Genomic DNA, 123,918 nt, shown 5'->3' on the forward strand with positions numbered 1-123,918 from the left:
TAAAAATGTTGATAGTTAATAATATTTGGCATAGCTCTCAAAAACTAATTAGCATGTACTAGAAAAAGACCTAACCAGCTGTCACTGTTAAAGCCAAGCAAATTATGAACATGCAAAGTAATGCAAAATAATGTATTCACTATTCACCGCCGATGTTAAGAAGAATAGATGCAACTGTATGCTAGTCCTCCATCTCTTTGAGAGAATAGGCACTCAGATTTTCTGATTTTACCTTCTACAACAGAGTCAGTTTAAAACAGACCTTGCATGAAAATAGTGGTTTTGTTTTGGTAGCAGATTTATATCTGTGTCTGATATGAAGGAAACAAGCTTTTTGTTTACTCAGAATTTTTTAATAAGTTCTGTTTCAGGTCCAGGAGCCTGGAGGCTTTGTAGAGCTTTGGTTGGGATAATCCACTCTGCCAAGGTCCACATCTTACCTTGTAACCAGAACTTATTATTAGCCCCAGCTGTCCACAGACCTTTATATAATGTATGTGAGATGAGTGGTGCTCAGGGCCCTCTCTTTGGTGAAAAGGCTGACAGAACACTAAAAAAGGGACTTGCGCTGCTTGTTTGTTTTGGAGATCCTATTAGGGAGTACCCTGTTAGTCCAGAATTGACCTAGGTTTAGTTAGTTGCTCAGACAAGCAGATGTATTGTTTTTTTCTATGTTCTGTGTAGCGTTCATCCCCGGAGGGGCCCCTGAGAATATATTCAGATCTCCCTACAGAGGCTGCCTGCCACAGACACCACTTTATGCACACCAACAATACAGGCTCAGTCTAGGGGATGGCTTTTTGTGAGTTTATTGCCAAAACCTTGAGAAGGAGGGGATTTACGGGTTCAGGATACCCCAGAACAAGATCAGAAGTCAACAGGAAGACAAACTTATAGCTACAGATACACTTGAACGTCACACAGTAGGCCTTACTCACAATGTCCCAGGAGTTGACTGCCACTGAGCTTCCACCACTGAGCTTCCACATGAGGGAGACAAAAGATCCTTTTCCAGACCAGAACTCCAGGACAGTGCCCTCGAGCACAAATCTGTTTAGCAAACTACTCCAGGCCCTCAGACCAGCACTAGCTGAGGTTCAACTGCAATTCCTGTCTCACAACAGCTGCTTCCCAGGGCAGCAGCCCCAGGAGAAGTAGAACCCTCCTTGCAAAGGAAGGAGAACACTCTAGAAAGGCCTCTCAAATATTTGTCACCTCCCCAGCAACCTGCTGGACACCCTCCTCCCGGGATTGGCTGAAGTATAATAAATGTTGATACCTGGATGAAGTATAATAAATTTTAATAACTGTATGATTGACCCTCCTTCTCTACCTTCAGGAAGCTTCTTCCAGAAACAGGCAGAGGCAATCAATCACCCTACTTAGAAAATTTTGACCAGTCCAAAAGAACAGATCCTTGCTCCACTGTCCACAGTGAAGCCAGAAACTAAATTTAGCCTAACACAGGCAGGGCACTGCATTTGGATTATTTGTATAAATGGATGCAGCTGCTCGGCCATGGAAACCCATTCCATGAAGCTCTCTGCACACTGTTGAGCTAATCTGAAGGCCACACGAAGTTTGGAGGTCTTTAGCTATTGACCCTGCAGAGAGTTGTCGACTTCTGCACACTGTGCGCTTCAGCATGTTTGTAGAAGCAGTCTGCATGCCTAGGTGCTTGATTTTATACACCTGTGGCTATGGAGGTGATTGGAACACCTGAATCCAATTATTTGGATAGGTGTCCTAATTTGCTAAAATAGTGTGTATGTGTGTGTGTATGTATGTATATATATATATATATATATATATACAGTGTGTATTGTAATTAGGAAGAAAGAGGAAAAGTGGGTGTATTTTCCAATTGTATTGGTTTCCTGCAACTTCTTTGCAAACTATGGAATTTATACTGGAGTTTTTTTTATACTAGTAATAGCGACAATTAGCAACTTGTGGGACTGCGATAGTGCAGCGGGCAATCAGACACTAACTGATGCTGGGGGGGGATATGCCTAACTGCCAATAAAATTACCAGTGACATTATTACAGTGATCAGTGTTAATAATATGCACTGTCACTGTACTAATGACACTGGGCAGGAAGAGGTTACCATCTAGGGTGATCGAGGAGTTAAATACACACAGTACAGAGTACACACTACATACAAGTGTGTGTATTGTGTGCTGCTTTTATGGGGGATCTAGTTGTTTTCATTCCCTGCTTAGCAGGGAATGGACAACCAACGAGATCCCCTGTCACTGAACACAGCTCTGTGTTGTTTCCATTCACAGAGCTGTGTTCAGCTAAAAATTCACTCACCAGACCAAAATGACCCCTTTAGTGAAAAAGAAGGTCACATACACTTTTGCTTTAAGATCCTCCACAGCTTTCACAAGGGTAAAATATCTGTGTCTGGTTAGAACTCCTCCACTCCACCATAGAAACCAAGAGAAAACTAATATTGTGTATTAAATTTATTTAAAAATCACAGTAACGATCAAATGTGAAACTGCTCACATTTAAAAGTGCCTATTGAGGCACCAAAATATCCCGCTTGTATTATTAAGAAGGAACGCCACAGCTCCGTACTAGCCTTGGAGCTGGCATGCGTTCCAATTAACGGATATTGAGGACCAGAAGTCATGTGACCGGAAGTTGCCCCCTACGTGCTATTCGTCAAACTGATGTCATCAGAAGGCGTTACTTCTTAAAAATACAAGCGGGGTATTTTTTTGTAGGAAATATCTACTTTTGTGAAAAAATTATATAAATTTAATTTGGGTACAGTGTTGCATGACTGCGCAATTGTCAGTTAAAGTGGAGCAATGCCAAATAACAAAAAATATGGACAATTTAAAAAAAAAACACATTTTTCTTTGTTTCTGCTTTAAAATTTAGCAAATAAATAATCTTCATAAATTTAGGCCAAAATATATTCTGCTACATTTCTGTGGTAACCCAAATCAATATATACTATTTAGTCTGTGTAAAAGTTATAGAATCTACAAACTATGGAATATATATTTGAAAATCGATCAATCCTGATATACTGACAGCTTATCTCATTACTTGAGGCCCCTAACATGCCAGGACAGTACAAACACCACCCAGATGACCGCCTTTTGGAAAGTAGACAGTCTGATGTATTTAGTAAGATACATGGTGAATTTGTTTGTCATTTTTTAGTCACAATTTTTTTGAAAATTAAGAAATTTAAAAACATTTTTTTAAAACCTAAAATATATAATATTATTATGGTGCCTAGTGTCATTGTGAATAATAATAATAATTTTGTGCCCACACTGTGCCAACAATGTGAATTTGCAGCTGCCCCTAAAAAGAGAAATTACACTTGAACATTTACAATTGTGAATAGGTAGGCGCTGTGCAACCATATAACATATGATCAAAACAAAACATCTCTCTAAATTAGAAAATGTGGATCCCCTTGTGTGAATACCTCATTACTGTTGTTAACATCAACCCATTAAGATTTATTCCCACCAGTGTATGATTAGTCCCTTTATTCTGTCAGGGATATGGTACACTATTGCCGTGTTAGATCTTATAGGGACAAATAATATATGATTCCAGTGTGTTGAAATAATAATATATTTATAATATCTGAATGCTGAGGGCTAATATTATTATTATTATTATAATACAGTATTTATATAGCGCTAGGATTGTTATAAACATAAAAATAGGAAGAGTGGAGGAGATCGGCAGTTAGCAGAGGGTGGGTAGGCTTCCCTGAAGAGGTGGGTTTTTAGGGTGCGCCTAAAGGAGAAGAGAGTGGGTGATAGTCTGATGGATTGGGGTAGGGAGTTCCAGAGGATGGGTGATGCCCTGGAGAAGTCCTGGAGGTGGGCATGGGAGGAGGAGATCAGGGAACTAGAGAGAAAGAGGTCTTGTGATAAGCTGAGAGTGCGTTTTGGGTGGTATTTGGATATTAGGTCGGTGATGTAGTTTGGGGCAGAATTATGGACAGCTTTGTACGTCAGTATTAGCAGTTTGAATTTGATCCGTTGGGCAATCGGAAGCCAGTGGAGGGATTGGCAGAGGGGGGTGGCGGAAATGGAGCGGTTGGTAAGGTGGATGAGTCTGGCCGCCGTATTCAGGATCGACTGAAGTGGGGATAGCCTGTGGTGAGGCAGGCCAGTGAGGAGGGAGTTGCAGTAATCAAGTCGTGATATGATGAGGGAGTGGATGAGCTGCTTAGTAGTTTCAGGGGTGAGGAACGTGTGGATTTTGGCGATGTAGCGGAGGTGGAGTCTGCATGAGTTTGTTAGCGATTGAACTTGGGGCTGGAAGGATAGATTGGAGTCTACTATGACACCAAGTACTCTGGCTTGCGGGGTGGGCTTGATGGTGGCATGGTTGGACATGATGGAGAAGTCAGTGGGGGGGGGGGGCGTGGGCTGGGGGGAAGACTAGGAGCTCGGTTTTGGAGAGGTTCAGTTTAAGGAAGTGGAGCGACATCCAATCTGATATGTCGTTCAGTAGGCTGGTGATTCGAGCGGAGACTGAAGGGCGAGGGGTCGAGAGATAGATATGCGTGTTGTCGGCATAGAGGTGGTAGTTGAAGCCGTGAGAGTGTAGCAGTTGGCCAAGGGAGGAGGTGTAGATGGAGAAGAGAAGGAGCCCAAGGACAGAGCCTTGAGGGACCCCAACAGAGAGGGGAAGTGGGGGGGAGGTGGTAGTGCTATAGGTAACGCTGAAGGAGCGTTGTGATAGGTAGGATGAGAGCCAGGATAAAGCGTAGTCTCTGAGGCCAAGGGAGTGTAGTTTCTTGAGGAGGAGGGGGTGGTCGACTGTGTCGAACGCTGCGGAGAGGTCGAGGGGTAGGAGCACTGAATAGTGGCCATTGGCTTTGGTGGTTAGCAGGTCGTTTGTGAGTTTGAGTAAGGCAGTTTCGGTGGAGTGTAGGGGACGGAAACCGGACTGTAGGGGGTTGAGGAGGTTGTTGTCGTTGAGGTGGGAGCATAGGCGAGTATAGATGACCAGGAGGAACAGCCTAGGAAAGCCAGAGGCAGATCTTTCTGTACATATCATAACAAATGCGCTATTGACCACTTTAACCGGGGGTCAAATAAGTTTGGTGAGTAAGCAATTCACTTATTTCATCTGCACTGGGTGAAAGCACACAGATCTTTGATCCGCAGCAGCGTATCTGAAAGGACTGTCACTTTAATATTGTGATTCACTTCATGTTCACTATTGACAAAGGTTTAATATTGTTTAGATAATATTGGGAGTATGTACCATCACACTTAATAATACTTGATATAATATTTAGAGAGATGTTTTGTTTTGGTCATGCTATATGGTTGCACAACGCTTACCTATTCACGAATGTAAATTTTTTTTTTTTTACCAAACCAAACAAGATTAGTTTGATCTGATGCTTTTACAAGCCAGTAGGGACATGCTTACAAATCCTAGTCGCTCCCCGTTTCTGGCATCACACAGTAGAAGGAACAACTTTGGATGAGAGAGCCTGGTATAGGTGGAAGTGGGAGGTGGAAATATCCCCTCCTTCAGCCATCTGTAAAAGTAATCCAATAGCTGTATAGCCTCTTGGATTACTTTTACATAAAAGAGAATCTATCTTGCTGGGTTCATGACTGTAGCTGCAGTCATTAACCTGGTCTACCCACTTATACCCACCCCAACTTTTATAAACAGCCTAAGGGATGGGTAGTGGTTAAAAGCTGTTACAGGTTACCAGTTTAGAGTTACAGAAGAGGTCTGGGGCTAGAATTATTGTTCTTGCTCTGACGTTTGCGGCGATACCTCACATGTTATGTGTACAGGACCTACATGCACGTTTGCATTTGCGTCTGAGCATGGGGGACTGGGCGCTTTAACCACTTGCCCTCCAGAGGGCCAGGCCAGGCCATTTTTTGCGATATGGTGCTGTGTTACTTTAACTGACAATTGATTGGCCATTCAATGCTGCACCCAAATGAAATGTATGTCCTTTTTTTCCCAAAAATAGAGCTTTCTTTCTGTGGTATTTGATCACCTCTGCATTTTTTATTTTCTGCACTATAAACAAAAAAAGTCCGCCAGTTTTGAAAAAAAAAAACAATATTTTTTACTTTCTGCTATAAAACTTATCCAATAAAAAAATGTAACAATTCAAATTATGTCTTAAATTTAGGCCAAAATGTATTCTGCGACATGTCTTTGCTAAAAAAAAAATCCCAATACATATAAATAATAGGTTTACGTGAAAGTTATAGCATCTGCAAATGGTGGTATATATACTGGAATTTTTTTTTTTAATACTAGAAATGGCAGTGATCAGCGACTTATAGCAGGACTGCTGCGGGCATTCTGACACTGGGGAGGGACTGACTAACTGCCACTGACATCCCCAGTAACACCAATACAGTGATCAGTGCTAATAAAAAGCACTGACACTGTACTAATGGCACTGGGCAGCAAGGGGTTAACATCTGGGGTTATCAAAGGGTTAACTGTGTGCTGTGTTGTGTTTTACAATATGTACTGTGTGTGTTTTACTTGGGAAACATGCTGCTGTGTATTTCTCTGCTGTGCAGAGATATACACAGCAGCATGTTACTGCTGACAAGAGAGAGACCTATGTTGTTTACACACAGGTCTCTCCCCTATCAATGTCCCTGCCAGAGATTCTCCGCCAGTACTCGGTACCCTGTCAATGAGTTATGCAGTCCATAGACGGGGAGAAAACCGGACGTTTTTTTTTTTTTAAAAACGAAAAATCGGTCGTTCAATCAGCCGACATTACCACTATTGGTAAAAAAAAGGTTGGCTGATTTTCGTCCTGTCTACAGCCGGCAATTATATAGAATATATGCAGAAGAAGAAATAGAATATGAAGAAGAAATAGAAAACGAATAAAATGAACTAGAAAAGGTACAATTTCTAGGGAAATTGTGTGAAGTGTTCTTGCCTCCACCAGTAGTCTACAACTCACACTCTAGCTATTGTCACTCTGCTGCCTGCTCACACACCTGGGTTCCTATGGCAACTCACTCTACAGCAAGGGCAGAGAAGAGCGGTTAAAAACAAACTGCTCCAACTTGCTCACTTCACTGGTGGTTGCCATCTTCAAACGGTTGTAGTTTAAAAATTGTAAATCCTACACCAAAGAGCTTTATATTGTGAGAATCACAAGACCCAGACCTACATTTTGATGTATAGTATGTCTCTGAAATATTAAAAATTAAGGCACAGTCGCAGTTTATAAATTGCCCTTCAAATCTGAGGTGGCTAGAGTGGAGTTTCAATGAATGTCAATGGGCGGCGTACGTTGCAAACAAATGGTCATATTGTGAAAACTATCAGGACTATGGCTTAGCCGTGGACATTTTTAGTGGCAGCAGGGATAGCTGAATGTTTGTGTAGGTGGGCTTGAAAATGAGGGAGTGATGGCAGTTTAGAAATCATGTCCTGATTTTTCAGCTCCCACTCTAGCTTTTGTCAGCTCCCACTCTAGTTTTGAACATTCCGCCTTTCATTCCTATGGGACCACTTTTACCACAAAAACGGCGATATTTCATGAACCATTCGGCGAAACGTTCCACAAAGTAATAGCACACCAATCGGGGACAATCCGCATGTTTCGGTATATTACTGTCTATGTTGTGTAAAAACTGTGGGAGGAGTTAGGGTGCTAAATTTGGCTATAATAATACGAATATATATGTGAGATAACAGTAAGTGGTCTTGCCATGCAAGAACACTTAAAAAGAATATGAAAAAGAAAAAGAATATGAAGAAGAAATAGAATACGAATAAAAAGAAGAAATAGAATATGCAGAAGAAGAAAAAGTTGCAACATTGTATCTATTTGTATCCATTTCGGATACAGATGTTTCTATTCGGATACAAATAGATACAATGTTGCTATGCTTTTAAATGTCAACTATAATATCGGACTGCAATTCTTTTTTTTTTTTCTTCATTTTCTATTTCTTCTTTTCTTCTTCATATTCTATTTCTTATTTTCTTCTTCTTCATATTCTATTACTATTCTATTCTATATAATGCGCTCATGCACATTTTTAAATATCGGAAAAAGATCGTGAAATTTGTCCATCATTGTCGCGAAAATCGGCAGAACGACAAATTTGGCCGATTATTTTCCAGCAGGACCGATAATATAAAAGGTCAAAAATCACCGATTACTGCACTAACGATCCAAAAATCGAGCAAATTTTTTTTTTTCGGCCAATTTTCATCTCTTCTATGGCCTGCATTAGGTTCATGACAGCAAACTTTGCAGTGCAGGAGAAATTATCTTTATTATTCCTGCAAAACAAAGTGTAGAAAAAAAAAATCACTGTATTACTACCACTAGTGACATCAGATAACGTCAGGGTCAGTAAGCGCCCCACCCAGCCAGGGTCAGTTAGCGTTAGATTGCCCACACACTATCACACTCACGCTATAGGTCGCTGATCACCCCGATTACTAGTACCGTATAGTGTTTGTACGGATCAATATAATGATCATGAACAGAACTATACTAGTGCCTGCTTAGTATAGTGTCCCCAAAAACGCCGTGTTAGCAGGATAAGCCCCGTTCACTGCCAGCACTAGCGTTTAGCCCTTCTGCTATTTTTCATGGAATATTTTTACCAACTGATTGTGGGCCAAAGCAATTTATACGCACAACAATACATCGCCACCCACCTAAATTCTTCTTTTGCCAGACAATTCGCATGGAATCCTATCATGGTTTCTGAACTTTTTTGGGCCTAGCCCTCAACATGGGCATTACAAAAAAAGAATGAATTGCGGTCGTATCAGTCCACAGACCCGATTCATCATATGCCCATGTTCTCTGCTGTTACATATATGCCCAACATGGACCAGCAATGTACTGGTACGTCGCTGGACTTTGAGTGGTTATACCGGGATGATGCCTGCAGCTGCAGGCATCATCCTGGTATCGTTTTTTTCAGCGAGCGGTCGGATTTCATGTAAAATCAATCCAAGTGGCCAATTAGCTGCTGAATTGTTTTTACAAGCAGTGGGAAGAGACATCCCCCCCTCCCCCTGCTGCCTTCCACAATTTTCTTGAGCTCCCCTGTTCCTCAGGGGAATCCAAGAATGCAGCCGGCAGATCCACTGACTGACCATAGAGCTGAGCAGAGACCAGAATGCCTTCAATCACCTCTATAGTCTAAGAAATCGGAAGCTATAAGCATTCCATCACTTCAGTTTCACAGAATATAAACAGCACCATTTGTAAATTGGGAGAGCATCTGATCACACCAATCTTGGTGAGATCAGATGATGTAAGGGCAGAGAAGATATCTAGAGTCTAGTAGACCCCATACTTCTCATAAAAGAATACATGTCAATGCCTATTGCAGTCAGAGTATTTACATTCCCTGTGATAACAATAAAAGTGATTTAAAAACAAAAAAAAAAAACACCCTTGCCCCCCTGCGTGCACACACCTGCGTGCGCAAGCGTTGACCCCGTGCCGGTATGTAAACAACGACTGCACCATGCATGTGAGGTATCGCTGCGAACGTCAGATTGAGGGCAGTAATTCTAGCACCTAGAACTCCTTTGGAAATATAAATTGGTGACCTGTAAAGGCTTTTAAAGCGTCGCCTATCGGTAGTAAAAATGTATGTACTTTGTTGCCAATGCATGCGCAATTTTAAAGCATATCATGTTTGGTATCTATTTACTCGACGTAACATCATCTTTTATAATCTATCAAACAATTGGGCAATATATTGTGTTTTTGTGCATTAAAATTCTAAAAAGTGTATTGTTCCCAAAAGATTTGCATTTGGAAAATCACTGCGCAAATACTGTGACGTAAAAAATGTCAACACTCACCATTTTATTCTCTAGGGCCTCTGCTTTAAAAAATATATAATATTTGGGGGTTAAAAGTAATTTTCTAGCAAAAAAAACTGTTTTTTCATGTGAACAAAAAGTGTCAGAGAAGGCTTGGTCTTCAAGAGTGGGTGATGTGTGGCATAAGCTTCTAATGTTGGCCCAGAAATGCCAGGATATTATAAGCAACCCCCCCCCCCCACCTTCAAATGACCCCTTTTTGGAAAGTAGACATTCCAAGGTTTTTACTAAGGGGCATGGTGAGTATTTTGCAGATCTCATTTGTTCCCATGTTTTTGGAAAACGAAGAATGAAATCAAAAATTTATTTTTTATTTTCTTTTTCAAAACCCTGTGACAAAAATGATATCTGTAAAATACTCACCATGCCTCTTATTAAATTCCTTAGGGTGTCTACTTTTCAAAAAGGGGTAATTTGGGGGGGGTGTTTGTACTATCCTGGCATTTTAGGGCCTCTGAAACTGTGATAAGTAGTGGGGAAGTGATATGAGGAAATATTCCCTTTGAAAGCCTTGAAGTGGTCATTGGATTTTGGGGGCTTGTATGTAGCAAGGCTGCCAAAACGTCTCTCACATGTGGTATCCCCATACTCAGGAAAAGTAGAAGAATGTATTTTTGGGTGTTATTCCACATATACCCATGGCAGCATGCATGACCAATATATCATCAAAGTGACAACTTTGTGTAAAAAAAAAAAAAAAAAAAATTTGTGGCAAAAAATGAAATGTTCCATGGACTCAACATGCCTCTCTGCAAAATCCTTGAGGTGTCTACTTTCCAAAAAGGGATCATTGGGGGGGGGGGGGGGGGTTGTACTGTCCTTGTATTTTAACACCTCAAGAAATGTGATAGGCAGTCAGAAAGTAAAAGCTTTGTAAATTCCATTATACAGTATCTCCCAGAAGTGAGTACACCCCTCACATTTTTGTAACTATATTATAATTTCTTTTCATGTGACAATACTGAAGAAATTACACTTTGCTACAATGTGATGTAGTGAGTGTACAGCTTGTAAAACAATGAGATTTGCTGTCCCCTCGAAATAACTCAACACTCAGCCATTACTGTCTAAACCGCTGACAACAAAAGTGAATACACCCCTAAGTGAAAATGTCCAAATTGGGCCCAATTAGCCATTTTCCCTACCTGGTGTCATGTGACATGTTAGTGTTACAAGGTTTCAGGTGTGAATGGAGAGCAGGTGTGTTAAATTTGGTGTTATCGCTCTCACTCTCTCATACTGGTCACTGGAGGTTCAACATGGCACCTCATGGCAAAGAACTCTGAGGATCTGAAAAAAAGAATTGTTGCTCTACATAAAGATGGCCTAGGCTATAAGAAGATTGCCAAGACCCTGAAACTGAGCTGCAGCACGGTAACCAAGACCATATAGAGGTTTAACGGGACAGGTTCTACTCAGAACAGGCCTCTCCATGATTGACCAAAGAAGTTGAGTGCACGTGCTCAGCGTCATATCCAGAGGTTGTCTTTGGGAAATAGACGTATGAATGCTGCCAGTATTGCTTCAGAGGTTGAAGGGGTGAGGGGTCAGCCTGTCAGTGCTCAGACCATATGCCGCACACTCCATCAAATTGATCTGCATGGCTGTCATCCCAGAAAGAAGCCTCTTCTAAAGATGATGCACAAGAAACCCGCAGTTTGCTGAAGACAAGCAGACTAAGGACATGGATTACTGGAACCATGTTCTGTGGTCTGATGACACCAAGATCAACTGATTTGGTTCAGATGGTGTCAAGCGTATGTGGCGGCAACCAGGTGAGGAGTACAAAGACAAGTGTGTCTTGCCTACAGTCAAGCATGTTGATGGGAGTGTCGTGGTCTGGGGCTGCATGAGTGCTTTCGGCACTGGGGAGCTACAGTTCATTGAGGGAACCATGAATGCCAACATGTACTGTGATGTACTGAAGCAGACCATGATCCCCCCCTTCGGAGACTGGGCCGCAGGGCAGTATTCCAACATGATAACGACCCCAAACACACCTCCAGGATGACCACTGCCTTGCTAAAGAAGCTGAGGGTAAAGGTGATGGACTGACCAAGCATGTCTCCAGACCTAAACCCTATTGAGCATCTGTGGGGCATCCTCAAACGGAATGTGGAGGAGCGCAAGGTCTCTAACATCCACCAGCTCCATGATGTTGTCATGGAGGAGTGGAAGAGGACTCCAGTGGCAACCTGTGAAGCTCTGGTGACCTCCATGCCCAAGAGGGTTAAGGCAGTGCTGGAAAATAATGGCGGCCACAAAAATATTGACACTTTGGACCCAGTTTGGACATTGTCACTTAGGGGTGTACTCACTTTTGTTGCCAGCGGTTTAGACATTAATGGCTGTGTGTTGAGTTATTTTGAGGGGACAGAAAATGTACGTTATACAAGCTGTACACTGACTACGTCACATTGTAGCAAAGTGTCATTTCTTCAGTGTTGTCACATGAAAAGATAGAATATTTACAGAAATGTGAGGGGGGAACTCCCTTCTGTGAGATACTATATATACCATAGTTAGTAGACGCTATAACTATCACACAAACCTATTAATATACACATATTGAGATTTTTTGTTGCCAAAGACATGTAGAATACATTTTGGCCTAAATTAATGACTAACTTTCAGTTTATTGGATATTTTTTATAACCAAATGTGAAAAATATTTTTTTTTCAAACTTTTTGGTCTTTTTTTTGTTTATAGCGCAAAAAGTAAAAACCACAGAGGTGATCAAATACCACCAAAAGAAAGCTCTATTTGTGTGAAAAAAGGACATAACTGTTGTTTGGGTGCAGCATTGCGCAACCGCGTAATTACCAGCTGAAATAACGCAGTGCCGAAGAGCAATAAATGGCCAGGTCAGGAAGGGAGGTGGATCCCCAGGAGGGTGAGTGGTTAAACACCCAACCGAGGTTCCAATCCCACCTCTCCACCAACTACATGTACAAGCTTTAATATATAGTACCTCCTGCGCTATTATACTGTTTACTGCTAAGCAGCCAGCACTTAAGTGCCACAACCCAGGCACCAGACACAGTCAAAATTAGAAAACAATCAACAGTGCAGCGCTACAGATTCATATACAAATGAACATAAAAATACTCTATATGCTGTGCCAATATATCTCATCCCTTGTATAAAGATAATACTGTGGTCACTCCCAGTGACATCTATAATGCTAAATACTTGAGTGTCCTAATAGGTGAAACACAAAAAAACACTCTTCATGCAGGTGCTCCAAACTGAATGTGAATCCACAGTGACAGGGGTGCCCCCTCACCTTCCTGCCCAGGCCCCTCAGGACCAATGAGCTACAAATGCCTCTTTGTGTTCCTCCAAACACGTGGAATCCTCAACAGTAGTGGTGGGACTCTCCTCCTCTGGTGGGTTTTGTATCCAGTTAATGCCTCCTGGTACTAGGACAGGTGCCTCTCCATAAGCATCCCCAGTAAAGCAAAAAGATCCAACAAAGGTGTCCATTTATGAACTAGCAGTAATAGATCGCTGCTCAGTTCTCCGGCATTCTCGGAGAACACAGTTCTCCTGTGAATGCCTTTTATGAAGCAGTTCTCCGAACGAAGGGAGAACAATCTCCAAACGAAGGGAGAACGGTCTACAAACTCTGGAAAACGGCTGATTTTACTATAATCTCGTGAGATTACAGTAAACGTTCAGTTTACTAAACAGAGATAAATTACCGCTGCTTAGTTTGCGGTCCCTCCGATTCTCCAGCTCTGGGCTGGAGAATCTGGAGGGAGAACACAGATCTCCAGTGAAGGGCTGACATGATCTCCTGAGTTTCATAAACTGTGAATGACCAGAGAATAGCTGAGATCCGTTGAATCGCAGCTATTCTCTGTGTCATAAACGGACACCATAGTGTAAAACCGTTTAATTTATTAAAAGCCACACTACAGTTGTCTAATCACACTTTTGCAGCTATTCATCAGCGTTTCTCACCACACCATAGGTGTACTACATGTGTGGATCCTAATAGGGTGCACCAAGATGACACCCACGCTGGATATGATGTCACTGCGTAGTCCGTTTAGGCCCCTCCCACTGGCATATCTATGCATTACCTGGTATATCCTGAGGAAGTCACGTGTACCAATCGTGACATAACGTGTAGATACGTCAGTGGGAGGGGCCTAAACGGACCACGCAGTGACGTCATATCCAGCGTGGATGCCATTTTGGTGCACCCTATTAGGATCCACACATGCAGTACACCTATGGTGTGGTGAAAAACGCTGATGAATAGTTGGAAAAGTGTGAGTAGAAAACTGTAGTGTGGCTTTTAATAAATTAAACGGTTTTACACTTTGTTGGATCTTTTTGCTTTACTGGGGTTGCTTATGGAGAGGCACCTGTCCTAGTACCAGGAGGCATTAACTGGATACAAAACCCACCAGAGGAGGAGAGTCCCACCACTACTGTTGAGGATTCCACGTGTTTGGAGGAACACAAAGAGGCATTTGTAGCTCATTGGTCCTGAGGGGCCTGGGCAGGAAGATGAGGGGGCACCCTTCACTGTGGATTCACATTCAGTTTGGAGCACCTGCATGAAGAGTTTTTTTTTGTGTTTCACCTATTAGGACACTCAAGTATTTAGCATTATACATGTACAAGCTTTGTCTTTGGCTCCATGTGTGGTGAATGGAGCCTGTAAGTATCCAGTCTGGTACACGAAGCCTGCCTCAGGAACACACTACTCGGCCAGCCATCACTACACTGCGCGTTCCAGAATATTCCCAGCAGTGAAACCCCATTTACGCCGTTCCCTGCGGGCGTCATGACGTCACTGGCTGGCAGACGGCGCTCCGAGCGTGTAGAACGTCCCAGCAGTTGTAGCAGCTCACGCTGCGCCTCCCTTTGCCAATCACAAGGTGGCGACCGTCAGCTCTGTCCGGCCTTACGCACTGCCGGTGTTTGGCGTCACGCATTCTCCGCCCTCTTCAGTGTGGCGAGTGTGTGGAGCGGAGGACGTCTGTTCCCGGTGCTGGAGAGGAGAACGGAGCGGGCCGGACAGGTGTGTGGTCTGTGTGAGAAGAGGGGACAGTATCGGGGGACGGTAGAGGTGGGGGAGGGGGGTGTCCGGGAGGAGTGGACAGCGGGGGGGTGCAGGCTGCGGCCTAGTGATAAGCGCCTCCTCGGCCTGGCAGGATGGCGCTCTGTCCTCTGTGAGCCCGGAGTGCTGGGGGTGTTTTAGGATTAGCCTAGGCCCGGAGTGAGGAGGAATCCCACACCTGGTCCGAGGAGAGGACACAAAGGTGAGGAGAGAAGCCAGCCGGAGTACACCCCACCACACCGCCGCCCTCCTCCTCACCGACACATTGCCGTCACTTCTATATACAGATGGAGCAAATCTATTTGTTAGGATCTCTCTGAAAGCATAGCCCACCTTTACACACATGGAAGGATAGGTTCACCTTTGTACGTTCACACCAGGCGTCACACACGCTGCAGGTTCCTGTGCTCTTCACACGCGGGTTAGGTGCGATTGGAGCCCATTAACCACTTAGGCTCCATGCACACTGGTGGCTTGTTTGTAAGCCCCTAGAAGCTATTATCAGCATATTTATTTCTGCTCCAAGAATCTAACTAGTGTTCCCCTATGTGTCTGTGCACACTGCTTGAGGTCACGATAAACCTTTCAGCGTCTAGAAGCAGAAAACAAATGTTTTGGTGCATTTTTCTAGCAGAACAAAATGCTCCTAACAGATCTTTTTTTTTTTTTTTTTGTCTACATGTACTATAAAAAAATGCTAATAAAACGCTACGCTTCTGAAGGCTACTAAAAAAAATGCTGTTACCAGCAGTTTTTTATCCAAGGTTTTTCCCAGCAATTTTTAATTTTTTTAGCTTAACCGTTTCCCGTCCGCCCTATAGCAGAAATATTGCTACAGGGCGCCACGAGTGCGCAAAATCGTGTGTATATATAGAATTTATTTAGTGTGATTTTTGCACTTCCGTGTAGGGTGCGTGCTCCCTACGTGCAATGCCATTTGTGGTTGTGGCTGTCAGTCACCTGGTCCCGCCCACTAATTACTTGCTGGCACCCTGTGATTTCTGAAGATCTCTGACAGGGAGGAGGACTGTTTTGTTTACTAACAGTTCTCCTCCCTGTCAGCTCGGGCACACTGCTCTGAATGGTTGTGCACAGCCATTCACATCAGTGTGATTACAGTGAAGCACCAACACATCACCACAGAGTAAAACATCCCCAGCACACAGTTAACCCTTTCATCGCCCCTCATGTTAACCTCTTCATGCCCATTGTCATTAGTACAGTCAGTGATTTTTTTTTTTTCTTTTCTAGCACTGATCACTGTATTGGTGTCACTGGGGATGTCAGTGACACCAAGTCACTTCCCCCCCAGTGTCAGAATATCCACAGCAGTCCCACTATAAATCGCTGATCACCATCATTACTAGTAAAAAAAACAAAATACCACTATATATACTGCCAGTTTGTAAACGCTATAACTTCCACGTAAACCACGTCATTTACACATATTGGGATTTTGCTTTCAGCAAAGACATGTCGCAGAATACATTTTGGTGTAAATTTATGATTAAATTGATTTTTTTTTTATTTTTTACTGGACATATTTAATAGCAAAAAGTCAGAAATATTGTTTTTTTTTTCTCAAAATTGTTGGTTTTTTTTTTTATAGCGCAAAAAATAAAAAACGCACAGGCAATCATATACCTCCGAAAGAAAGCTCAATTCGTGGGGAAAAAGGACGTAAATTTCATTTGGGTGCAGAATTGCATGACCGCTCAATTGTAAGTTAAAGTAACGCAGCACTGTAATGCAGAAAATGGCCTGGTGAGGAAGGGTAAATCCTCAGGAGGGCAGCTGGTTAAAAAGACCGCTAGTGTTCACGGAGCTTCAAGTACCCAGCTTTTTCTGGCAGTTTTTGTTTACATGTAGCAATCACATATTTTTACTTGGAACCTCCAAAAATTCTATTTATATATGTAAAACATTTTTGCACAAGCCAAAAGAATAAAATGGTAGACGTTTCAATTACAACAGTATTTATGATTTTAAGAACTCTATTTTTTTTTTTTTTTTGGAAAAAATACTTTAATGAATTTTCATGCAAAAAACATAATATATACTTTTTTTTGGAAAATATAAATAATACTCTGAGTAAATAGATACCAAACATGTCATGCTTTAAAATCATGCACACCCGTGGAACAGCGACAAATGGCATACGCTTTACTATCTGTAGCTGATGCTTTAAAATCCTTCACAGTTTACCGGTCTAGATTTTCAGAGGAATATTATTATTATAATACAGGATTTATATAGCCCCAGCAGTTTGCGCAGCACTTTACAGCATGAGGGCAGACAGTACAGTTACAATACCATTCAAAACAGGAGGAATCAGAGGGCCCTGCTCATTAGAGCTTACAATCTAAAAGGGGAGGGTCCAGTGATACAAAGGGTAATAACTGTGGGGGATGGGCTGATGGAGAAAATACATGTACAGTTGTTAGGTGGTGGTTGGATAGGCTTCTCTGAAGAGAGTTTTCCAGGATCACTTAAAAGTGGACAGAGTAGGAGATAGTTGGTCAGATTGGGGTAGGGAGATCCAGAGGCTCGGGAGACGAGCATAGGAGGAGGCAACAAGGGAACTAGAGAGCAGAAGGTCTTAGGAGGAACAAAGAGAGCAATTTGGCTGTGTTTTATTTATTAATTTTTTTGAGCTGTAGGTTTAGTGCTAGAATTACTGCCCATGATCTGATGTTTGCAGTGGTACCTCACGTGTGGGACAATTGCGGTTTGTATGCATGTGGGCTTGGCATGAAAGCTTGGGGGCTGCTGGGGCACTTTAAGGTTTTTTTTGTTTTTTTTTCTCAGTCAAAAAAAAAAAGTTTATCACTTTTATTGCTGTCACAAATAATGTAAACATCCCTTGGGACCGCAAGAGGCAGTGACAGGTACTCTTTATGGAGGGATCTGGGGTCAGTAAGACCCCACATCCCTCCTCTGCCCTCAACAGCATTCAATCACACCAAGGCCAGTGTGACTGAATGCTTTTAGTTTTTAAAAATGGCACTCTGTATTTCCAAGTGTCAGGTCATCGCTTCCAGTTTACTATTTATGGAGCCGAACAAAGCCGATCTGGTCTTCATTTGGCTTTGTGACCTGTCACTGGCATGCCTAGTGTGGTCAGCTTTTAATAGGAAAGCAGAAGGACTGGCAGGAACACCAGGGAATTCATGCAAAGTAAGCAACACACAGAGAACAGGATACTTTCCATACATATTCTTTAACCACTTGTGGACCAGCGATGTACTCGCACGTTGCTGGATTTCAAGCAGTTATACCAGGATTATGCGTGCAGCTGCAGGCGTCATCCTGGTACTGATTTTTAGAGCCGCGGTCCACTTATAGCTCTATAGCTTTATATTCTAGCAGTGTTGTCACCCTAGAAGGGAAGTTGCAGGCAAGGCTTATACTGGCAGGATTGCCGGATCCAAGAATAAAAAGTATAACTAAAGGCAAAACTTTTATTTGTTTTTTTAGTTTTGGATAGTGGAGAGGGATTAGAACACCTGTCAGGTTTGTACTGCTGTCTGTGCCCCCCATTAAGTAGATTCCCTCTCTATTTGTTCTGTTTACCATTATCAGTGAAAGTAAAAGAAAACGCCACATTTGGGTTGTCCACAGAAAAGTAATAAAGGGGAAATCTTCCAATGGGGACACTAGTTCTGGTAACATGAGGGTCCCCAAGCAATTCCCTTAATTTGGAATCTCACTTCCTGTTTGGCTATGGGACAGGAAGTGCAGGGAAATCTCTGCAATTAGACACGGACGGCAAAAAAAAAAAATAAACCTCCCTTGCTTTATCCAAAATGGGAAAAAAATGATTTACTTATAGTTCTTGAAGCCTGTCACAAAAATGTGCTTTCTAGGATATTTTATTAGTATTCACATTTCTTTCCTTGATTTTTTTAAAAAAAAATTTTCCTCCTTAATATGTTCTGAGGCAAAGTTCTGAAGACCTTGCTTGTAGAGTGTGTTGGCTATGATAAAAGGTGGAATTGCTCTGAAACGGGTATATGTGGGATTTGGATTCCAACACCCTCAGCCACATGTTTTCTCTCCTCCGAGGACTCAGTCAGTGGTAGCAGTAGTAGCAGCCTGCTTGTAGATGCAGGTTGTGTCAGTATCACAGGTACTTGTTTTGCTCTGCAATCCTCTGGTAGTGATCTCTGTGCATGACTGCCCATGCATGCTGTTTCTGTAAGTTCCCTCCCTTGTTTTGAGTAAAGTGGATCTTTAAGTAGCTTTACAAATCTGCATGAATTCATTTGTGGCAGCCTTTTTCAACCTGGGGTGCCTTGAGGTTTCTCCAGGGGTGCCTTGGCAAAATGTATAAAAATTGGCAAAAACTTGTATACAAGCCAGCAGGGGGAACAAGCCTTTTAATTACACAAAGCCACAGGTTTTCATTGTACACCATTTCAACCATCAAGGTCAGTGGTTCTCAACCTGTGGGTCGCGACCCCTTTGGGGGCGAACAACCCTTTCACAGGGGTCACCGAAGACCATCGGAAAACACATATTTCCAATGTGTAGAGAGCAGCTACTGTGTAGAGAGCAGCTACTGTGTAGAGAGCAGCTACTGTGTAGAGAGCAGCTACTGTGTAGAGAGCAGCTACTGTGTAGAGAGCAGCTACTGTGTAGAGAGCAGCTACTGTGTAGAGAGCAGCAGTATTGGAGGTAAAACGACACTTCATGAATTATAATTACTGGGTAAATAATTTTATGGTTGGGGGTCACCACAACATGAGGAACTGTATTAAAGGGTCGCGGCATTAGGAAGGTTGAGAACCTCTGATCTAGGTGCTGCTGACCTGACCAATGACATCAGTTGATAAGGATGCCAGGTGCCTGCACAGCATTCCTGTTTGACCCTCCTCTGTACCTCTCCAGCAATGCTGGGGTCACATTAGCTCAGTGATGGAGACAAACTGAGGGAGAAGAGAAACATTGGAATACTAGTCAGTACTAGTGTGCAAAAACGTTTGCTTTGGAAGAGTAAATCGCCTCTAATGTTGTGTGTCTTACTTGTGTGGATGTTGCTGCGTTATATAAAACAGTTAAAATAGTTCTTTGCATTTTAGAATGGGGTGCCTCAGGACTGTCCATAGTTTTAGAGGGTGCCTTGAAATCGTAAGAATTTTAGAGGGTGCCTTGAAATCGTCCAGAATTTTTAGAAGGTGCCTTGAAATCGTCCATAATTTTAGAGGGTGCCTTGAAATCGTCCATAAATTTTTAGAGGGTGCCTTGAAATCGTCCATAAATTTTTAGAGGGTGCCTTGAAATTGTCCATAAATTTTTAGAGGGTGCCTTGAAATCGGCCGTCATTTTTAGAGGGTCGGCCGTAATTTATAGAGGGTGCCTTAACTTGAAAAACAGGTTAAGAAACACTGATGTACAGTAAAAGTATTATAAATAATTTAAAAAAAAAAGCCATACCATCTGTCAGTAATAAAGCCTTGAGCTGCAGGCAGATGACTTTGTTAAAGGTGAGATGCAACATTTTAACAAATCACAAGGTCAGAGGCAGATCATTGTGAACTCGGCAAAGGACTGCATAGACACCAGGATTTGACATGGTTGTCATCTCCATCTCATCACCCTAGTCCAGGAAATAGATGCTGACCTTGGATTATGCCTGAACAAAGTGGGTGCCGTCTTTCTGGGGTTAATAGCATTATCAGGAGTACTAAGACCTCTGTGAGAAGTAATAAATACCTGTAAATAGTTTTGGTATGGTAATATTGTAAATGGAGAACAGCCAAGTACTGGAACAGAGAGATCTCACAGCTGTTCTCCTTCAGATTTTAGAATCCAGCACATTGCTTAGCCCAGCAAACTTCACATATAATTTAAGGCTCATCTCTGGCCTAATGATAAACCTTCCTCCCACCCTGCACTATTTTTTATTTTTTTTTTCCCTGCGTTGTGATGCAAGATTTACTTGCCCAAATCTGCTGTCCAGGTCACTCAACGGTTCCATTTCTGGGTGCAGGGACTTGTATCCCCAACATGCTGATGTCACCACTGCAGACTCCTCTCTTGGATCCTAAGAGGACCTAGCTAAACCGCCAGTAGTAAATGTCAACCGCACACACACAGTGACCTGGAGAAATGCCTCATGTAAACAAAGGGGAGAAGATGTGGTTGGGGCTAGAGCATCACGTGACAATGGCTTTAGGTGAGTAAAAAAAAAAGGGGCAATTTAGGATTTTTTTTTCCTTTTTGTAATTCTATTGACCAGATAAAGGGGAGAGCCCAGGGATCCGCTTTAAAACTTAACTCCAGGCACAAAAACTTTGAATTAAATTTAATCCTCAATAGCTACAACATATAAATCCACTTTGTGAGCTCCAAATGCCTTTGAGAACCCAGATATTACCTTGTAAAAGTAGCGGTGTCCTGATGCTGGGCTGTACATAGCCTGTACATAGAGCAGAGTTGTGGGAGAGACCCAGCAGGCTTCTCCCACTTCAAATTAGCTGCCGAAGACTACAGGAGGGGGCGTAGACAAGAACACTCTCTCTGCACAAGGAGAGATGATTTTTTTGGTGACAGGTTCTCTTTATTGAGACATCCAAGGTCTAAAAGACCCTGGATGTTTCTCCTCTGCTCCCCTGAATGTAATGCAGTGCACATCGCACTTCATTACATTCTTTCCCGGCTTCAATTGCTGGGAGTCTCTTAACGTCTCAACATTATAACGTCACTTCTGGGTCAGGACAAGAAGGGGAGCGGACGTGTCCGCTCTCCTCCCTCCCCTCTAGCCATCAGCGGCAAGTTAGTCCTGGGCCCATGCCTGCAGATGGTCAAGCGAAACCCGGGAGACAATGGGTGGAGGGAGCTTCACATGGTGGGGGGGGGATTGGAGGGGCCGGCACTGTGTTGAAGCCGCCGACTGCTTCCACCTGACAGGTGAGCCCTGTTGCTTGCCCGCAGCAGGGCTGAAGGTTGGAAAAAAAAAAAACTACCTGCCCGACACCCGGAACTACATGTCCCGGGCGTTGGGCGATAGGAATTCAACATCCCTGCTCCTTAGCCGTGGCATATATCCCATGAGGCATCAGCTTCCACACTGTGGCTGGAGGAGGACAGGACCTATGATGCTTCATAAGGGGCTGGTTGCAAGAACCTGGAAGAGACAGCTGGCCCCTGATGACAAAAGACGGTGATGCTGGACCCAGCATTTTCCCTCAGAGTGCTGGATTCCAGGAAGACCATGCTGGATTCACCGGGCATGTGAGTTTGTTTACTGTGATTAACCCCCACAACGAAGGCAAGTGGGAATCTAAAGAGAAACCGCATAGGGAGTGCCATTCCTCATTAATGTTACTTGCATATCTGCATGACAGTCCTGCTGGTATCAGGAACAGTTGCAACTTTAAACAGCTATTTGCCGTTTTATGTTTTTCAGTGATACTTGTAATAAGCAACTCTCTGTTTTACTTGCTACAAAGGTTGAAAGTAGAGACTTTTCACTTGCACAATGGGACAATTGAGAAACTGCCTGTGACTCCAAAGCAAAGTGAACTGGAAGAATGGAATGTGTCACACACAAGAACAGGGTGTTTATTGTAAAGTTTATATCTGAAATCTTTCCACAGATAGAACAGAAAAACACGGCACTGTCCTGCACAATCATTCTAGGTTGGAACTTTAATATGAAGTTAGAATATATGAATTCATGTATAAGTTAGTATATACTTTTATTCAGCTCTATTAAATCAATTATTGCTTCAAATGTTAGACCGTTAGTATGAAAATTCTGAAAAGATATCAAAGTAGACCTCAGTAACTTTACAAATCTGCATGAATACATTGTAGCCGTTTCACCATTATATGGCAATAATATACTTAAAGGATAAGTTCACCTTTCGTAACAGGTTACACCCATACCCGCTTTTACAGCTAGCGGGGGATCTTCTTCTCCCCCCCCCCCGCTAGCTGTCAAATTATATTGCCTGCCTGGCCACATTACTCATTCATAGTCCTCTGTGAATGAGAGGCTACAAGTCCCAACAGCCTTAGCGGCTGTCTGCTTTTGGTTCTCAATGAACTACAGCGCTGTGGAGCGCCTTGGTAGTTCATTAATTCTTCCTGTCAGTATATCTGCTTGCTTGTACATCCCCTGTAGGGCAAGCAGATATACTGATAAATCTGCAGGAGACATCCATGGCACCAGTGATCTGGTTGCTGGTGCAATGCCTTCCAGGCTGCTTCAGACGAAAACACTAAATGCACTTTTTTACCTGCCAAAAAATGTCCATTTCTTATTTCTTACTAAAAGGTGAGCTTTAAAATTATGCTAAAGGCTTTTTTTTTTTTAATTAACATGTTGTACTTGCTCTGTGAAAGAACAGCCCCCTATCTCCCCCCCAAGACACACAGTATGAGTTTCAGCCCTGCCCCCGCTCCTTCCTCACTGGCACTGATTGACAGCATCCAGAGCCAATGAGGAGGCAGAGAGCTGGGACAGCAGCCAAAGCAGAGAACAAAATGCACTTACATTTGCACTTCTGTTATCCTGCTATCGACTGATGTGGCAGAGCAGCTCCAGGTTCTGAAAGGGTCCCGGCAATATTGTCAGGATCCAACCAGCTGCCTGCTTAACAGTTTACTCTGCATCTGAGAACCGAAGCAAGCTGTGTCCTCCCCTCTCCCCTGCACAATGCTCCAATGAACACCTGAGGGACAGACCAGAGAGTGGTGACTCAGTCACCTCTCTCTGCTCTGAGGACTGAGCAATCGGTCATGTGGTGGCTCATTTCTAAGGCTTAGAGATGATGTGGGACTGCAGCATAGAGGTGAGTATCTAGGTTTACTTTTTTACAAACCCCAAACTGCTTTAACTTCTTCCCGCCTGGCCTTTTGTAGGATAAAGGCCAAACGAGATCCCTATTATTCTGGTAGGATGTCATTTGATGTCCTCCCAGAATTGAGGCGCGATCTGTTACCGACTGTGCCCACCAGATCACAGACAGATCACTAAACTTGCCCACTGCCATTGTCATTTGATTGCTGACCAATCACAGCAGATCACATGACAGTTGTAAACAATGAATTGCAGAAAAAAATCCTGATCACTTGCCCAGAAGAGTATAGTGTTTTCTATGGTAACATTGTATTGCTCTGGTCACAGGAATAGAAATAAAAATCCTAGGAATTAATAGATTTTTTTTATTGATACATACTGTTGCCAGTCAGTGTCCCTGATCACTGCCGCACCAGTTATGATGCTGTACTGCAGTGGTTACAATATTAGAAAAAAAAAATTGTGAAACTTCATTTCTTTTCCACAAAATTATGACCACTTCAAAAAACTCGCCATTGCTGTTAATAAATACTTCAGAGTGTCTGCTTTCCGAAAAGTGGTCATTTGGGGCGTTTGTACTGTACTGACATTTTTGGGCCTCAAGAAATGAGATAGGCAGTCAGTACATCAGGATTTATAGATATATTCCACAGTCTTGGGGACTCTATAGCTTTCTAACTAAATCGTAAACACTGATTTAGGTAATTTTCACCAAGGAAATGTAGCAGAATACATGTTGGCCTAAATTTGTGTAGAAAGATTATTTATTTGCAAAATTTTATAACCAAAACGAGGAAAAACACATTTGTGTTTTCAAAATTTGTGGTCTGTTTTTTTTTAATTTATAGCGCAAAAAAATAATATACCACCAAAAGAAATCTCTATTTGTGTTAAATTTCATATGGATACAGTATTGCATGACTGCGCAAATTGTCATTAAAAGTGCGACAGCACTAAAAGGTGAAAATTGGTTTGGGCAGGAAAGGGATAAAAGTGCCCGGTAGACAAGTGGTTGAAATCAATAAAAAAAAAAATAAAAATGGTGTCTTTAAGGCTCCATTCAAGGTGGAGATGTCACCTCAATGTTGAGATTTTACCTATCTGAGGAAAGGCTTCTTCTGCCTGTAGCGGTCTCCTCCCCTCCAGTGATCAAGTTGCAATATTGTGACCTCATTTAAGACCAAACTTTTTGTGTTTTAGAAAGCGATGAGAGGTAAGAACTCCTGTCAGGTTCATTGCTGTATGCGCCCCAGCTAGTATTGCTCTCCTTATTTGTCCTAGTGACCAATGTCACTGAAATTGAAGGAACATCTATAACCAAAGCAGTAACAGAGGGAACGTCCTCCCAGTAGAGGCATTTGTTCAGGTGACAATTTGAGATTTCTCCAAGTTTAAAGAGGTTTTCTTTTGCTTTATGTTGTGTCCACAGGACAGGATTTGAAGAGAAATTTCCCCAAGACACATATTGGGGGGTTTACTGATAGGGTTTTATATGCTGTACTCTATCCAAAAAGTGAACATTTATTGGCTTTACATATATTTTAAAGTAGAATTAAAGACATAACCATCCCTTCTGCAAATAAACACAATTTTAATTCCTGTCAGGTTTTTGCCATTTTTGTCCCATTTAGGAGATTTTCCTTCACTTCTTGTCATAGCCAAAACAAGATGTGAGGAATCCATGGTTGTCACCAGAACTAGTGTTTTCATTGGACTATTTCCCCTCTACTACTGTGGCGATCACACCAAAATTTAGGATTTTCTTTCACTTTTGGAGATATGAGTAACAAATAGGGTGAATCTCCCTAATGGGAGGCAAAAATAAAAACCTGACAGGTGCACTAATCCCTCTCTATTCTAACCAAAAGTTAAATAAATTGCCTTTAGTTAAACTTAAAATCTAATGGTGTGAGGCTGCAAGTGGGACTGGTCTATGTCAGACATTGTGATCACTGCCAACCACTGCACATACGTCAGAATATACATGAGCTAGTGCCTGGACAAACATGGCAGTGACCTTCTGAAAAGAAAAGTAGGAGGCAATGCTGGTGGGAGTACGAAGTTCTCTGAGAGACAAAAGCTGTTTGTGACCGTTGCGCACACACAGATTATTTAGCATGCATACACATGAAAATAAATGTATCAGATTTTATGTCTGCTTCTACTAAACTCTCGAGCTAAAATCTCAAAATTCTAACCACTTCCCGACCAGTTAACGTACGTATACGCCACCAGTTTGGAAGGTTATGCCAGGATGATACCTTTAGCTGCAATCATCAACCTGGTATTTTGGGTTTTTTTTTCCTCCAGGCGATGCTTTATTTGGTAAAACTGATCTTTGTGCCTAATTTAGCACTGGATCACTTTTACAAGCAGCGGGAACGGTCAGTACGGTACCCCTGCCACTCTCTGCTCCCTCTCTGGGCTCTCCCGTACCACTGGGAACGTCCCTTATCCCCTCTATGGTATATGAAAACTGAAGCAGCAAGTATTTTATCACTTCTGGATTCCGTCTTGTTTACTGGGCAGAGGAATCTGTGGACTGAATCAAGTTTGATCCGAAGCTTTCAAGGGCAGAGATATGGGATCTAATAGACCCCAGATGTCTCATTAAGACCTGTCCCTGCCTATTGCTATCACAATTTACATTCCTTGTGGTAACAAGAAAAGTGATTTACCCCCCCCCCCGACCTGGCCATTTTTTCTTTGGTGCTGAATTACTTTAACTGCCCATTGCACTGTCATGCATTGCTGCACCCCAATGATATTTATATCCTTTTTTTCCCCTCAAAATGGAGCTTTCTTTCGGTGGTGTTTGATTGCCTCTACATTTTTTTTATTTTTTGCACTTAGTAAAAAATGTTCTCAAAATTGTTTTTTTTTTTTTTTTTATTTGCTATTAAACATGTCCAGTAAATAAATGTTAAAAATCAAATATAAATTTAGGCCAAAATGTATTTTGATACATGTCTGCTAAAAAAAAAAAAAAAATCCTAATATGTGTAAATTAATTGGTTTACGTGAAAGTTACAGGGTTTACAAATGGCAGTATATATACTGGAATTTTTTATTTTTTTTTTTAAACTAGTAATGGTGGTGATCAGCAACTTATTGCGGGACTGCTGCAGCCATTCTGACACTGGGGGGGAACTGACTTGGTGTCAGTGACATCCCCAGTGACTCCAATTCAGTGATCAGTGCTAATAAAAAGCACTGGCACTGGGCAGGAAGGGATTAACATCTGGGACGATAAAAGCGTTAGCTGTGTGCTGTGTGTGTGCTTTACACTGTAAGCACACTGCTTTATATGGCTCTGCTATGTAGAGCCATACAAAGCAGTGTGCAGGAGCTGAAGGGAGAGATCTGTATACACGGTGATCTCCAGGTTCTGGCGGAGAATCACCGTCCAGGCCCCGGTGATTGACAGCCGAGGCCACCAATGGGAGCACAGGTAGGGCGTGCGTGCCCCCTACCCGGAAATGCAAAATCACATGTATACATGATTTTGCGCACCCCTGCCACCCTGTAGCAGTATTTTTGCTATAGGGCAACGGGAAAGCAGTTAAAGCACTCTTGACCCCCTCCTTTCCCTCCCCCTCCCTTATGTTTTTGTGCATTAAAATTCATTAAATGTATTGTTTCCAAAAAAAAAATTGTTTGAAAAACGATTGGTCAAATATTGTGTGACAAAAAATTGAAATGCTGACCGGTTTCTCTAGAGCCAACACCCACTGTGTGACTGATGACAATCAACACAGGGCTCTGTACAGAGGGAACATCTCTGTTTATCTCTACAAAGCAGGGATAAAAAAAAGGCTCTGTCCACAAAAGCAGCACATGTTTATATTGTAAAGCGCTGAGCAAACTGTTGGCGCTGTATAAATCCTGTATAATAATAATACATGTTACACAGTGTTGGGCACACATTTAACCCCTTGATTGCTCTAAATGTCAACCCCTTCCCAGCCAGTGGCATTGGTACAGTGGCATTGTATAGTGTTGTCACTGATCACTGTATTAGGCTGGCCATACATTATACAATTTTTTTTTTTTACAATATCCTTTAGATTTACCAAAACCGTATAATATGAGGTCAAGCCTAAACACCTTCAATTTGTATGCAATCAGGCAGTCCCTTGCACTACATAGTTGAAGATAAATCTAAAGGAAATTGAATTATAAAATTGTGCAATGTGTGGCCAGCCTAAGTCCTCATGCACACTGGATTTTTTTACAGAGGCTGTTTTTTGATATTTATTTCTAAAGCTAGTAAACTCCCCAGCATGTTATGCACACATAGACTGTAATCCTCGTTTTTGTGGCTGGAAAAAGACCCCCAGAATTAGTGGGTTTCTAGAGTTTTTTTTAGCTTTAAAAACGCTCTAAAGCTGAAAAACGCGATAAATCGTGGCAAGCTGGCGTTGGATTTTTTTTTTGGTTAAAAAAAAAACCTGTAAACGCTTACGTGGCAAAATTCCGCTAAATGCTAACGCTAAAAAATGTTTTTAATGTGACTTTACACAGCTAACGTTACCAGCGTTATTAAAACACCCCATGTGCAGGCAGCCTTCGTGTCACTGGTGATGTCAGTCCCATTATAAGTCACTGATCACTGCCATTAATAGAATTAAAATATATACACACTGCTCAGAAAAATAAAGCACTTTTTAATCAGAGTATAGCATTAAACTCCTGGGATATTGGTCTGGTCACTTAAGTAGCAGAGGGGATTGTAAATCCGCTTCAGCTGCTTCTACTACTGGTAGAATAAGGTGATACCTGGACCCTACAGAGGTTGCACAGGGAGTCCAACTCCTCCAGGATGGCACATCAATACGTACCATTGCCAGAAGGTTAGCTATGTCTCCCAGCACAGTCTCAAGAGCATGGAGGAGATTCCAGGAGACTGGTAGTTACTCTACGAGAGCTGGGCAGGGTCATAGAAGGCCCTTAACCCATCAGCAGGTGCAGTGGGTCCTGGGTTCCTCCTGGTGCACGACAGTGCCCGGCCTCATGTGGTGAGAGTATGCAGGCAGTTCCTGCAGGATGAAGGAATTGATACCATTGAATGGCCTCCACTCTCGTCTGACCTAAATCCAATAGAACACCTCTGGGATGTCATGTTTTGTTCCATCGGATGCCACCAGGTTGCGCCTCAGACTGTCCAGGAGTTCAGTGATGCTCTGGTCCAGATCTGGGAGAAAATCTCCCAGGACACCATCCATCGTCTCATTAGGAGCATGCCCCGATGTTGCCAGACATTCATACAAGCACGTGGGGGCCATACAAACTACTGAGTACCGTTTTGAGTTGCTGCAATGAAATTTCAGCAAAATGGACCCGCCTGCTGCATCATTTTTTCACTTTGATTTTTGGGGTATTTTTCATTTCCATCAAACGATGGGACATCCTAGATCTGATGTGTTTTCAAAGTGTTCCTTTTAAGTGTGTGTTTTTTTTATACACCACAGTATAGATTGCGGGGGGAAAAAAACAAAAAAAAACCGATGGTGATACAATAGCACAAGAAACCTATTTCTGATTTTGTTTGGGTACAGTGTAGCATAACCATGCAATTACTAGTTAAAGTAGCGCGGTGCTAAATAGGGAATAATTGCGTGGTCATGAAGGGGGTAAAACCTTCTAGAGCTTAAGTGAAAAAGAATATAATAGATAATTTTCAAGAACCTGCTGCAGAGAAATAATGTGCAGCCATAGCTGAAGCAAGTGCATGTAGACAGGAAGTGGGTAAAAAAGGATGGAGAAGATCAGCAGTGCTGAGATGCAAAATGGTTTGAAAAAATGGGAAAACTGTATTTAGTTTAGCAAAGATACTGCCATAAGGAATGGCAAGGGTCACTTTAAAGCTGAGTTTAAAGTGTGGCTTATCAAATTTGCTTTGAATCTAGGAGCCATCTTATAAAGGAGTCCGGAGGGGTCCAGTGTCGGGAGGGGGACAGGTGGGGGGCAGTATCACACACACATTGGGAAGCAACAGTCCCAGCTCTCACCTGTCCAGCAGCGACATGAGTGGTGTGGATGGGGCGATCAGTGCGGGAGGCCGTCTCCTACACTCCTTGGGCTCTCCGGGGGCCTGGCTCTTGTGGAGCTGTGCAGGGGGTTCGGGGGGTTCTTTGCCCAGGAGAGGTGTGCATGGGGAGGGATGATGGGGATTCTAGGGGTCCCAGGACATTGGGTTGGACTCCGCTCTTTAAGATGGTGGAGAGGGGATGGCTTAGGACATGGGATGGGAGAGCGCAGGGCAGTGTGAGCTGGCGGTATCCCAGGCTCAGGGACTCAGGTTCTCATCGATGTGGTGACCTGTCGAGCCATGGTGGTTTTAAATGGTATGTTCACCTTTACAAAAAAAAATGCAGGCAAGGGGTGTTTATAGCTCCTACTAAAATTGAATAATGCCCTTGCAATAGGTGTAGGCAATTTACATACCTCCTGAAACCTGACTGGTATAATCCCAGGACATTGCTAAGTGATTCAACCCCCCCTCACATGCTCTTTCTCTCCTCTGATTCTCTAGCTCTGAGTTCAACGTTTGAGAGATCCCTCCTGGGATGGTTGAGGTGAACAGTAACGACTAGACCTCACTTAGCAACATCCTAGCAACGTCCTGGAAGTATTCCAGTCAGGCTTCGTAAGACACATAAATGGTGTACACCTAATGAAAGATCATTATTCAACTTTAGTCAGAGCTGTTCAGTTTGTTTTGATCTACAGACACCTCTTATCTGTACAGGCAGTTTTTTTTTTTTTTTTTTTTTTCACAATCTGCTTTATATTTCGACTTCCTTGGTTACTTATTTCCTTCCTCATCAATATGTAGCTACAATATGCAACATTTTTAAATAATTTTCTGTTAACATTATTGTATCTAAAGTAAGTGTAATAATATCACTGGATCCCTCTCTCTAGTATGCGAACATTCATTTAGGTTACTTTCACACTGCTCTGTTGCAAAAACGCAGTAAAAATGCATACGTGGTTTTGAACCTGTAAAAAAAATGTAACTAAGATAAAATGGCACCGCAGGGGTGTGGGGGTTTTTTTTATGCGTTTTTTCATTCATTTCAATGATTTGTTTTTTGTTTTTTTGTTTATACCACACTGTTCCTAAATTGCAGCTTATAGGACTTGCAATGAAATGGACCTGCAACTGACCAGTGTCAAGCGTTCTCTAGGATTTAATGGTCATGCGTTTTTTTTTTTGTTTTTTTTTGTTCTTTTGCATGTTTTTTACATGCAGAAATGGAAGAAAAACTGACTAGTGTGAAAGCAGCCTTACCCATCTGTATTGAGACAATAGGACAGAACTACTGGAAATGTCCACTGTAGCCTTGTCCATAACAAATATTATTTGTGTACTATACAGAAATGTTGTTGTGGGTAGCACTGTTCGCTTTTTATTTAACATAGATAGGGTGAGGTCCTGTAGTCTTATGAACAATATAACTGATAAGAATGCATCACAGGAGGAACAGCACAGGAAGTTAACAATTTCTGGCAGGATCTACTAGTGTCGGTTTATCAAACTGATATAACAAAACCCTTTTTCAGAGGTATATTCAAAAAGACCAAAATGAGGAAGTAAGAAGTTTGTTAGGGTTTACATACCCTTTAATTCAACATTTCATAATTACCCGACTAAAAGAAATTACATATTTTATGATGCAATCTTTACCAAAGTAAGTTATCATTGAAAGTAAAAGAATCTCAAATTTTGGGTCGTCCCCAGAAACGTAATAGGGAGGATAAATATTTGAATGGGGACGCTAGTTCTGGTGACCTGGTGGGTCCCTAAGGGATTCCCTTAATTTGCAGGGATTTCTTCCCACTTTCTTTTTGGCTATGGGACAAGAAGGGAAATATCTGCAATGGGGAGCAGATGGCAAAAAAAAAAAAAGATCTGATGGGGGTGATAACCCTCCCTTACTCTATCCAAACTGATAGTTTTGCCTATAGTTCTACTTTAAAGACTGCTGTGAATCTGTTCAATCCATGTTGATCCATGTTGACACCTTGGGGTTTATTTACTAAAGCTGGAGAGTCCAAAATCAGACTCCCTTCTGCATAGAAACCAATCAGCTTCCAGGTTTCATTGCCAAAGCTTCATTGAACAAGCTGAGGTTAGAAGCTGATTGGTTTCTATGCAGAAGGGAGTCTGATTTTGGACTCTCCAGCTTTAATTAATAAATCCCCTTATGTCAACTAACGTTGCAGTACAATGTGGGTGAACCTGCCGGTCATGCGAACTTCAAATTTGCTTGCTGAACAGTTCAAGTAGTTAACCTGTTGTTTTTTTGTTTTTTTTTCCCCCCAGTAAAGCTTTTGTTGGCCTTTCATAAGCACTGGATAGCTTCACGGAGAAGTCAGTAGACCCAGACATATTAGCAGCTGAAAGTATGTTCTGATGTAGACTTTCTCTGTTAAAAAAAAGAAAAAAAAAAAACTTTGAACCCTTGTCCTGCAATTTCCTATAGGTGCTGAAATGAGATGGGCCCTATTAGTAAGGGATACATGCAGACCTACAGTACTCTGCATTCAGATCTGTAATATTTATGAATCGAAATACAACCATATTATGTCCTTTGGGTCAATGCATGCTGGTCCATATTGTTCAGCTGTGTAAAAAAAATAAAAACTGGAAAAATCTGCATCTGAGGGCAAGCATTTGTAGTGTATTTTACACTGCACACATGTAAATGTTTGTGCTTACCTTTACAGGTGTACAGCACAAATGTGCCACTGATTACACACTGTTAATGTTTACATGATGGACACTTTCATCCTAACAACTATCCCTCTGATTAAACATTGTTGATAGGCATATGTTGGCCCCAAGCAGTGACGGGGCCAATAAAGTGCATTTGCACTGTACGATGTGGGGTTCTAAATGTTGGCACATGCGTACAGTGTATGATGACCAAGATCCTGCCACCAAATCCTACTTAATATACTACACGTGTGAATGGAGCCTTAAAGCAGAGCTAAACGGTTTTTTTTTTTCTTTTTTTTTGTTATACTGTATATTTGTGTGTTAAGCAGACGATAAAGCTGGGCATACACATCCATAAGGAAGTACACAATAGGTACATCATTCCACACTGTACTTTCAGCTGAGGCAGAGTATACTGTACAAAGATGTTGTTAATATCGGTAAGTTTTATATAGGGGCAGCACAGTGGCTAAATGGTTAGCACTTCCGCCTGGCAGTACTAGGGTTGTTGGTTCGAATCCCAGCCACGGCACCTCCTGCCTGGAGTTTGCATGTTCTCCCTGGGCCTGCGTGGGTTTCCTCCGGGTACTCCAGTTTCCTCCGACACGCCAAAGACATGCTGGTAGGTTAATTGGATCCTGTCTAAATTGACCCTTGTATATGAGGTTTTTTTTTTTTCGTGAGTTAGGGACCTTAGACTGTACACCCCTTGAAGTTTAGGGACTGATGTGAATGTACAATATATATATGTAAAGCGCTGCGTAAATTGACAGTGCTATATAAGTACCTGAAATAAATAATAAATATAGGATAAGCACTATTAAAAGGGATAAATGCAGCAGTCAGAAAAGAGCGAGAGGTGATTGAGGAGTAGAGGAGGTGGAATCGAAGAGGAAAAAATACAACTGCACAACAAATGTGCTATTGTTAATCGTATAAGGAACGCAAGTCCCCTTTCATATGACGGTTTTGATCAGGCAGTCCTGATCAGAAAATCCATTCATCTTTATGGATCGGCGGGTGTAAAAACTTGTGACCGTTTACTCTTGTCTACCTCTGATCCGGTCCGCTAAAAGCAAATAGAAGGGGATCCCTTCTCCTTGTAGGCAAATTGGAGGGCAGTCAGATGCAGACACAGCTGCTCCTTTTACACCCAGGCCACCCATAGAGCACAGTGTGCGAGAATAATGTAGCCCATATTTTATAACATTTTTCATATTGGTCTTTGTACGTGTAGAGTCAGCGCTCTGCCTTCATGATCCTGTCCGCCTCCCGGCAGATAATAGTGTGTGCCACTTTCCCAAAACACGGTATAAGACATTTTGCTGCATTCAGAAGGTGGGGTAAGACTGTGTTCGCTTTACTAAGTTAGAGAAGGCAGCTCTTTATTGCAGAGGAGACATGCTATGTCTCTTCTGCAGTAATACTTCCTTACCTGCTCATTTTTCTATTGAATGTACCGGTATGCTGGGCTTTGCAGCTCAGTGTGCATTCCCAGTACAATCTGGCTGTTCCAGAATATTTGCTGTGCGCTTGTATGAGATGTCATCACCTACTGTCCAGTCAAGACGGTGAAAACACAGCACCTGATGAGACGGCGGCCGGCGAGGATGTGACCACTGCATCGCTGGAATGTGGAGGTGGTTTTATTTTCACTTTTATTGTTTCTAAGCGTGTACAAGGGGAAAAACTGAATCGGTATGGAACTTTAGCTTCTAATAGTTCTGAATTCACTGAATGCTTTGCTATTGCGTTTATACTGAAGGTAACCTTTGCTTATGCAACCTTCTTCATTATCTACTCTGTTTCAGTTGCCCAGCATGTTTTATCCACTCTTGGGTTGTGAAGCTCACTTGAATGCACTGTACTGTTGAATAGGTTGATTGTAAGGAAAATGACAAATGGGCAATTCTGATGGCAACACCACATAAGGCAGAATTACCACACCTAAAGCTGATCTCTGGGTTTTAGGGAAGTTTAAATAGTTTGGCCTAACCTTGTTCACACAAACTATTTACTTCACTAATAGTAGCGGCTATGTGTACTGTATAAACTACACTGCTCAAAACAATTAAAGGAACACTTTTGAAAACACATCAGATCTCAATGGGGAAATTATGCTGGATATCTATACTAGTATGGACGGGGTAATGTGTTAGGAACGTAAGGATGCCCCATTGTTTGATGGAAATTTAATTATCAACCTACAGAGGACTGAAATCAAAGACACCCCGAAAATCAAAGTGAAAAAATGATGCAGTAGGCTAGTTAATTTTGCTGAAATTTCATTGCAGCAACTCAAAATGGTACTTGGTAATTTGTATGGCCCCCACGTGCTTGTATGCATGCCTGACAACATCGTCGAATGCTCCTAATGAGACGACGGATGGTGTCCTGGGGTATTTCCTCCCAGAGCTGGACCAGGGCATCACTGAGCTCCCGGACAGTCTGAGGTGCAACCTGGCGGCATCTGATGGACTGAAACATGATATCCTAGAGGTGTTTTTATTGGATTTAGGTCAGGCGAGTGTGGGGGCCATTCAATCGTATCAATTCCTTCATCCTCCAGGAACTGTTTGCATACTCTCGCCACATGAGGCTTTGCATTGTCGTGCATCAGGAGGAACCCAGGACCCACTGCACCAGTGTAGGGTCTGACAATGGGTCCAAGGATTTCATCCTGATACCTAATGGGAGTCAGTGTGGCATTGTGTATCCTGTAGAGGTCTGTGCGTCCCTCCATGGATATACCTCCCCAGACCATCACTGACCCACCACCAAAACGGTCATGCTGAACGATGTTACAGGCAGCATAACATTCTCCATGGCTTATCCAGACCCTTTCACGTCTGTCACATGAACCTGCTCTGATCTGTGAAACGCACAGCGCACCAGTGGCGAACCTGCCAATTCTGACTTTGCGGAGGGACAACCAGTCACATCCAAGCTACACCCCTCCCATAGTTGCTTGAAAGTTGCATCAAAGTTGCACTCTAAAGTTGCATGACTTTGGAGTTTTACAAGTGTGATTGGGGACTTAGACTCACAGAATTAGAATTCTTAGAATTCACAGTGTGAATTGTCAACATTTTCTTTGTGGGTGTTCTTGTCGGCCCCATCCCTTCCTACATCCATCCTTCAGCTGAAAAAAAAATTGAAGGAGCAAGGTTGACAATTGTTGGCCAAAGCAGCAGCTGCGTCCAATTGAATGCAACCTGTTTGGCTATTCTGATAGCAGCTGGTGGCAGCTGTCAAGATGCAGAAGTCCAGCAGGGGCATTTGACCATGCACACTGTATGGTGTGGGATGAGGAAAAAGTGCTTGTCTAGCAATAAGATTGCTTGTCTGACATCAACCTAAGGATGCAGATTTTTTTCTATGACTATTTTGTGCAGAATGGCCTTTGAAGGCTAGGTTCAGGGGATACTTGCCTTTTTATGTTGAACTTTCCCTACTTTATTACAACTGGTTGAAATATTCTCTTGTATATCTTTCACAGAAATTTGAATAGTTTCCCCATCATGGATGGCATTAACCATTTAATGTATATCCTCCTGTGTGTTTTGTTTCATCATCAGAATTGGTGGTAGTTTTATTTTAAAGAAGTTGGTTTTGGTTTCTGGTAGCCTGAGATAAGCTCAGCTCACTGCATGTTTTATTTGTATGTCTCCAGTGTTCATTATTCATGTCATGTCATGTGAACTCTTTACAAACAAAGGTATCCTTTTTATCCTGCAGTGGTAAATGGCCGCTGCTCAGTTCTCCGGCATTCTCAGAGGAGACAGTTCTTCTCTGAATGCCTTTTTATGAAGCAGTGTAGATTGCTTCCAATGGGGGAGAGAAGCGATCTACAGACGCTTTGAACCCTAGGAAACGGCTGCTGTTACTGTAATCTCGCCAAATTACAGTAAGATCAGCCAAAAACCGTTTACTAAGCAGCGGTAAATGACTGCTCTTTCGTTTGCGATTCCCTCGATTCTCTACCTCTGGGTTGGAGAATCTGGAGGGAGAACACAGATCGCCAGTGAAGGGCTGAGATCGCTCCTTCATACACTGGCAGTCTGTGTGCTGAGATGATCAGTGGAGAACATGTTCTCCGCTGATCATCTGTTTCCTAAACCACTAATGATCGGAGATCAGCAACGATCCTCAGGATAGCCGCTGATCTCAGTTTTATAAAAAGGACCCCTAAATCTTAAGCCATCTAAACCCACCCATTGTTCAAGCAGACGAGTATACTGTTAGACTTCTTTGTTGTGTTGTCTAGAGCAGCTGTGGCTACAAATTACAAGTAACAAACAATTATGGCTTGTTCACACAATATCCAGTGGGCCCTGTTAAAATTGTAATTTTGTGACAAAAAAGTAAATGGTGCGATGCATTGTAACAATGTGTTGTACTGTCTGTATACATCACACAACAATGTGCACACAGTTCAGCGTGTAGACTGGTGTAAATGAAAGCAGGATTTGGTGTAGTCAGGGTAGTAAAGAATGGTTACTGATGCTATGGCTTTCTGTATATTGCACATAAAGTAATTAACATTTTTTTTTTTTTTTTTGCAGGTAAATGTGCATTTGTTTTTTTGTGTCTGGAGCCTCTAAGGGCCTATTCACACCAGAAACTGCACACAACTGCGCATTTTGACTGCATGTTTACATGCCTTTGAATTGCATTTGATGTGCGTTTCACTCGCATTGCGTTTTGCTCTGCAATTATCATGCGGTTGCAGTTCATTTTTCTATGCATTTTTGGCTTGGCTTTCTAATATTTCCTTTTGAGGTCCCTACTTCATAATTTGTAGAGAGAAGCATGTCCCATCATTGGTACAGGCAGAAGAGGGGTCCATGTGATTATTGGGGGTCCATATAATCACTGCACTGTGTTCTGGAAGATGTTAACTGATATGGCTATCCTGATAATCACATGCAGTAATCAATTTGCCAACGTTCTCTTTTCTGTCTATATCCATTTTTTTATAATCTGGGTAAATTCTTGCTGTGATTTTTCTCCCAGATCTGCCTGTTTCTTCTGTTGTCCTTGTAATGCTTATGTCTCGAGTCATAGAGCACAGGGTACTCCAGGACCATTGGGATGAAGTCCTCTGCATTTATGGGTGACCTGTATGCCATTATGGCTGTACAATGGCACACACAACATGCACAGGTCCAGGAAGTGGAATGGGGAGGGACAGGTCATAGAGGGAGAGACAGCTTATAACCGTAATTTTTTTTTTCCTTTTTAAAAAGGGGAACAGTGTGGTGCAGTGCATTTGAAGCGTGTTAGGAGCTCATTTGCAGTGCAGAAAAAAGCTGCATGCTCTACTTTTTTTATTTTATTTATTTTTTAACTGCACTGCAATGATGTGAATTATGCCTATAGGATTACATTGATTATGATTGTCTGTGCAGTTGGGAGTGCAGTCTAAAATGCAGCCAACTGCATCCTACTGCGTTGGGTGTGAAAGGGCCCTAAAGCATTGCATCAGCAATCAGCAGATCGCTGGTGCCATGCAGGTGTCCTGCAGAACTGTCAGTATTTCTGCTCACCCATACGGAATGTACAAGCAAGCAGATATACTGACAGGAAGAATCACTGTACTACCATTATGGTAATTGATAACTACAAGCCAACAGCCGCAAAGGGCAGAGCCCCGCACGGCCATGGTGTTTTTAAATGTGACAGCTGGCAGGGAGAAGATCCCCACTAGCTGTCACAGCAGGGATCAGGGGAGTGCCTGTGTATGGGTGTAACATGTTACGAAAGGTGAACTTATCATTTAAACATAATCTTTAGCCACAGTGCTGAGAAATGGGTTATAATGGATGTTTTTTAGGTATTTATATTTTTCTTACCTCCTTTCTTTCCAGGAACTCTTTCAATTTGCAGCATAAACCAATCTATTTCTATGCTCTTCCTTCCCCTTTGCCTGCTGTGGCTATGTAGTACTTGGCAGACAGTCTCACTACCATCTCCCCTATTTTGCTGAGTTACCAGTATTGGAGAGGACTGAATACACATAAAAATAGAATATCATATCTGCCTTGGGTCCTATTCACACTTTCACCATTTCCTCAAGTAAAACACAAATTCAGGATTTGAATGTATTTTTCACTTTCCTGTTCCTTTTAATTGTCTGCATTTAAAACCAAGCTTTTTTTTTTTTCTTTGATTTTGAATGTAAATAAAGGGAGACAGTTGAAGACATTTGTAGCTGCCCATAGCATTGGTTGCCCCAATCCCTTGTATGGTCAGTTTTTTTCTGAACTTCATCATATAAAAGCAAAGAACAATATAAATTGACTTGCAATTAAAACATTCTCAATATCAAATTTAAATTTCATCTCTCCAATCCTCGCCAAATCTTCTCCACCTTCAACTCTCTACTCTCTTCACCCCCACCTCCACCCAGCACCTCACTTACTGCCCTTGAGATTGGCAATCACTTCAAAAACAAGATTGACACAATTCGCAAGGACATCGCTGCAACTCACACGCCCTCTCAACCCGTCCCCTCTCACACAGCTACCCCCTCATCCCCCCTCTCCCTTGACATAACCCGCAGGGACTTCGTCGCTGCTCAAACTCCCTCCAACCCCATTCCCCCTCACTCAACTACCCCCTCATCACCCCTCTCCCATGGCCCCACCACTGCTCTGACCTCCGCTTCCACCCCACCCTACATTCCTCATACTGAAGCCCCCCCCAACACTCCGCACCTTTGACCTTACTACCATCGAGGAAGTCTCCACGATCCTCTCTGATGCCTGCCTCACCACCTGCCCCCTCGACCCTATCCCCTCTCAACTCCTACGACCTCCCTCCCCCTCCATCCTACGCTCCCTCACCCACATCTTTAATCTCTCCCTCTCCTCCGGCACTTTCCCCTCCCCTCTGAAACATGCACACATCACCCCCATACTTAAAAAGCCCTCCCTGGACCCCAATGACCCGAACAACCTCAGACCCATCTCCCTGCTCCCATTTAAATCTAAACTCCTCGAGCGCCTAGTCTACACCCGCCTAAGCTCTCACCTCAACGACAACAACCTCCTCGATCCCCTACAGTCCGGCTTCCGTCCCCTACACTCCTCCGAAACTGCCTTACTCAAACTCTCCAACGACCTGCTAACTGCCAAAGCTAATGGCCACTATTCAGTGCTCCTACTCCTTGACCTCTCTGCTGCCTTCGACACAGTCGACCACCCCCTCCTCCTCAAAAAACTACACTCCCTCGTCCTCAGAGATTCTGCTCTCTCCTGGCTCTCATCCTACCTGTCAACGCTCTTTCAGCGTTACCTATAATGCTACCACCTCCCCCTCACTCCCCCTCTCTGTTGGGGTCCCTCAAGGCTCTGTCCTCGGGCCCCTTCTCTTCTCCATCTATACCTCCTCCCTTGGCCAACTCATACACTCTCACGGCTTCAACTACCACCTCTATGCCGACGACACACAAATCTATCTCTCAACCCCCCACCTCACCCCCTCGGTCTCTGCCCGAATCACACACCTACTGAGCGACATATCAGATATCGCTCCACTTCCTTAAACTGAACCTCTCCAAAACCGAGTTTCTTGTTTTCCCCCCAGCCCGCACACCACCCCCCACTGACTTCTCCGTCATGTCCAAGAACGCCACCATCAAACCCACCCCGCAGGCCAGAGTACTTGGTATCATTCTGGACTCCAACCTATCCTTCCAGCCCCAAGTCCAATCTTTAACAAACTCATTATTACTTATTTGTTTTGGAGTCTTTGTATGTATGGATTGCATGGGTTGTTACTGATGTGGTGAGCATTTCATGTCAATAGCAGCTTTAGAAATATATTTACTGAGAAAAATGGTGACGTGTTCAATACTTATTTTACCCCGTATTTACAAAGGCTGTACTGAAAGTCATGCAAGAGTGGGCATTTTTTTTTTTTAAATCTTACACAAGTTGCTCTAATTTCACATGCTGATACAGTACTGTAACTCTTCCGCTATAGTAAGTCTTGTTCTATATATATATATATATATATATATATATATATATATATATCCTAGATAATACAGTATGTCTCCTAGATAGGCACTAGGTCAGGTAAATTTAGGTATTAGCTCTCCTGTAATCAATGGAGCTGCCTGTGGTTGCTTTGGTCTGCTCTCAGTTTCACAGGATGTGACATTGGCTGCTCCACCCCCCCCCCTTCCCGTTTTCTGGGTGGCTCTGAAAAGTAGTGGGCTGGGAGAGTCAAATCAACAATATAAATATTTATGTGGTCCCAGCCATTCCATGGGGATGGCGTTACCTATAATGCTACCACCTCCCCCTCACTCCCCCTCTCTGTTGGGGTCCCTCAAGGCTCCGTCCTCGGGCCCCTTCTCTTCTCCATCTACACCTCCTCCCTTGGCCAACTCATACACTCTCATGGCTTCAACTACCACCTATATGCCGACGACACACAAATCTATCTCTCAACCCCCCACCTCACCCCCTCGGTCTCTGCCCGAATCACACACCTACTGAGCGACATATCAGACTGGATGTCGCTCCACTTCCTTAAACTGAACCTCTGCAAAACCGAGTTTCTTGTCTTCCCCCCAGCCCGGACGCCACCCCCCATTGACTTCTCCATCACATCCAACAACGCCACCATCAAACCCGCCCCGCAGGCCAGAGTACTAGGTGTCATTCTGGATTCCAACCTATCCTTCCAGCCCTAAGTCCAATCTTTAACAAACTCGTGCAGACTCCACCTCCGCAACATCGCCAAAATCCGCACGTTCCTAACCCCAGAAACCACTAAACAGCTCATCCACTCCCTCATCATATCACGACTCGACTACTGCAACTCCCTCCTCACTGGCCTGCCTCGCCGCTGGCTATCCCCGCTTCAGTCGATCCTGAATACGGCTGCCAGACTCATTCACCTTTCCAACCTCTCCATTTCCGCCACCCCCCTCTGCCAATCCCGCCACTGGCTTCCGATTGCGCAACGGATCAAAATCCTAACACTGACGTACAAAGCTGTCCACCATACTGCCCCGAACTACATCACTGACCTAATATCCAAGTACCGCCCAGCACGCACACTCTGCTCCTCACAAGACCTCCTTCTCTCTAGTCCCCTGGTCTCCTCCTCCCATGCCCGCCTCCAGGACTTCTCCAGGGTGTCACCCATCCTCTGGAACTCCCTGCCCCAACCCATCAGATTATCACCTACTCTCCTCTCCTTTAGGCGCACCCTGAAAACCCATCTCTTCAGGGAAGCCTACCCCACCCCCTGCTAACCTGCCGATCTCCTCCACTCCTCCTACCACTCCATCCCCCACAGCTATCTCCTCCTGTACCACCATCCCCTCCCTCCTAGATTGTAAGCTCGAAAGAGCAGGGCCCTCGATCCCCTCATGTTTTGCATTGTATTGTTCTGTCCCCCTCTGTAATGTACAGCGCTGAGCGAACTGTTGGCGCTTTATAAATACTGTATTATAATAATAATCAAGTCTAGTTGGAAAAGTACAATCTATTTTGTGACTTTTTTTTTTTTTTTTTTAGTTTTGGATTGACTGGAGAGGGATAAGAACACCTGTCTGTCTTTATTGCTGTCTGTGCCGTTAAGGAGATTCACCCATCCGCTCTATTTGTCCTGTTTACTGTTACTGAAAGCAAATGAAAATGCCGAATTTGGATTGTCCCCAGAAAAGCAATTTAGGGGAAATCTGTCAATGGGGACACTGGTTCTAGTAACCTTGGGGGTCCCTGAGGATTTCTCTAAATTTGCAAGGATTTCCTCATTTCTTGTTTGGCTATGGGACAAGAAGTAAAGGGAAATCTCCGAAATGGGACATAGATGGCGAAAAAAAAAAATCTGACTGTGCTATAACCCTCCCTTATTCTATCCAAAATGAATGAGTTTTACCTATAGTTGTACTTTAATTAAAAAAAAAATAAAAAATGTGTGTGTGTATATGTGTATATATATGTATGTGTGTGTGTATATGTGTGTGTGTATGTATATGTGTGTGTGTATGTATGTATGTATATATATATATATATATATATATATATAATGCATTGTAGCACATGTGCTCAACGCACACCAGCAAACGTGAGGTATACACAACTTAATGTCACTGGTGTGATTGGGCATGCATGTGGGTCTTAATAGTTGGCATCTTTCCCAAGGTCATACAAACAAACTTCTGGTGTTCAGTCCAATATTATGGTGGGTCTCTTATTTGTGGGGCAGCACAATAAGTTAGTAGTTGGCACTTGTGTCCTTTTCCTATCTCGGCCAAGGCACTATCTGCATGGAGTTTACATGTTCTCTCAAGGCTTTCAAATGTATCTGATACAGAGCCCATAGAATCACCAGGAGAAAGATATGACTAGACAGATATCACACACATAATTTGCGAGGCCTTTTCCTTTAACATAGTCCTTGCGCTGTGCTTTTAGTACATCTTGATTTTACATATTATTGCTCTGTTGTGTTAGGGTTTGTGTTCAATTTAAATAGTGTTTTTGAGAATTTTTTTTTTTTTTTTTAATACGTCACTCAATATCTTCACATAGACTTTCCAAGCGCAAAGGGAAACCAATTTACTACAAAGCCTCAAGGCAGCGGTGCTGGGATATGAACTCATGACCTCATGCATGTAAGCCCAGTGCCTTAGCACCTGCACTACCGTTGGAACTTCACCCTGTCTGGAACTTTTAGGAACTAGACAGGGTGCCCACTATCCCCGTTATTGTTTGTGTTATCTCTGGAACCACTTCTGACAGCAGTAAGAAAGAACATAGATATTACAGGAATTAAGATAGGAGAGGTGGAACACAAGGCAGCTGCATATGCAGACGCCATGCTGTTTTATATAGCGAGCCCTAGAGTGGCGCCACCTAACTTAATGGCACTGTTGAAACCGTATGGAGAGTCATCTAATTTAAAAATAAACCCTACAAAATCTGAGATTTTGAATGTTAATGTGTCGAAGGTAGAAAGTAAGAACTTACATGAAGAGTTTCCATTTGCATGGAGGGAAAGAGATTTAAATTATTTGGGAATAAAACTAACCCCTGCAATAAAGGACCTATACCAGGTTAATTTTATCCCAGTAACAAATGAAATTAAAGTGGATCTTAGAAGACTCCCAGGAGGGTGGGCCTCATGGATTGAGCGGATAAATCTGGTGGAGATGGTAATAGTCCCAAAAAATCCTGTGTAAGTTTCAGATGCTCCCTATAAATTTACCTGGATCCTTTTTTAGGATAATAAAAAAATTGATATTGAGGTTTATATGGGCTAACAAGAAACCAAGAATTAAATATGAAACCTTATGTTATAAAGAGAAGGGAGGACTAAATTTGCAAAATATGAGGAAGTGCTATTTGTTGGTGTTATCACGGGTGGTGGACACATAATTCATAAGAAAAAAGTTGGGTTAAAATGGAAAGCATATTAAGTAAAACACAGTTGGAGAGGATCATTTGGATCCAACGAGAGTTTTGGGCACTCCACAATAGTAGCACATTGACACAGGAAGTATTGAGAGTTTGGCATGGTTTACACAAGTCTATGGGATGGAATTATAATTCATTACTGTTGCCGTTTTGTGGATACAGAATTTTTTTCCCCGGGGAGGGGAAATGTCTCGGGGAAAATGGTTTAAGGCTAGAAATGCACGTTTTGGGAGATATAGTAGACAAAGGGAAGTTATGCACTTTTCAAGAATAAAGAATAAAAGGGATTTGTTTTCTGTTTTAGATGAATTGAGATATTGCCAATTGGGACATTTTGTCTCAACGCTCCCTCAGCCGCTGAGGACAGCAGGGAACATGCTCCCGTTTGAAAAACTGTTGAGCTCTAAGACTGCTGTGAACATAAAATATTTAGGATTTATCCTGGCTGTACTGGTGGGAGCTGGATCCCTGTCCTTGGAGAGATGGGAAAGAGAAATGGGTACAAAAATGAATGATCAACAGAACAGGAAAATGTTTAAGTTCATGCATGGGGTGATGAACACGAATATACTTGAGATGAATTATAAATGTGTGTCTAGATGGTATTGTACACAGTGTGGCACATAAACAGCGAGAAGAAGTATCACCTATATGCTGGAGAGGATGTGGGGTAATAGGGAGAATGGCTCACATATGGTGGGAGTGTCCAAAAATTCAGGTATTTTGGCAAGAGATAATTCGTCATATACAGGATATTTGTGGGACGTCCAACCAGAAGGATCTGTGGGTGTGTCTTTTCTATAAAACAGAGATGTTGGTAAAACAATATAAAAACAGCTTATTATACCATCTGATTAGCGCATCAAAGGACTTAATCCCTACGTTTTGGCAGGCCCAGGACCCTCCAACAATGAGGGACTGGATAGACAGAATTGAATGTTAATGGCATGAAGGAACTTTGTTATATGGATAAAGATGAAATGGAAACATTTAGAAGATGTGGGGTAGATGGTATGAGTTTAAAAGTACCCCGGCTTCAGAGTCAGAGAATTTAAGTGGTTAAATAGATCTATATATATGACTTGACCAATAGGAGGGGAAAGGGATGATTAGACAAAATTGGACAGGGATTTTTGTATGGGGGGGGGGGGGGGGGGTTGGGAAGGAATGGGGATATTGTGTATTTGTATTATGTAATAAGAATAAATGACTGTTTTGTAGTGTATTTTTAAAAAAAATTTAATAAAAGATATAATATAAAAAAAAGTAAATACAGTGTTTTTGATTGCACGGTTAGTAAGGGCAGCAAGCTGTTTATGTCCTGCTAGGTTGTCATTTGCCTTCACACTGAGCATTTGGTTTCTTGATTGAAACCAAGAGCTGTGTGACCTTTTTGTGCTCTGATAAGGGAAAGCTGCATCTACAGATTTCTCCAGCTCCTCATCAGCCTCTACAGACAGTAATAAGACAGCAGATTAAAATAAGCAGCTTGCAGCCTAAAGCATCACGTTTCTCTTCAGTAAAAGTCTGTGCCTTTCTTTACAGCTTTTACACGGGAACGATAACTACTTGCACCTCTGTGTGAGTTATGACCAGGAACTGAAGTTGTTTGATTTGCCAGCTAAGAGAAGAACCCATGATTCCTATATGCCCTGTAGTTTCATTCACCTATGGTAAGTATCATTCACTCATTGACTTGTAATCTATATGTATGTGTTCTGAGAAAGCCTATATCCTCTTACTCTGCTCTTCCTGGAACGCTGACCAGTACTGTACTGCTTAATCTACTAATACCTTTTGGCTGGTCACCTAGAGGTTATGTTGTGTAGTTTGCTTGAACGTAACCTACCTACCTGCTATTATTTCTCTCTCTGGAAATATCATTTTTATTGTGAAATTTTAAGCCTTTAGAATTGAAAGATAAGTGATAGAAAGTAGCATTTCTATGTTTTGCTTGTGGTGACATTGCTGATCTGACAGGATGGTGTATTATATTTTTGGGGACCTTTAAAGGGCAGCTGCAGTTACAAGAAAAAAACGATCAGCATGAATTAAAAGTGAACTCCTCTAAAATAAAAATTAAAAAAAAAAGTTTGTCACTGCACAAGTCACATCTACCTGTAATGAACATGTCAGACTGGCTGCTGTACAACCCAACCCTTCAGTGACCCGGTATACTTTACAAAGCAGCGATCTTCTGGTGCTGAAGGGGTGAGAGGCTGTGACAGTGAAGGATCCTGTCATTTACCCTCATTTTCCTCTTCCCCTCATTTATTGACCGCCTTGTGTTCTTTTCTCATGCTACAAAGTATTCTGTAAAATGAAGGAGATGAACAATAGAACCTCCTTTTGTTCATAGAATGGCTTTTATGTCGTAAAAAAGGACACAAGCTTGTGAATGGACAAGGGGAAAGGAGAGGGAGGGCAAAGACAGGATCCTTCAATGTCACAGCTCTTCACCCTTACAGTACTGGAAGATCAATGCTCCAGGATCACTGACGGGCGAATTTGTACAGTAAACAGCAACCAGCTGAACATGGGTTACTCCTTATTAGATGTGAATTATTTGACTGGTGCTGTATCCCCCAGCAAATTATCAGAGTTTAGCTTTAAAGCGACTGTGTTGCTGAATAAAAAAGCACCCATAAAAAAAGTGATTTTATATTTCCCACATACTAACTCCTTTGTGGAATGGTAATTCTATTTCTCAAAGCCCCCCCAAAAAATGCATGTCTGACAATTTTAGCTTTTAGATGCCTGCATTCCGCCATTCCTTTGGCCCCTTGGACCTACTGTGTTCTGTGGAAAAGTAGGGGCCAGCTGGAGGAACTGAAGAATGCACAGAGGGATGCAGGCATCAAACATAGAAAGTGATCCGAAGATATTAAGGCTGCTTTGCTGTGCAGGAGAACAAAGATTACTTGAATGGTCTCCCTGGACAGGCAAGTAATATTTTTTTTTGTTTTCTGGTATTTATGGTACCTTTAAAGTATATTTCCACTTTTTCAGTCAAATTGAGATAAGACTGTATATGTGTTACATATTCTTATTCACGTAGCATTTTAACATTAAAAAAATAAAATAAAATTTGATATTTTTAAAATGTTTTCCTGAACGCTCCAGGACTAAAAACAAATCCTGCTTTGCTTTTCATTTCTCTGTAATATATTTGTAAGGGGCTGGGGAGCTAATGATTGCTATAGTTTACCCTGTCTACTGTGCTGGCAGGTCTCATTATCGATTGTAATCTAGATTTGAACACTGTCCTATCAAAGGGTGGAAGATGTAGACGCTGGGCTTCTGCATTGTAGCTTCATGAGGGAAGGCTCAGCATGTCCCTTTTTGTCACTGGGTACAGAATCCCTGTATAATTAGAGTAGCTTGAGTAGCTGCCCATAGACCTGCCCTAAACAAACATCCAAAAGGCAAGAATTGGTTTAATTTGTTTTATGTATGCTGTGTGAATGGGAACGTATCACAAACAAAGTGGGTTTTCTCAGATTTACTGCAGAAGTGGAAATACTCTTTAATCCAGCCTTCTTGGTATGTTGAGGACTTACTAGTTTGTGCCAAATACAGAGGTGTAATGCATGCCATCCCCTCGTTATAAAACACAGAAGTCCGGAAACTGACCTTTTTAAATGGAAAGTACTGTATATAAACAACTTATTAATACATTTTCAGGAATGGACTTGAGGGTTTACAGTGCTTCACATATTGATCCTGGCCTTGTTTTAAAGCTTCATTCGCATGTACAGCGCATCCAGAGAGTATTCACAGCGTTTAACTTTTGCCACATTTTATTATGTTACAGCCTTATTCCACAATGGATTACATTCATTTTTTCCCTCCAACGTTCTACAAACAATACTCCATAATGACAACATGAAATAAGTTCATTTTTTTTTTTAAATCTTTGCAATTTTATTAAAAATAAAAAAAAAAGCACATGTACATAAGTATTCCCAGCCTTTGCTCAATACTTAGTTGAAGCACCTTTAGCACCAATTACAGCCTGAAGTTGTTTCGAGTACGATGCTACAAGCTTGGCACACCTATTTTTGGGCAATTTCTTCCATTCTTCTTTGCAGTACCTCTCAAGCGTCATCAGGATGGATGGGGAGCGTCGGGGCACAGCCATTTTCAGATCTCTGCAGAGATGTTCAATCGGGTTCAAGTCTGGGCTCTGGCTGGGCCACTCCTGGACGTTCACAGAGTTGGCCCGTAGCCACTCCTTTTGTTATGTGGGATGTGTGCTTAGGGTCGTTATCCTGTGGTCGACAGTATGGGCATCAGTGCATTGACACTTTGGGCACCACTACTAGGGACACACCATTTCTTTCCCACATAATGACCTATTAGCTGGGCTGTCACTTGGAGGTGGGTGTGGCTTTGATTTCCCACACCATTTGCTCATTTGGTCTCTTACAACATTTGTTCCCCTTTATATGGGCTACCAACGTGTAGATTTTTCAGCTCTGAGGAAGGGAGTTTAACTCCTGAAATGCGTTAGCATACTCTTTTGTAGGACCTCTTTCCTGGGACTGGTACCTTTTTTCGCTCTTTACCAGTTTACATGGCCCTTGGTTTGTGAGTATAGGTTTGTCTATTTTTAAAATAAATCCATTTTTATCATGGTAATGCATGAAGAGGTTGTTCTCTTTGTGTTCTTTTATCACGGTCATTGTCCTATTGAAAGATGAACCATCGCCCCAGTATAAGGTCCTGAGCGCTCTGGAACAAGTTTTCATCATGAATATCCCTGTACATTGCTGCATTCATCTTTCCTTCGATCCTGACTAGTCTCCCAATTCCTGCCGCTGAAAAACATCCCTGCTGCGTGATGCTGCCACCACCATGCTTCACTGTAGGGGATGGTATTGGCCAGGTGGTGAGCGGTGCCTGGTTTCTTCCAGACATGATGCTTGGCTTTCAGGCCAAAGAGGTTCAATCTTTGTTTCATCAGACCAGAGAGTTTTTTGTTTCTCAGTCTGAGTCCCTCAGGTGCCTTTTGGCAAACTCCAGGTGGGCTTCCATTTGCCTTTTACTGAGGAGTGGCTTCCGTCTGGCCACTCTACCATACAGGCCTGATTGGTGGAGTGCTGCAGAGATGGTTGTTCTTCTGGAAGGTTCTCCTCTCCAGAGAAATGCTGGAGCTCTTTCAGAGTGACCATCAGGTGCTTGGTTACCTCCTTGGCTAAAGCCCTTCTCCCTCGATCGCTCATTCTGGCCGGGTGGTCTGCTCTAGAAAGATTCCTGATGGTTCCAAACATCTTCTATTTATGGATGATGGAGGCTGCTGTGCTCGTTGGGACCTTCAATGCTACAGGAATTTTTCTCTACCCTTCCCCAGATCTGTGCTTTGATGCAATCCTGTCTGAGGTCTACAGACAATTCCTTGGATTTCATGGCTTGGTTTGTGCTCTGACATGCACTGTTTACTGTGGGACCTTATATAGACAGGTTTATGCCTTTCCTAACCATGTCCAATCAACTGAATTACCCACAGGTGGACTCCAATCAAGTTGTGGAAACCATCTCAAGGATGATCAGTGGGAACAGGATGCCCCAGAGCTCAATTTTGAGTGTCATGGCAAAGGCTGTGTATAATAGTTGTTTTTTGTTTTTGTTTTTTTTAATAAACTGCAAAGATTTCAAAACTAGCTTCTTTCATGTTGTCATTATGAGATATTGTTTGTAGAATGTTGAGGAAAAAAATGAATTTTAATCCATTTTGGAATGAGGCTGTAACATAAAGTGGCAAAAGTTAAGTGCTGTGAATACTTTCTGGATGCACTGTACCTCCTGCGTTTTGTTTCATTTAAAGTATAACCAAACGCAAAACCTTTTTTGTACAGTACAGGGCTAGTATTCATAAATCAAGGGTTAATTGCGGCTACCTGTCATTTATTGTGAATAAAAGCCTAATGTCCTTGTGTTTCTCTTTGACTTTTGGATAGGGTGGTGATTAGAACACCTGTCAGGTTTTTATTGTGGTCTGTGTCCCTGTTAGGGAGATTCACCATCTCTTTGTCCTGGTGACTTATCACCAAAAGTGAAAAAAATCTTAAATTTTGTGCAGTCACTAGAACAGGAGCGCAGAGGAGATCTAATAAGAACCCTTGTTCTGGATTTCACTTAGTTTGGAGATATCTCCTCTCTTCCTGTTGTGGATATTAGAAAGTAAGTGAAGGAATATCTCCCCAGTGGGACACAGATGGCAGAAAAATCTGACAGGGGTTATAACCCTCCATTTATACAAAAGGGGCAAAAAAAGATTTCCCTTGGTTCTACTTTAAACACAGGAGATATTGAACTGGGAAGTATAGGGTGTGTGTTTGTTTAGAGTTTTTATGGAACATGTACATGTGTTTTATTTATTGTACTTTTTACATGTGCTCAGTTTCAGATCTGCCCTTGCATTTATGTACATTTAGAGATGTTCTTTAAACACATAATTGCATATGTGATTGCTTGTCTGAATGAGGCCCAAGGCTACTTTGCCCTTTAAGGCCATGTTCACAGTTGTACATTTTAGGTGTGGTGTATTTAAAAAGTCCTGCTTGTATCTTTTGATGCGCTTTCATGAAAACGCACGTCATAGAAAGTTCAAAGGTAACACCTAAAATGCACTGCACAGATGTGAGCCAGCCCTGAAGGAAAAAGCTCTCTGCTCTTTCACATAAACACCGCTTCATAGTGCTGTATTATGTGGCATTTCAGTTACATGCGATGTAAAAATCTCTGCAGCGCAAAATGACTTTGGTTACAAGGATATGTTCACCTTTAGAACATGTTTCACGTTACGCTTGTATTTGGGTTATGACATGCTCCAGCTCCTCTGCCCCCTCTCCTGTGACTGCAGGCAGGGTTCCTGTGCTGCAATCGGTGCAGCAGTTCTAAGGTCCTCCCCACATAGCTGTGTCACTCATTCACAGGGATCTGTGAATGATGAAACTACACATCCCATTGGTCAGTGCGACTGATGGTTTTAAGTTCTCGACGGACTACAAGTGCACTGACTATTGATACTTCTCCTGCTTTCTAACTGAAAGCCCATACATAAGTATGGACAGAAAGCTGGAGGACATGTCTGAAGGAGCCTGACATTACAGGCTCCTCTATGGAAAATAGATTTTAAAAACTGGCATTTTTTCCCCAAAGATGAACTGGCCTTTAATCCTTCTCGTCTGGAAGGGGTTAATCTGTCTAGTACTGATCTGTCAAATTAAATATCTGCCTCTGTCAGAAAGCTGTGTGGAGTTGGGAACTTGACACTGCTGGCAGTTATTCAGCCTCAGCTGAGACGTGTTGATTAAACTAATTGGTGAATTGCTGCATGTCCAAGGATCATCTCTTGGCGACAGATTTTCTTTTTCATGATGCTGAATATGTTAGTGAACATTGTATGTCAGGACACATCTTAACTTTTTCATACAGTACAGGGCTTACATTAATAAATCATGGGTTATATGCAGGCTACCTATGGTATTATTAATACAACCCCCATGTCCTTGTGTGTTCCTTTTTTATTATTGGATTGGGTGCTGATTAGCACACCTGTCAGGGTTTTGTTTTTTTGCTGTCTGTGTCCCTATCATTCTGTATTTTTCCTGTGCTTGTTTTAACTATATACCAAAGATGGTGCTGCTCACAGAGGCTATTAAACTCCAGTGACAATGTAACAGTCGGGTTGATTTACCAAAACTGAAGAGTGCAAAATCTGGTGCAGCTGTGCATGGTAGCCAATCAGCTTCTGACTTCAGCTTGTTCAATTAGGCTTTGACGAGACAAAAAAAAAAAACCTGGAAGCTGATTGGTTTCTATGCAGAGATGCACCAGATTTTGCACTGTACAGTTTTAGTAAATCCCCTCAGTGTATGTGAGAGTTATGACTAAGCTAGCCCTACACAGGTTGAATTTCAGCTGATTCCTCTTCAATCGGTTAACGCTTGAGTGGTACCACCCCAGGTCAGGTGGAAGAATTATCGACCAAAGAGTGAGTGCATTGAGTTCATCTGCCAGCATCTCTTCATTCTAGCAGGCATTGGAGCTGCGGCTCTCTAAATAGTCTCCATGCTGACTAGCTTGGATTGGGGGGGGGGGGGGGGAGGGGGGGGAGAGTTGATTTTTCTCTTTCAGATGATGGGCTTAATAAGAGAGATCTTAACCGTGTATGGCTAGCCTTAATCTCCGATCATATTGGTGCGAATTGAAATTTCACCTAATAAATGTGAATGTCAGTATCTTGACATGTTCGATTTGCTGCAGCTTGATTTCAAAAGTGCTTGTGTTACTTTTTCTGCAGTTTTGTTGTGATTTTCGCATATATAACATAATGGAAATTGCACTGCAAATTGCAAGAAGTCTTTGAAAATCTTCAAGTAGTAAAAAAAAGTCTTCAGAAATCACACCTGACATCTTGCTAAATTTGGTACACAAATTTTTAAATCGCAATGGTGTGACTGGAAGGATTAGTTCACTTTTCCCACCAATGCAGATGCTGCCCGATTTTTTTTTTTTTTTTTTTCTTTCCCCATTACTACTACTTCTGATCGCTGTGCAATTTTTCCAGACTCCAACAAAACAAAAAGTAAACGCCCTTTTTCACCAGCAAAAAATGGGACATATACATCTTCTGCTTCTTCTCCTCCTTTTTCTCCCCTCTTTTTTCTCCTCCTCCTCTTTCTCCTCCTCTTTCTCCTCCTCCTCCTTCTCCTCCTCCTTCTCTCCTCCTCCTCCTTCTCCTCCTCCTCCCCTCCTTCCTCCTTCTCTCCTCCTTCCTCCTTCCTCCTTCCTCCTCCTTCCTCCTTCCTCCTCTTCTCTCCTTCTTTCTCTTCCTCCTCCTTCTTCTTCCTCCTTCTTCCTCCTCCTCCTTCTTCCTCCTTCCTCCTCCTCCTTCTTCCTCCTTCCTCCTCCTTCTTCCTCCTTCCTCCTCCTTCTTCCCTCCCTCCTCCTCCTTCTTCCTCCCTCCTCCTCCTTCTTCCTCCTTCCTCCTCCTTCTTCCTCCTTCCTCCTCCTTCTTCCTCCTTCCTCCTCCTTCTTCCTCCTTCCTCCTCCTTCTCCTCCTCCTCCTCCTCCTCCTCCTTCCTCCTCCTCCTCCTTCTTCCTCCTCCTCCTCCTCCTTCTTCTTCCTCCTCCTCCTCCTTCTTCTTCCTCCTCCTCCTCCTCCTTCTTCTTCCTCCTCCTCCTCCTCCTCCTCCTTCTTCTTCCTCCTCCTCCTCCTTCTTCTTCCTCCTCCTCCTCCTTCTTCTTCCTCCTCCTCCTCCTTCTTCTTCCTTCTTCCTCCTCCTTCTTCCTCCTCCTCCTCCTCCTCCTTCTTCTTCTTCTTCTTCCTCCTCCTCCTCCTTCTTCTTCTTCCTCCTCCTCCTTCTCCTCCCTCCCTCCTCCTTCCTCTTCTTCTTCTACCTCTTCTCCGACTTCTCCTTTTTTTTTTTTTTTTTTTTTTTTTCTTTTTTGTGAACTTATCCTGATCCTTTAAGCCAGCAATAGAGTGATCGAATCCCAGCCAGTCCCTGCTGAACTAGCAGAGATTCAACACATCTATGGGGAGGCTGATTGATCTGAAGTCGATCCATAGATCAACTTCAGTACAACCAGCCTAATTCTTTTTTGTGTGATCACTGACAGGGACTATAGTCACTAGCAGGTTCCTTGTATTCTGGCGGCAGGGAAGGCTCTCCACCGGTAGAAAACAATAGTGCTGGCAGGAGGGATTCCCCCATCAACACAATCAAGTAATTTTTTCTTTCCTTCCACTCATGGAGGAAGGAAATCGAATTGCATAATAAATGGGTTACTTTAGTTGCCAAGTATTTATATACTTCTGTTTTATGTTGCAACCATTCAAGTTTTCCTATTTGGCCATTCAGGCAATTCAGCTGTTTTTAAAATTACACTAAACAGATTTAAAACAATTCAGGTATCTATAGATCTCAACCTCCACCAAAATTTTCAGATTCCCTTTTTTATTTTTTTTTATTTTTTTTCTTGTTGCTGTGACCTGACTTCCTGTTAGAATGTAGATATGTTCGTTCTCCATGGTCCCACTGTATGTAGGAATGTAGTATACAATTTGTAGTGCTCATAGAGAATTGTACATGACCTCACAGGCACAAATAGAATGTAGGGGGAAAATATGAGCTTCTGGAGTAAAGAGGATGTTACTAGGATGCAGAACAGTGCAGTTTTTTTTTTTTTCTTTTTTGAGATGAAGCTGACCATTGTAGGCACCCCGTCAGTAAATGGCTTGGCTCAACACACCCACACAAATACACACCAAAAAAAATTATATTATATATATTGTATAGGTATATAATTATTTTATTTTTTATTTTTTTCACACAACCACTATACTGTCAAAAGTATTGGGACACCTTCCAAATAATTGACAGTCAGGTGTTCCATTCCCCTCCATGGCCAAAGGTGTATAAAATCAAGCCCCTAGGCATGCAGACTGCTTCTACAAACATTTGTGAAAGAATGTGTCTCTCTCAGGAGCTCAGTGACTCCAAGTGTGGTCCCGTGATAGGTTGCCACCTGTACAATAAGTCCATCTGTGAAATTTCCTTACTACTAAATATTCCACGGCCAACTGTTAGTGGTATTATAATAAAGTGGAAACAACTGGAGCAACAGCAACTAGGCCACGCATAATGATAGAGCGGGGTCAGTGCTTGCCGGAGCGCACAGTGTGCAGGAGTCACCGACTTCAATAGCTAAAGATCTCCAAACTGCATGTGGCCTTCAGATTAGCACAGCAACAGTGCGTAGAGAACTTCATGGTGGCCCAATACTTTGAGAGAGAGAGAGAATTTTTTTTTTTTTGGGTTGTTAGTCACTTATCCCTGTGATTCCTGTACAAATGGGAAGACAAAGACAGGATAACATTGTCACATGTTCTGAACCTTTCTCACTCCCTCACTGAAGATGTACTTGTGTCCCCAGTTAGACTTCCCATCACTTCCTGTCCTCACAGGAAATAAGGGAAACCCTCCAAAACATGGCAAAGGCTCTATCCCTCTCTTGTTCTCCAAAACAAGTTTTAGCCTAGTGTGGAGTTTACTGGGAAGGCCAGGGTTCTGCACATAACATCAGCTGCCAAATTTGGATGTGCTCTATTTTTTGATGTGACCAGATCTGTGTGAGATTCTTTCAGTTTCTTGGGGTATTCTATGGTGTCTTCGGTGTTTTTTTTTTTTTTTTTTTTTTTTTTCCCTTGTGCTTTTACACATTGTTGCTTTTATTATAAAATATGAATGTCATGTTAAAGCTGTTGCAGCTTACAATTATTTTATTTGTGGTGGCTGCATCACTTTTCTTTACTTTTTTCCCCTCCGGTTTCATCTGATGATCTGGCCAGTAACCTCTCCTGTATTAGTGAGACACCACTCTGTATGGAGCACAGGGGACACATCAGACAGCATCATTATCAGTGGGGAGGGTGTTAAGTGTACTCACGGATTTAAAAACTGTAATTAACTGAAACCAAACTTTACCACACACTTTATAATCAGTTACTGCAAATGTTTTTTTGCCTTTTGGGATAATGGTTTTACACGGATAAATAAAATTTGATAATTTTAACCACCCTGTCAATGTTCAGTTTGTCTCATCCATGTAAGCTGATTCATTCTGATCATATCATCCTGGTGAAATAGAAGAAAGCCTAAAGAAAACTTTAGCGGTAGTTAACCGAGACCTTTAAAAAAATGAAACATGCAAGACAATGCAGCATAATGTGCTAGTATGCATCACATAGGAAGACACTAACATGGCTTCCATCTTCACCTGGTTGTTGTTCTGTTTTGTTCTGGAAATGAGACAGGAAGTTCTCATTCCACTACCTGAACAAAGTGCTGAATACATAGTTGATGCAATGCACCAGTTAGTGTAGTAAGTAGTTTGTTTGGGCCAGCTTGGCCAAGAGATATTAAACACGGAATTAGGCGTTAAAGGCTTTGATTGTATAGTCAAGGCATGATTAAATAGTTTAGTATCTTTTCCATTTCTAAGACAAACTGGGCTTCTAAAAAATATTTCTTGAAACATTGTAAAAACTTAAAAATGAAAAGTTCTCCATGAACAGTCAGTCCTCCCTAATTTTTTCTTTTGATCTAATTTCTTGTTTTTCTTTCAGTGCCCAGCCGGCTTGGTGAAGAGGCCAAAATGGCTACTGGCAACTACTTTGGCTTTACTCATGGTGCTGCCGCTCAGTACAGGTAATAAATGTTTGCATGGTATGTGTTGTAGCCTCTGTATGCGAAAATTGTAGTCCTAGTTGCAACCAAGATTACTAGCACAGCATGAAACAAGGGGAACAAGTTTGCTAAAATAAGCATTGCCATAGAGTGTGGTCCTGAGCAATGTGATTGTGACCTTCGCTTCTCAGCCCATACATTACTTTGCAGGACAGGATATGGCCAGACTGTGCTTACATGCAGACAGTGTGAAGCAGAAAGGGGGGGGGGGTGGCGGCATTTGCACAGTTTGCCTGCCTAGTTAGTCAGAAGAGTTATGTTCATAGTTGAGGGAGCCCCTCTCTAAGGTCATGTAGGATGAAGGCTATATGGCAAAGCTTTGCCAAATATGCACTTCTTTAGACTCAAAACTTTAAAACAGGACAGTAGAGGCAAATAAAGATGAGAAGAGGCTTGGCACTAGCAGTTGGCTAGGCTTCATGTAAGGTTTAGCATAAGCAGAATTTCCATGTACAACTTGGGTTTAGGAACAAAGGGGTGGTACAGGGATTGGTGTGAAGACTAAAAGGCTTATTCACACTATTCTGCATGCTAAAATATGTTCGCAGTAGCATACATTATTTAGTGATGGTCCAATGCATTATAGTAGTTGTTTTAGTTCATGTCAAAAATATAAAAATTTAATCACTCTTGGAACAGCATACCATGGACATTGGAGCCTTAGTACAACATTAAAAAAACTACTCTGTATCTGAGCACCACAAACTAAAAGCGATGTTTAACCACTTGCCCTTCTGAGGAAAAGAAAAAAAGAAAAATCTCAATACGTGTAAATTGGTTTACGTGAAAGTTATAGCGTTTACAAATGGCGGTATATATACTGGAATTTATTTATTTTTTACTAGTAATGGCGGCGATCAGCGACTTATAGCGGGACTGATGTGGGCGTTCTGACACTGGGGGGAACTGACCTGGTCACTGACATCCAGTGACACCAACAGTGATCAGTGCAAAAAAAAAAAAAGCACTGACGCTGTACTAATGGCACTGGGCAGGAAGGGGTTAACATGAGGGGCGATCAAAGGGTTAACTGTGCTGGGTTTGTTTTCCTGGGGGGCGGTGTGTGTTGGTGCTTCACTGTGAGCACACTGCTCTGGGTGGCTATGCTGTGCACAGCCATCCAGAACAGTGTGCTCGAGCCGACGGAGGAGGACTGTTGGTAAACAAAGCAGCCCTCCTCCCCGTCAGAGATCCTCGGTAATCACCGGCCGGGACAGGCGGGTAGGGTGCTCGCGCTCTGCTCGTGCCCCCTACCCGGAAACACAAAATCATGTGTATATATAAGTGATTTTGTGCACCTCTTCTGTCCCTGTAGCAGTATATCTGCTATAGGGCGGTCAGGATGTGGTTAAAGGACAAGTTCACCTTTTTTAGTAAAAAAAAAAATAATAAATGCACATAAAAAAAAGTGCATTTATTTTTGTCTTCTGGAGCCTGTAAAGCATTGCACCAGCGAAAAGCAGATCGCTGGTGCCATGCAGATATACTGACAGGAAGAATAAATGATCTACCACAGCAGTCTGATTATAACATGTTACACCGTGAATATGTGTAACATTTTACAAAAGGTGTACTTATCCTTTTCATTCTTTTTAATCAACGCAAACTCCCCTATCTATCCATGTCTCCATGCTTTATTTTAGAGAAATGACTTTGAAAAACACTCCTCTAGCATTTCTGGCCATGGCATCTTGAGTAAGGGCAGATAGTTCCTGTAGCATTTAGGAATCCATCTGCCCTTAGGCCAGGCATGCAGGCAGGAGGGTGTGTTTGGCTGAGAAAATTCCTCCCATTCTCAAGACTCCTGGAATGACATCAATTGCCTAGGTCAGAAATCAGGAAGTAACTGCATAAATGTATACAAAAATCTTTATAACAAGTAATTATGATGCACTTTCTTATCCATTCACTAATGCTAGCAGCATAAGGAATAACAATAGTAAATGTTGCTTGAGAGAGTGATGTTCTGCTTTTAAATATTTCATGATCCTACCACAAAAATGTAAAAAAAAAAAAAAAAAAAAAGGCTGTAAACTGGTTAATACCGCTTTAAAAAAATAATGTAACGTTTTATAGCTGAAATGTAAGAACCTTTCCATGTAATAGCTACTTTGAATGGAAATGGTGAGTGTTTTGTAGGCAATAGGACATAAGAGAATTTACTTTCCATGGGTTTCCAAGAACTCTTGAGACAAGAGGAAACCTGATGTGCTCTCGATTTCCCTATTCGATTACCACCATGTCCATCATGTTACTTGTCCCGGCCTTATTACTGAAAGGAGCAGTGTGTATATGTGTGGATGTTGGGGGGGGGTTGTTGGTTTTTTTTTTTTTTTTTTTTTTTTTTCCTTCCTTCCTTCTTGTTATGGTTTTTTTTTTCTCTAGACTGTGCATTGGCTTTACAACATATAAATCATTCCACTGCCACCTTGTCAATCAAACTTGCGTACAATTCTGTCTACATCTAATGTGAAGGTTAATATTAGCAGATCAAATCTAAAGCAACCTTTCTATGGTTCCTAATGAGACTAGGCTCGTTTAGTGTGAAACCTAATCCATTTACAACCTTGTCACAGTTTGCATACTTTGGAGGTCTGCCAGTAAGCAAATAAATGGATTACCACAACCAGGCACCCAGAATTATTGTCTGCCCTGTGTAAAGTAAGCAATGCACAAATTTGGACAATTGAAACGGAGCAAAAAAAAAAAAAAAAAGTCAGAGATCTGCATGATCAGTAGAATTGAGGGTAGGGGCAGCTGAATTAATACACAATAATCGACTGCTATGAGTGCATTACATTGGTTGAGTAGTTACCATATACACCGGGGTACTAAATTAAAGTTCATGGAAGTGCAGTCAGTAAAATAATATTCCAGCATAGGTCCGGGTCGCGTGTTTGAGCCATGACTCCGATCCTTCACATGTCAACCCGCTGCCCCTCTTAGGTTCACATCACTGTGTCTGGAGAACTTGCGTGAAATTGAACTTGTTCCCAACCTGCAGAGAAATGCACTGCGCTATATCAGTTGTGTGGGGGTGCCATTAATTCTTAAAAGCTTCCCCACACATTGCCACCTATGGCACATTTTCACACGGCTTGGTGCAGCGCAGTAAGAAAAAGGGGGGGAAAAAAAGGTTGGGGACTTCTTCCCGGCCTTTCTTCCTGCGACATGTTGTGCACATACAGATCTGAGTCTCATATCACAGTCCCTCCTTTACATCAGAGTTCCCTCCCCTCCACATCAAAATCCCTCTTCACATTACTGTCCTTGGTGGCCCCCCTCCCCCCTCACATTAATGGGGGTCGAAGACCGTAATGTCTCAAGCAGCCCATCCTACATTACACAGGAGAGCGGGAGGCACAGCAAGCCTGGACAGAGGGCAGGAGCGGCTGGTGATTGGTTGCTAGGACCGACCTGGCAACCAGTCAGCTTCCTGATAACTTGGGGATAAAACCCTCCCTCCCGAACGGTCCTTACTTCCACTGTGGGCTACTAGGATAACAGCAGTGACGGCTGCAGGGCACAACAGGCTCCTAATTGATGGGACCGTGTCAGTTGGCACGTGACCCGGGGTCCGCCATTTAGTGATGCCCCGATATACACATCTTAAATCGGAACTTCACTCTTGCAATCAGCAATGACCATTTTGAATCTTTATGCTGCTAGCATATGTAAATAGATATGAAAGTATTTTATATTTACTTGTTTTAAACTGTTTTTTATATTTAGTTACTTCCTAGTTTCCAAGCCTAAGCAAATGATGTCATACATCCCAGGAGTCTTCAGGAGGGGAGAAGGGTTTTTTCAGCTAAGCACACCCTCCTGTTTGCATGCCTGAGCTACGGGTAGACGGATTCCAGGAAGTAAATGCTACATGAATTATCTGCCCTTACCTAAGATGGCCACGGCCAGAAAAGCTAACTGGTGTTTTTCAAAGTGATTTTTCAGCAAAATAAATAATGTAGACTTGGATGGATGGGTGAGATTGCTTTGAATATTAAAAATAAATATCGCTTTTGGGTTGTGGTGGTCAGACACCGTGTAGTTCCACTTTAAGGTAAACCTGTCAGAAGAAAAGTATGGTGACTGCTGACATGCTGAAAATTCTTTTATGCAGATCCGAGGTCTACAGTACTTTGAGTCATTGTACAAGAGCAAGTGCACAGATTAGGAGCTTAGACGTTCTTATTTATGTACTTGCTCAGATCTCACTCAAAGTACTAAAGCAATCGGGTCAACCAGACTGCCAGGCAGCTTGTACTTCAAGGAGGAGAAACCAGCGATAACATCCGTTACTATGACTTGTTTTTAGTGTCTTGAGTTCTCCTACATATTAGACTGTTCATCATAATTGATGACAAGCATACAGACCCCATAAATAATGAGCTGTGTACCCCCATAGTTGATGTTTTAAAACACTGAAATAATTTTCCCATCATGCAGAAAAGTTTAGCCAACAAGGGCAAAGAAATTAAAGTATTTAAAGAATGCTGCTTAACATGTACCAAATGCAGTTACTATGTGATGCATAAGCCGCAGAAAGTACACCAAAACTTTCTTTTCCTTCCATGACTGAGCTAAATCCTCTTTGGTTAGTCTCTTGCACTCCCCCCTCCCAGACACTGCAGTTTACATTGGTGGGTATGGGCAACAGAGGTAGTAATGCCAATCCAGAAAGCAAAGGGCGAGGCTAGGTGTGTCTGGGTGCAGTTTGAGAAAATGACTGAATCGGCCATGACAATGCTGATAGCCACACCCCCTACAATATCTTGGTCTACATGAGTGGCAACTCTTCTCTGAATTCAGTTGTGCAGTATTGTTGCCACCCTTTCAGGAAGCTGCCTATGGTGATACTTGCAGGTTTCAATGGGTAATTGTAGGACTTTGTGGGGGGACTAGGTGAAAAGTGCAGTAGTACATATTTTCTTTATTGGGAGGCCCCCACCTTTAGGGAAAATTAATTGTTGAAGTGTTTCTTGCAACTAGTTAAAATATTTACTTTTTTCTTTAGTTGAGAGATATACCTTGACTAGTAAGGTAGCTTGTTTGCTCACAGCACATGGTCAGCATAAGATCAATGCCTAACTTTGAATTTTTTTATTTCCACCTATTTTACTTTCAGCCAGCAACCAGCATCTGGAGTAGCCTATTCTCATCCAACCACTGTGGGTAGCTATACTGTTCATCAGGCTCCAGTGGCGGCTCACACTGTGACAGCAGCCTACGCTCCAGCAGCAGCCACAGTTGCCGTAGCTCGGCCTGCTCCCGTTGCTGTGGCAGCTGCTGCGTCCGCAGCAGCTTATGGGGGTTATCCAGCAGCTCACACCGCAACAGATTACGGCTACACTCAACGACAGCAGGAAGCCCCTCCGCCACCACCTCCAGTCACAACCCAGAATTACCAGGTAACTTCTGCAAGATTTTATTTGATTTCCTTTTTGTTTTTTATCAGAGATATAACTTGCAACCATTTTTAGTGGACAGCTTTCAGAAATACATATTCTCTGGAAAATACAATGTTTAATTGTTACTGTATTCTAATCTAGGTGTGCCCCCTTAAAACAGGAATAAACCTTCAATGTAATATGTTAAATGTGGCTTCCTGTTTAATTTGAGTTTAGTTTAATTCTTTGCAACATATGTTCTTTGTCAGAAAACTGAGGGGTTTGTTTTTTGCTCTCTGAACAGTAAAAAAACATTTAGTCTAGGTAGTCGCAAAATAAAATGATATAAAGTAATTCTACATTAAAAATGAGGACTTTGTTGCATACATTTGCAGATAGAGATAGACACACTGCAACACCAAGGTCAATCTGCAAAATGTGGCCCTCTCCTGTTCTACAGTAGCCTTAAGTCTAGGTTCACACCTATGCAGCTTGCATTTTGAGCCATTTCTGTTTTTCGTTTTTGCTTTTTTTTTTGTTTTTTCGGGGGTTTTTTATTTTCTTGTTGCTAGGCAGATACTATAGGTCTGTAAGCTCGAAAGAGCAGGGCCCTCGATCCCCTCATGTTTTGTATTGTATTGTTATTGTTCTGTCACATGTTCTGTCCCCCTTTGTAATGTACAGCGCTGAGCGAACTATTGGCGCTTTATAAATACTGTATAATAATAATATAGAACCAAAAACGCAACTTTTTGTGTTTTTAAAGTCCCTGATCCTTTCCAGAAAACGCACAGATGTGAACATGTCCCATAAGAAATCATGTTAAATGGACTGTAGTTCGTTTCCGCAAAAAGCGGCAGAAACCGTTTAGGTGTGAATCTAGGGTTGGGGAGACTAAGAGGATTGTCTTTTTTTTTTTTTTTTGTATTTTGCAAATGTTGTATCCAATTTAGTGTTTGTATTTGTTAGGCTTGTGCTTCTATTAGTGCTGTAGTTCTTAGAGTTGGTAACTTTGCTAATACTTTTACCAGGACTCGTACTCCTATGTCAGGTCCACAGCTCCTGCTGTAACATATGACAACAAGACTTACTACCAGCAGCCAACTGCAACTGCAGCAGCTGTAGCGGCAGCTGCGCAGCCTCAGCCGTCTGTGGCTGAATCCTACTATCAGACAGGTAGGTGTCTTATAATTATTGATGTTTCAGCATTAAATTATGGTAATCCTGTCATTTTTTTTGATGCGATACATTTGTTCCACTTCATGAAAATATCCGTAAAGCAGATCTAGCATAACTAGTCGATTACTGAACAGGCTGTTGCAGCACAGTGCTGACATCAAACAGTGCCTTCACATCCCTATACCTTTCTCTCTAGGATGGAAATCTAGCCCAACACCTCCTTTCATATCTTCCTTTTGGCCTTTAGGACCAGTAGGGGTAGGCCAGCCTATGAAGTTATGAGGCACTGAAACAAGCACGTGACAATGATTTCAGGGATCTTTAGGGGGTCACCTAAGGGCACATGCGGGCACTGCTTGTTGCCTTCATTGTACTCCAGCAGCCTGTTTTAGTACATTGACAGTCCTTTTTTATAGCCTTAATTTATTCAAAAATATATACTATAGCTTCACCCCTGACAATGGATTGTCTTGATTGGCTTTGTTTGTAATTGGTGGACTAATTTTCATTGTTTAATATCCAAATTTTATTAGAAAAATAAATGCTGTGCTGTCATTAAACCCCTTGGTGATTCCTAAGGTCACAGAAGGTCTCGTTCATATACAGACAGCTGTCACACAGTAAGCTGCAGTGGTTTAGTGTGTGGCAGCTGTCCATTTAGCTACAATGAGCCAGCAGTAGGGGGTGGTGTGTGCAATTCAGCTCCTTCTTCCTTTTTTTTTTTTTAAATTTGCAGTGCACATCATGTCTGCATTTTATCGCAGATCATTGCAGCGCAGCTCCAGGCTGAGTTGCAATGTAACTAGGACGCATAGAAAACAATTGTTTTCCATTTGTCCTAGCAGTGGCTGGCATTCTTTCAGTGTGGAAAAACACTGGCCACCGCACTGTCTGCAGGGGGGTGGGGGGTTGGGAAGATTGAGGGGAGTTGTAAATACACTAAATGATGATCGCACACTAAGCCCCGGTTCACAATGGTGCGGATTTAAAATCGCGCACATTGCACTGCCGTTTGCATCTTGCAACTTCATATAACAGAAGTATATGCAAGTCGCAATGAAATTGTCAAAAAGTAGTGCTGGAATCTTTGTCATCACTGCGACATGAACGGTAACATTGCCGGCAGTGGGGTATGACTTGTCATGCAATTTGGAACTGTCAAATCGCATGAGAAGTCATACCAGTGTGGGTGAACCGAGGCTTAAGGCTGCACACTGAAAGTCTGTATTTTTTAAATGGTGTTTTAGATTTGTTGATTTGACAAAGCAGTGAATGATCAGTCTGATCACTTTTCAGAATTTTTTTTGTTTTTTAGATTTTTTTTTTTTTTTGCCTTGTGCTGTGTTTTTAAGAAAAGGGGTTTTGGGGTTTGAATCACCTTTGCGTAGTTGGATATACCATTCATCAATAAGCAATGCAGCTTTTCCACATTTTGAGCTTCTGGGCCCCACCTAGCTTTTAAACTTGACAATTTCTAGGTGACAAATCACTATATAGGTGATTTAATCTATTGCTTTCCTATGGAAGGTGTGCCATGCTCAGTCACCATCTTCCAATTCAGCACCTTACACTTTTTTATTAAATATGTCTCTTGAACCTCATGTATAAAGCACCACAGTAAATGAAAAGAAAAACAAATCATGAAATCTAATTTCAGAGAACTTGTGGGATACTGCCAGGTTGTATACCATCACCTACATTTATGAATAGGCGTAACATCCTGGCTCATTGTTGAGCAATACAGCAGTATCCAGTGCAGTTTGAATATCGATATCTGCTCTCTGCTATAAATATCGCTGTTAATGTTTGACACCTTCACGCTGACGCCTCTTGGCCCTTTAAGGGGTTTCAGATGCCAGGACGTGGGGCAGGGTTTTTAGGGTCATGTGACCGCTGTGATTCGCTGTCACGGTGGTCACATGATCCTGAAAAGGTCCCAATCGCAAGGGAAGATCGGGACCTTTCCATAATACACAAACATGCTGGGAGTGCGCACTCTCAGCACATGTGTATTTTCAAATGGTACGCAAATATGCGTCCGCTCGGCGTCAAGACCCAGCCACCGAGAGGCCGCATATTTGCATACGGATGGTGTGAAGGGGTTAAACTGAACAAGAGTGCTTTTATATATTTAGTTTTTAAGCCATGACGTGTTCTCCAGAAGGAGCTGCTAATGCTAAGTATAGTAATTTAGTTATAGAATTATAAACATTACCCAAAACTAAATCACATTGTTTTCTGCAATACATCTTTTCTTCCTCCTGTGTACCAGCTCCTTTCGCCTTGTCTCTTCCAGTTGCCCCCAAGGCTGGCTACAGCCAGGGTGCTGCTCAGTACACTCAAGCTCAACAGACTCGGCAAGTGACCGCCATCAAGCCTGCCAACCCAAGTCCAGCAACAACTACCTTCTCCATATACCCGGTGTCCTCCACTGTGCAACCTGTTGCTGCCGCTGCCACTGTGGTTCCCTCGTACACACAGAGCGCCACCTACAGCACAACTGCTGTTACTTACTCTGGTAATTTCTGTGTTTTTTTTTTTTTTTTTATTCTACTTGGTTCAAATTTTTAATCAGAAAAGTATGAAGTGTTGCTAAGAATAAATGAATTTGTTCTTTACTAATTGTGAAAGCATAGTTGGCATAGAATAGAAAATTTTTGCAGATGCATGCTCTGGGATGGTCTTCCTTATTGATTCACTAACCTGTCCCTCACCTACAGTTATTCACCAGGTAATTAACCCAGGGTAACCCTGGAGCATGCACCTTTAAAATCAAGTCTGACTGTTCCCATATTAAACACAAGTTCCTTTTTAATATAGTCACATTGCAGCATGTTCTATGGAGTGCTAGCTTGAGAATGCGTTTGTGGTTTTTTGTTTTGTTTTTGTGGGGGGGGGGGGGGGTTTTGTTTATTTTTTTTTGATCAGTTGATCAAGTAATGATTACTTTTTTCATAATTGGAATAAGCCTAGCCTGCATATAGGTCCCTTTTTATGGTTTGATCTACTTGGCAGAGTAAAGGAAAATTCCAGGTAACAAATAGAACCAATTGGTGACTTTTTTTATTTGTCAACTGTGCTTTTGTAGAACAGACCTCCTGTCTGCCTATTTGACGTCTTTGTAATGTAGTGGACACACATTTCCTGATGCTCCACATACAAGGTTTGTGTGGCCTGTTTCCTGAAGCCTATGTTTGTTAACTTGTCAGATTCTGCCCTCCATGACGGGTTGGATTCAGACTACAGCTTATGAGCAACTTCAGTATTGATATACAGTTGTCTGTATGTGAGAGATTGTAAAGGGTCAGGAGATATGCTTCTCTCACATTTCAAACATGTTAAAGCAGTTTGTAGGTTAGTCAGGAGAAATACAGTGGATTAGTGCAATGCCTAGGTGAGAAAGTGCTATGTAGTATGTTACCTGTATGTGTTCTAAGAGGGTTGCTTTACATTTCGGTTGCAATTTACATGTTGACTACCTGCAGGGAAATGGTTTATCTGCTCAGGTATTTTTTTTTTTTTTTTTCTTGCCTTTGCTTCCTTTTATGAAGGATTGTACTAGGTAAATTCTGGGTGCTGTCAATCTCGTGTTCTGAAAAGGTCAAATATCAAGGCTGTGAATCTTTAGAGAAGAAAACTTCAACTTTTCCCATCATTGTCTTTTATACAGTGTAATTATACGGACTCCTGAATAAAAAATAAAAAAAAGTGGCAAGAGGCTGCACTCCTACTCGGATTCCCTTTTTGAAGTCTGGCCACATTTTATGAGACTCTAGGGCAAATTGAATATTCTTTAATATAAGTGCATGAAGTGCATTTGGATATATCCTGTCTGAACTACACTGCTAAGGACACAGATTTACTTAAACTCAGGACCTCCTTCATCCTGCTGGTGACCCTCCTAGTGATGAATCCTAGAATTCTGTTCGCTTTCCGCACTGCCTGGCCACACTGTTTGCTCATTTTTCAAAAATCTGTAATAAGTACCCCCAAATCTTTTTCCTCTGAAGTGGGTCTCTGATTTACTGTACAAATTTTAGTTTCACTTATGCTGAGTACTTTACACGGCACCCTTCTCTGTAACACCATTTTCATGCAGCAAAGGATCCTGTCTTTTTACCGTCCCTTTTTTGTCTTTTCATAGAACACCTTGCATTCTGTAAAAAGAATACAACTGTTTTGTGAATGGAGGAGAGAACGGGGCAGGTCAACAGGATCCTTTACTGTGTGAGAGGCGGAACTCTATCGCAGCACTGAAGAGTGCTGTGTGTAGTACTCAGCATGAGTAGAACTAACATTTGTACAGTTGTCAAGTCTTCATTGGAGATAACTTATTTACATTGTGGTGGTCTAAAGTATTTCCTAGAGTTCTGTTTTAAGCTTGTCTTTGTGAATGTGTCGTCATATTATCAGGATGCATGTTTACCATTATCCCTTTTCTTCTTCAGGTGCGACATACTCGGGTTATGAAGCAGCAGTGTACTCTGCTGCCTCTTCCTATTATCAACAACAGCAGCAACAGCAAAAACAGGCAGCAGCTGCCGCAGCGGTGGCTGCCACTGCCGCCTGGACTGGGACCAACTTTACTAAGAAAACTGCTTTTCAGAATAAGCAACTGAAGCCTAAACAGCCTCCCAAACCACCTCAGATCCACTACTGTGATGTCTGTAAGATTAGCTGTGCTGGACCTCAGGTACACTTCTTGATTGTCTCCGACTGATAATGCATATCATTAGTAAGTGGTGTTTCTCCTATCCTAGGTCAGTGGCTGTAGGCTTTAAAAAAAGCAGACTTGTGATAGTATCTCTTTCCTGTGAGTGCTGATGTTTGCAATGCACACTGATAATTTTCACTTAGGCTACCTTTGCAGAAAGTATGTTACTTTTGGCTGTTTATGAATGAAATGCACTTTTCTGAATGGTATGTTGTGTCCTGCAGCTCCTGTTCTAAACCGTGACATCCATTTCCAGTTTGCTCACAATGAAATGCCGTGCATTTTTCTGTTTTGTTAAGATCACTGTTATCTCAACTGTGTGTTTTGCTTCTGGGGGCCTAAGAGCTTGAGGGTCTGTATGTAGCTAATTCTGACTGTTTTTTTTTGTATTAAACCAGTTTGCTATATTCAGTATACATAGTTTTCTGTCTTTTCTATAGCTTTTTTAGATGAAAGTATAACATGATGGTTTTGTGACCGTTCTTAGTCTGTTACAGAATTTTTTGAAACTCTCCACATTACAGATGGACTTTAAGGGCCAATGTAGAGTTTGCATTGAAGCAGTACACGTCAGTGCATCTGTTTAACTGCAGTATGTTGCAATACTATTCACTGTGGATGGCATCTCAATGAACTCATGCCATTTGTTTGCAGTGTTGATTTAAAAGGGTGATGTGTCTTTTAGGTCTGTTGAGGTGTGTTGGCAGCTCATTTGTTATGAATGGGCTTTCTCAGTAAAATGAGCACTGACTTGTGATCCAGTGCAAGTTAACAGACCACTGTATATGAATAGGTGCTCAAAGTTTGTCGTTGCCTCTTTTCAGAGTTAAAATTTTATGTTCGTAATTTTTCTCTTTTTGTGTGTCACCACAGACGTACAAGGAGCATTTAGAGGGCCAAAAGCACAAGAAAAAAGAAGCAGCCTTAAAAGCCTCTCAAAACACAACCAGCAGCAGTACAGCAGTCCGTGGGACCCAGAACCAGCTCCGCTGTGAGCTCTGTGATGTGTCTTGCACAGGGGCAGATGCCTATGCTGCCCACATCAGGGGTGCTAAACACCAAAAGGTATGTTTTTTTTTTTTGATTCTTTGTATAAACCTAATAACCAGTCTATGTAGTTTAGTTTAGCAGGTCTCTGTGAGGGAAAGGCCTAAATAGTCAGTCGGGTAGGGGTACATGGATCGCAAGACTTTAAAACTGAAAAGATCACTGCACCCTACTTCAGTACTCCCCTCAAGAACCTTCAGCCCTGATCCAAGCAGTGGGCGGGATCATAGGAGGAGTTGTACAAATAGCAGAATGCCTTGAAGGGTGGATGCCAGTCTGGAGGAGTGAACGTTCTAGACAGACTGCATCTGCTCACAGACCTCCCTAGTTAAGACCCACATATGATGCTGAGACTCCATGATGGAAAGGATTGCAATCCAATGAATGAATGATGCGGGCGAGGGACTGTTGGGCTGAGGAGGAACAGACTACATGATGCTGGACCCCCTTCAGCTAGTAAATGAGATGTGTTCTGCTGGTGCTGATAATGCTCACTGAGAAAAGCTCCCAGTGTGCAGTTAACTTAGATTAAGCAATTTCAGTACAGGAGAGGAGCCGGTACAACAGTGCAAGACTGATGGGAAGGGAGTTCAGCTTTTAATACTTTTTTTTTTTTTAAATATAAAGTAATTAAAGCAGAATAAAGATTGAGTTGACTGAAGTTGTACGAAAATTCTTCAAAACGTTTCTGCATGTTTAAAAAAAAAAAAAAACAAAACTTTTTGAAGACCCCCTTGTATGTTAAAGTGGAACACCAGCTTCACTCTGTAACTGCATATGAAGTAAATGGGAAATCCAGACACACAGTATTAAAGATTTGATAGAAGTTCTAAACTTGACTCACTACCCAACAGAGAAAATGTTATGGCTTTTAACAGTTGACTGCAAACTAGATCACTAGTTCTGCATGCAGTTGCAGAAACAAGGGGAACACGTTTGCTATATGAATTGATGTAGAAAAATATGTTGCATTAGAGTCCAGTTTCTTTTGCTTTCACTTTTCTACACAACAGTCACTAGCATTCCGAAGTAGTCTGTACTGTAAAGTGAACCTGTACCCAGATCATGCACACTAAAGTATTTACTTGACTGTAACAAACAATGAAAACGCTTTAAATCAAGCCCTCATTTATCTCTATCAATAAGCATTGCGGAGAGATTGAATTTTTTGCGTCTTTTCAGACCAGATGCACTCCCCAATGCAAGAGAATGCTTCGGTGATTTTCACTGAAAAAAGATCGCTATGCAGTACTCTTTTTGGAGTATGGTGGCCACATCATACTACGCTGCAGCCATTAGAACTTTAAAGTGATCGTAAAGCCACTTTGTACATTTTTACCTACAGGTCATGTAGGTAAAATGAATATCTCCTAAACGTGCACCATTTAGGAGATAATCGGTTTTATTTACAGGTGGTGCATGTGGAATGGCATACTTGTGCTGTTCTTTCAGAGCTCTGTGCTATAACCCGATACTCCCATGCACATGCGTGGGAGTGACGTTATCGCGGCTCAGCCATTCAAGCCGCCGCGCCGCTGGAGGGCTTTGTTTTATGACAAGTTTTACATAATGTGTTAGTATGCAATGCATACTAACACTGTATGCCTTTACCTTGCAGGGTTTTTTTTTTTGTTTTTTTGTTTTGATTGCAGTTTACCAGAAGTTTAAAACTAATACAGTTTAGGTTCTGAATGTTAGTCCCCAGGTGAGGAAGCTCCCAACAGGAACCAGTTCTTAAAGATCACATGACCACACAAAAGCTGATACAGAAAAAAAAAAATTGACACAGAACTTTTACATAGTTTTGGCATTGTGGGTATGAGGAGGGGGAAGCAACAATTTAACTTAACATGGAACTGCACTTCACATGAGTACCACAAACCAAACATGCTATATAATTTTTAATATTCAAATAAACGCCTATATCCATCCATGTCTCCATGCTTTATTTTGCTGAAAAACACCACCTGACATTTCTGGCACTGGTCATCTTGAGTAAGGGTGGATGATTCCTGTAGCAGTTACTAGAATCCATCTGTCCTTAGCTCAGGCATTGGCTGAGCTGAGAACCCCTCCTGAAGACTCTTGGGATGTCTTTTGCCTAGGCATGGAAACCAGGAAGTAAAAGTACGAATGCAAAAAAAGGTTAAAACAAGTAAATATGCTTTTCCTATCTACAGTATTTACTAATGCTAGCAGCATAACGATTAGAAATAGTCCATGTTGCATGAGAGTGATGTTCCACTTTAAATTCTATTATCCTTTATATCCACTTTTAACCACTTTGCAACCGCGCTATAGCCGAATGACGGCTACAGCGCAGTTGTCCAGTTCTGGGAGGGTGTCATGACATCCTCCAAGTACGTTCCCTCCCGCGCGCCCCCAGAGGTCATTGGACACAGCTGATCACGTGGTAGAAGGCCACTGTGATGGGCCTTTTACCACGTGATCAGCTGTGTCCAATGACACAGCAGATCACCAGGTAAATACAGTTGCCGGTTATCGACTGCACTTTAATCACACTGTCACAGCGTGGGGAAAGTACTGCCGATAACCGGCAATTGTCAGTGCCACCTATCCCTGCCACCTCATCAGTGCTTATCAGCGCAGCCTCATCAATGCACATCAGTGAAGGAGAAAAATACTTGTTTGCAAAATTTTATAATAGAAACAGACTGGAGCGCTGAAATTGTGGCGCAGACTGGCAGAGTCTGTCATGATCTCCTGAGAATATATGCATACATACTTTGGGATATGTCTTAACCAACTTTGCACATCTAGACTTTGCAATATTTTCCCGCTCTTTGCAGAACTGCTCAGGTTCAGTTAAATTTGATGGTGACAGTCTTTGAACTGCAGTCTTCAAGTCATTCCGCAAATTTTTAATGGGGTTTATGTCTGGGCTCTGACTAGGCAATGCATGGACATTCACCTTTTCCTCCTCCAACCACTGTGTGGTCATATTTAGTGTGTGCTTTGGGTCATTTGTCACGATGGAAGGAAAACCTTCTTCCTATTTGACATCTTTCCGGAAGAAAGGTTGTGTGCCAGCCTTGAATCATTTACTATAATGTGGACTGTTGGGCAGTGACTCATCAGGTGGCTCATCTGCTTGAAAATCTGGGCTCGTTCTTTGCTGGCCTTCAAGGTTCCGGCATGTTTACTGTGGGAAGCCAGCTGTGGTTCCTTGCAGCTTCACAGCACTTTGGGAATGGTTCTGCAACTTTCTGGGACCTATGATGTGTTCCAGAAGGTTGTGGGCAGTGAGAAGGGTGTGTGGCGGAGAACTTTTGGTGGAATCGCCACAGTGATCCGAACGGAAGTGGGAGTAGTTACCTGTGAAAAGTAACGGGAGGGCATAAAGTAAAACTTCCCCTTTTACTATGAAGTTCCACTTTGAGTATAGAGGTGGAACAAATGCTGCACCTTTTGTGTATGAATAATGTGCAGAGGTTTGACAGTGGTGTACTGAATTTAGATCTCTTACAGTGATCCATGGGAAAACCAGGATGGCTGATCGATAGCATGTGGGCACACAAACTAGTTTTCCCTATTCAGAGAACCAGCACAGCATCTACCTACTACCCTCATCCTACACACCTTTCTCCAGAACTACAGAGCATGATCTGTTTAATTTTAACTGTTCTGGAACTGTTCCTGTCTGCACATAACCTAATTATGGGCTGGATTCTACTTTACAGTCTGTAATGAAAATGTGGTGGTGATGAACAATCCATATTATCCTACCCTGATTACTAGAGTCAATATGCAAAACTGTGACTGTGCCAAACATTGTCATTTTGTGTTATGGATGACAGGTACACCGCAGATAGAGCACAGAAAAATGTTTTGACATTACTTTTGGGCTTGATGTAAGATTTAACTTTATTTCCTTCGTCAGGTTGTGAAGTTGCACACCAAACTTGGCAAACCCATTCCGTCAACAGAACCAAATGTCGTGAACCAGTCTGTCACCTCTGCAGCTGTCTCCAAGCCAGCTGTCTCAAACAGTACATCCAGCTCTAACGGCAGCTCCTCTGTCACCACACCTGCTGCAAAACTGCCCACGTCTACATCCGGCTCATCTGTTGGCAATATGAGCGCAAGCAAAATGTCTAACATCTCATCTAACAACATCGTTAAGAAAATAACCACGCCAAAAATAACTTTTGTAGGCAAGTGCTTTTTTATTTATTTGTGGCATAATATGCACTGAATAGCTCAGAACAGCCTTTTCTCAATATTTTCAACCGCTTGAACTCCACCCTATAGCAGAAGTACTGCTGCAGGGCTGCACGAAATCACATGTATTTACATGATTTGCATCTCCGGGTAGGGGGCACACAAGCCTCCCTATCTGCGCTGCAATTGGCGGCCAGAGATGTCAGCCACCGGGTCCTGGCCGGCAATTCCTGGCTGTCACTCAGCGATGGTCAGGGACAGCGGACAGGGAGAGACCTGTGTGTAAACACAGGTCTTTCTCCTGTCAGCATGGACATGCTGTTTTGTGTATCTCTGCACAGCAGAGAGATACAAAATAGCATGTCTCCCTAGTAAAACACAGCACACAGTGAACCCTTTGATTGCCCCAGATGTTAACTCCTTCCTACCAGTGTCATTAGTACTGTCAGTGCTGATCACTGTATTGGTGTCAGTGGCAGTTAGTCAGTTCCCACCCACTGTCAGAATGCCTGCCACAGTCCCGCTAGAAGTCGCTGATCACCATTACTAGTATGCAAGAAAATTTAAAAAAATTCCAGTGTACATATAACGCCATTTGTAAACACTATAATTTACACGTAAACCAATTTAATTTATATGTATTGGGATACCTACATATATTGTACATTCACATCAGTCCCTAACCCTCAAGGATGCCGCACTTTACATATATGACATCGCTATATAAGTACCTGAAATAACTAAATTTTATATATATATATATATATATATATATATATATATATATATATATATATATATATATATATATATATATAATCTTTTTTTTTTTTTTTTCCCTTTTAGCAAAGATTTATGAAGTTTTTTTGTTTTTGTTTTTTTTGTTGTTTTTTTAAGGATGTTTTCTAGCAATAAGTCAAATTTTTTTTGTTCTTCAAAATTGTTGGTCTTTTTTGTTTATAGCGCAAAAATGCAGAGGTGATCAAATACCACCGAAAGAAAGCTCTATTTGTGGGGAGAGAAAACATAAATTTAATTTATGTACAGCATTGCATGATCGTACAATTGTCAGTTAAAATAACACAGCGCCGTGTCGAAAAAAAAATGGCTTGGTCAGGGGGGAAAAAAAATCTTTTATCTAACGCTTATGGAACATTAGCATGATCAGTTAGAAAGAAATGGCTAAAAGCGTCAAAATTTACACTAACACTAACAGTTCGTCCCCTGGTGAACTGAGCCAGAAGTGGGATCGGGTACATTTCAAAAACTGGTATCCGCTCCCCCCAAAAGGTGCCAAATATAACAGTGGAGGAGGAGAGGAGGCAGATAAGCGAAGCTTCCACTTTTGAGTGGAAGGCTGCTTTAAATGTATTTAGGTGGCGATTTTAGTAAAAAATGTCGGAGTATAAATAGCAGGTATGTGTTTTTGTGTAGTCTTTCCTTGTGATTTAAAAAATGTAATGTTGCTGCAATAGCTTTTATGGCAACAACAGTACTGGTATGAAATCAATGCTTTATCAGCCTAGAGTTTTGTTAGCATGTCTACACTAAGCTGCAGGCCTTTTAGCAGAAGTCAGTCACTACTACATGAACAAAGTCCATCTATCACTGCTTAAAAGCCTTTTTTCAGCTCATCAATTTATAGTTAGTGTCGCTTGTGGTCAATTTTTGGCTACTGTCGCTTTCAACAACTTTCAACTCTCCTTTGTAGGTGGTAATAAATTGCAGTCCACTGGGAATAAAATTGAAGACAGCAAAATGAGTGACGGTCTTAAGGTTACGCCTAGTTCCAGTGTGCAATCACCAGAAACCAAGATGGATGCAATGTCCGAAGCTGCTCAGACCCTTGCTGCTCTTCAGAGTGATGTCCAGCCTGTGGGTCATGATTATGTTGAAGAGGTATGTTTGAAAATTTGATCCAAATACAAATTGAAACTACATGCTCTAAGACGTGAATAAATGGTTGATTCATTTCTAAGCGTTCAAAACACCATATTGTACTACTTGCTTGCTTCCCACGTATACGCTATGATAAATGACAGCTGTCTCAATCCCCCATACGTTGCTTGGCAGTTTAGAATGGTGTCTTCAGAGATTCTGCCTTTTAACCCGACATACATTTTAAGTTCTTGAATTACTAACCACCAGCTGGATGTGGACATTTTTTGCTTGCAGTACTTTCTGGGTTAAGGGATCAAGGATCACTATCGCAAAAATGTTGTACTACAGTAATTAAGGCATGTCCTTCTTTTTTTTTTTTTTTTTTTTTTTTTTTCACATTTACAAACAGATCAAGCTATCCAGCAAAAGCATCAGGTTGGGACAAGTGGCTTAGAGACCTTACCTATTTAGTATAAAGTTAGAGTATCTGTTTAAAGCCCACCCTCTGACTACCATGTACCTTTCCCCACGGCTCTCCTTCATTTGCTGGTCGCACAGAATAACTGGTCATCATGATGTATATGTAAATGGACCAAATAATAATGGAACTCATCTACTGATAACTAAAATCTATTTTTTTTTTTAGATGGTAATCAGATTACTTTTAGGATAAGGGTATTTTTAACAATAGGTAGAACAGATATGTGAATAGGGGAGCTTCCAGAAAGAATGGAGATTAATGTGGAAATAGCCAGTGGTGTTACAATACCTGAGTATTGTAAGAAGCTAATACAAGTACTGAAAGTGACACTTGTTATTTCCTCTTATGAAAAAGCCCTACATAATCCAATTCTCACCTGTTCACCCAAGGCAGCACACAAATATGCTGTGTATCACCACCTATAGGAATGAGGGCCAATGAGAGTAAGAAAGGGGTAGAGAACTGTAGTTGGAAGCCTTGGCAATTCATGCTAAATTCTATGACAAAATTCTGTAGAAGTTGAAGTATAACTACAGACAAAACTGTTGTTTTTTTTTTTTGTTTGTGTTCCCTTTAACTGCTTCCCGACCGCGCTATAGCTGAAATACTGCTACAGGGTGGCACTGGTGTGCAAAATCATGTGTGTATATATGCACGTGATTTTGCATTTCCGGGTAGGGGGTGCGCGCCCACTCACGCTGCCATTTGAGGCTGTCAATCACTGGGTCCCAGCAGTCTGCTTCCTCCACTGTTGGTGGCGCTCAACTTGAGTGGTATCACAGCATGGAGAAGAATTTAAGGGAAACTCTTATTTCTCTGTGGTTTCCTGGTTCCTGGAGGCAGTGTTCTGGTTGGCTTTTCTACATCCGGGTGACCCTTGGCGGCCATTTTGTATCAGCAGTCTCTTTTTAAGTCTCTGCTCCCTAGGTTTTGGCACACATTCGCGTGTGGGTAGTGTTGGGACAGGTTCCCCGTCTGTCAAGGACAGTATTAGTGGCAGAAAGAGGCTCCAGATGAGACGGGAAAGCTTAGTGTTCCCAGTTGGGTCCTCTCCCACAGAGTTTGTTGTGAACAGCTTGCCTTGACTGCAATACAAGTTCTGCATTTTTTTACAGTGCAAGTTTTACTGATTTGCATCTGAACTGTGAGTGTTATTACCACCGCACCACGCTGCACGCACCCACACCTAATGTACAGTAACGGTCTTTGGAATGCTAAAGCTCTATTTGTACGAAAAAGACATACTTTTCATTTGGGTGCAGTGTTGCATGACAACTCAATTGTCCGTTAAAGTAACGCAGCTCCGTATCAAAAAAATTGCTTGGTCAGAGAGAGGGTAAATCCTCTGGAGGGCAAGTAATTAAACTTTTTGGGTAGAATTCCACAAAACAGTCAATTATTTGAATATCCTTTGATTAGTAGTCAACAGGCAGTTGGCATATACTCAGATTGCTTGTTAATGTTTAGAATGAATTGTCATATATTGGAATTTACAGAGGTGTGACAAAAAAATGGAAACCCTACATGATTTGCAGGTGTGAAAGTGACAAGTTTCTTGTTGAAAGCGGAAGTGATGTAACATTTTTTTTCTTCCTCTGTGTTCTGAGACACCTAGCTAACCAGATGGGAAGCCCTAATATCGTCATTTACAGCATGTGCTGATAGTAATACGGAGTCATGTCAGAGCTTACTGAGCTTCAGAGAAGGTGAGTTTTTGGCGCCGCTTAGCTGGTACCTCTGTGACTGAAGTTGCCAATTTATTTGCCATGCCGTGAGGTACAGTATCAAAGGTTATGATGGCATATACAGTTTCTGGGAAACCTAAGCATGGTCGACACGGTCAACTGACTGAAAGTGACAACAGGACATTGCTCAGGATTGTGATCCGGAAGAAAACAACTGCTGCAAAAGTGGCTGCAGAGCTCAATCTCAGTCTTCACGGTACTGAGATTGAGCTCTGCAGCCACTTTTGCAGCAGTTTTCTTATTCTGGGTCACAATGCTGCACAATGTTCTTTTTTTTGTCTTTTTTGAATCAGTTGACCATGTTGACCGTGCTCATGTTTATCAAACAACGTTTTCCCAGAAACTATATGCTGCCATAACCTTTGATACTGTACCTCACAACACTGCAATTAAATTGCCAACTTCAACCATAGAGGCACCAGATAAGCGGGCACCAAAAATTCACCCTCTCTGAAGTAAGCTCTGACTTCTTATTACTGGCAGTGACTGACAAAAAGTGAAGCTTCCCACCTGTTAGCTAGGTGTCTCATCACACAACGGAAGCAAAAGATTGTTACATCTCTTCCGCATTCAACGTGAAACCCATTCGTTGCTTTGACACCTGCAAATCATGTAGTATTTTATTTTTTTTAACCCCTGTATATTGCACAAAACTCCCTGTCAAATCTAAGTTTTTTGTTTTTTCTACCTACAACTGTTTCCTTCAGGTACGAAATGATGAAGGAAAAGTTATCAGATTCCACTGTAAGCTGTGCGAATGCAGCTTCAATGATCCAAATGCTAAAGAAATGCACCTTAAAGGGAGGAGGCATCGGCTGCAGTACAAGGTGAGTACTAGGCTAGTAATATCTTACTTTAAGTTCTTATTCCAACTACTGATTAAATTGTATGAACTACTGAATTTGAAGCATGAATAAATCCTTTCTGAATTTTCTTCCTTTTTCCTGTTCTACAAACAGAAAAAAGTAAACCCAGATTTACAGGTGGAAGTGAAGCCAAGCATTCGAGCCAGGAAGATCCAAGAGGAGAAGATGCGGAAACAGATGCAGAAAGAAGAGTACTGGCGAAGGAGAGAAGAGGAGGAGCGGTGGAGGATGGAGATGAGGTGTGTGGATTAGTTTGAAGTATTCAAGATATTGTAGTACACTGTAGTCTGTATTAAAAAGTTATGCTGTACATACATTTATTCTCTGTCCTATAGCTATGTGTTTGTGTTTTTGTTTTTTTGTTTTTTTTTGTGGGTTCACAGAGTCAGACTCTTGGGGGTTTATTTACTAAAGCTGGAGAGTCCAAAATCAGACTCCCTTCTGCATAGAAACCAATCCGCTTCTAACCTCAGCTTGTTCAATGAAGCTTTGGCAATGAAACCTGGAAGCTGATTGGTTTCTAAGCAGAAGGGAGTCTGATTTTGGACTCTCCAGCTTTATAAACTTAGGCAAAGGGTAACACCAAGGGGTTTATTTACTAAATGGCCTGATACACCAAATATCCTACAAACGTTTGTTTCAAGCCTCTCGATAGCATACTAGTGAATAATATGCACCTACAAATATGAAAGAAAAATAACATTTTTACTTTAGGTCCTCGTTCAGACAGGTGCTGGCACCTATACTGGCCGGTGGCATTTGTTGTTGCATGGATTGCAGGCAGCCTATAAATGTGGCTATCTGCACACAACTTGGGGTGAATGCAGATACAAAAACAAGAGTAGCCTGCAGGCAGTACAGGTCCCTGTGGCTGGCTGAATGGGCCTAATCTTTTTAGTTACATGTGGTGGATTACAGAATTGAGAATCTCGACATCCTTTCTGTCCTCTACAGGGTCATGTTCTTTTACCCACAGTGCAAGGATTTCTACTTTTATTGCAGGTCGTTTTCATGACTTTCATACATTGGTTTCAGCATTGACCTGTAATGAATGTATTTTTTTTTTTAATTTAAATATTTGTTAATTTTTCATGTTATTACAAAAATTCCACAAGAAGAGACACAATACATATAAATAATCCATACATTTCTACTTTGCCCCTTCTATTTTACCTCTTTTCTTTCCCTACCCTCCCAGCCCACCTTTACCCCCCTTCCCCCCTCCCTCCCCTCTGCAAGATCTCCAATCTCTCAAGGTCCAATAACTTTAAATAACTTCCTAGTTTAAAGTTTTCTATATTTCTCTTTCAATCCTGATTTTTCCCATTTTTCCCATCGCGAATAGTATAGATCCAACCTGTCTTCCTGAATATAATAAGATTTTTCCATTCTACTAATCTGGTTTACCCTATTGATCCAATCTTCCTCCGTCGGCACCTCCGTCTTCCACCAAAACTTGGGAATCAACCCTTTTGCAGCACTTAAGTAGTACCATACACCTGATTCTTTATATTTATTTACGGTTGTCTCAACATTATGTAAGAGACACATGGTTGGGTCAAGCCCTATGTCATTTCCAGTTATTATTTCTATTGATTTAACTATTGTCTTCCAGAAAACCTGAATTTTTGGACATTGCCACCATATATGAAACGCCGTGCCCTCCTCCCCACATCCTCTCCAACACATTTTTGAATTCTCCCCCCTCATCCTGTGCTCAGTGCTCGGTGTAATATGCCATCGTGTCAGACATTTATAATAATCTCAACGTCTCTCATACTAACACTCTCATGAACCAATCTAAATATCTTATTCTGTTGATCTTCATCTATCACCACCTCCATATCTCTTTCCCAATTTGTTATAAAAATTAACTTTGTGTCTGTGTCTAATTCTGTGAGTATTCTATAAATTTTTGTAACACCATGTTTCCCATCTCTACGTGTTTCTAATAGCCTTTCAAACATATTCCACTCCTTTTTTAATCTCAAGGGTTTTGGGAGATTTCCAATAAAACATTTTAATTGGTGATATTTCCACTCATCTATTTTAGTAAACATATCTCCTCCCATCTCTTTTAATTCTTTAAATGTTCTCAATTCCCCCTCTTCCAATACGTCTCTCAATTGGATATCTTCCTTTTTAAACCATCTCCCTGATATCTCATCTTTTCCTGGAGGGAAGAGCTCCGTGTTTGCAAGAGGCATTATTATAGAGTTGAATTCCCATTTCATGTGTTTGTGTAAATTATCCCATGTCCTTAAAACGTTTAAAGTGAAGGTGCTTGTGCTTTCTTTAATTCTTCTATAATGTGCTGGAACCCATATCATCTTACTCAAATTAATTCCACTCAGCTCATTTTCCATTTTTACCCAACCTTTCCCCTTGTGGTTAAAAGTCCAATCATAGATTCTTGCTAAAATTACTGCTTTGTAATATCTCTTGACTTCAGGTAGTCCCATCCCCCCTTTCTCTTTAGTCCTACTCAGTGTTTCATATGATATTCTTGGTTTTTTATTCCTCCATATATATCTTGTTATCATTCTTCTCATTATCTTAAAAAATGCCTCTGGGAGTTTTATTGGAATCATTTGAAATCTATAGAGTATTTTAGGTATAATTACCATTTTAACTAGATTTATACGTCCTAACCATGATGGGTTTCCTCCTTCTAATCTTTTTAGTTCGTCCTTAATCTCATTTATCAGGGAAATATAGTTTAATCTATATAGTTGTTTATATGAGGTAGCAAGTTTTATTCCTAGGTATTTTATATCTTTTTCTCTCCATATAAAGGGGAATTCTTTTTGTAGCTTTTCTTTTTCGCTCTTTGGTATATTGATGTTCAAAATCTCTGTTTTTGTTGGGTTAATTTTTAGATTTGATAGTTCACCATATTCCTTCAGGGTCTTCATTATACTTGGTAGTGTTATTCGGGGGTTGCCTACATAAAACAATAGATCGTCCGCAAAGGCCGCTACTTTATGTTCTATATTTTCTATCTGGATTCCCTTTACCGCTCCGCTATTCCTTATTATTGATAACAGGGGTTCCAATGTCAAAACGTACAGCAAGGGGGACAATGGACAGCCTTGTCTTATTTCATTGGACATCCCAATGGATTCCGACCTCTCCCCATTTACCGTGATGATTGCGGTGGGCTCCCTATATAATTTACCTATCCACTCACGCATTCTCTCTCCAATCCCCAACACTTCCAAGTTGTCCATCATAAAGCCCCAGTCCACTCTATCAAACGCCTTTTCGGCATCAATTGACAAGAGCACCACCGGGGCTTTTCCTTTTCTACTTTTCTGGATAAGCATCAAAGTTCTCAACCCATTGTCTCTACCCTCTCTCCCCGGGACGAACCCCACCTGATCTCCATGGATCCATTCGGGCATTAGATCTTTTAGCCTGTTTGCCAAGACCTTTGCGTACAACTTGGTATCAGTGTTTAATAATGAAATTGGTCTATAACTATAGCACTGAGAGGGATCTTTTCCCTCCTTATGAATGAAAACGACATGGGCCTGAAGGGATTCCCTCCTCCCCTCCATCCCCCCTCCCAAGTCATTCATATACTTCTTTAACTTTCGTATCAGTACTTCACAAAATTTTTTATAGTACTTAACTGTATAACCATCCGGGCCTGGGCTTTTCCCTCCCCCCTGTACTTCTTAATGCTACTTCTATTTCTTCCTGGGAAATTTCCGCATCTAAGGAATTCAATTGTGCTTCACTAAGCTTTGGCAATCCAGCATTTTTTAAATATATCTTCCTTTTTTTGTTAATACCTTCTCTAGTTTCTTTTGGTGAACCTTGATGACTGATGTTATACAACTTTCTATAATACTCAGTGAATACTTTAATGATTTCTTTAGTTGAGTGGACCAACTCCCCCTTAGGGCTTTTTATCTTTTCTATATAATTCCTGTTTTTCTTTTTATTCAAGGCTCTCATTAAATATTTTCCTGGTCTATCTCCCCATCTATATCTTTCACTTAATACTTTGTTATATACCCTTCTCCTCTCCTCTTCCATCAATCTCTCTAATTCATCTTTTTTATCCATTAACTTCTGTCTTGTTTCTATTATTATTTTCTTCTTATGTATCTGCTCCAAATCCAGGATTTCCTTTAAGAGTCCACTAACCCTCTCTCTTCTTTCTTTTTTCTTCCTTGCTCCCATCGCAATCAAAATTCCTCTTATATATACCTTATGACTTTCCCATACTGTAGCTGTTGTTACTTCCTCTGTCTCATTCTCCTTGAAAAATACCTTAATCTCTTCCCTGATCTTCTGCACAATATCTTCATCCAAGAGAAGAGCCTCGTTTAACCTCCATCCTAAACCTCCCGTCCACCTTTTTCCCCATCCTATTTTCATTATGACAGGGGCATGATCCGAGAAAGTTCTTGTCTCTATTTCTATTTTAACCAGCATTTCAATGAGTTGATGATCTATTAGAATGTAATCCAGTCTCGAGTATATCTCATGTGCATTAGAGAAGAAGGTATAGTCTCTGTCTTTCATATGCATCATTCTCCAGGTGTCCACCAGTTGGTACTCGTGGATCACCTTCTTCAAAGCTCTCAGAGACCTACCCCCCTCTCTCCGCACAAGGGAGGTTGCATCCTTTTGTGGGTCCATACAAAAATTAAAATCTCCTGCTATTATCAAACTCCCTTTTTTAAAATCTATCAATTTTTTCAACAAACCCTTCAAAAAGATCTCCGGTTTCTTGTTGGAGCAATATATATTGGCTAGTGTACACTCAATTCCCTGTAGTTTACCTTTCAAGAACAGGAATCTCCCCTCCGGGTCAGTCTTTCTATCTTCCAACTCAAATCTCATATTCTTTGCCAATCCTATTGCCACCCCCTTTGCTCTTTTAATTGGAGAGTCAGCATAATACCATGTTGGATAATATTTGGATTTTAATTTCACATTTGATTCTATCTCAAAATGTGTCTCCTGTAAAAATACCACAGACGTTGCCCTGTGGTGTAACTCTTTAAACAACTTAAATCTTTTCCCAGGACAGTTCAACCCATTCACATTATATGTTATAAACTGTATTTCTTCCATCCTTCTTGATTCTGTCTATCTCTCTTCTGATTCGTCTCTTCCTATTAGGCCCCCCTACTATCTTGCAGCATATCAACCCAACCTCCCCTCCCTCAGCTCCCTCCCGCCCAACCCCCATCTCCCACCCCCCGCCCTCTCTTCTTTTTCCCCTACCCATTTTTAGGCTTATAAACTGCCTACAAATCATTTGTGGATCTGATTCCACCTTTTGATTTAAAATTTAGGGCGTAAGCTCCGCCCATGTACGGCTCACCTCTCCTCCGACCCCCCCTAGGTCCCCTCTCTCTATCAGCCAGGCTCAGGAAGTATCATTACTTCTCTCCTAACCGGAGCTTCCCGGAGGACCTCAACTTTCGGGGGGGGAGAGACCAGGGGCGAGAGAGAGAGCGAAAAAAAAAACAAACAAAACATATTTTCTACTTAATTCTCCCTCCCTTCCCTCCCCGGCCCCAGAGCCCCCCCCCCCTTCCCCTGACCCGCTGCCAGTCCTCTTTTCTTGTGTTCTCTGTATCTCCTTTATCCTCTTCTTCCCACCCAGCAATCTCCATTCTTTGCATGTCCAGTCTATCACAAAAATCCCTTAGTTCCTCCGGGAATCTCAAATAAGCGTTTTTCCAGCCAATTAGAGTTGCTGAGGTACCCCATCTATACTGCACATTCTGTTTTCTCATTTGCTCCAGCAGGGGTCTCAGGGATCTCCTTCTCCTTAGGGTCTCTGCTGTTAAGTCCGCATAAATTTGGATAGTCCAATCTCCATACTTAATTGATGATCTTCCCTTAGTTTTCTTCCAAATCTCATCTTTGGCCCCAAATTTTTGGAACTGGACAATTATGTCTCTCGGCCTGTCCTTCTCAGTAGCCTGTTTGAACTTTCCTATTCTGAACACTCCGTCTAACTTGATCCCATCTGTATCAGGTCTGTTTCTTATGGAGTTCAGAATTTTTTTAACTAGATCATATAGCGTTTCACCTTTTGCAGTCTCTGGGATTCCTCGTACTCTAAGATTACACCTTCTTTATTTATTTTCTTGAGCTTCCATCCTATAGGTCAATTTTTTCTGAGAGGTTACCAAATGGGTTATTTTTTTCCTTAGATTATCTATGTTTTGGGCCTGGATTTTGACTTTCTCCTCTGATTCTTCCATTCTTGTCTGATTCTTCCATTCTTGTTAGCAGATGCCCTAAATCCTTTCGTATAGCTGTCAATTCATGTTTTATCATTTTTTCCAAATTTTGAAACATTTCTATCATCTCCTTCTTATTTGGTACTTGTCATCAGATTCTTTTTTTCCCGAGCCATCTACTATTTGTTGGCTACAACTGCTATTCATGCCCAATGATAATCTAGGACTGCTTCCTAGACTAATGTCCATTTCCCCTTTTGCGCTTGCGCCTTGGGCCCTTTCTGGCGTAATATTTCCATATGATGTAAATTTCTTTATTGTTCCTGTTTGGGACCCTTTGAGCCCTGCTCCCTTGGAACCTTTATTCTTCATATTCTCAAGATGGGATTTTACCGCTTCTTTATGATTTATGGACCAGACAGGCTTGCTGTTTTTCCTATGTGTTTTTACTCTCCTAAAACACCTGGGCCTCCTCTCTTCTTCTCTTCCAACCCCTGGGAATCCTCCCCTCTCCTCTTTCACCCCTTGGTCTCCTGTGTCTCTCAAGGGTTCACAACACAATAAGCCCCCAGCAGCACTCACTCACCCTTCCCAGGTCGGTGGCTCCAGGCTTGTGGCTCCAGGCTTATGTGGAGGGCTTTCACTGCTGCACAGTCCTGGAGGGGGGATTCCTCTGGGTTTCCAGTACTTTATTTCATTTTGATTCGTCCCAGGGAAGCAGGATGGATCTCTTGATATTCATGGGTCTCCCTGACCCAGGATCAGACAGTCAGCCAGGGGGTGCTTGCAACAGTGGACCAACGGCTCCCTGTCACATCAGGAAGCCGGCCGGCCGCCTCTTTCCCCCAGTGATGCTCCGCGGCAGGTCACGTGCTCAGCAGCGTCTCCTCTCCTCTCAGCCGCACGGATCTCCCACTCATACCGCGCCGGGGGATCCGGCGTGACCCTGCAGCCTCAGATCAGCTCCCATCTCCGGCTCTTCGGGTTCACCTTCCACCCCGTCCAGACTCTGGTGAGTCTACTCCTCTTGAGGGTAACTGGGTGGGTCGGGGAGCGGGACCCAGCAAGGAGCTAGAGCCGCTCGCTCTCCACAGCTGCCATGTTCAGGCTCCTCCCCTGTTTCCTGTAATGAATGTATTGGTTGCCATACTGGGATGACTGTCGACTCTAAAAATGGGGTAGTACCCGAAGGTGAACTAGGCAATTTTATGACTGCAGAATGGTAGAATTCTACCACAGCACTTTGGCTGGACTCAAAGGTGAAAACACAAATTGCCTTGCAGTGCTGGAAGGTGGGTTACCTATGAGGGCAAAATTATGGAAGATCCCCCTATTCGTACAGATGCAGCCCTTGCACTGGATTCTGACTTCACTACCAAGCGTTCAGATATTTTCTGACTTCACTGGCTGCATGCGAGTATTGGGTCAGTGACTTATTTGATTTTGCAGCCTGAACCTTGATGTGAGAGGTGGCAACTTCCATATTTCTATCTTCAGACCTTCACTTTAAATGCAAGTCATCTTAAGTCAAAGCTCTGTGGATCGATACCATAGTCAAAACAATATCTTTCAAACTTTTATGACCAGTCAAGCAACACCCTCACTGCATAATTGTGGGCAGATCTAAAGGAGATTGTGCAACCAAATAGTGTTGCCTGCTTGGCACTGCCGTTAGCTTTTGGAACACAAAGCTCTTGTAGTTGTCAGATTTGAGATGTTTAAATCTACTGAATTTAACCCCTGATTGGTTGCGATGCCCAGTACCCTTTTCGGTTGCTGCAGTTTTGATAAATTAGCACATTTACTTAGAAACACTTCTTAAAAAGCATACATTTTTTAAACTTTGCCAAAGTTTTATTGATGCCGGAGATGCAATCAAATTTCTACTATTTTGCAGGCGCTATGAAGAAGACATGTACTGGAGGAGAATGGAGGAAGAGCAACATCATTGGGATGATCGACGAAGAGGACCGGAGGGAGGCTATCACCATGGTCCTCCAGGACCTCCTGGCTTATTGGGAGTGAGACCAGGGATGCCACCACAACCACAAGGACCAGCTGTAAGTGCAGCTGATCTTTGTTGAATCCACTGGATTTTTAGATGGCTGCAATGCAGTTGTCACACTCTGCTCAGTCTTGGTAAAGGTCGGTTAGCACATCTACTATTCTTGGCTGTTGCAGCAGTTTGACCACTAAATTCTAAAAGATTAAGATGTGTAGGTGCTCCCCTAACAACCTGACTCTTTCGATTTTTAGAAAAGTAGAAATGTATAGCAACCTATCACAAATCTTGTTTCATAGCCTAACTAAAAAATCTGCAACCTTTTGAGGAACTATTTTTTTTTTTTTTTTTTTCTTTTTGAGGGAAACACTCAAGCTGGTATTGCTGAATTCTAATTCTGAGAATATTAATTGCTTGGCTGACATGCCAATACTTTTGCTGTGATATACAGTGGGGAATATAATTATTTGTTCACCTGCAGATTTTGTAAGTTCGCCCACTTACAAAGAAGTGAAGAGTCTATAATTTTTAACAGGTGTATTTTAAAGTCTTACTAAACCCAGGACCCTGCCTTCACTATATCTGGTCTCCCACAGTACACAGAACATGGAAATGCAATTATTTTAGTAAATTTAGACCGCTAAATACCTTTTCTCATCATCAGTATATAGCAGTCTTTTGACTTCTATCAGTGTCCAGCTGAGCACTGGTTAATCTTGTAGGAAGAGTTTTCATTCTCCAGGAGGATGAGGACTCCCGACCCCTGTCTGGACAGCCCTGTGCTGAACACTTGCACTCTCCCAAGAGAAAAGAAAAAACTCTAGCAATACACACCAAAGTGAACGTGTGCAGAGTGACTCCAAACCTCTGTTCTAGCAGAACATATTTAGGGGACAATGGAAGAAAGGGAGAATCAGAGAAGACAGGATCAAACATCCTTTTTCAACAATGTGGAGAATTAACCCCTTAGATTCCACAGTGAATATAACCACCATGCTTTACTGCATATACAGACTGATTTTACTGTTGTGGATTTAGTAACACTTTATGGATTTAGAGAAGATCTGTAAAGAAGATTGGACTAAAATCTCCAGAGATATATGCAAACCTGGTAACAACTACAAGAAACGTCTTACCTCTGTGCTTGCCAACAAGGGTTTCTCCACCAAGTACTAAGTCATGTTTTGCTTTGGGTTCAAATACTTATAGTATCGTGTTATTTTCTGGATTTTTGGTTGATATTCTGCCTCTTATTTAAAATACACCTATGATAAAAACAAAAATTATAGACCCTTTATTTCTTCGTAATTGGGCAAACTTACAAAATCTGCAGGGGATCAAAGTTAGCAGTTTATGTTTACTGAAATAATTGCACTTCCATGTTCTGTGTGCTGTGGAATACCAGATATAGTGAATGTAGGGTTCTGGGTTTAGGAACACTTTTTAAGGTTTCTTTGCTGTCGCTTAGCATCTCAAAGTTTCAGCTCCTTCCATATAATTTCTGTAAGATTAGGGTCTGGAGATTTGCTAGGCCACTCCATGACCTTAATGTGCTGCTTCTTGAGCCACTCCTTTGTTGCCTTTGTGGTATGCTTTGGTTTTTTATCGTGCTGGAAGACCCATCCATGACCCATCTTCAGTGTTCTGGCTGAGAGAAGAAGGTTCTCATCCAGGATTTTACAATACTTGGCCCCTCAATTTGGTTTGTAACTTTTAGCAGAGAAACGGCCCCAAAGCATAATGTTTCCACCTCTGTTCTTGACTGTAGGGATGGTGTTCTTAGGGTCATAGTCAGAATTTTTCTTCCTGTAAACAAGGCAAGTCGAGTTAATGCCAAAGAACTCAAATTTGATGTCATCTGACCAAAGCACTTTCTCCCAATCCTTCTCCGAATCATTTAGATGTTCATTGGCAAACTTCAGGTGGATCTGTACATGTGCCTTCTTGAGGAGGGAGACGACCTCGCGGGCGCTGCAGGATTTCAATCCATGGTGGGGTATTGTGTTACCAATGGTTTGTTTGGTGACTGGTCCCAACTGCTTACAGGCTCCCTCTGTGTAGTTCTGGGCTGATCCCTCACTTTTCTCATGGTCATCCTTGCATCATGAGGGGAAACCTTGCATGGAGCTCCAGACCGAGGGCTATTGATGGTTATTTTATATTTCTTCCGTTTGCATATAATCGCTCCAACAGTTGTCTCCTTCTCACCAAGTTTCATGCTGATGGTTTTGTAGCCATTTCCAGCCTTTTGCAGGTCTACAATCTTGTCCTTGACGTCCTTTGACAGCTCTTTGCTCATGATGGCGAGGTTTGAATGGAAGAAAGAGATTCTGTATACAGGTGTCTTTTATACACCTAATGAGTTGTCCTTAGGAGCACCTTAAATTGACAGGACTAATCTGTGTACCACATGAGCACATAGCCAGTCTGTGAGAGCCAGAATTATTGTTGGTTGGTAGGGGATCAAATACTTATTTTACTCCCTGAGCTGCAACTCAATTTATAACATTTATATTGTGTGTTTTTTGTGGCTTTTCGGTTGATATTCTGTCTCTATCATTTAAAATACACCTATGTTAAAAAATTATAGACCCTTAATTTCTTTGTAAGTGGGCAAACTTACAAAATCTGCAGGGGATCAAATAATTACTTTCCCCTCTGTATTGACTCAGAACAAGAATGAACATAAGGATCCTCCTAGGTAGCTCCTGATATTTATTGAAGATCATGGGTCAATGTAACAACCAAACCACTAGTATTTTCTGATAAACGGCAGCCCAATATTTACAGTATCTCTGGAAATGTTTTCTTTAATCCACTGTGAGCTTAGTTTTAATGTATGCAAGCTATTAAGTCATACTGACCTATTTGTTTGTTTCTTTTAGCCTCTACGGCGACCAGATTCCTCCGATGACAGATATGTTATGACCAAACATGCTACCATCTACCCAACAGAGGAGGAACTGCAGGCTGTCCAGAAGATAGTATCTCTGACTGAACGAGCACTGAAACTTGTCTCTGACTCTATGGCTGACCAAGACAAAAGTAAGGGGAAAGAGACTGATGAGAAGAAGGATCTTAGCAAAGAGAGGTATGGGCGGCTCATCAATGGATGTGATTTCAGAGTGTTTATATCTGCTTCATTTTTTATTTTATGTATGTCTGCTTGGACACAATGGGGGGAATGGTGTGCAGCTAGCATAAAGCTGTTCTCTGTTTGGGCTTTCTAAAATTTTGCTGAACCACACAAGGGTATCTAAACTCAAGAACAAAAATGTAATATATTGCAGCTTACTAGTTATTAGATGTGATGGCTGCATTAGATTTCATTTTCTTTTTTTTTTAGGCTAAGATTTTCTACAAGAATAGAAAAGACCTGTTGACCCTGTCTAAATCTCAGACAATATCCACTTTCCCAGCTAGCTTCTGGAAACTACAAATTACCTCGCTCCTGGTGGAGAGGTTTTTGTAATCCGTTTCTGGAAAGCAGCCTAGGGTGCTGTTGCTGCTACTCCATAGATATAGCTTGGTGAGTGAACCTGATCATCCTATGACAGGAAGTGTTACTGGTAGGATCATCAGGATCCCCACACTCCCTGAGAAAAGGGTAGCCGTTAAGTGGCCAGTCTGACCATACATTGTTTACACTGATAATCAGGGCACTGATCAGTGCCCATCAGTGAAGAAGAAAAATTACTTATTTGCAAAATTTTATAACAAACTAAAACTTTTTTTTTTCCAAAACTGTCTTTTTTTTCGTTTTGTTTAGCAAATAAAAAAAAAAAAAAACAGTGGCGATTTAAATACCACCAAAAGAAAGCTCTATTTGGGGGAAAAAAGCTAAAAGTTTCACGGGTAAAGTGTTGCATTTGTCATTCAAAGTGTGACTGTGCTGAATGCCAAAAATTGGCCTGTGCAGGAAGGGGATGAAAGTGCCCGGTATTGAAGTGGTTGAAATATACATGTACAGTAATACCTTGGTTTACAAATTTAATTCGTTCTGCAGGATTTTTCATATAGCGAAAAATTTGTAAACAAACACCGTTTCCCATAGGAATATATTGAAAATCAATCCGTTCCGGAGGTCAGAAAAAAGTAGACACTACTAAAATACCGCATGAGTTATTTTATTAAGTCATGCGGTATTTTAGTAGTGACAACTGTGTGTTAATGTTTCAGCTGTCAGCGGGCAATTAAAAAAAATTATTTAAAAACTGGCGTGGGGTTCCCCCTCCTATCCATACCAAGCCCTTCGGGTCTGGTATGGATTTTGAGGGGAACTCCCATGCCAAAATAAAAAAATAAATAGATGAAAATGACGTTGGTGTTCCAACCCCCCCCCCCCCCTCCAAATCCATAAGAGAGCTGCCCCCTCCTGAACCATTCCAGGCCACATGCCCTCAACATGGGGTGGTGTTTTGGAGCAAGGATGGCCCCAGATCCTGCCCCCCCCCCCCCCATATGAATGAGTATGGGGTACATAGTTCCGATATTCATTCACAAATAGTGTACTGTGGAAAAAAAGACAACACGGTCTTTGACAAGTCCTTTATTGAAAGATAAAACTAAAAGAATGTCTCCCTGCAATAGATCCAACATCAATCACAATGCCCGCCGCTGACCTGAAAAAAGAAAAAAAAAAAAGGTTCCGTTCAATTTTGGCATGTGAGTTCCCCTCAAAATCCATACCAGACCCAAAGGGCTTAGTATGGATGGGGGGGAGGACCCTAGGCCGTTTTTTTTCATTTTATTATGGTGCTGGTTTTTAAATGTAATTACCGCTTTTTTCTCTTCTGTGTTTTTTTTGTTGTTCCTTCACTATAGCTCAGAAATTCAGCTGTCACTTTCCCCCCAGCTAAAAGAGTTTTCTTTTAGTTTATTTCCCCAAGGTAAAAGAAACAATGTTTCCTCTTTAGTTTCTCAAAAAAAAAAAATTTTCCTGTTACTCTGGGGAAAAGTGACAGCTAAACTTGTGAGCTATAGTGAAGAAAAAAAAAAGCTGGCAATTGCTTTTAAAAATCAGCACCGACATACACTTCGTATTGCGAAAACGATTAGTAAAAAACTCCTAAACCGAGCCATTATTTTCAATGGATTTTCATTCGTAAACCGAAAGTTACGTTAACCGAGGCATTTGTAAACTGAGGTACCACTGTCATTTTTTTATTCCATCTAATTTCATCCTTCCTCATATTCCCTCCTACTAAATGTACTGCAGTGAAATCACCGCTGTGTTGTCACCCTGTGCAGATGTTTCATGCATGCATACATTGAGGTGAATGCTTAATACTGCTGATAACCCTCCTACCAAATGCTAGTAACTTAAAGCAAGTAAATAAAACAAAAAGTGGAATATAAAGAGGTTGGGTGTGGCTATGTTATAGAGAAATTAAAGACTTGCCTATAGAGACACTTTAACATCTTCCGGACCTCCCTCTAGCAGATATACTGCTACAGGGCGGCACGGGTGAGCAAAATCACGTGTGTGTGTATATATACGTGATTTTGCATTTCTGGGTAGGGGTCCACACCCTACCCGCGCCGCTGTTCGCGGCCATGGCTGTCAATCACTAGGTCCCGGCCAGTGATTACTCGCTGGTGCCCGGTGATTGCTGAGGATCTAGAAGGGGAGAACTGTATGTAAATAATACAGTTCTCCCTCTCAGCTGCTGCACACTGCTTTGGATGGTTTGATTGCCCCTCATGTTAACCCCTTCCTGCCCAGTGCCGTTAGTAGTCGGTGACACCAAGTCAGTTCCCCCCAGTGTCAGAATGCCCGCCATAGTCCCGCTATAAGTCGCTGATCACTGCCATTACTAGTAAAAATTAAATAATACATTAAAAAAATTCCAGTATCAATTATGCCATTTGTAAATGCTAAAACTTTCACGTAAACCATTTAATTTACACGTATTGGGATTTTTTTTGTTAGCGAAGACAAGTAGCAGAATACATTTTGGCCTAAATTTATGACGAAATTTTACTGGACATGTTTAATGGCAAAAAGTAAAAAATATATATATTTTTTTTTTCTGAAAGTTGTTGGTCTTTTTTTTTTTTTTTTTTTTCGTATAGCGCAAAAAATAAAAAATTTAAACGTGATCAATTTGTGGGAACAGAGATGCAAATTTCATTTGGGTGCAACGTTGCATGACCACGCAATTGTCAGTTAAAATAACGCAGCGCCGTAACCCAAAAAATGGCCTGGTCAGGAAGGGGGGTAAATCCTCAGGACGAGTGGTTAAACTGTCAATGCCAAGCTTACGTTGGTGACAACATTTCTTTCTCACCTATTTTGGTCACACAGATCCCCAAATTTAGTGATGAAACCATGATATCCACACTTACTAGCTATAAACCAATGCAGAATGAATATTGCATTGTGTCTAACTGGTTAACTTTATTATTTCTCCTAGATTGTAAGCTCGAAAGAGCAGGGCCCTCGATCCCCTCATGTTTTGCATTGTATTGGTATTGTTCTGTCACATGTTCTGTCCCCCTTTGTAATGTACAGCGCTGAGCGAACTATTGGCACTTTATAAATACTGTATAATAATAATTTATTTTCAGAGCGCTGAAGGGAGTCCTGCGTGTTGGTGTACTGGCTAAAGGATTACTCTTGCGTGGTGATCGAAATGTCAGCCTGGTTCTGCTCTGTGCCGAGAAACCAACCAGGTCTTTGCTGACCCGTATAGCGGAGAATCTTCCCAAACAGCTTGCTGTAAGTGTTGTGCTTTGAATCACCTTTTCTCTGTATATGGTAGATTAAATACACTGTAGACTGCATTCACGTTGTTAATCAGTAGTAACCTGTTTGGGATCTTTGGATCTCTTTTCGCTTCCTAAGCTTGTTTATAGATTTCTTGTGGTAAATGTCATGCTTCTTTTGATGCTTTTTGTTGAAGCTCAATTTGAAGTCACAGAAATGGATATGCAGTTATATAGAGATTATAGCAACATACCAAGACATTGCACTACCTAATGCTAGGCTATGTTCCTGACTCATTCGAACCGATGAAGCTGCTTGGGTAAGCTACAAAATGTCTTTAACACTACAGGTTAAGCCTGGATTCACACTGATCTAGTGTGGAATTCGCAGCGTTTTCTGTGCGAATTCTGCACCACATCAGTATTGCACCCCGTTTATGCGAACCGCTGCGGGTGTGTTGTGTATGTTAACACCCCAAAAGCGGTCCGCAAAATGCGGTGCGATGTACAGAATCGGATTACATATGTGTGAATACCCATGCGATCCGATTCTAGTGCAGACCCAAAAACAGGTCCTGCACCTTTTTGGTGCGGTGCGAATAGAGCCATACAAAATGGCTCCAATCACACCGCACACAAATCGCATGTGATTTGCACAAGAATGTGGTGCGGTTCCTGTGTGATGTACCACACCGCATATATGTGAACCTGGGCGGAATGTAACTACAAACGTTTAACTTTGGCAGCCTAAATGAAAGTCTCTACAATACTATTATTTATTATTAAGTGAGTTCTAGCCAAACTTTTCTCTTTCCTAACCTAAAAGTGTTAAACTAAGCTGCTGCTCTTATCGCTGATGATATTCACTGATCGATCATTCAGAATCTATATAGCACGAACAGTTTGTGTGACAATTACAAATATGAAGGGAAGCAGCACCATTACAATGCAGTTCAAGACATACGAGTTACGGGGCACCCTGCTCGTGAGAGTTTAAAGGCTATGTTCACCTTTTTAGGCAGAATTTCACTTTTCATAATAGAATACTTTTTTAATATTTCCTGGCCTAGCCATCCCAATGTTCCAATTATTCCAATTTCTCACATACCTCATCCACAGAAGGTTTGTTTTTTCATGTTTCTGTATGAGTTTTTAAAAATGCTTTCTGCTTGAATCACTTCCTGTAGGACATCTCTCATAATTCACTGTGTTGTTTCATCACAGAATAGGGAGTGATATGACGTGTGGACTCTGACCACTCTGGACCACACCTCCCTCATTACTTTACCACTTTCCACCCATTTTCTGTACAATCCAATCGTACAATCTCCTTTAGATCTATATCAGCTATGTACTGCAAGGGCATGTCTGATCTTTTTCAAATTGAATAGATTGTTCAGGTGGGCTCTCCTATTCCTAGGTTTGTCTCTAGGTACAGGGATCCTCTAGCAGTAGTAGTGGATGCTTTGGTGGCTCATTGAAACCAGAACACCCTGATTTATGCTTTTCCTTCCCTGAAAACTCTTCATCTGCTTAGCATAATTGAAATGGTGATTTTTTTTTTTTTTCATTGCCCTGGGCTGGCCCAGGTGGATGTGGTATGCCAACGTGGTAACTCCTGGATGAACGGTCTGTGGTCTCTACCAGATCATCCAGCCCTTCCAACGTGAGGTTCAGTTTCTCCTTCTGCTCCAGTTGCTAGCTTTAATGGCATAGCCGTTGAAGCCCTGGTTCAAAGGTAGAGGGGCATCTCTGAATTCTGTGATTAGGGATGTTCGATTCCTATCGCCCAACGGACATGTAGTTCCGGGTGTCTGGCAGGTAGTTTTTTTTTCTACCTTTAGCCCTGCTGCAGGCAAGCAGTGGGCTCACCTGTCAGGTGGAAGCATTCAGGCGTCAGCGCTGCTGCCGAATTGCTTCCATACAGTGCCAGTGAATTTATGGTGTCACTTCTGGGTCCCCGTTGAGAGATTCCTGGCCATGGAAGCGATGTGTGCCGCTTTATATTCCGTGGAGCACAGGGGAAACATGCAGGGTCTTTTAGACCCTGGATGCCTCAAAGAGAACCTGTCACCAAAAATTCACATGGGGAACTTTGTCCCCTATGTGATAAAAAAAGAAAAAAAAAATTTTTCAATGTAAAAAATGAGTTGCACCCAAACACATACCAACGCCCCCCCCCCAAAAAAAATACATATATGCACGTACAAACATAAAAGCACACGCTGGGGCTCCTATGCACCGTGTCGATTGTGATACACGTCACATATCGCCGTGCATGCCAGAACGAGAGCAGTAATTCTTGCAGCAGACCTCCTCCGTAACGCTAAACTGATGACCTATAAGGGGCTTTAAAAGTGTTGACTCATATAGAGTACTGAAGTTCGTCGCCATTTCAAAAGCGCGCACAAATTATAAGGTTTGACAAGTTGGAGATCTATTTACTCGCAACCTCATCTTTTATATTTTCCAAAAAAATAGGGTAATTTATTGCTTTTTTTTTTGTGCCCTAAAATAACTTTTTTTATTTTTTACTGATATTTTGCGGTAATATAATGCGACTAAACAAAATTGGAACTAACACTATTTTATTCTCTAGGCTCTCTGCTTTCAGAAAATATATCATGTTAGGGGATTTCATGTAATCTTCAGGACTAAAATGATTCATTAAACTTGTGCAAAAAATGCAATAACTGCTCTGGCAGCAAATGGATAAGCCCTGACCCACCCTTTCCTGGGGAGCAGCCAATCGTTGTTTACACTGCAAGGTCTCTCACCTCCCTGCTAGTCCCTGGGGATGGGGCTGGAGAGAGGCAGGGAGGGGAGGAGATAAACAGCGCAATGGTAAAAATCTTAAACGTTTGAGTTGCCATAAAGCCCTTTTTTGTTTTTAAAAGCCACTGACATTCCTAATTTTACCTCCGATTTCAATACAACTTTTGTTAAAAAAAAATTTTTTTTTCTTATCTGCAAAAATAGATTGTCACGAGGGACAAGTAGATTAGGGCACCGATTTAGTCCCTGGACAAGTAGTTTTTTAAAAAATTCCCACACCCTTGTGTGATTTATATGATGCTAACAGCTAGGTCTGTCTTCACACATGGAAGGCATACCTAAACTTGGTTTGAATCTTGACCTTTACTTTTGGAGTTCGTATGCAGGATGAACCTTGTTCTTCTGCAGCTGGATCTGGACCAGAGATTGGCTTTCATCACTATCAAAGGCCAGGTTTCTGCCTTTTTCTATCCTTTTTCAGAGAGAGTTGTCCGCTCACTGGTTTTTTTTTTTTTTTTGTTTTTTGTTTTTCTTGTCCTGAATTGACACCAAAAGTGGTCTCTATCTCCTTCACCATTGATTTAGATGGCTCAGACAAACCATCATCCATGCTAATGATCACAAGCATCGGGTTCCACCCTTTCCTGTCAAGGGGAACTCCACTACATCTGTGAGTGTTGCATGAGCCAAAGAATGGTTTCCTGGGCTTGCAAGCCTGACACCAGGTCTTCTGTTAACATTTTCTCTAAGTGACACAGATGTTTTATCTTCATCTAGTGCCAGCTTTGGCCATAAGGTCTTTTCAGGCAGTCTCCAGTTCTTTTTGTGTGTGTGTGTGTGTGTGTTCCTGTAGTTACAGCAGCCTATTCAAATGAACAGGCTGCTGTGCCTGCGCAAACACAGCAAGCAGGACCTGCACAGATATTAGCCTAAATTAAACTTTTGATTGGAGAAGATGGCAGCACCCAGCACCAGTCTTGGAGCTTGCCGATGGCTTAACATGGGAGACTTTTACAGGAAAAAAAAAACCATGCATAACACGCAAAGTGCATAGATAAATCTTACAGAGAGCTGTTTTTGTTTAAATTAATGGTTTGCCAACAGAGCTTCTTTGAATAACGTTAATTTTTTTTTTCTTCGCTTATGTTTTAGCTATTTGTTACATTGTTCCTCTAAAATACTGTAATTCTCTATTCCTACAGGTTATCAGCCCTGAGAAATATGAGGTGGCGTGTTCCATCCCAGAAGCAGCTATTATTTTGAATTCCTGCGTAGAACCTAAAATGCAGGTCACAATAACGCTGACCTCTCCAGTCATGAGAGAAGAAAACATAAGGGATGGAGGTTGGAAAAACCTTAACAACATTATTCCCATGACCACTTATTTGTATATTTATTTATTTTTTTTGCATTTTTCTTAATGGGATGACAGATTCTAGCACAAACATGGCGTCACACTTCCTACAAGATGCATACTGCCCTTTTCAATTTAATCAGCTCACATTAGGGAAATCTTTCTGTTTTTAATTCCAAGTGAACAGTGAATGGTCTGTTAATATAATATCACAGAGCAAAGCGTTAACCATTTATTAACTTCCTTTTTTCAATTTATGACTTCATGTGTGAGGAAAATTGAAAGCAAGAGATCCAGACCCCTCTTTGTTAATATTGCCAGCTGAATAGTGTGGTTTTTCTCCGTTCTTCAGGATAAATATAGTATCTCCATAAAGATGGCTGATGTGCTATGAACTGTTTGCATCTCTGAAAAGAATTGATGTGACGCCAGTGTTGCTGCCATGGTATATTACATAACCCTTTCTGGTCATCTACTTGCTATGAAGCTGAAGCAGTGTCTGCAGTTTGTTGGTTCTGTCATTATGTAGGTCAGAGAATGACATTTGTTTCCTAAGCTAGTGTCTAGGAAACTGCTCACTGTGATACAGGCAAGTTCCAGTCTGCAGTAAATGCTTAATCATTCATTAGATAAGCTATTCAAGCCCCTCATTTGTATTTAGAAGTCTAATGGTACTTTCCTCTTGTGGTTCTGTCCCATACTTCAGTTTTTACAGACATCAAGAAAATGTTTTATAGCTGTCCTTTTTTGCATGCTTTATTCTTATGAAAGGAAACAAAGAAGTCGTTGATCTGACCTAGTGTGAATTCAGCATTACACTAAACAATTCAGGTTCTGTTTATACAGTGTTTTTCTGAAGTACATTGCTGAATTTCTCCTATACATACAAGAGTCCTTAATTGATATGTGGACCTCACTTTTAAACCTCTGTGTGGCAGCATGGTGTAGATCCCTAATATTGCCTTGGTCAGCCAAGCCCAACCATTTCATTTATCTGCAAATGCTACTCTTGTTATATGCAATTTTTTTTTTCATCTGTGGTATCATGAACAAATACTGATGTTCATAGGTTTTTGCATCACACTAACTGTGGTAGTTTTTTCTTTTTTTTTTTTTTTTTTTTTTCTTTTTTTTTACCTTCTCCATGGTTGAATCTCTTAAGATCAGTGGGTCCAATCCTTAATAAAAGTCAGGTGGGCCTGTTGATGTATACTTCAGGCTGATAGCAGCAACAAATAACCAAACCTCTGGAAGTGGTTAATTCATCTGTGTTGCTACATTAGTTGGTCTTAAGTAGAAGTCCACATTTCAGTTAAAGCTGACATTGCCTATAATGACCATTGTGCCTCCTGCTTTCTACCTTCTGCATAAATAACAAGGTTTTGCAGTGCACAGTCTGTCACCTAACCTCAAAATTGCTTTGTTTAAAAGGTAACTGATCGGCTAGGGACTTCCCTTTGTTGCATGTTGTTCTCCTGATTCTAGATGTCACAACTCTGTTATATGAAAACCAAAGTCTTCTACAGTTGACCCTTTTAGATGAAATATTGAAACGTGTTAACCTTGCTGTTGAGCCTTTCCACCAGCAAGCATACTTGTGTGTGTGTTTTTCTCCATCCTTTCAGCTGTTCCTCTAAAGACTTGTAGCTGAGAATTGGTTCCAGCCAGGAATTTCTGCCAAGACTACGGAAGGATTTTTGACCAAGGTTTTTCTAGCTCAGTGTCACACCAGCCTTGTTAATATATGTTATAGAGGGGGGTTTGGTTGGATAGTGCAGGCATCTGCTTTTACTCCTTCCCTTCTCCCTGTTTCTTCTCAAATGTATGCAGTGTTCACACTATTTTTTCTTTGATGGTTTTACATATTTTCTCATGTTTTTGCTATTGCCTACAGGATTTAGTAACTGAAGCCAAAGGAAATGTTAGTTCTGAGTGCATGAGGCAGGAAATTGACTAAGCATTGGTAAATTGGTTCATCAAGGGTGGAGACTCTTAATTACCACCCTCCCCAGCTAACAAACAAGTTTCTCAAACTTTTTTTTTCCCCCCCAAAGCTAAGCATGAAATAGTGTGGGCACAGCAATCTTTTCACTGATTAACCTCTTATTTCAAGAGCATTTTGGAAATCCAGTTAATGGGGAACTGTTTAATTTGGGTGTATTAGGGTGCGCTGATGTCAAGCATTACTTGCTTCCTGATCACTGCTATTAATGTTTTCTGTTCGGCTTTCCCTAACAATGGTGCTGGGAAGGCTCAGTGGAAAATCTAACAGACTTATCAGAAAGGGATTGAGATCACCAGTAAGAGGAGGCAAGTGTAGCTTCACATGAGTCCCTAATCTCCCCGCTCATATAAGTACACTGTTTTCGGTGGAGCCCTTTACATTCTCCTTTTTTAAATGTTGACCCAGTGATAATATGGTTTGCAAACATTGACTGCTTTCTTTTTTCCTTTATAGCTGCATGTTTTAATAGTGAAACATTATTTTTGAAGTCTGGAGTTTGATCAAAGCCAAAGAGCGAATTAATTACCAGATTATTATCTTTTCACGACTTGTTCAGCCCAGAGACTTGCAGTTTTGCAAAATAACATGGAGGGCAACCCTAAACCTCCCCCCCCCCCCCCTTCGCACACACCTTTATTCTTTTATTGCATTGATGGAAAAGGAGCATATGTGAAAGCTACAGGTTGTTTTTTTTCATGTCCATGTATTTTGCCTGTGCTGAAAAATGCAACTAGGGGAAACAAACCCTTAAATCGATTTGACTTTAGTAACAGGAATCTCATGTTATTAGTTTTCCCTTTTCTAGTGGGCATTAGAATATTTAAGTGGTTTGCCAACTTATATTATCAGCTGGATTTCCTTGATTCTCAGTGTATGGTTCCACTGCTAAAGTGTTCTTGAACTCGACTCTTAAGGGGTTGATCCAAAACCATTCAAATTGGATGCAAAAATCCACACCCCAATATAGTGTGTGCATTGTGGCGCATTTTGTTCTTCATGTAGCATGGAAGGGTTTGGTTACATTAGCTAATGTTCCCTGCCTATGTACAGGGCAATTATGAGAGCAGCTTAAAGGGTTAGTCTACCCAAACGTGAATTCCAGTTTTAGGTAGATGCCGAGGAATTGATTTCATCTGCAGGCTGCTTGTCTTTTGCACCCAGTTCTCAGGTATTTCAGTCTGCAGGGCTAGCTTTCCTGATGGATTTTCACATTTTACACTTTAGACAGTACGAGGAGAGAATTACAGCAAGATTCTCTCTGTGCTCATGCTTCCAGAAAAAAATAATGCAGTGGGTGCTGCAATCCTTGAGCGTCTGTGAAACTGATGTGTCCATTTTGGGTGAAATGACCTTTTAAGCCATATTTCCATCTCTCCTACTAGCGATCCTCTAATCAGTTAAGTGAAAGAATTTTCTGCTGGCTGAGTCTTGATTAGCACCAATCTGACCTTACATCTACTGATGTCTACATGCAGATATTTGGCCAGTACCTTGTACAGTGGGAGGAATTGAGACTTCACCATAGGTTAACTGGCCAAATACAATAGTCACCTGTGCTAATAGTCATATCTAGCAGCCAGGACTGCTGGTGCATGACTTGCTGGAATGCCTTTTTGTACTTCAATTAGTGTAAGTTTGCTGCAGTGGATTTCTGCATCCCTTCTGTCTTGTGATCTAGTTTGCTAGTGCATTGTGGCCAACCATCCTTCCTTAATCACACAATGTAGTGGGAGACTTGTTCAACTAGCCAAGGCCGCTGCATGTAGGATTATACCAATTTAGACAAAACCTGCTCCTGTGTAGGCTTGAATTAAAAAAAAAAAAAAAAAAAAAAAATACATGTATTTCACCAAAGAGGAGGTTAAGAAAGGTGGGCACTGGAATTCCCCCCCCCCCCCCTCTCGAGTCCCCCCACAGTTACGTTTTTAAGGATGCCTTGAAAGGGTTACCCTGCCTCCCACACCGTTGCGCTTTTTCCACTTTACAATAGGTGTACGGAGGTTATTTTGTGGGTGATCTTTATGTCAGTGGAGTTCAGCTGGACAGCCTGACCTGTCACACTTTTCCAAAAATTAATCTGCTTTAGTTTCCATAATGGAGAAAACTGGAGGCAAATCGTCCTTAAACATTTGTGTTTGGAACAACCAGATAAAGTCTACCTCCCCTACCCTCCTCCTTAACGATATCACATTTACAAATATGCTGTTGCAGTAAAAGACACTTCAGCGGCAACAGGAAATCCGGTCTGGTGACATGTTTAAATGTTATTTGCTGTCAATCAAGCATCATGTATGGGGCTCGTTACCTTGTCAAACAACATTGGTACTTGTCATGGGAATGGCTTGTGTGACACTGTAGCTGTATAGAAGGATTTGTCTTGCTCACCTGGTCAAACACCCGTCCCTCACTGCACTTTTGCCAATTCAATCCATTTTAGATGTAACCTCGGGTATGGTGAAAGACCCACCGGACGTCTTGGACAGGCAAAAATGCCTTGACGCTCTGGCTGCTCTCCGCCACGCTAAGTGGTTTCAGGTTCGCACATCATTTTACTTTCTTCTTGTAGCCTTATGAGAGATTAGCACTATCACTGTTTAATTTGTTATTTAGTTACACGCTTGCTTTGTAACAATGTTCCTTTTTGACAAAAAAAAAAAAAAATTAAATGACCAGAAGCATGGAATAGGAACATTCTAAATGTATATGACTTACATCCTGCCGTTTTATTGCAAATTTTGTTTGTTTTATTTTGTTTTGCTCCATTTAATTTTTTTTTTTCTTTCTGGTCATTGAGTAGTCATTAATTAAAGACTGACTCATTTTTATCAGTGTTCCCATCATAGACTGTGTTGTGAATCTGTATTATTCCATAAGGCTGCAGACTATCTTTGCTTAACAGATGAAATGTGTAAACTGCTTCATGTTTAGCTTTAAATTTTTATTTTTCCTTCTCTTTTTTAAAAAAATCTTTTAGCGTAGGAAGTGAAAGGTACCAAGAATCCGTTTGGCATCGTGACTTTACTCTCCTGCAAAGCCACAGTACAACGCCAAACAGATTCTGGCCACCTTCCAGTCCCTACTTATGTTTTTTTCATGTTTTTATTTTTGGTTCATTTTTTCTAGCTAGAACTTTGTTGTTTTCTAATGTAAATGTGATTCAATTCCTTTTTGTCTACAAGGCTTGCAAATCAAAGTTAACAGAAAATTACAAAGTGTAGTTTTTTGTTTTTTTGGTTTTTTTTTTCTCTTTCTCTTAAATGTCTAAAATGCCACAGAAATTGCCGGGCACAGTGCTGTTCTTCCAAAAGTGGCATTTTAGTCTTTCTCCTTCTGGCTTGATGATGATGGTAACTTGTTGCTGTTCTTGTATGCAAGGCTAGAGCCAATGGTTTGCAGTCCTGTGTCATTATCATCCGTATCCTGCGTGACCTGTGCCAGCGTGTGCCAACGTGGTCTGACTTTCCAAGCTGGGTATGTACTCTGAATCCTGTTTGAAATGTAAGCTGTTTACTGTATTTTGTTTTAAAGTAAACTTTATAATTTTCTAATGTATCTACTGTCTTTCCTATTCTGGTCCTACATGCAATAATCAAATTTTTCTTTTTAATTCCTAACTTTCGTTAACATTTTTGGAGACAGGTCCTAACCCTTTCTAAAATTAGAGACATGGGCCTCACATTTATCAATCTTTTTGTTGGCTATGGGATTTTCTACATACATACACTGCATATATTTTAAAAATGTCTAAACTCTGCATTCTATAGGCAATGGAGCTGTTGGTGGAGAAGGCAATCAGCAGTGCCTCTAGTCCCCAAAGTCCAGGAGATGCCTTAAGGAGAGTTTTCGAATGCATATCATCTGGTATAATTCTGAAGGGTAAGTTCAGAGTTTAACTGCCCTATTTGAATAATGTGAAAAAGTTGACAGTATTAACTACTTGAATACCAGTCTTGTATATACCCCCTCAGGTCATTTTTCAATCTTCAGTGCTGTGATAGTTTGACTAGTTTACTCGGTCATGTAACATTGTACCCAAATTAACTTTATATAGAAGCTTTCTTTTGGTGGTAGTAAAGACCCTTGGAGTTTTTATTTTTGGTTATATAATGGGAAAAATGACAAACTGGGTTTGATTACAATCCCCTTACTTTCCTTTCACACTTTGAAAAAAAACGACCCTACAATCTTGATGGCTGGTGGCATTTTAAAACCTCCCATCTTAGATGCTGTATTTACAGGCATTCCTCTGGTTCACAACGGAAGTAGGGGAGCTTTTTTCTTTGTGAATGGGCCCAATATATTTATATATTAGTGATTGGTGCCTTTTGTAAACTGCACTCCAGAGATACATGTCCATGTCCCCTATATAAAATAAATGTTTTAGGTGCAATACTTACTTCCTCTTTGGTACTTTCCCACTCATGCACCACTAGATGATCTAAGTAGTTCGTTGAATGGCATCCAGCATCAGCCAACTCAAAAGACTTAGGGCATCTTATAAGTGCATGGTGTAATAAACCTGCCTCTGGAGGAGGCATCGCCACAGTGCCGGTCAGTCGTATTAACACAGACAGCAGTGCTGACGTAGAAGGAGCACAGTAAAAGAGAAGTGGTGATGAGGAATCCTGCTTGTAGCATGACCAGCCTGAAGTGCCTACAAAAGCTTGGTGTATACCTAGAAGGCTTCCAGGGGGAAGCAGATGACAAGTTAGAATAAAAAAAACAAGGTAAAAGCGAGCGCTAGAAGTCAGAAGAGCAGCCAATGCACCAAAGGATACCAAAAAACCTTTCAGAACATAAATATATAAAGGGTGTGGCGCTCCAGAAATAATCAATGTATCAAAAGGTATAGATGAGAATAATATAAAATACATAAAGTGACTTGTGACAAGGTGCCAACATATAAAGTGATATATCATGTATTCCGTCACTGCCAAAGTGACTCGCGGTGAACAATAATAATGGAATGAATAGTCCAAATGTTAATATGAGAGATCAGGATATCTCCAGAAATAGGTGCTCCGTTCAAACCAAATATTGAGGTGACCGGTATATATGATAAGGCTGTGCACTCACCAGATGCACAGTTAATCTGCACATGTAGATTAAACTATGATGGCGCGCGCATGCGCTGTGGGCGGGACGTGATGGGCCCCATATTACTGTTTAACTTTTACTTGGATAAGTTTCATTAAGATATCGGTTATTTTCATTCCCTGTAATATATTGTTTGATTTACAGGTTTAATGTGATTAGCAATCTATTCTGTTTTCCCTGGAGATTTTGTGACCGACTAAAATTTCTGGTCTATAATATAGCGCTCGCGCATGTGCGATCAGGTTTGACTTCAACAAAATGGCGCTCGCACATGCATAGAAATTTCATTCCGCAATATGGCGCTTCCACATGCGCTATCGCGCTGGACTTCAGGAAAATGGAGCTGTATATGAGGACATATCCAGCTCACAAATTTTTTGGTATTAATAGACGCTGCTAATAGTCACACGCTGATGCACACCCCCTATGATTATGTGCGGTTAGCACAAAACGCGTCAAGGAGGAGCAACAGCGTTGTGACAATACGCCACCGGCACCACGTGGGTCCCGGTAGCCATTTTTGTCATCATATGGTCAGTGCAACGTTTTTTTTCCCCTGTACTACTGCCTTTGAACGGAATTAAAGTGCATATGCTTAAAACGGTATTACACTATTGGCCGCCTCCTTTTTCTGGGATCTTTGTGAGTCAACAACCCACAGAACCTTATTGAGGAGGAAGTGAGGCCACTTTACCAGATGAGGAGAGCAGTGAGGGGAGTACCTGACCAGACCAGATTGATAACGGGTGCCTGGAGCGTGCCCTACATGAGTATTGTCTCTACATGCGCAGATTAACTGTGCATCTGGTGAGTGCACAGCCTTATCATATATACCGGTCACCTCAATATTTGGTTTGAACGGAGCACCTATTGCTGGAGATATCCTGATCTCTCATATTCACGTTTGGACTATTCATTCCATTATTATTGTTCACCGCGAGTCACTTTGGCAGTGACGGAATACATGATATCACTAAAGTCACTTTATATGTTGGCACCTTGTCACAAGTCACTTTATGTATTTTATATTCTCATCTATACCTTTTTGATACATTGATTATTGCTGGAGCGCCGCACCCTTTATATATTTAGATGACAAGTTAGGCTTTAAAATATTTCAGTCAAAAGACCTTAGTGATTTCTATTTTTTTTTTTTAATAGTAAAATAGGATTTGGATTGCAGGAGAAATAGTGATAAGGACGTGTGTGTTTTTGTGTGTGTGTGTTTTTATAAATAATCTCTTTTCCTTAACCACTTGCCCTCAGGAAGATTCACCTCCCCCCCACTGGTAATTGAGTGGTCACGCAGTGCTGTACCCAAGCAAAGGACATAAATTTCATTTGGGTGAAGCATTGCATGACCGCGCAATTTGTTAGTTAAAGTAATGCAGTGCTGTATCACAAAAAATTGCCTAGTCAGGAAGGGGGGTAAATCATTTGGAGGGCAAGAGGTTAATTGACTTGATGCTATACTCTTATTAAAAAGTGTTCTTTTAAATTTTTTTGAGCAGTGTATATGTCAGTGTATGCTATAAAAACACTTTGTGCAGATCCATCTGCTGTATCCCAGCTGTCAGTGGGAGCATTATAAACGTTTAAAATGTCATTTGCGCCGCTTTATGGTAACTGCATAAAACTATGTGTGATAGTCTGAAGAATGAGCCAAGAACTAAAAGTACAGTGTCACACATGCCAACATGTTCCGTTCTTTCTGACAGGTGGTCCAGGCTTACTTGACCCTTGTGAAAAGGATCCTTATGATACTCTGGCTACAATGACTGAACAGCAGCGAGAGGATATAACTTCCAGTGCACAGGTAACAGAATTAATCATAAAGGGAGCCTCTCACAGCATGGTAATTTGATCACACATACATGAAAGGTAGTCCTGGACTCAAGGTCCCCGGATCTGCGCTAACATATCCACTCCACCTATACCTCAGACATTTTTTCAGGAGATGGCATCTTAAGTATAGTCCCACACTAAAGTACTTGCAGTGATGTGTGTGTAAAAACTCGCACGCTCACTAACACACGCACACTATAAGGAACTGTCTCTGTCAATCCAAAATGTTAACAAACCTGAATATTTAAGTTCGTGAAAGGTGAGGTTTTGGCTTTCTTAGGAGAATATCTGTGTGCACAATTATTGGGCAAGTATTAGTGTGCAGAATTATAATGCAACTAAATGAAAATTGAAAATTTTATTATTCACACTTTAACAGATGAAAATAAACAACTCAAAATGTACAAATAAACATTTCTGCCATTTAAAAAAAAATAGTCACAAGCCTTCAATTCATGGAGTCTGGCAGTTTCTTGATCTCTTGCTGAACAGCTTTTTGTGCAGCAGCAACCACAGACTCTCAGACACTGTTTAGCGAGCTGTACTGTTTTCCATCACCATAAATCTTCCATTTAAGAAGGGCCCACAAGTTCTCAATAGGGTTTAGGCCAGATGAGGAAGGGGCCATGTCATTATTATTCCTTCATCTTTAAGGCCTTTACTGGATAGCCACTTAGTAGAGTACTTAGATGCATGCGATGGAGCATTGTCCTGCATAAATATGGTCTTGAAAGATGCAGACTTTTTCCTGTACCACTGCTTGAAGAAAGTGTCTTCTAAAAACTGGCAGTAGGTTTGGGAGTTTATTTTGAATCGGATCTTCAACACGAAAAGGTCCTACTAGCTCACCTTTAATAATACCAGCCCATACCAGTACCCCACCTCCACCTTCTTGGTGTCTTGATTTGAAGTGGAGTTCTGTGCCTGTTGTTGATCAAGCCATCGGCGACATCCATCTGGTCTGTTAATAGTCACTCCCATCAGTCCATAAAACCTTTGAAAAATCTGTCTTCAGATATTTCTTGGCCCAGTCTTGATGTTTCAACTTTTTTGTCTTGGTCAGTGGTGGTTGGGTTTTAGCCTTCCTTACCTTGGCCATATCTCAGAACACTGAACACTTTGTACTTCTGGGCACTCCAAGTAGGTTGCAGTTCTGGAATATGACAGCAGTGCTGGAGGATAATGGGTTCTTGGTAGCTTCAGGTTTGATTCTTCTCAAACCTTTGGCAGTTAAATTGCATTTGTTTTTCTCAACACGTTTCTTGTGACCCTGTTGACTATATGCAACAAAATGTTTGATGGCTCTGTGATCACGCTTCAATATCTTAGCAATTTCGAGAGTACTGCATCCCTCTGAAAAGTCAAAAATTATAAAAAGTCTTTTGGAGTCAGTTAAATCTATTTTGGCCCATTTTTTGCCTGAGGAAAACAAACTGCCTAATAATTAAGCATACCTTGATATATCATATAGCAATATGAATGAGTCCCCGCCTTATAAAATCTCCACCCTATAATTAGTGGCAAACAAATCCTTTGAAATAAATCTCCAAAAATTACAAATACAAAAGTAAATAAATAACATTGAATTAAATAAATGAAATTTAAAAATGAAGTAAATAAAGTCCCTTTCACAAATATAGTGAAATTAATACCCAGTGTCATTAAAATCCAAAATTATAAATAAATAAAGCAATGTCCAGACTGTCTGTGACCTAACACTCAAGGATGCTAGGCATCCGGAACTGCCCACATCTTAGCAGCCATGGCATACCACACCAACACCAACACACCCACACCAACACCAACACACCCACACCAACACCAACACACCCACACCAACACCAACACACCCACACCAACACCAACACACCCACACCAACACCAACACACCCACACCAACACCAACACACCCACACCAACACACCCACACCAACACACCCACACCAACACACCCACACCCACACCAACACACCCACACCAACACACCCACACCAACACCAACACACCCACACCAACACCAACACACCCACACCCACACCAACACACCCACACCAACACCAACACACCAACACCAACACACCCACACCCACACACCCACACCCCCACACCAACACCCCCACACCAACACCCCCACACCAACACCCCCCCCCCCACACACCCCCCCACACCCCCACACCAACACACCCCCTGAAAACAAGTGATGCTAGGAGAAACCACCTGCATTCTAGCAGCCAAAAATTATGTGTCTCAGGAATTACTTGCATCCTATCAGAAAATGAAAAGGGGCTGGGAAGGGGGGTTCTTGGGGAAAAGGGGCACTAGTTGTTCCAGCTTACATGTCTCCTCCCAAAAGTGCCCTCTTAACAGTGGCAGTAACAACTGAGCTCTGCCCTAGTAACTCCCAAAAATCATGATTCTATCAGGGAAGCTGAAAATCAAGGAATAAACTGATTTGCTTTGGAAAAAGCCAGTAAATATTTGTCCATAAATGCATGTCAAAATACCTAATTTTTTTTTAATGCTGATAGAGTTCTTGAACCAAACCTGCCATAGCTTGTCAGCAAACCTATTTGTGATTGGTTAATTTTACCTACTCTCATTAATACTTTGCCCTTTTAATGTTTTTCTTTTCTTTTCCTTGGCAGTTTGCACTGAGGCTCCTTGCGTTTAGACAGATCCACAAAGTCCTTGGTATGGATCCGCTGTCCCAGATGAACCAGCGCTTTAACATTCACAATAACCGCAAGCGAAGGCGAGATAGTGATGGTGTGGACAGTTTCGAAGCCGAAGGGAAGAAGGACAAAAAAGATTACGATAACTTCTAGAAAAGGCACAAAGTTGCCAACCCATGCACAGCTTGTGCTCAGTTTCCCACAAAAGATACATTTCCACTAATAGAGGTCTTCCATCGTGTCTCATTGATGCCTTGCTTCGGGGACTGATGTAGAACCTCTGGGGTTGTTAATAGGTTAAATATTTGTATAGCTGTTAAAATTTAGAAGCTACTTTCCCCTGGCCAGATGGATATAACCACCAACACAATTTACTGTTCAGCAAGGGCCATGCATGTCTTTTAGATGTGCTGTCCCTTTGTGATCTGGATAGGTTTTCTTAAGTTTTAGGGCAACTGGGATGCCCACTCACTCCTTGTGCAGTGTCTTTTTATCTTGTAGTTGTAGTATTTAATTTTCAGTTGTGCTTCGGTTTTGTGTTTTTAAGTTTTATTAAATTAAGACCTATATAACAATAATATGCGGCAGGGGAAAAGGGACCGCTTCCTTTAGTTGTAAGTTACTTTATTAGATATGGCATGAGCCTTCACTAATCCTTTTCAGTTCTTGTCTCTGTAAATCGATACACATGTACGTATTGTGTGAAAACTAAAACACGCTTTTTTGGTTTTTTTTTTTCGTTTTCCAATTACAGCAGTCAGAAGTAAACGTTTCTGGAAATCTCGTGGCATTAGTGTCAATGGTTTATATAGTTGTAACCAAGGCAGCTTCCTGTCTGTTTGTTTGCTCTTAGTTGTGCTGAGGACAGAGTAAAGCTAATATATTCCTTTGTTACGATCTTTCATACATGGACGCTGCCAGTACTGCATGAATGCATTTTTTTTTTCTAATTTTAGTTTAATTTCTTTTTTTTCCCCTCAATAGAATGGCTTTTTATAGTAATAGGTATTTTGCCTCTATTTTCAAATTTTCTTCAGGTGTTTATGTACAGCAAGGCTAATGTGAATGAAGTATAGGGTTCAATGAGTTTGTCACCTTAGAAAACCTGACAGGCAACACATCACAAGTCAATTTATGGTAAAATTGGAAAGATAATTCCACTAAAAGATTAAAGTTTCAGCATTGGTTGTAAGTTAAATGTTTTCAGCACTGGTTAAAGCATTTTATGTGTAATTTTTTAATAACTCCTGATAGAATCTTTTCCAGGGACATTTAAGTAATCTGTGATTGATTTCTGCTTTTGTGACACCCCCCTCACCAAATCTGATGTACACTGGCCAAAAGTATACACACCTGATCATGCCTGTATGAGATTGTTGCACATTCCATTCCAAATCCATGGGCATGAGTTTCCCTCGCTTTGTGCTTATAACAGCCTCCACTCTTCTGGGAAGCCTTACCACAATATTAAGGAGTGTGTCTGTAAAAATGAATGCCCATTCAACCAAGAGAGCATTTATGAGGTCAATTTGCTGATGTTGTACAAGAAGACGTGGCATGCAGTGGGCTTTCCAATCCATCCAAATGGTGTTCAGTTGAGTTCCTCTACACCAGACTCTTCATACCATCTCTTTGAGCTGACTTTGCACACAAGGGCTAAGTCCTGCTGGAACAGAAAGGGGCCTATCCCAACCTGTTGCCAAAAGATTGGAAGTGCACAATTGTTTAAAATGTCTGTTTGGTGTAGCATGAGCCATAATCACTGGAAACGCCTAAACTCAACTTGGAGGGGTATCCTCATACTTTTAGACACATAGGCTATATAGTTAAGTTGACCACACACTGATCGACATTTGGACAGTCCAGTGGCTACCATTCGAATTTTGATGCGTATGTGGTGCTCCACCGCTCGACAGAAATTGTTTAATTGAGATGTGTTGGAAAATTTTCTGTCAATATCTGCAACCACTGATCAGTGTACTCTGAAGGTGGCGGGTACTGCTGTCAGAATTCCATTTCCCTATGGAGGGGGGAGAGGATTCTTCCATCCACCCTGTTTGTGTGAATAGAGGAACCTTTTTTTGTTTTTTTTTCTTTAGCCCGCTGGCCGAATAAAAACACTTAAGTGTATGGCCAGCATTAGTGTGCTGCATAGCAGTGCTGCAACTCACTGAAGCACATGTGCCCAACTTCCCCATAATAAAAATCAAGCCTGTTCCCCCCCTGAGGTTTTGGAGGTTTGTTTTGGTTTTTTTGGGGTGTTTTTTGCCTTTTAGTTAGAAGTTAGACATTGCCTCTATGCACAGGCATAGATCTAAATGGGCCCTAAACATTTAACTGATATGAATAAAGCAATAAAGGAGTAAGGCTGTGACCTCCAGTTTTCAGCAGAGGGGATTGTCTACCTAAATCACAAGAGATCATTGCTACCACAAAGGTGTATTCACAATGTACACTCACTGGCCACTTTTAGGTATACCTTGCTAGTACCGGGTTGGGCCACCTTTTGCCTTCAGAATTGCCTTAATTCTTCTTGGCATAGATTCAACAAGGTGTTGGAAACATTTCTCAGAGATCTTGGTCCATATTGACATGAGTTACTGTTGCCTTTCTATCATCTCAAACCAGTCTGCTCATTCTCCTCTGACCTCAACAAGGCATTTTCGTCCACACAACTGCCGCTCGCTGGATATTTTCTCTTTTTCGGACTATTCTATGTAAACCCTAGAGATGGTTGTGCGTTTTTGAAATACTCAGACCAGCCCATCTGGCACAGGCTACCTTGCCACGTTCAAAGTAACTTAAATCCTTTCTTCCCCATTCTGATGCTCGGTTTGAACGTCAGCAAGTCTTAACCACATCTAGATGCCTAAATGCATTAAGCTGCTGCCATGTTATTGGCTGATTAGCAATTTGTGTTACCAAGCAATGGAACATGTGTACCTAATAAAGTGGCCGGTGAGTGTATAGTGGAATGCAGTAATGCCACCCATCTTTAACTGCCTAATTGGGATGAATAGAGCAATAAAGGGGTAGGGTTATGATTACCACCCCATTTGATGGCTACAGCAGAAGGGAGCCTGGAAGAAATTATTTAAACTACTAAGTTTTTCACACTGATTTACACTTGACATGGGAAGTTTATTTTTTTAAAGCTTTGTCTATTTTAATTTAGTACAGCCAGATTTTTACACTTTTAATTACTACTCCTCCTTGAGATTATACACTCATATATTTGATTTGAATATGTAACCTTCTTGTAGACCCATGTGTAACTCACACGCACAAATCCTATGCCCTGTCAAGTCTTTTTGCATTGCTGTGTTCATAGGAATTTGCACTTGATGAAAGCAATGTGAAGCAGTGTGTTTTCTGTTTGAGCCCCCTTGCTGATAATGCTGACAGACTTGACTTTGTACCTTTTTTTTTTTTTTTTTTTTTTTTTTTGTTTTTATGACATATTAGTACATAGGGCTTTGGTGGCAGTTTACCATGCCAGTCAAAATTCTTCTGTACAGCCACTCTAGTGTTGCTAGGAATAAAGAGAAAAACAGTACCCAACCTGCAAAGTAAAGCGTTCATAGATACATTTCCCGTTTCCCCTGAACTGTAATGCAGAAATACATCAATCCTGTGTGGAATGCTTGGGTGTCCCCCACTGCACTCAGTGGTTCGATCTACTACATCAATATGTACCAGAGCTAACTGGGGACCAGAATTATGCCAGATGCAGATGATTCTTTAGGCAGTTGTACCTTTTCAATACAATACAGATCAGCAGTGGGAGAGGCAAGTGTCAACTCTTCTAGGTAGGATGTACTTTGTTTTTCATATTTTATCAACAGGGTCTGTTTAAAGTGGTGTTGGACCTGTAAATTGGTTTCAGTTACAAGGGTCTAGTGGCTGAGTTGTCTCCTAGCTTTTTACAACTCTTAGGTATGAAAGCTCGGCTGTAGTTTCCTCTTTTGTTCGTAGTGGTTTGGGAGTATCACTCGTACTACATGGCCTTCCCAATTCTCTTGTTCTATGAAGGAGATATGAGCAAAATGTGTACTTGAACTTCCTAGCATCTACCAAAAACAGACTGCAATGATATTGGTTGGTCTGCCCCTTTAATGTGTGCTGTTACCTGTTAAAGTGAACCAGTACAACCAGTAGAAGCAGCTGTACAAATGTCCAGTGTGCATGAGGCCTTGAGGTGGAAGTATGCACCTTAGCCAGGGAAGGGGACAAAATGGCTAAATGCACATTATTACTCCACTAGTCCTTAAATTGGAAGCATTTTAAGGAAGTTGGGGTGTAAAAATGCATACTATTATTTAGATAAGGCAAATGGAGAAAACAAAGTGTGGATGCTAAACCCTTAATATCAGAGGCTTGAGGAACCATACACTAAATGTGAGGAATGGTTTAAAGAAGCTTCAGTTGGTTCAGAAACCATTTGGAAAACCAACTCTTTGTGGCACCTATACAAAAGTTACTGAAGGCACAAAATAATGGGGTCAGAAGGTTGTGACATACTTGGTAGATACATCTATCTCAGACACTGACTTCACAGTTCATGACATTGTCTGAGTACCTTGTTGAGTTTTCAAAGCCCCAATAGAGTTCACTTCAGAGACCACTGGTGATCCTAAAGCAGAAGCAATAACTGATGCGTATAGCCTGATCTTTTAAGAAGCTACCTTGTTCTTCATTCTTGATTTGCTAAACGTTCTAAAGTTTGGAAAATGTAAACACTTTGTGAAAGATATTTAACAGAATAATTTTGTTGAAGGGTTAGTTGGTCATCTGTACATGTTACACCTATATGCAACATGTTACTAAACTGGTTGCACCAACAGGCCAGAGATCTTCTTCCCGCACACGCTGTCACAATTTAAAATCTATATATATATTTTATAATATATATGGTTGTGCAGGGCTCCACCACCTGGCTGTGTCATTCATTCACAGAGTTCTGTGAATGGAAGAACTACAGCTACTGTCAGCTCTTGGTGCTGACGTCTTTTAGTTCTCAATGAACTACCAGGTCACTGGTGAGCGCTCAAGGTTGTTTACTGATGCTGCCTGTCATTGTGTAACTGCCTGTCCCTTTGAGCAGACAGATGCACACTGACTGTCTGCAGGAGCCTTGCATTACATCTGCAGTCTACTGTTCCTAGTGGGGAAAAAAAAGCATGAATATTTTTTTACCTGCAAAAAGTGCACCTATTATTATTATTATTTTTTTTTTTTTTTTAAGGTGAACTGATCCTTTGACCACTTCCCAACTGGCAATAGTATATATACGTCCTTGGTTAGGAAGTGGATACCAGGGTTATGGCTGCAGCAAAGTGCCATAACCCCAGTATTTTTTTTTCTTTCAGGTGATTACTACTAAAAGTGATCTGAGCTGCGGATTCCCCATTAGATCACCTTTAGAAGGGAAGGGGGGGGCTTGCTGGGGTTACCTGGGTGATTGGTGAGCCCAATTTATTCTCTAGGGCCCCTGCTGAAAAAAAATATGTTCTAGCAAAAAAAAAAAAAATGGATTTTTACATGAGAGAAGTGTCAGAATTGGCACAGTAATGAAGTTAAGTTTTTTTATTTTTTTGGTTTTTTTCCTGAACGTTTACGCATTTAGTAATGTAGCTGTACAAAGGATTATTTTGCAGAGTACCATTTAACAATAAAACGGCAGAAAGTGCTTTCATTTTGCTTTTATTTTGGATATATTATCTGATTTGATCTGTACTTGTGTGATTAGTGTACGATTCCACAAGCCTCTGTGATAGTTTAGTATCCCCACTTAACCCACCTTATCTAAATATTATTTGGTACATGTGTTTTTGGGTTTTTTTACGCCAGCTTCCTAAAACTGCCTCCAATTTAAAGTGATTCTAAAGGTGTTTTGTTTTTTGTTTTTTTTCTTAAAACAAAACAAAAAAAAGAACAAGTCTATACTTAACTGCTGTGTGCAGTGGTTTTGCACCTAGCAGTCTGGATCTTCCTCTTCTCTGTCCCCCGCAGTCTTTTCTATTGCCTCCCTCCTATCGAGTGCCCCCACAGTAAGCAGCTTGCTATGGGTGCACCTGCTGCGCCGTCTGTCCATTCACACCAGGAGCCCTGGCTCGGCCCTGCCCCCTCTCTTCTCATTGGCTCTCTGGCTGTGATTGACTGATGGTCCTAAAGCAGAAGCAATAACTGATATGTATAACCTGATTTTTTTTTTTTTTTTTTAACAATCTACCTTGTTCTTCATTTTTGATTTGCTTAACGTTCTAAAGTTTGGAAAATTTAAACTTTTCTATGAAAGATATTTAACAGAATAATTCTGTTTCATGATTAAAGAAAGTTGATTTTTTTTTGTAAACATTTGCGCATTGGTTAGTAATGTAGCTGCACAAAGTTGGAATATATTGCAGTGTATCATTTATTTACCAGTAAGGCCTCATGCACACAGGATGTTTTCCTAACTCTTAAAAAACCTTTCCTACTGGCAGGCAGTGTTTTGGCAGAAAAATGTTTTGATTCTTGTAAAAGTGTGTAATGTTTAGGTGAGTTTAGCAGCGTCCAGCATTTGGGTGTTAATTTCATTGGGCCATAGTGATGAATTAACGCCCAAGCGCTAAACACACCTAGTGTCAACGCACATTTAAACGCATCAGATGCTTTTTTTTTTTTTTTCCTGCTAAAACTCCCCTGCTCATGGATGCACTGGCAGTGTGTGTTTTTGTTTTTTTTCGGGTTTTTTTTTGGGGGGGGGGGGGTTTAGAGGCAGGAGAGGAAAAAAAAGCTGGCCGCCCCTAGAAGCCATTGTAAAAATGTCTGGTGTGCATGTGGCCGTTTAGATAAATCCATTCACAGACTACATCAAAACTACATTAGTTGTCATTACTCTTATCTGGCCCAGCAGCAATTCCGGAGAGCCTTCAGAGTGACTTTCACCCTTCAATAGGCCCCACCATGTATAGGTAGCAAGAAGAGTGTGTGCTGATAGATTTGGTTTGGTCCGGCCTGACTTCGTGTCGTGTGAGAAGCTGATGATAGTTATGTACTATAATTTGCATCATACTATTCATGTAAACTGGCACTAAAATCATTTGTTGTCAACACTGCAGTGAAATAAACCTGAAAGTGGACAATCTTAAAGTGACATCTTGTGTGTATTAAATATGATAATCTGGCCTAATCTAAAATGTAATTTGCCTTGCTAGTAATCTGCAGAGGAAAATGTGACCACTTTTATGTAAATTGCCAGCTCCGTAGCATTCAGCTAAGTATTGTTGGAAATGTTGGAAAATTAAGAAAAAATATTCAAGCAAGTTGTTCCACAGTAAATGTATGCAGGGCTAACAGATTTACTTTAATGCCTCCCTCCACAGCAGCACCTACTCACCTTTTCTTTGCTCCCCTGCTGTTCTGGGGAGTACAGTGAAGAAGCCCTGTGTGAGCTCAAAGTCTCTCTAGCCAGAGCTTACACAGGGTAGAGGGCTCTCTCCTTGCTCTTGTGGGACAGCAATAGGGGCCTAAGCACTCACTTTCCTTCACTGTTTCATGCTCCTCTGTGGAGGAGCATTCTTCATTATAGCCCAGGTTTTCTGTAAAGTGAACGTTTTCCTTGGCCCATGCAGGGCAAAACAACAGGGTTTACCTAGAATTTTCACTTCAGTGCCATGGGAGTACAGGAACAGCTATGTGTGAATGAGTATTTGATTCCCAGTACTCTTATTAAGAACCCTTAGCCCTGATGCAAGCAGTGAGCTGGCTCTTTGTAGTAGCTATGCAAACCATACAATGCTTCTGGGTGTATGTCAGTCTGGAGGAGTAGGCATGCATTTTATTGCAGGCGGCCCTAGGCAATGCCTACATGCTGAGCTTTCATGATTGAAAGAACTGAAGTCGAATGACTGAACGAGGCAGATTAGAAACTGTAAAGCTGGGGAGGAAAATGCTAGATGATCCAGGTGTGAAATCCCAGTGTTTTGAGAATAAATATATTTTATTAAAACCTTATTTTGAAGATCATGTAAGAGTGTTTAGTCTGGAATTTTTTGTAATGTTGGGAAAAGCTGGGCTGGTTGGTCAACAAAAGTATTCATTACTCCCAGTCCAGAATTTTTCTGGGCTGCCTGATAGATGAGGCAGACCAAAAGATCTTCAAGCATGTCCAGACCAGTTGTGTTGACTGAAGTGTCACTGAGAAAATGGGTCTCACGAGCCTTTAACCTAAGCTCAGGTTCACTTGAGAACACTGCAGGCCTTTTATTTTGTCCTGGTGGGGTCAGAAGAGAAGTTTCTTAGGTTGAATGGTTTGCCTACTCCCAGAAGTCCAGCACACTTTGCACTGGTGGGGGGAGCCATTTGTTTTAACGAGGTTGATGGCATCCTGTTAAGATTACCATAGACTTTTTGGGGTTGGGGCTGCAGGCTGACTTGTTTGACTAGTTTCAGACCTGGCTGGCCTAAATGCTAGCCTGTCTGTCTGCACTGAGCTCTGCCCAGTATAAGTAGCATGTAGGACATTATCCAAGGGTCAGTAGTTGGTAGAGCAGTGTCCAGAGGCCAGTAGTAGGTAGGGTAGTGTGCAGAGGACAGGGGGTCAGCAGGGCACAGAAGTAGTTTATTTATGCAGAGTAGCTCAGGGAAGCCCTAGTCTCTCATCCATTTTGCATGGACTGGAGAGGAGGGTCTGTAGGGAAAGGACACATTGCAGTGGGGATGAGTTCTGGTGTGTTAGGAAAAGAGCCTGAGCTATCCTGCCTGAAAGTTGTCAATGCCTGAACTCATTTTCTTAGAGGTGAAGAGGGTTCTTTGGCTTTTTACAGCATCAAGCATATGTTTCTCTCCCGAGTTGTAGGGCCACCACTTGATCCTCTGTTCACATTTTTAAAACAGTTGTGTTTTTTTTTTTTTTTTTTGTCTGCCAAGTGGCTGTTTTACCCTCTTCTGATGCATGCTTCAGCTGTGAGGTGCTGCTGTCAACTTTTTAGGTTTGTTGCCCTGTCATGTTTTTCATGTTGGCCTGGTTTTATCCATTTTATTTCCCGCCCTGCAAATTATTGCTTGGGGGGGGTGTCCCACGGTTTGATTTAGTTCCTGTGTCCTATACTGTACTACTAACATAAAATGAATTTTGATATCTCTGTTCCATATCTTGGGAGTGTACAGTAAAGGACATGGTCCCTCACCTTACATAAGGGGTGTTCTTACCCCTCAAGTTGCCTTTCAGATCCCCAATAATACAACTCAGTGGAAAGTGCAATACATATGAATACTTCTAATTTGTGTATATATTGAGAATGCTAACCTGAGTCTTTAAGGCAAATATTTTACAGCAGCAAATGTAGGATAACAAATACAGATATTTTTTATAAATGCCCTAACAACTTGTCCCTGCTCCTCCAAGATCGTTTTACGTATCCTACTCTGAGCTGAACAACTGCCTCCAGAGGTTTCCTGCTGGGCTTGCATGGAAGAATAGGTATTTATGGTATGTAGTAAAAATAAGTATATCCTAGAACAGGAGTGCCAAACTCGGTTTTGCCACAGGCCTCATCAGCATTCTGGTTGCCCTCAAAGATTTGGTTGTATCTGTAATCTATGTAGCACACCCTTGGGTGGAATTTGGTAGATATATAGGTTCAGCTCCCACCTGAATCTGGTGATACTTCCGATTATACCCAGAACACTTTGACACTCTGAGAATATTTTTTATGGGTTTTATTGAAGACAAATCCTGAAAAAGAACTAGCTGATTTAACACAGATAATGTACATAAAACACAGATACTACTTTGCATAACACAGTAAGAAGTCACAATTCACTCGCCAAAGGTTCCAAAAACTGACAGAAATCAAACTGACTAGGGTGACATTGACACATGAAACAATGACTGTTAATTAGGTTTAGCAGCTTATTGACATTTGCTATAGTGGTACTGTCTAGAGCAGAAATGTCCTAGCTAACTACTGGCCAGTGGGATGAAACTTAAAGTCTCTCAACGTTGGGGCCCTTTAATCAATGGAAGAGCGCTCACTCTCTGCATGGGAGAGTATTTGTAATCCAGGGGTAGCAGGATAGTACAGTCTCCTTTAAGCAGAATCTTCCAGTGAACATTGCCATAGAAGAAAAACAACACTTCAACAAATCTTTACCATACAGGTGAAATCCTGATAGACTGACACTTGCTCAGTATATTTAAAGCAGCAAGCTTCTGTGGGGGTTTGGAACTAAAACACACTCTTCAGCCACAGCACAAGTTTTGAGGAGACAATCAACAGTAATATACAAAGACAGAGTTCTCTCATCAATCAGCAGCAGGAATAGCTAATTCTGAGCAGGTTGGGCTTTCCAAGATCTGTGTCACTTTGAGAATTAGAGAGCAGGCTTTTTCATGACCATTCTCCAGATATGAACAGCAAATACAGCAATATCAAAATTCCCTTTCATCACAGAGTACTCACTGTTTCTGGATTGTCCTCTAGATAGCATTAGACAGCAGTAGAAATCCTCTTTCAGCAGCTCCAGACTTTGAGACACATGCACTTGAGTGGCTGTAATCCTGAGTGTCATGCAGGATAATCCTTGGTTTGCACTGTCCTCCTGCAACAATTCTTCTGCTACACACTCTCAGCTTATGGGCTCTAGCAGCACAGAGAGTGAGACTCTGTGACTTTACACCAGGAGCCCTTGCTCCATGCGGTCCCCTGAAAATGTCTCCCTCCCCACATGTGCTGCTTCTTCCTTTTTTCCTCTCTCCTTTCCTCCACAGCTAATCATAAGTTCAGCTACAACAGTGCTGCTATGGGTGGTTCCTCAGCTGTAGCAACAACCAATCAGAGCACAGTCCTGCTTTTCCTGTCTGTCACTCACAAAGAGGGAAAAGGAAAAAAAAATGCTTTTCAACTGCTGTTTAAGATTTAAAGCAACCAGCACATCTCTACATCTAGATGTCCAGAGCACTCAATGTTACAACAGAGTTCAAGTCCCCCACCCTTCCTTAATCTTGCCTTGTGCTGGGTGTCTGGAGGAGGGTTGAAGTCTTCTGGATGCTGAGACAAGGTGGTGCTTCAGCTACACCGGCACAGGATCTGCAGGAGAAGGTCTGTCCTCTGCTGAGATGGGGGGAGAGGTGCAGAGGCAGCTGCACGGAGCACATGATCTGGCAGAGGAATTATGTCATGCTCTCTTCTGAGACAAGTTGGGGGTATAGTTGAGGGGTGCTGTAGTAGGGGTGTGAGGGCCCTATGCAATGGCCTTATTCGGCCCCTGGTCCTTGCTCTGGATTCAATAAAACAAACATTTTCCTATCTCATTTATTGTCATCTTTTAAAGTGAGCATAATAACTCAATTTGCTAATAGTCATTGATATTTTTTTTTTTTTGCTGAAATGTTTAATATAGCCACCCTTCTTTTTAATAAGTCGTAAGCCAATTCATAGATTCTGTCAGTGTCTTGATTTTTTGACGATCAACGTTTTGTGCAGCAGCAACCACATCCTCCCAGACACTGTTCAGAGAGGTGTACTGGTTTTTCCTTTACTGTAATTCTCCTGTTTAAGAAGGGCTCATGGCATTATTCATTCATCTTAAAGGCCTTTATTGGCTAGCCATGCAGTGGAGTAATTCGATGCATGCAATGGAGCATTGTCCTGCATAAATAGGGTCTTCTTGAAAGATGCAGACTTTTCCTGTACCACTGCTTGAAGAAAGTGTCTTCTAAAAACTGGCAGTAGGTTTGGGAGTTGATTTTGAATCCATCTTCAACACGAAAAGGTCCAATTAGCTCACCTTTAATAATACCAGCCCATACTGGTGCTTCACCTTCACCTTGCTGGTGTCTGAGTTAAAGTGGAGCTCTGCGCCTGTTATTGATCCAGCCACAGGCCCATCCATCTGGTCCATCAGGAGTCATTCATCTCCTCAGTCCATAAAATCTCTGAAAAATCTGTCTTTGGATATTTCTTTGCCTAGTCTTAACATTTCATCCTATGTGCCTTGTTCAGTGGTGGTCGGGTTTCAGCTTTCCTTACCTTGGCCAAGTCTTTTGGGCGCTCCAGGGAGGTTGCAGTTCTGGAATATGACAGCACTGGTGGAGAATGGATTCCTTGTAGCTTCACATTTTGATTGTTTTCAAATCTTGGGCAGTTAATTTGCGTCTTTTTTTTTTTTTTTCTTCATGTTTCTTGTGACCCTGATGACTATTTGCAACAAAACATTTGATGGTTCTGTGATGACTTCAATATTTTAGCAATTTGAAAAGTGCTGCATCCCCCTGCAAGACTTATTACCATTTCTGACTTTTCAGAGTCTGTTTAAATCTCTATTTTTGGCCCATTTTGCCTGCAGAAGAGAAGCTGCCTAATAATAAGGTTCCATGCACAAGGGGTGTTTTAATAACGTTCGTAACGTTAGCTGTGTAACGCTATGTTAAAAATGTGAGTTTTTCAGTGTTTTGCATTAGCGGGTTGCCGTGTTGTTAATTTTTTGGGGCAATTAAAAAAAAAAAAAAAATTTTTGCTCAAAAAAAAAAAAAAAATGTCTGAAAAATGCTGGGTTGATGCACTTTTCAGCATTGGAGTGTTTTTTACAGCTAACAAATTTCAGAAACTCACTACTTCTGGGTTTTTCTTCCAACCGAAAGACAACCCTCCCAAAAAACGTTGATTACAGTCTGTGTGTATGGGCACCTAGGATAACATGCCAAAGGCCAAAAACAGCAGCTGTGAAAACGTCCAGTGTGCATGAGGACTTCTGCACACCTTGACATAGGGTGTTGATCACCTTACCCCACATCCTCCCTTGTTACACATGCACACCACCTGATATCCAATATGCATTCACGTTTATACAGCTTAGAGTTGGACAATATGCATTTGGTCAAAATACTTGCCAAATAATTGTCCAGTGTATAGTTCCTGGGTCCTAGTCACTTGTTTTTGATTATGAGCTGAGCTAAGCTGCAGGCAGAAAAGCTCAAGTTAAAGGCTTTTCACCTTAAAAAGGAAAAAATGCACATTTTTGTACAAGAAAAAAAAGTGTATGCGTATATAGATATATATATACTTTTTTTTTTTTTTTTTTCCTCAGCCTAGTACACACTATCTCTGGAAGAGATCCTGTACTAACAATCTGATGTTAGTATAGCAATCTCCTTATTGAGCTATTGTGTTCCAATAGGGGGATACTCCCACCAGAACACACACTGGTCAGCACTCTCAGCCATTGGATTGCAATTGCCAGCCCTTTTTCGGTCATGCCCCTTTGACAGAAGCTGGATCGGCAGCCGTGCACACAGCCCAAATATTATTATTATACAGGGTTTATACAGTCAGGTCCATAAATATTGGGACATCGACACAATTCTAACATTTTTGGCTCTATACACTACCACAATGGATTTGAAATGAAACGAACAATATGTGCTTTAACTGCAGACTGTCAGCTTTAATTTGAGCTCACCGGTGTGTTCCTTCTTTTTAAGAATGTTCCAAACAGTTGTTTTGGCCACGCCTAATGTTTTCGCTATCTCTCTGATGGGTTTGTTTTTTCAGACTAATGATGGCTTGCTTCACTGATAGTGACAGCTCTTTGGATCTTATCTTGAGAGTTGACAGCAACAGATTCCAAATGCAAACAGCACACTTGACATGAACTCTGGACCTTTTATCTGCTCATTGTAATTGGGATAATGAGGGAATAACACACACCTGGCCATGGAACAGCTGAGAAGCCAACTGTCCCATTACTTTTGGTCCCTTAACAAGTGGGAGGCACATATGCAAACTGTTGTAATTCCTACACCGTTCACCTGATTTGGATGTAAATACCCTCAAATTAAAGCCGACAGTCTGCAGTTAAAGCACATCTTGTTCGTTTCATTTCAAATCCATTGTGGTGGTGTATAGAGCCAAAAATGTTAGAATTGTGTCAATGTCCCAATATTTATGGACCTGACTGTATAGTGTCGACAGTTTGCGCAGCGCTTTACAATGTAACGGGAGACAGTACAATTACAATACATTTCAGTACAGAAGGAATATGAGGGCTCTGCTTGTGGAGCTTACAATCTAAAGGAAGGGGGAGGTGATACAAAAGGTGATAACTGCGGGGGATGATCTGGCGGAGGTGATTCAAGTACAGTTCTTAGGTGGAGGTGGGGTAGGCTTCCCTGAAGAAGTGAGTTTTCAAAGATCGCCTAAAGGCAGAGAGGGTGGGGGCTGACTGGACATAGTGCGGTAGGGAATTTCAGAGAATGGGAGAAGTCGTGGAGGCAAGTGTGGGAGGAGGTGATGAGGGAGCTAGAGAGGAAGATATGTTGGCTAGTTTCTATTGAACCAGCCAATACCGCCTGCTATTCCTCCCATGTGCCATATTTTAGGTGCCTGTAAAGCATTACACCTGCTATCAGCAGATCATGGGTGCAATGTCAGGCTCCTGCAGACAGCTACATTTACAGTCTGCAGGAGCCTGACATTGACTACAAGCCATCAGCAATAGCTCTCAGTACTTGTAGTCTATTCATTCATAGTACTCTGTGAATTAATGATGTGGGTGGAGCCCTGCACAGCTGTGCTCTTTTTAAATTGTGGGTGCAGGGAAAACATCCCCCACCTACTGTCACTGAGAGGGGGGAATTGGTGGGTGAGCTGTATCAATGCAAATAGGTTGAACGCGGTCCCAAAGGTGAACTTGTTTAAAAAAAATCCTTAAAAGGGACCTTAACTCCCAAAAGAAAGACACCCCCCCCCCCCCCCTCTTCCATCAGGGAATTGTCACTTTTTTTTTCTCAACAATTTTTAATTGACAGTCCTCCTCTCTGCCTAAAACAGAATGATGTGTTTGGTTCTGCAGCTGCCTGTGATATTTACGTCATCTCTCCCAGGAGACTGCAGGAACACGTAGCAGTCAGGGGCCGGGTCTGGCAAATAAACAGACACGGCTACCTGCACACAGAGGAGGAAGCCAGCTGCAGAGGACCAAGATGACAGTGCAGGATTGGCTGTGTGGGAACCTGAGCATTGGAGTGCAGCAGGACAACACTTGATTCACTGTGCTATGAAGAGCAATGCATTTTAAGTGAGGGAAAAAAAAAACCGTTGGCGGATGGAAGGCTGGATCTGAGTACTGTTTTAACCCCTTCATGCCAATCATACACAAATATGTGGCCCCACTGGACTGCACTTTGCTCACTGTACTATGAAGAGCAATACATTTTAAGTGGGGGGGAAAAAAAAAAAACGGCGGGTGGAAGGCTGGATCTGAGTACTGTTTTGACCCCTTCTGGCCAATCGTACACAAATATGTGGTTCCACTGGACTGCGCTTTTTAAGTGGGGCTGCATATTTTGCGTACCTGTCTGTGCTGGGAGTGTGCCGCACGTCATGCTCCCTGAACAGAGACTGGGTCTCACCAAGAGCCCAGGGTCCTGTGGTGATCAGGACTCTAAACTCCTGATACTGAGTCACCTGATCGCTGTGATGGCCTCTGATTGGTCAGTCACTGTGACGCCCACTCCCGTGTTTTCTCTTTGAATGGAGGTGAGAGACGCATTGTATCTCTCTGTCCTTTCAGAGCAAAGTAA

The 123,918-nt window shown here is 41.6% G+C and overlaps 1 protein-coding gene and 1 non-coding gene across 5 annotated transcripts; both read left to right on the forward strand.

The window, feature by feature from the left end:
* Positions 1–14,768: 14,768 nt before the first annotated feature.
* Positions 14,769–115,484, forward strand: ZFR (zinc finger RNA binding protein). 4 transcript variants are annotated; one of them, XM_089689460.1, is made up of 22 exons: positions 14,769–14,915; positions 16,564–16,675; positions 45,481–45,608; positions 56,075–56,156; positions 61,321–61,603; positions 62,614–62,758; positions 65,034–65,279; positions 67,210–67,454; positions 68,349–68,540; positions 72,424–72,697; positions 74,416–74,603; positions 77,519–77,638; positions 77,771–77,916; positions 85,790–85,952; positions 88,780–88,985; positions 92,465–92,615; positions 96,580–96,721; positions 101,174–101,271; positions 102,112–102,207; positions 102,501–102,612; positions 105,552–105,649; positions 108,324–115,484. In XM_089689460.1, the coding sequence occupies exons 3-22, from the start codon at positions 45,572–45,574 to the stop codon at positions 108,501–108,503; spliced, it is 3,204 nt and encodes a 1,067-aa protein (XP_089545586.1). In that variant the 5' UTR covers positions 14,769–14,915; positions 16,564–16,675; positions 45,481–45,571; the 3' UTR covers positions 108,504–115,484. The 4 variants fall into 4 exon arrangements, 3 of the variants coding, with proteins under 3 accessions (XP_089545586.1, XP_089545585.1, XP_089545587.1); XM_089689459.1 differs by lacking the exon at positions 16,564–16,675; XM_089689461.1 differs by lacking the exon at positions 16,564–16,675 and having other exon boundaries at positions 65,058–65,279.
* LOC149452404 (small nucleolar RNA SNORA66) lies at positions 69,405–69,537 on the forward strand. The gene has a single exon (XR_016314881.1). It is a non-coding gene; the product is annotated as a small nucleolar RNA SNORA66 (small nucleolar RNA).
* Positions 115,485–123,918: the final 8,434 nt, after the last annotated feature.

Source organism: Staurois parvus, unplaced genomic scaffold (assembly GCF_062004578.1).
Source record: "Staurois parvus isolate SC_StPar_1 unplaced genomic scaffold, SC_StPar_1.0 ptg000475l, whole genome shotgun sequence".
In the NCBI taxonomy this organism is placed as follows: Eukaryota; Metazoa; Chordata; class Amphibia; order Anura; family Ranidae; genus Staurois; species Staurois parvus.

Bases quoted from the DNA above. Each gene is read 5' to 3' on its own strand.
- ZFR (XM_089689460.1), top strand. From the start codon at position 45,572: ATGATTCCTATATGCCCTGTAGTTTCATTCACCTATG. The intron at 68,541-72,423 runs GTATGTTTTTTT...TTCCTTCGTCAG, and splicing joins GGGGTGCTAAACACCAAAAG to GTTGTGAAGTTGCACACCAA. The intron at 102,208-102,500 runs GTATGTACTCTG...TGCATTCTATAG, and splicing joins GGTCTGACTTTCCAAGCTGG to GCAATGGAGCTGTTGGTGGA.